At 38.6% G+C, this 137,241-nt stretch overlaps 1 protein-coding gene and 1 non-coding gene across 4 annotated transcripts; both read right to left on the bottom strand.

Annotated features, from left to right (window-relative positions):
• Positions 1 to 44,908: 44,908 nt before the first annotated feature.
• On the bottom strand, positions 44,909 to 99,160 carry LOC148869902 (Transmembrane amino acid transporter family protein). Of its 3 annotated transcripts, XR_016106720.1 has the most exons (13): positions 98,383 to 99,160; positions 97,362 to 97,651; positions 96,622 to 96,836; positions 96,176 to 96,199; positions 95,882 to 96,062; positions 95,553 to 95,772; positions 95,326 to 95,461; positions 95,172 to 95,189; positions 94,916 to 95,063; positions 74,312 to 74,505; positions 51,686 to 51,729; positions 45,889 to 45,948; positions 44,909 to 45,143 (listed from the first exon to the last, which is right to left on the bottom strand). XR_016106720.1 is itself a non-coding variant. In XM_088967946.1 (12 exons), the coding sequence occupies exons 1-12, from the start codon at positions 98,559 to 98,561 to the stop codon at positions 45,051 to 45,053; spliced, it is 1,608 nt and encodes a 535-aa protein (XP_088824072.1). In that variant the 5' UTR covers positions 98,562 to 99,160; the 3' UTR covers positions 44,909 to 45,050. The 3 variants fall into 3 exon arrangements, 2 of the variants coding, with proteins under 2 accessions (XP_088824072.1, XP_088824073.1); XM_088967946.1 differs by lacking the exon at positions 74,312 to 74,505; XM_088967947.1 differs by lacking the exons at positions 44,909 to 45,143; positions 45,889 to 45,948; positions 51,686 to 51,729; positions 74,312 to 74,505 and adding an exon at positions 51,491 to 51,642.
• On the bottom strand, positions 87,078 to 87,184 carry LOC148869903 (small nucleolar RNA R71). The gene has a single exon (XR_016108559.1). It is a non-coding gene; the product is annotated as a small nucleolar RNA R71 (small nucleolar RNA).
• Positions 99,161 to 137,241: the final 38,081 nt, after the last annotated feature.

Genomic DNA, 137,241 nt, shown 5'->3' with positions numbered 1-137,241 from the left:
CCCGAGCTAAAAGTAACTCGGTGAAGGGAGTAGATTTCTCCTTTTGGCCCGCCATTCGACGAGCTCGAAGCGCTGATTCATTTTCTTAGGCTCTGGGAGTTACTTGGAAGCAAGCTGCCCATAAGGTGCCTAGGTCTCTGCCAGTTCAATACTGTAGCCCATAGGCTTCGGGAGCGACTCATAGTCCACTCCTAGATTTTGCCCATGCCAAAGAGGCGATTAAGTCTTATGTAGTATTGTGGCCCTTAGGCTTTGCGAGCAACTCGTAGTCCACTCCTCATCTTTGCCCATGCCGAAGAGGCGACTGGGTCTTATGCAGTATTGTGGCCCTTATGGAGTGACTTGTAGTCCACTCCTGAACTTTGCCCATGTCGAAGAGGCGGTTGGGTCTTATGCAGTATTGTGGCCCTTAGGCTTTGGGAGCGACTCGTAGTCCACTCCTGAACTTTGCCCATGCTGAAGAGGCGACTGGGTCTTATGCAATATTATGGCCCTTAGGCTTTAGGAGTGACTCGTAGTCCACTCCTGAACTTTTCCCATGCCGAAGAGGCGATTGGGTCTTATGCAGTGCCCATGTCTCTGCCAGTTCGGTACTTTGGCCCTTAGGCTCTAGGAGTGACTTATAGTCCACTCTCTTTGACTTTGCCCATGCCGAAGAAACGACTGGGTCTTAAGTAGTATTGTAGCCCTTAGGCTTTGGGAGCGACTTATAGTCCACTCCTGAACTTTGTCCATGCCGAAGAGGCGATTGGGTCTTGAGCAGTGTTGTGGCCCTTAGGCTTTGGGAGCGACTCATAGTCCACTCCTGAACTTTGCCCATGCCGAAGAGGCGACTGGGTCTTGAGCAGTGTTGTGGCCCTTGGGCTTTGGGAGCGACTCATAGTCCGCACTCCTGAACTTTGCCAATGTAGAAGAGGCGACTGGGTCTTATGCAGTGCCGAGCTACCTGTGAGGTGCCGGGCTGACCAGGTGTCAAGCTGCCTGTGAGGTGCCATGCTGACCAGGTGCCGAGCTACCTGTGAGGTGCCGGGCTGACCGGGTGCCGAGCTACCTGTGAGGTTCTGGGCTGACCAGGTGCCGAGTTGCCTATGAGGTGCTGGGCTGACCAAGTGCCAAGCTGCCTGTGAGGTGCCAGGCTGACCAGGTTTCGGGCTTACCGGGTGCCAAGCTGCTTGTAAGGTGTCATGCTAACCAGGAGCCAAGTTGCCTGTGAGGTGTCAGGCTGACCAGGTGCCTAGCTAGATTGATGAGCTACGTTGCTCTTTAAAGACCTACAAGGAACTAAATGTCAGAGGACCCGGGGTGGCTAACCCAGTGAGGTCGCTTTGATGCTTAAGTCAGTACTATCATAGTAGACTACGAGTTGAAAATCACAAAGTCTGAGAGCTAGAACTTGCTTACTTGTTTCTAGCTAAAAATCACTCGCCAGGTCGACGCATGTGCCAAGTCGCCAGGTCGCTCCTGGGCCAAGTTGCCAGGTCGGTGCCTGTGCCAGGCCGCGCATAGGTCGCCAGTTGGGTGCCTTAGAGCTATGATTGCACTACATCAGCCTCGTGGTGCCGGTCACCCACTCCTACAAGAAGCTAGTAGGAGCTCGACCAATGGGGGCAGTACTACTGACTTTAGGTCGCCAGCTCACACGGGAGCCTTGGAAGGCTCGACCAGCAAAGGCGCCCATGTAGTCTGTTGGCCGCCAACTTCCACGGAAGCCACGAAGAGCTCATCTCTGTAAAGGGGACCTCGTGAAGAGGACCGATGAGGTTTTATTTTCTAGGAGAAGAGGACTTAGCTTTTTGTAAGATGAGAACTTAGCTTTTGTAGAATGAGAACTTAACTTTTTGTAGCGATTCCCACAGATGACGCCAAATTATGTAACCATTTCTGGTCACGTATCATTTTTTGTGGCTAAGTACCTCGTCATACCGCTTGCTCCCAGGTGGCCAATGACTCAGGGGCTAAAGCGGAGCTCCCTGGCGTAGTGCAACCCGGCTGCTCCCTACAGGAGATGATCTGCTCATCTTTGTAGATAATGGGAACTGGTTGCTTGCAAGAACTGAATCATAGAACCCGGGGTGGCTTACCCGGCGGGGATATTCTAATGGCTAAGTTAGCACACAGTAGAGAGCCTGAAGATGATATCAAAGAGTTATAGAGCTAGAGAGCAAGGGTTACCATCTCTTTTCTTGCCTCCCTTCATTTCCTCCTTTGGGGGGTGAGGTTTTTGTATACTAGAGTCCTCGCGGGTGTGGTGGAGCAGTTCCTGGATTCCTGTTGTGATGGGACCTATTTTCGTGTTAGGTGGGGATGATGCCACCAACTAGTAAGGTTGCCCATTCCTGCCTGAATCAGGGAGTGGGTGAGCTAATATACCCATTACAAGTCATAATCCTATAAAATGCGGGGTACGGTGGTGAGCCCCTCGAGGTTGTCATGCAGTGGTCGGTCTAAATAGGAAACGAGCTGCCCGTAAGGTGCCAGGTAGCATGGTGGAGAGCTGCCTAGGGGCGAGCTGCCTGTAAGTGCTGCATGGTGGCGAGCTGCTTGTGAGTGCCAGGCTACATGATGGCGAGTTGCCTAGTGCCTGTAAGTGCTGCATGGTGGCGAGCTACCTACTGCTTATGAGTGTTGCACGGTGGCAAACTGCCTGTAAGTGGTGAGCTGCTCGGAAGTGGCGAGCTGCTTGGTTAGTTAGCACTTAGTTCTCATGAGGTGCCAGGTGTCATAATGTCATTGGAGGGCCAAATCCATCCTCATCATAAGGTTTGTCCCAATTAATAATTGGGTCGAAACCTGTTCTTATTGTGCCAAATTAATTATTTTATGCAATGTTTCAATAACTAGATCGGTTATAAAATCGGAGAAGGGAGAGGTTTATAGGTTCAACCAGACTCAAATTGTAATGATCAAGGTTTAAGCTTTTTAATTTATATTTCTTTAAAATACGTGTATAAAATAGTATATAAAATAAAGAATCATTAAAAGCATAAATAAAGAGGTGAATTAATTCTAATTAAACAATATATGAAAATAAGTGGTCATGGGTTCAAGTAATTTCATAGTCCTTTTAGTATTTTCAATTACGGACAGAATTGACCCGAAGGATCTTAGTCAGATTTGTTTTTTTTTTAATTCCTGAGTAAGAGCTACTCCCCATCTTGTGTAGCCCCTCAACTTTTCCTATCAAAAAAAAATCAATTACTAACTAACCCAGTCAGTTTCATGAAACCGGGACCAATTTACCAAATTTTCAATTAAACCAAATGTTCAGTCAGTTTTCATTGGATTTTCAGACATTATGGTTCTTGGGGTCTGATCAAATCGACTAGGGCCCCTGGTCACGGTTCAACCAATTCGATCAAACAGTCCGATCCAATTTTCTAAACCCTAATTTTATGTCTAAAAGAGAAAAATTATAGACAGTATATAAAGATAATTTGGGTAATTATTATAGATGTATATAAACAAGTCTAATTGGGTCAGACTGGATTAGCCTGGTTAACAATCGGTTCAGTTCCAACTTAATGTTTTATAGAGCTGATTAATAACCAGTGTTGGATTGGCACAACCAGACCCGAGCCACTGTTTGGTATTAAGCCCATCTTTTAACATAGGAACAACAACAAGGTGGGTCAAGGCCGGATTTTGCATGCCCCATCCTAGACACTGAAATACCTTGCCACATAACCCACGAAGGTTAGAAATCTCAATTCCATCCCCATCCTGCAGGGAATGAGATCCTCGAATTTGCCTCACCCCGCCCCAATTAGGGTGGCATGGACAAATACCATCCCACCTTGTTTGTGTTCCCTAGAGTTTTAGGTTTCCCCAAAACCTGCCCCAACCAAGATGGGGTTGGAGAAACTAAATCCAAATTTGTTTCTCACACCGACCTCACACACATTGCAGTCATGAATTGAGAATATCTCCCGTACTTCTATGTTGTTATTCATGGGAGATGTTCCAATGTATGGCTGGGATGTATTGTGAGGTTGGTGTGAAGAGATATTTACGAGGAGTCAAGGAAGAGTCCTGTAGGGATGAGTCAAATTGCCACTCTATTTTAACACTAGTTTGTGCACCAAATGGTCCCTTCTAGTAGTTTGTTAAACCAATTATAGGTAAAATCTCTTCTTATGTATTTCAACCCCTTGTTCCTCCACAATACTTTTTTTGGTCCCGATTCTTTTGGCTAAGTTTGGGAGTGCTTAAAAATAAGCATTAATTCGAATAAATACTTATTTTGGATCGGACCAATAAGCATTTACTTGCATTAGAAAATAAGACCAAAATAAGTGTTTTTTTTTTGTAAAGCCCAAATTTTAAGCTCATTTTTAAGTATTTATTCAATATGTGCTTATTTCTTTTTCTGGCCTATCTTAACCTGTCACATCATTATAAAAATAGTTTTTCTACCACTGTTTAAAATAAATGCTTTTCACCAAATGCTAATAAGTTATTACTAGAATAAGCACTTATTTTCAAATAATTAAAAGCACTCCCAAACTTATATTTATTTGGTGGCCAATCAACCTAACTTGAAGTCTTACTGGTGGGTACAGACCAATGAAGAGTACCAAACATGTCCCTGCACATGATGCGGGAAGCAAACCAATTGCCCTATTTATTTTTCAGTGCAATTTGGTTTGCACTGATGAAAACGTATAAGAGTGCAATATCTGGTTTCATCCTGTTTCAGGATTTTGATTTGTCTACTTGCTTGTTTTGTAGTGCAAATAAAGTAAAATGAAACTTAACGGGACCAAAGTAAATTGTTATCTAAAGCATAAATAGACCAAAATTTGCATGCAAAAGTAAGCAAAAGAGAGATATAAACAAAATAATTGGGCCAAAATGGAACCTAATTACTAATAGATAAATGATTGAAGGTCTATGTTTTTAGGGTTTAGGGTATATTTATGATTTTCTGATTCCTCTATTATAATGTTCTCAGAATGTAGTAGGCTCAATTGAACTTCAACAACTGCTGTTTTTAAGTTTCTTTATTATAGACTTGTGAGATCATAGGTTTCTTTATTAAATGTTATTCAACAACTTATAATATCTCTTTTTTTGTTGTGTATGAATATGGGTTTGAATTCCTTTGTCTTGCTACACAAAAAACAAAGACTTTTTCTTTTCATTTCTTTCTCAATCATTAACATTTCTTTAAATCTTTGGTGAGCAGAACTGCAGAGCTGAATTATTGTTTTTCGTATCTTTTTGTGATAATTTAATTTCCTTTTTTTGTCCACATTTTTGGTTATCCTCTTGCCATCTTGAGCAATGAGGAGAATCTCCACTCTTGTTTCTTCTACTTTTCTTTATTTTTTCAAGATATCAAATTTTCTTTTCCTTGAAAAGGAGCTAAAATGGTTAATGATCTAGTAGTTGAGATGGTCAATTGTCTTCCCTTCAAAAAATGAGGTATGAGATTAAACCTATAGAACTATAGGCTCTTTATAGTTATTAAGAATGGCAATTTTCCCCATTCCCTCCATTCATGTGAAGACACCCAAATAGGGTGGGAATAGGAATGATTATCTTTTCATTGTGATGGGGATGGGGAATGGGGAGAACACTCCCAACCTTGTCGGATCCCCAATCCCTGCCCATGGGGATCCCTGCTTAGTAATATATATTTGCGCTAATATTTTTAAAAATATGGATGAACATGTTTAAATGCATTTCAATATGTTTAAATACATTTAATTTATTTTGATAGGATTGTAAAAAATAAAATAAATTGAACATCATAAAAATTGGTGGGGAGTGGGAATCCCTGCAGTTATGGGGATAGGAAAACTCTTACCCCATTGACATGGACAGGGACAGGAACAAGGATGGGAAACTTTGCCTACCCCACCCCGTTGCCATTCCTACTAGTAATGACTAGTGGGGCTCACGTGCACCCAACCCTCCTCTTTCTCCACCATTGAATTCAAGGTTCAAAGCATAAGGCTTTAGTTCAAGTTCGGGGAGGCCAATTTAAATTCCGTTCTACTCAAAAAGTTTATATGTTGAGTTAGGTTTTGTTCAAGTTCAATAGTAACCAAATTTCATATAAAAAATTAACAATTATACATATAAAACTATTTCCTATTGTAAAAAAATTAAAAGCATTATATATAAACTTGATTAGATTTGTGAGTTTCATGAGCCAAGTTTCATACTGTTTGATCTTGGTTCAATTAGCAATCAAACTTTTATATTGGGCTCAAGCTTGGCTCGAAGCTCGATTTGGATTGAGTAAGATCAAACTTTTTTACATGCTGAGTTCGAATGGCCCATGAATAATTAGATTCATGTCCACCCCTACCTACCAATTCAGCCTTTGAGCCCATCTTAACAAAAATGGAGAAATTGATTGAATCAAGGTTGTCAAACAAACCAAGGAAGAGAAGAGGGCTTTAAATTCTATGATCTGTTAGAATAAAGCCTTAAATCTAAAGCTTGCCATGCTATGTAAAGTTATGTAAGTACATGGGTTCAGACCCTATGGAGATTGCAATGAAGACACTCATGTAAGTGACCACAACACACCCATATTGCACTTGCAAATCCAAGTTTTCATATTTAAGGCTGCATTTGGAAATAATGCAAATTGAGTGTAAATCCCGGTTCAGGGTAAATTTGCACTTTGGGTCACTTTTGCCTGTACTTGGCAACATTACATTTATGCATTGGCAAATAACAGACCAATGCATATTTACATTGATAATAAGATGTAAAAGTACATCAATAAAAAGAAGTAAATTTGCATTCAAGTAGGCTTTTGATTAAAAAAAACATATGTTTTATTGAAATTTATGTTTGCGCCTTATGAGGGCAGATTTGGCCCTCCAATGACATTGTGACACGTGGCATCTCAGAACAACTGGGTGACATCCAGAACCACTTAGGCAACAACTTAGCCAAGATGATGGTGTCCTGAATTGGCGACCTGGCACAAGCACCGAACTAGCGACATCGACCACAATTTAGGTCGGCTAGATGCACCTTGTCTAGGGCCGACCTACAACACCTCATCAATAGCCGAAGTGACTTCAATGCAAGGAGCGACCTCCCTCAAGGGCGTGCCGACCTAATTGAAGTCCAGGTGGTGACCTGCGAGACGTGCTCACCGAAAAATTTGGCATGCATATCCCAACACTCCCACGATCCTTGGAAGTTGGCCTAGGTACCGAACGTTCCGGAGGGTGGTCGACATGCATGGCGGTTGCCTCCGGGAATCATGAACCACTTAGATGACCTTGCGGAAATCTCGGATGCGGTGAGTGAATCCCATGCCAAACAATGCCTATATAAAGGCACCAACCCCAATGGCATAGGGGGGAAAGTAAGCATATTCTAGCTCTCATACTTTATGATTTTTAGCTCACAGTCTACTATGAGAGTACTGACTTAAGCATCGAAGCGATCTCACCGGGTTAGCCACCCCGGGTCCTCTAACATTGATTCCTTGCAAGTCTCTAAAGAACCACGAAGCTCAACAATCAATCCAACTCGGCCTAGTCAGCTCTACACCTAGCCTACCTCCAGCTCGGCACCTAGTCCACTCCCAGCTCGGCACCTAGTCTGCCCTCAGCTCGGCCTGGTCAGTTCGGCACCTAACATGCAGCTCGGTCTGGTCAGCTTAACACCTAACATGCAGCTCAGCCTGGTCAGCTCGACACCTAGTCTGCCCCCAGCTCGGCTTGGTCAATTGGACACCTAACATGCAGCTCGGCCAGGTCAGCTCGGCACCTAATCTGTAGCTCGGCACCTAGTCTGCCCCCAACTCAGCCTGGTCAGCCCAACGCCTAGTCTACTCCCAACTCGGCCTGGTCAGCTCGACATCCAGGTCCTCACCCAAAAAAATTCTCCACTTCGACCTTTGAGTCATCGGCCACTTGGAAGCAAACCGAATGACGAGGTACTTAGCCCGAAAATTGATCCATCAGCACCCATTACAGATAAAAGTCTATTTGGTAAGAAGATAAATTTTTCAGTGCAAAACTAACCCAACTTTGTAATTTATATAAATAGTTTTAGACTCTACATATTTACATTCACACTTATTTGCATTATTTCCAAACACAACCTAAATAACAAAGGAGCCACGCTAAAGAATACCTAGTCACAACTGACATAGCCTAAAGCTCTTTACAACGCAGTCCCACTCAAATTTTAAATCACAATAAATAGGCACACCCACAATGAGACACAAAATTGTTGTCTTAGTGTAGAATGCAATTGGATGTACTATAGAGACATCACTGTTATGCTACGATTCATCACAACATTACATAGTCCCCACGTTGCAATGATACATTACTTAAGCGCTACTACGCAATAGCATAACACACAAAAGAACTATGGTGATGAACCAACACATTAATTTTTAAGAAAATGTATAAGGCATGAGAGGCTTTTAGAATTAGGATTGTAGTTGAGGTTGTACTCACATGCGGACCCCGATGAGAAGGATGAGAACTCAGACCCCAGAATTTCCTCAGTGACGTGGTAAAACCCTACTCATGACCTCTCTATCCCAAACCTAATTGAATAACAAACTTTCCTACATTGGGAAAAGTTTCCACTTATGTTACATGATTTCCTATTCTGTTGAGAGACTTTCTCTTTAAATAAAGGAGGCTCAAAACTCTCCTCACGCGTGCACTACCCTCGCCTTATGTAAACTCTGCTGAATTGCGTCATCGACCTTCACTATAGCCTCCATTAAAGCTCTCATGCATTTCATCTATTTGTATTCTGGTTTTAATGAAGAATAAGAAGAGTGTTAGAGAATGCATAAACTGGCTGGTAACATGGGCAGCATAAGCAATATTAGGTCCAGTGAGAGATAGATAGAGAAACTTACCCAAAAGTCATTGGTATCTTTTCTAGTCCGTGTAGAGCTCCTCGTCCATCTCCTGCAATCCATGGTTTTGCTCTATGGGAGTCTCCATAGGCCTACTTACTAATTTTCTTGTCTCCTTTAGGAGGTCCAAAGCATACTACCTCTAACAAATATAAATTCCTTCCCTAGACCTGACCACCTCTATTCCTAGGAAGTACTTAGAGGTCCCAAGTACTTTATCTCAAACTTTGAGGCTAAGAACTTCTTGAGTCTTTTGATCTATTCTGAATCATTTCCTATCACCACCATGTCATCCACAATGCAATCAATGGTAATAGCTTTTCTTTATTTTTTCTATAGAATAGTGTGTGACCAACATTTCTTTGATGATAACCCATAGTCTTCATTGCTTTGCACAAACTCTCAAATCATGTTCTAAGTGATTGTTTAAATCCATATAAAGCTCTCTTCTGCCTGTATACCTTTCCTCTCATGTCATAGACCGGTGGAGGATCCATGTAGGCTTCATCTCAAAGGTCTCCATTCAAGAAAACATTCTTGACATCCAATTAGTGCAATTCCCAACTATAATTAACTACTAGGGACAGTAGCAACCATATAGTGTTCAACTTTATAGCTGTGGAAAGGTCTCTATATAATTTATGCCCTTCTTTTGTGTGAACCCTTTTGCCACTAACCTTGTTTTATATCTCTTTACTGATCCACCAGCCTTGTGTTTTATAGTATACATCCATTTGCACCCAACAATGTTCTTTCTAACTAGTAGATCAACCACTTCCCAAGTACCAACCTTTAGTAAAGCTCTCATTTCCTTATCCATCGCTTTCCTCCATTTAGAGTCAACAATAACCTCAGAGTACCTAGAAGGAGTGGAAGTGGAAGACAATGCAAAAACAAAGGAATAATATGTTGGAGATAAATGGAATAAGAGACAAATCTATTTATAGGGTGAAGGGTACAAGACCGAGTAGGTTTCTACAAAGAAATAGGAAGATTTAAATCAAAGTCAAAAGAGACAGGGATAGTACCTTAATTGACTTTAGAGGCATCTAACTAGTTGTGGTCATCACCTGATGGGCCTCTCTTCCTCTTCCTCAAACACACATTCATCTCCTTTTCAGCTTCTGTAGTAAGAGCAACCTTATCATCTTGTGAAGTAGGAGCTTTAGGAGTTGTCTCTTCATGTACAATAGTAAATAGAGTGGTAGGACAAGGATCATTAGAACACTGAGGGGTAGGAGGAGAGGATGAAAGAAAGGAGATAGAGTAGGAGTAGAGACAAATGGATTAACATCAAAGGAATTCTCTTCCGCCCCACAATTCTCCCCCTGAAGAGGATTCTGGAAAGGTTCAAAGAAAAACTGTGATTCTAAAAGATAACATCTTTGGTGACAAATCTTCTTCCTATATGTGGATCAAAACACTTGTATCCCTTTTGTATGGGTGAATAACCTAGAAAGACACCCTGAATTTTCTTTAGGTCATACTTGGTTCTTTTTGAATCCTTAACATGAATATAGCATACACAACCAAAGACTTTTTGTGGTAAAGAGAACACAGGGTCATTAGGGCAGAACAAAGAAGGGAATCCTCATCCCAAGAATCTTGGATGGCATCTTATTTATCAAATATGATGTAGTAAGAACTGATAAGACTAATACTTCTTGGGAACCTTGCGTTGGAACAATAATGCATGGATTGTCTCCATAAGATGTCTATTTTTCTTCTTTGCAACCCCATTCAAAGAAGGGAGTCCTCATCCCAAGAATCTTGGATGGCATCTTATTTATCAAATATGATGTAGTAAGCACTGATAAGACTAATACTTCTTGGGAAACTTGTGTTGGAACAATAATGCATGGGCTGTCTCCATAAGATGTCTATTTTTCTTCTTTGCAACCCTATTTTGTTGTGGGGTGTAACTTCAAGATGATTGATTTAAAGCTCCTTCATTTTCAAAAAATAAGTTCAATGTATTTTTAAAATATTCAACTGTATTGTCCAACTTGAATTATTTAACTTTCTTTCTATATTGGATTTCAATCAGCTTGCAAATAGTAATTCCAAGAACTTCCTCACGCTCTTTCATAAAGTAAAACCATGTACACCTTGAGAAACGATCAATGAAATTGACAAAATAGTGATAGCCATCCATAAAAACAATTGGTGAAGGACCCCACACATCAGAGTGAATTAAATAAAAAAAAAAGTTGTGACATTGCTAATAAAACTTAGATAGTTTACAATGTTTTTCCAATTGGTGCACATCACAAAAAGGCTTTCAACAGATACATCTTTGAATAAGTCTGGCAACAAAACTTTCAACAATGGAAAAGAAACATGACCTAATCTAGCATGCTAGGTGAAAAGAGTTATGCTTGGCTCCTTGTTGCTGCTCCCATTAATAAAGGCCTTCAAAGTAGAAGATGTGTTGTCACTAAGATAGTAAAGGCCACCGGTTTCATGACCATTCCCAATCATCTGTCTCATCAACTAGTCATAGAAAACACTGTGAGTGGGAAAAAAGGATACAACACAATCTAGGGTTTTAGTAATTTTTTATACAAAAAGTAAAATAGTGGTGAAGTCTAGAAGATGTAAGGTAGGTTTGAGGAGAATTCCTTTTCCTAGATGAATATCTCCCTTTCTAACGATTTTGGAAAGAGAGCCATCTACAATTTTTAACTTACCATGCCCAGATGAGAGATGGTAAATAGTAAATAATGAGGATGAGTTTGTTATGTGTTTAGAAGCTCTTGAATTAATGATCCAAATGTTTGATGAAGAGGAATGAATAGTACTAAGGGCTGATGATATACTTGTTTTATCAAATGAGGATAAAGCAATAGAGGATTGTTTCAACCGAGCCATAATTCAGTTGAGGATAACTACCTCTTGGGCTATAAATTCCGAGAAGTTGTTTGGTAAAGTGGAGGTCTATCCCATACTGGAAGATCTGACACTGTTACCATTAAAAACACCATTTGCAACATTTGAACTATTAACAAAACCTAAATTGTGGTTATGACTCTTGTCTGGCTTCTTATCCTTCTACGTGATTGGTATCAAGTGTGAATGAAGAATCCAGTATCTTTTGTATGCTTCTCTCACCCACAATGACGACACTTCAAGTTCTTCTTTTCCATCCTTACAGTTGTTGGAAACAAGGGCTGATTGTTCACTAGGCAAAAATGAAACACCAATTCCCATTTCATTCACCCTCATCTCTTCATTTATGATTAGATAAAACACAGGATGCAGATCTGGAAGTTTAGATCTCCCTAATTGTGCTCTAATGCTCCAATATGAGTGATCTAAGAAAGCAATAAACTTGAAAATCCTCCCTTCTTTAATTTGTTTGTCATACTTCTCATTGTCCTTAGTGTTGTCCCACTCAAAAACTAAATGATGACCAAGTTCCTCCCACAAACCTTCAAGTGTAGCAAAATAGGTTGCATAGTCATGTCTCCTTGAATCAAGCCAAAAATGTCAAAATGTCTTGATTTAGCGTATAGGTTCTTGCAATGTTTTTCTTTTGACAAAGGGTGTTATGTAGCTTCTCCAAAATTTTATGGGATGTAGTATAATGCTTAACAGTCCTTGAAATTTTGGGAGTCATAGAGGTTAGCAACAATGACATCATAATTGCATTTTCCCTACACCAATTTCTGTAACTAGGGTCATCTTCCATAGAATCCTTCATTTCCCCATCGATGTAACCTTGCAGTCCATGGCTCAGTATGGACCATCTTGCTAAAATGACCCATTCCCTGTACTTGTACTCATCTAATTTCACATTGGTAATTTGTACTGACGAATCAATTTTTTGCACTAAGTACCTCGTCATTTGATCTACTTTTAAGTGGTCAATGACTCAGAGGCTAAAGTGGAGAACTTTTGTTGGATGAGGACCTGGATACCGAGCTGGGGGCAGATTAGGTGCCGAATTAACTGGGCCGAGCTGGGTAGGTTAGGTGTCAACTGACTGGTCCAAGCTGGGTAGGTTAGGTGCCGAACTGACTGAACCGAGCTGGGCAAGTTAGGTATCGAACTGATTAAGCCGAGCTGGGCAAGTTAGGTGCCGAACTGACTGAGCCGAGCTGGGCAGGTTAGGTGCCGAGCTGGATTGATTGTTGAGCTTCATAGTTCTTTAGAGACCTGCAGGGAATCAATGTCAAAGGGCCTAGGTGGCTAACCCAGCGAGGTCGCTTCGATGCTTAAATCAGTACTCTCATAGTAGATTGCGTGTTAAAAATCACAAAGTATGAGAGCTAGAATATGCTTGCTTGCCTCCCCCCCCCCCACCCCATGCCACTGGGGTTGGTGCCTTTATATAGGCATTGTTTAGTGTGGTCTTCATGCACCACATCCAAGATTTCCGAGAGGTCGTCTAAGTGGTCCGAGATTCCCAGAGGTAACCGCCATGCACATTGACCATCCTCTGGAATGTTTAGTACGTTGGCCAACTTCCAAGGATCATGGGAGTGTTAGGATATGCATGCCAAAATTTTCGACGAGCACATCTCACAGGTCACCACTTGGACCTCAGTCAGGCTAGCACGCCCTCAAGGGAGGTCACTCCTTGCGTAAAGGTCACTTCGGCCAATGACGAGGTGCTACAAGTTGGCCCTGGATGAGGTGCTTCTAGCCGACTTGAATTGTGGTCGAAGTCGCCAGGTCGGCGCCTATGCCAGGCCACCAGTTCGGCCCTTGTGCCAGGCCGCCAGGTTGTCAGCGCCTGTGCCAAGTCGCCAGTTCGGTGCCTGTGCCAGGTTGCCATCATCTTGGCTAAGGTAAGTTGTTTCCTAAGTGGTTCCGAGTGTCACCCAGTTGTTCCAAAATGCCACGTGTCACAATGTCACTAGAGGGCCAAATCCACCCTCATCAATTGCCCCCCACTCCCGAGCTAAAAGCAACTCGACGAAGGGAGTAGATTGCTCCTTTTTCTTGGAATGACTAATTCGATGAGTTCGTACGTGTCAATCCAATTTGCTTCTCAGGTCGGAAGAGTCCAAGTGTTTGCAGCCTTGTGCAGGACATCTCCATCTTTATTTTCAGGGCACGAGAGTGAATTCATCTGCTCAAGGAGGGGTGGAGCAAGTACCCCGAGGACATCTACCTTATTAGGGATGTGATCATCAAGAGGTTTTGCGATCTGGCTAAGTACCTCAAGAGTGATTCTCATCATGTTGTCCTTAAGAGGGGCTTCTATGTAACTGCTTTATCAGGTCGCTCCATCTAGGTAGACTTTGACGTAGCGTCCTTCGAGCTGGCCCTAGCCAGTGAGTTTGATGTGAAGCCTACAACCGAGGTGGTGGTTAGTCGTGAAGAAATCAAGTTTGCATCCATCATGGTGCTGAGAGTGAACTAGTCTTTCCTTTGTTTTCTCGTGCTGAATACGAACTGCTTTATATTTCGCCCATGCAAAAAAAGCGATTGGGCCTCACATGGTGCTAAGGTCTTTTATTAGCTCAGCACCTTTAGCCCTTAGGCTCTGGGAGTGACTCACAACCCACTCTCCTTACCCATGATTTTTCCCATGCCGAAGAGGCGACTGTGTCTTATATGGTGCCGATGTCTTTTATCAGTTTGGCACTTTAGCCCTTAGGCTCTGGGAGTGACTCATAGTCCACTCTCCTTGATTTTTTCCATGCCTAAGAGGTGCTTGGCTGCCAGGTTAGCGCTTGTGCCAAATCACCATCATCTTGGCTAAGGTAAGTTGTTGCCTAAGTGGTTCCAGGTGTCACCCAATTGTTTTGAGATGCCACATGTCACAATGCCACTGGAGGGCCAAATCCACCCTCATCATGTACCATGGGATTCCCTAGATGAATAACGTTGTCTATAGCCTTGGAACCTCCAAAAGTGACTTCACTTGTGTTGGAAGACACCGAACTACTAAGGATAGTAAGCTAATAGTTGTCGACTACTAAGGATCGTATGGACATAGTAGTCAACTACTAAGGACAGTATGCTATTAATGATCAACTATTAAGAACAAGATTACAAGCTAGTTCTCACGACTTCTTCTTCCTTTCTTCCTTCCTTCCTTCCTTCCTTCCAAAGTTGTCTACCATCTTTTAGGTAGACCCCTATTGTCGTTATATTTCTCTACTTACATTGGGTAACCAATCATAAGTGAAAACATAGGTGCATGTTCACTTGTGATTAGGGCTGTAGTTGAATCAAGCTCTAATCGAATAGTTCAGGCTTGGTTCAAATTTGATTCTAATTGAATTCAAATCCCAAGGCAAACTTGATTAATTATTCAAACTTGAGCTCAACTAATAAAAAGTTCAACTTGAAAACTCATGAACCTAGCTTGATTAAGACAGACATACATACATACATACATACATGCATAATAGAATATAAAATATTTTATATAATGTAAGAATATACTATATATTATAATATATATTTATTTCATTTTTAAGACTTTAAACCAAACCTGAACTCATTGAATATTTAATCGAATCAAGTTCAAATAAAAAAAAAAATAGAGTTCAAATTGAACTAAAACTTGAATTCAATCTTAACAGTATTTTAGTTAAACTGAGCCAAGACATATAGAAGTTCAGCTTGGCTCGACTTGATTGTATCCTAATTTGGTTACATAGCATTTCTCAGATAGAATTGGCGAGTAGCAAATCCCAATTAATTAGAATAGGAACTAAACCATTACTATGGCTATATAAAAGTCACATCCGTATCCTTTCTCTTTCTTACAATAATTGAAAAAAAAAAAAGATTAATATAGAAAAAATTGAGAAGAAATAAGGAAAATTACAATGAGGATATAATGGAGAGTTTTCATGTTAGATAAGTGGCCACTTCTTTCAGTCAAAGGTATACAAATATTTTATTGGATACATGGTTACCTCCACTCTTACAAAGTCAAGGTAGTTTCCTCATATTAGCAAAATGTATATTAACACCCCAGATCTCGTACTAACCACATTCCACTGCCCTTCCTACTCACCCAATGATATGGAGACAACTACCCCAACTTCGTGTTATATTAATATTAGGTGCAACAATTTCTATGCCAGATGTCTCTCCTCTTCTCTTCTTTCTATCTCTATTCCTCCCCACCACCTACTTTTTCTTTCTTGTTTAATTTTGTTCATAAAATTCATAACAGAGAAATCCCCATCCTATTTCAACCATTAGACTCTCTCTCTCTCTCTCTAGTTAGGACCACTATTACCTTACCCATTCAAACTATGGAAGCAATTTCTAGGATCCTTTTAGTTAATAAATCAATATCATCCCTTGCTATACCATGTGGATTTAGGGTTTCTTTTTTTTTTTTAATTCTAGATTTGCTTGTATCTTGCAAATGAAGGTGAATTTTGATCTAGAAATTTGATTAAATCTGAATGAGTTGGTTATTCAAACAATGCTAATTAAATGGGATAGAAACATCTAATTTTAAGAGCTTTTGTTAATAAAACGTTTTTCTTCCATTATTTAGGATGTGTTTGTTATCATTGCCATTTTTATTTGCAATGTTTTAGATCGGTCAATATAAATTTTATAAGAATATATTGGTTTTTACCACAAATGCTTTGAATTATCAATACAACATTGGGACTCTTGCTACTTCTTCATGAAACATTAGTTTTGGTCTTTCTATTATAAATGACAATACCTAATCTAATGCCTATATTTTTTAGTGAAAGTGGCTATATGATGTGATATGACAAAACAATTTCTCATAAATTTATATTGACCAACACAAAGCATTACAAGTAGAAGTGGAAATGGTACTAAACACAACCTTAATCATAAATGTGAATGATTAATAATTTTTGGCATCCATTCAACTAGCCCCCAAATTTATTCAGCATTATTTGATATGCAACTAATGGCTAAAATTAATAGAACGTTAAGAGTCAAATTAAAAACAAAAAGGCTCATTGGTATAATGGTTAAAGATTGTTAGGGACAAACATAAAGCCAACTGTAAATTAGTCAAGGTGATTCTTCAGAACTGTTGGAAGATATTTTTTTTGGAAGCATCTATATTTTATTTGCAATGAACCCAGATTGAGCCCCTAAGTGTTTCTTCACAATGATTCACTGAATAGAGTTGGGATTTGTTTCTCTTTCGTTTGGAAGCACCACCTCCAATATTTTTTCCTCGTAATGAATCTAGATAAAACAGAACCCCTACCTAATCATGGCATCCAAAGAGTACATATTTTTCAGAAAGAAAAAAAAAAAAAGGTTTCATTTGGTGTAAGAGAGACTGCAGGGTTTGTGGCTAGAAGTGTAATGTGGGTCGTGTCGGGCTGGTATAACCCACTTTTGAGGGCAGACTGCGCTATAGTGGGTCGTGTCATGCTAATAGGCTTAAGCAGGTCATGCCTATTTATCCCCCTATAGCACGAGCCCAAATGGGCCCGTGCCATGCCAAGGATTTAGGTTGGGCCAAGCAACGGGACTAAACCATTTTTTGAGTTTTCCCAAGTGTTTTCCACTTTTTTTTCTTTTGCTAAGTAAAAAAAATGACAAATAAAATGTTAACAAAATGCACTCAACAAAATGGAAAGTTGACAACAAATTGAATATATATATATATATATATATAAGGGCAATTCTAGAATTAAGATTTAATAAAATAGAAATTAAATCTTGTTTGTACGAATAAAAAATTTTTAGAGCATCTGCTATAACAATATTTCTAAAAACTTTTTAAAATTGAGGATTTATAGATTCTTGTAAAAATTTTTCAAGCCTAGGATCTTGAACTAATAAAAATGGTTGTTTGACATGTATAATATATTTTTCTAATTCTTGTCTCATTTTTTCTTATAAATAAAAATTACCAAAAATCGCATGCCCAATTTGTATTTGAGTTTTGTCTTATTATTTTTTAAATGACTGTCCATGTGTCTAGCCGCCAAATGGTCAATGGCCCTTTACTATTATAACTAAAAATCACTTTTACATGTCATGGAAACTACTTTTTCCCTTTCCCTGAATATCCTTTGCTTGAAACATTTCCTAAACATCACTAGTCTTTCTCTTGCCACCCCTAGAAGCAGTAGCAATATAGGTGGTTTATTCAGCAAGTGTATCATAACACCCATATCAGTCCTATCATATTATGATTGGACATCACCAGAGTTGTAAGGAAAGGGATTGTGAGAGGAGCTAGCCATTTTAATAAATTTGAAATAATAAAAACCTAAAAAAATAAAAATTAATTATCACTTACCTGGTCCGCCAGTCTGGTATCCTAACTTGATTTCAATTGATAAATCTTCTAATCTTCTCCAATTGAGCAAGCATTGTCCTTGTTGAGACTTGAATATAGTTGAACATTATTATATATGTATATATTTAACATTATTTCACTCCCCATCTCTGTCCCCATCTCCAGTTGGGTATAATTATAAACCCTTGTCTCCGACCCCATTCCCACTAAGGCAATCTCCTTCCCTAACTCAATGGAATAAAGGAAGCTAGGTACCTGGTTTGGATAGAGAGAATTTCCATCCCTAAGCCCACCCCATTAATAGTATATAATACAGACACATAAAGTTAGTCATAATAAAACAATGCTAAGATAAATTAGGAAAACTAAAATAAGTATTAATAAATAATAATAAAACAAGTTAATTAGTAAGCATATATGCGTAATATTCCATTAGATGTTTTTTAAGTAGCCATTTAACTTGAAATTATTATTTGTATACTGTACCTATATTTAATTCCATTTAAAATAAATGAAAATGAACAAAATCTAATAAAATTTAGTAAAAATCAAAACAAATTAATATAGAAAAAATGAATAAAAATTAAAATTCAATATAAAATTATAGAAGTTAAAAATAGTTTATCTAACAATAATACAAAGTACAAAACATCAATAGAAAAATTAATACAATACATAACCTAAAAATAGTTTATCTAACAATACATAACCTAAAAATAATGCTTGGGTTGGAATCCGTTTAGCTTTGTCCACTTGAGAATGCCATAAGGATCTTTAATTTATTTATCAAATCCTATGCATTCAATTTAATTAAAGTAGCTTAATTAGTTATATTAAAGTAAAAATACTTAGATTAGTTATACCTATATGTGTTTATGTTAATTTATATATTGATTTAGTTTAAATTGTAATGATTGGAAATAAAAAATTGTGATATTAATAAAAGATTTGCCCTATTTTGTTAGTTAGTATATATATTATCCTAATTTAATTGTTGATAAATATAAAGGTCTTGTTTCCATTAATAAAAAATAAATTAACTAACTATTTAACAAAATAATATTTACATTTTTTAATCCCGTTTATCATCATATTAGATATCAAGTATTCCTGGGCCAGCTAATTTACATATGAAACATTTAATTCTGACCAAATTAAATCTCGTTTATTGTATTACTTTTCATTCATAAAATCACACTGTACACTAACTTTTCTACCATAAGAAACCCCAGTTCAGAAAGGAACAAAACTTCACACCTCATAACCCCGTCTTACATTTGTACAAAAACCCTATTTATATTCCTGCTGTTTGATAAGCCCATGACAGTCTGTCTGCTATATATCTGCTAGCAAGCATTGTATATTTGTATTGCATTGCTTTATTAGTACTTGACAGATGGTATGTTCACCAACAGTGGTTTCAAACCCTACCTTCTGCCAAAATTTCATACAACTTTTAGAAAGTTCTGAAAGCAATTTCAAAGTTGGAAGTCAAAAGTTTACACCTGATGATCATAAGTAGGGCCCAATCAGTAATGGGGGCTCAAACTACCAATTAGAGTTTGGCTTTCATGACAAAGCCAGCTAACCACACCACACCCATTTCCATTTTCTTTCTATCTGTTTCTTTTTATTAATTATTACAGCTACAACACTCTTCCAATGCATGGGATCCTTTTCAACATTAAAATACCAATAAAAAATTAAAAGAAATCGTTGTGGGATCCTTTCTATGTCCCATTACTTTTAGTGACCGTTTGGGAGGACTTTGATGACCAGTCCTCTGGCGTGGCGTTCCCATCCGTTACGTTGAGAAACCCGGATGGTAAAAGCCCAGAATGTTGGAAATAGGCTTACAAAAGCCGCAAAATCGACTTTTCATCGGAAGCCGTTCAACCTTCCAAACGGCCTCATAAAAAATGCAGTTTCATCGGTTTATAATTAATTATTTATTATTTTATGAGTTTATTTTTAATAAAACAAAAGTAAATAAATGATACATTATTACAAAGACCCTTTAGGTAATGGCAATTATCGTCTTGAACTTAAGATCTCTGTACTTTCACCTTACAATAAATACCTTTGGCCATGGTTCAAACCGCTGTTGAATTGGATGATCGGACTGTTTAGCCTAGAAACCGTTTAGGCAATCAGTTCCATTTTATTCCAAACCTAGTTTTTGGATAAAAACTGTTGAATCATTTAATGATTTATTGATTTGGGCGGTCGAACCATCGATCCATCAACCTGTTTAACAGTTTTTGGCCTTTTTTAATTATTTTTTATTTTTTTAACTTTTATTGTTAAAACAGTCCATTCATTCGAACTGAACAATCAAACCATTGATCCAAAAACTGGTGGCCAAAACAGTTATGTTTCTGGGTCGTTTTTTAAAACCACACCCTTGGCTGTTAAGTCATATGACAAAATGCATTAATCACCAAATACCCACTCAGATTTTTTTTATTGTTTTTCTTTTCTTGCCCTTTTCCTTTAAACTCTAATTGACTAAAAAATAACTCTATTTTCTTCAAATGAAACCAGTTAAAATAATAAGAATTATTTTACTGACATAGAAAAACATTTTTTTTTAATTATTGTTTCATTTCACTTACATGAATATCTTCATCTTAAAATATAAAAATTATCATTCATTTTTTCCATTAAACTAAAAAAAAATGAAACCTTAAATTTATATCCATCAAAAAGAATCATCTACCATTTCATCTGAATATTAAGTCCAGCCAATAATCTGTAAGGTTCAGTTTGGAAAGAGTGTAAATGTAAATATGCACAATATAGATACATACAAAATAATACAAAATATAAGGTTTTGCACTCTATATATTTGCATTTGTACTCCTTTCAAACTCAGCCAAGGATTTAGAGCAACCGAGAGAATTTTAATATTTTAAATCATAAACAATTCAAACAAATAAGAAAAAGATATTTTAGAGATTAAAAAATAAATAAACAGATGAATTAAAAATATTTTTCAAAGTTAAGCGACAAACTCTAAGGGAAGGGTATTTGTTGCAAAGTAAAAATTTAGGGGATCTTTATGAAAAATGAAAGTTCAGTGGTTAATTGTCACTGACCTCGTTAGGAAGTGCTTGTAATTTACCAAAAAAGAACTGTGGATGAACATCAACGTGGCACTTGTCTCGAGGTGGAGATACATAATGCGGGAAAAGGAAGGAAGGACGAGATTTGTTTATCTGGGCTGATTGGTCATTTTATTACGCAAAGCAAGCCCTGCAGTGGCCTTTTTTGCAGAATTCAAGGATATGCCCTTGATATATAATTTTTTTATCCATTTTATGCAATTAAATATAAATTTCTTCATTAGATATTGTACAAGTGTTTGTGGGAGAGGTTGGGGGTGGTTGCTCAATCCACCACCTCTCTCTCTCCCTCTTGAAAGAATATTTTGACAATTAAAATAGAGAAGGCTCAAAATTCTGGGTTAATTAGAGATTTCATTGGAGTCAGCTAAAAGTATGTTTGGTTAGGAAGGATAAAAGATAATTTATATCTCAAAAATTAACCTTGTATTGATTAGCATTATGGGTATTGACAAATAAAATTAAATAGATGATACAAACCTAACTCTATTTTTTTACATAAATATGTAATACAAATCTCTCTTTTGAGTTAATAAAAACTCAGGGAGGGAGAGAGAGAGAGGCAAATGGGCTACAAAGGGAGGTTCTCTTGTGTTGTGTAGAGGATTGTTTGGCTCGGGTGATATGATTGTAGGGTAGGCAGAACTATGGGATCTAGAGATGCTTAATGAATTGGTTAATATGGCACTATTATTGATTGATTCCTCCATATCTGCAATTAGTTTCATGTCAAAATCACCTTGCCAAGTGTTTCGTGAAAGAAGGTGGATATGAGATAGGCCTCAACTGGAGTCAGTGAAGCTATTATTTCTCTCTCTCTCCTCTCTCTCTGAGCTGATGGTAGTGAAAAGGAAGTGCGATGGATCATTTTTTGGCACCAATCCGTGTCATATCTAGATCTCTGGATGGTGGCAAAGAGCTAAGAACGTCCACACAAACAAACAATTGACAATTGAATTCTTCAATGCACCAACTTTGGGTCCAATTTTTTTTGTCTTGAAAGGGATATTTTTCTGATATAGATCCATATATAGATATAGATGAACTGAATCTGAATATGAAAATAATGGAATAAAAAATAAGGGTTTATCAATATTTTATTTAATTTTTTTCATAAAAAAATAATAATTGGCATTCTATTATTGGCTTTATCACCAATTCTAGGGTGTTTCATGGCTGCACTCATTAATAACCAGTAGAGACAATATATTATAGTTATGACCAATATATGCAAATTAGATTGAGGCCCCTTCATCACCTACCATGCATGTGATCTCATTTAAACCAATCTACCACTTTTGCCCACCCTACCCCAATGTCTGAGAAGTGTCCAGTCTCTGGCTTGGATCTTTGAGAGCAACATTAATGCACACCAAAGAGTTGTCCTTGTTCACACTACCTGGATTCAGTAATGTGCTTTATTTTTGTGTCATTGTTTTAATATCATTTTGGCTATATGAATTTATTTTAATGTCTTTTAAAATACAAAAGACAAGACTACCCCTCATCATTTCTACCTCTAAATATTCTTGACCCAAAAAGAAACTCTGAATCTCTGATAAGCATTTTGAGTTCATTTAGTGAAATTGGGACCCATTACCAGCTTCAATCCTAAAATTACCAAGTGATCTTTACCATCTATCTTTTTATAGTTCATTTAGTGAAAGACCCACAAAGGGGCCGTTTGGTCTTCATTGGTGTTGTAAATATAAACATCACAACATTAGTGACATATAGGTATTTTCATTGGTGTTGTAAATAAAAACAAGAAATTTTCACCAAACTGGATTCAAGTATAAATGGCGGTGTTTTTATTTCAAGTACAAAATGAGTTTGTGTATTGAAAGAAAAACAAAAAAAAAGAAAAAACAGTATTTCAACTCAAAACATGGCAAGTTGAAATACTAGAAGTACTAAACACAACCTAAATTATTATAAATTTTCTATTAAAATTTGCCACGTGGAAAAGGAATGGCATGGAAAATTGATAGTATCATGCAATTCTTCTGTAATATGCCCTATTTCTAGCAAATATTACAGGAGATAATTCATACTGCAATTAGAAAACGTGGGGTTTAGGTAGAAGGGTTTGTTCGGGAATTAAAATGGGAATTGAAGATCCCTCCTCATCTCATCCCGAGAAAAGGTCCACTTGTTTTGTCTGAATGCAGAAAGGTAAGTTATTGGCTTTTCTTTCCACTTGATGCCAAACCCCACCTCTCACACCTTTACAACTTTATACCCCCCCCCCCCCCAATCAAATCAGCCTTTTTAGAATGAAAACAAAACCCAAGCACTCTCCTTTCTTTCTTCACCTTTTATTAAATAAATTAATTTATTGAGAGAGATAGAGAGAGAGGAGACTTTTCTCTTTATCTTCCAAGGTACATAAAACCACGTCTACCATGTGATGTATTCAAAAGCTCTCTCCCTCTCAAATTAACAATAGTAAATAAAAATTATAAACAATGGAATTATTATTTTATGCGAATAGAATATTTTCTTCTTTTTCTTTGTTGTTATTGGGGTAAAGGCTTTCTTTTGGATGCATCCCCAAATCTCTTATACTAAGCTCAGTGTCCTTTTCATTTTGTTATTTTTATTATCTTTATAAGGGTGTTTCTAGTGATTTAATTAACCCTGCTTTTAAGGTTTTTATTCTTATTTATAAACCCTACTTTTAGTTGGGTATATACAGGTAAGCAAGGGATCCAGGCCCAATAGATCTCTTGCAGGTAGCTAGTATATGTTTGATTTGTCTTATTTAGATCCATTGCCAAGGAGAGCTCTGAGAGTAAGAGAGAGAGATAGAGAGAGATGTTGGTTTCAATGCCTTTTATTCATGTGCCCATGTCAGAGATCCTTTCAAATTGGACTCTTTTAAACTACCAACAAATAAAACTTATAAAATTATTAATAGTTCCCAACAACTAATATCACTTGGGTTTGGTTTTTTTTTTTTTTTTTTGGAGGGGGGGGGGGGGAAGGTTTAGTTAGTGGTGTGAAGTTGCTATGGATTGGAGAAATGATCATGAGCAGATGGCTAATTCAGAGACTACCTATTTAATGGATGATTCATATTTTCCACACCATCTCTCCACATGGACTAAATAGGATGGATCATGGAGGAATTGAATGACAAATTAAGTGAAATTGACTAAAACTGTTGAAAATATATGATATTTGTTAATACGGTTTTTGGAGTTGGATGAAATAGTTTCCTGATTTCTTACTTGGTTAACTTCTAAAGATAACTTTTGGTATTACAAAATATTAGGAATCTCCAACTCACCACCTGGATCATAGAGACATGAAGATATTAGAGTTTTCTGCTGTCAAATTTTAAAGGATCATTTAGTGAGACACCTCTTATAGTTTTATGTATTTGTTAAAATATACCCTCTAATTTGTATATTTTTAAAATACCCCCTATAGTTTGCAATTACCAAGTGCTTTATTTGATCGACCTTTTGTTAGGAATCATATATTTTTTTTTTCCTGAGAATGGTCATATGACCTCTTAAATCAAGTGTATAATGTGAAAGGACATGGGTCCACAGTTTTTATTCCAAAAATGCCCCTAGCAATTGTCATATCACGTCCACTTTACACTTTTTCCAAACCAAGTTATAACGTGGGAGAAAGGTATTTTTAAAATAAAACCCCTGAGCGATGCCCTTTTTCATTTTCTACTTGTTTTAAAAGGTGATGTAAATATATATATATATATATATATATATATATATATATATATAAACAATTTCTTAAGGAAGGTTAATTATAAAGTAAAGTAATCTTTTCAAAAAATTAAATGAAGTAATTGAAAACCATATGGGGTGTTTTTTGTAATATGAAATGTAGAGAGTAGGGTTTAATAAATACATGAAACTATAGAGGGTGTCATAGAAAATGACCCAATTTTAATCTTCTTTTCTACTTTGTTCTTTACATTATTACAAAAGAAACCAAAAATGAAATTTAACCAAAAAAGGGTTATAATAGAAGTGCCATTTCATTGGGATGCGACTTTTCCTCTCTAAAATGCCAATATTTTTTTTTTCTACTATTTAATTTAAAAAGTATACTTAAAAAAAATTAAGTGATGAAGATATAATATAAAATGTCAGTGATGAATGGCAGTTCTTTTTCTTGTTTTTTTTTTATAATAATTCTTCACAAAAGTTGAAAAAAAAAAGATCTAGAAACACCTCTGGGCTTTCTAAATTATTATTGACCTTATGAGAGGTCTTGATTCTTGACTTTAGTATCCATTACCTACCCCTTATAAAAATAAGGCTTCTACTTTCAGTTTGCTAAAAACAGTTCGCATGATTTGATTTAAGTACATATTATAGGTCATATTGCTACTAAATGTAGTTATCGGTTCAAATTAAGAAAATTAATTAAATATTTTCCCAACTAGAAATTGAGCTTTTCATGTTTGAAAACAATTAATTCAACTAGTGTGAACTTGTATTACACCATCAGCAGTTTCAAGTCTGGATAAAAATATCAAATTGACAGTCGATATTAAAACTTTTGCCAAATTCTTATGGTTTTGATTTGTCTTTTTTATACTACACCTTAATTTTAATGTTCAAATTCATAATTTAACAATGGATATGATAGGGAAGGTAATAGAATAGCAAACTAGAATTCATGTAGCCGTCCAATATAATTGGGACAAAGGTTTAGATAATGATAATGATGATATGTAAAATTAATTGTTGTGGGCATCTTAAAGAAATGAATTTCTACCAGGGGAGGTTCTTGGTAATAATGCTTAAACGTTGGTAATAAATAAGGAAATTTCGAGGACGACGAAGAAATCATCGTGGAATTTTATGAAACCTCATGGGGGATTTTTGAAATTTTGAAAGGGGAAGTTGGTGAAAGTGAAAACCTTCCCGGTCTGTGTATCATCAAACGCGGTTTGAATAGAATAGGCGAGTCAGAAGAATTGGTTGAGATGTGAGACAAGTGTTTTGCAGAACATGGGCCGGCTTCTCTAATAAATGGCTCCTCAACTCTCTCAAATTCAACATCTCAGCTACTTTACAAAGTCCCCCCACGGCCCCAACGGTATAGGGTACTCCATCTGCAGCTTTACTTAGCCGCGAATTCTTCATGCTCAGCATCATTAGCCTTTTGAAAAGAGATACTGACCAACAAAAAAAAAAAAAGGTGATAGAGACTCCAACCTTCTTTCCTCTTCCAACCTAGTAATTTATCTTGTATTTTGCAACCTAACAACTCATCAAGTGGGTCAGGTTGGATAAATTCATGGAGTTCGTGTAATGTTTTAAAAACTGATTATTAGAGGCTGAACCATTTTTGCATCCGGGTCATGGATTAATGGTTCAAACATTTAGGTTGGATGGGTCAGACTATGATTTGTCAATACATATTATATGTATGTACATATATAAATGTGTATCATATTAATTAGATAATATATAATTATATTCTATATATAATATAGATCTTGAAATGTTATCCAAAATTAAAAAAGGGAAAAAGAATCATCACAATCCAACAACCAAATGCAAAGTCATGACCTTCAAAAGATTAAGGTCATGTTTGGTTCACAGGAATAGAGGTCTGGAATTGGAATTGGAATGGGTTATTCTCATTTCAAATGTTTGGTTGGGCTGAATCGGAATTCCATCTCCATTCCTATTCCTGCTAGAATGGCATTCCCTCATTTGAAGAAATGGCCATTCCCTCTCCCTCCCCCCACTGATTTCAATTCCCATTCCCATTTCTGTCTGAACCATGGGAATGGACCGATTCCGATTTCAAAAGAATTTGATTCTGATTCTGACTGTAAACCAAACGGACCATAAATGCATTATAATGTGTAACCTATAACCTGGTGATTGAGTCCAATGGATCAATAGTTCAAATGTCCAAATCAATGATTTATGGTGAACTTGTGGGTTTTAGGAAAACAGACCAAGAAAAATGCGAGATGACAGATCAAATGGTTGAACCATTGAAGTCAACAACAGGTTGAAAACATTGAGGCTGTATTGCGTGGATCAAACCCTAGTTGTCCATGTATGTCCAATCTGGGGTCCTCTACTCCAAGTGGAAATGAATAAAATGAATGGAAAAATACGAACAGGCTCAATGCAGATTTCTAAATTTCATTATAAATCTATAAACATTTAAAATGTCAAAAACCCCCACTGTATACATCAATGTCCACCTATGAATTAGCATCCATTCTGAATTAACACCCACCCCAAGTGTACTAATGAATCATTAGGAAATTTGAATTCGGGACTATCCTTAACTGAGTCGGATTGGAATTTGGGCAAATGGGTAACATTTACAACCCAAATACCCAACTTGTTCAAGAAAACTCACTAAACGACCCGACTAGCAGATCGGGTCCTAATTCCCACGTTGTGTAGACGTGCCGACCGTGTCCAGACAACAGTTTTCAATGCGTAGACTAAAACTGGGTACAGAAGCCAGACTCAGACTACACAGTCTACAGTAATCAATGCTAGGAATTTCCATTTTCCAAGTAATTGGGCACCCATTGAGACCACAAATTCGAACTTAGGGGATGCATTCGGGTCAATTCGATAACGACTGCTGGCTTTTTGACTATGTAGATATGGTGGCAAGAACAACTCTTTAGGTATATTGGCGCTAGCCATTACTAAAATCGTGATTCTTCTTGAGGTCTGAAGTACAGTTGCTGGTGGCTACATTGACTGACAGCAAAGTACATTTGTGAAAGAGTGGATGGTTGAAATTTACGAGGCTTCGTTTCTTTAATTTTAGGGGCGTTGCTCGCAGGACATTGCATTTAATCGCTACGCTTACTTTAATGCCATTAATTAATTAATGGGGAGTTTTGTACTTATTTGGATGCGGTGTTCGCTTTTGTACGTGTTTGGTAAAGGAGCTTAATTATTATCGCCTTAAAATTACATTAAGTTTTATGGAGTGTAGTTTTATGTTGGTAATAGATCTCATCACCCTTAAAGCTTTACATGGATTTCAAAATACAACGATTATATATATTTACGGTTCAGTGTAAAATATTTGAATTTCAATATTCCTTTATGTGTACATCCCAATCTTACCCAATAAAAAATTCAGAGGTCCGAATTATAAGTGGATCGATCGGGTCCCAATCGTTCAAATCAAGCATTATTTGAATTTTAATTTGATTAGATCTGTTTATGGATCGGGCATGGCCGGACTTTACCCCTTATTAATAAAAAACCGTTTATGGATCGGGCATGGCCGGTCTTTACCCCTTATTAATAAAAAATGTTCAGGCTTGAATATTATTCCGGGATTAAAATCTAGTGTAAGTAATGCAATATCTTAGTTCATCTTTTAAATTTTTGTTTTTTATTTTGTTCTTAATGCCATGGTTCAAAATATTGATACGCTCCTATGTATCAGTACTAAAAAGTATCCGCTCAATGGGTTTTTTTAGTTTTTTTTTTTCAAAATTTGATTTTTAAATATGTTTGTTAATGTTTTTTTATTGAAATAAGTGAGGGTCTCGAAACAACTGTAAATAGGTATATCGAGACCAAAAGATACGATACGATATGCCCAATCAATACTTTGAACCTTGCTTGATGTTGTCTAAATTGAGGTGGATGAGCAGCAAGTAAAGTCCTGATGAATTAGATGGGCTGAGTTGTTGAGCAATAGTATATAGGCTGAACCGGGTGATCTATCGCGTACGTGGTGTGCAAGACGAGGTGGTGAGAGTCCGATGACCTGCAAGGAACCGGAATCAAAGTCCCCAAGGTGGATGCCCAGGGAGGAGCACTCCAATGCTCAAGTCAGTAAAGCAAAGAGGAGGTCAACTAAGTCGAGTTGTCTTAACTAAGCAATGCAGTGCTAAAGAGCAAAAGAGTGAGCAAGAGAGAGTTGGAATGCTGAAAGTGGAGAAAAGAAGAAGAAGAAAGAACATCGAGTGGAGTGCCCTTAAATACCCGGGAGGAGCATCTTTGTGCCCCCTACTTCTCGAGACACATGGTGTGCACTAAGGCATCCTTCATATGAGGTTCTAAGGTGGTTTCATGCTCTCCATTGAGGGGAACTGTAGAGGACTCATTATTCTGCCACATGTCCCTCATCATTTGGTGTTTTCGATCTACTTTGTGGTCGTGCTCGAGTTATGTGGCGGTGATCCGGATTAATGATGTGGTTAGACCAATGTATAACTCTCTTATCACATCACTTCTAAGGTGGCCGATCAACTTGGTCGAGGTACGGCTCCATTACTAGCCCTTAGTTCCATAGTTGAGGAGGGAGGCGTTCAGTCATAGTTTGGAGGAAGAGCTTTTGTCATGCTCTGTTGCAGAACTTAGTCGTGGCCTTGAGCCTTGGTTGAACCGTATGACTCATGGTTGGACCTAGTTTGGAGTAATGATGGTGGACATTACGTGTGAAATTCAAATTTTGAATGGATGGATCATGGGTTGTGTTGTTTGGCCTTCCTGAGCTCACACGTGTACGTAGAATCCAGGGCTTAATCTAGAGTATTAATTGACTTTGGTATGGTTGTTGGCTACCTCTATGTGATAAGCTACTTTACATTTTCATTCAAGCGAGAGCGCCTTCTGCAATTTGGTTAGTCCTCGTCCTTGTCTAGTGCTTTTGTGCTCACTTCATCTTCATAGTCATTGTCTTCATCTGGCTGCTTTAGCTTGGATACTGAGCAAAGCTTGGGGTCACCGCATCAAAAGGCTACTGAGGTTGTGGTGCCTAAGACTGATACCAATGAGGCCAAGGTTAAGGAAGATACGGTTGGTGCCGACAAGGGTGAGGCCGAAGAGGGCATTTTGAGATTGAGTCTGAAGTCCAAGGGGAGTCCAATGAGGACTTCATTCCAGAAAAGGTCCAAGAGTGGACCAAGGAGGCTGAGGACTTCGCACCTAGAAATCAGAAAAGTTAAGATTGGTTAAGGATGGCGTGATAGTGGTGAACGTTGAGGAGCAGTGCTTAATGAGCCAAGGTCCGCAACAAGTGATGCTGAGAAGATTGAAGGGTTAAACCTTGGCCTAGTCCAAAGATGATATTTATCGGCTAGTTTGAGACATTCATCGATGAGACACACTTGAGAGGAAAAGCATAGCCAAGTAGCTTGTGCATGTCGTACTTCCGCAAAAATTGGGCTTGAGACCACGAGTCATACAAGCGGCTCTCTAGAGACCTCAACCATCCATGAGGCCATAGCAATATGTTTTCATCCTTGCATTTTTTTTTCCAACTTACAGAGCTCAAGTCTGTATTGGCTTTGCTTTTTGTAGAACATCTGCATTGTGACCCAAGTTGTGAGCAGAATGCACAGCCTGCACAAGTATGCTGAGAAAGTTGACCTTGGCTAGGAGGTCAAGAAGCTTGACCACCGAGTACACAAGATGAGGGTAAAGCTCACACTAGCTAGGAAGTTGGTGGATGATGCTAACTCTAGGGTGGCCCATGCTAACGAGGATGTTGTGGTCAAGTTCAAGGCCATTGACGAATATAAGACTATCCTAGATGACTTTAGCACAGACTCCTACAAATTTGGTTTCACGTGCTACAAGAGGAGGATTATGTGGCTCTTTCCTAACATAACTAAGGTTATAATGGAGTTCAACCCCTTCGATAAAGAGGTGTCTAAGCAACAACAAACCAAGATGATGGAGGCAACAAATGTGGCCAAGGTGCTTGATTAGGTTGATGATGACATGCAAGTGGACGTGAATGACCCTCCAACGAAGCACTAAGCTTTTGAGTGTCATGGCCTTGTTGCCTTTTTCCTTTTTGTTCTTCAGGTCATTGCTCTTATCCCCCTGTTTTGTTAAATTGTGAGGTGTGATATGCCAAGCCAAAGATATGTTTAATGGACTAATGCAATGAAGCACATTTTTGTTGCACTTGTTGCCTCAATCTATTATCTATGTTTTCTCTCTTCTTTTTATTTTTCTAATGGTGGAGCTCAATGCATCAAGTTGTTTGATCACATTTACAACATAGTAGAAGGGTAGCATGGTTAGCCTCAGACCTAACTGGATCGAGGTCATCACCTGTGACATGGTTTAGCTGTGGCCAAGGCCTTTTGATCTAGTTAGGATGTAGGACCAAAATGTATCCAAGTAAGATTGAATGCCATTTGAACTAAGGTGGCCGAAAAACTTCCGAGCTCTCAATCCCTAAGGTTTGACTAAGTGAGGAACCTTGGTTGGGCGGGGATGTTCATGAGCTTGTCCAAGGCTCATCGACCAATTGACCATGGTTTTCAATCAACTCTACTCCCCATAGCACCGAGCTAGAGAGTCGAGTTCATGGGTTCTTAACCGAGCAGGGCAATGCAGACGCCACGTTGAGTGGTTGAAGTTGGTTGTTATCAAGCCATGGGTGGTTGACACACCATTCTTGTAGTTGGTGCTCAATGTGTGTAGTGTTGTTAGTGTTCAACAATATCAAGTTTGGGAACACATTGAGAGGTAAAAACTTTTATTGCTTGATAGTAAAAAGATTTACATAGACTTAAGTCGCCATCAAGCTTGCCTCTATTCATTAATAATGCATTCTCAATTTAGCAAAATTCCAACTCTGAGGTATGGAACTATTGTCGAGGTCTTTTAGTTGGTAGGAGCTTGGCCCAAGAACCTTGTTGATCTGGTATGATGAATTTCTGGAGTATGAGATCTCTTGTCTTGAATTACCTGTTGCAAACTCAAGCAGCCTCCACTATGATTATTGTCTTGGCCCTAAAAGTGAGGTTGAAGGGAGTTTCCCCAATTGCAGTTCTTGGCATGGTGTGATATGCTCAAAGAATACTTGGCAACTCTTTAACCCATCTTTCCTTAGCTTGGCCCAGGCATGTCTTCAAGCCATGCAACATGGAGCAGTTCGTGACTTCAATCTAGTTGTTGCTTTGTGGGTGGTAGACCGTGATGGTGCAATGTTTGATACCAAGCTTTTTGTAGTAGTATCCAAACTTTCTGCCTATGAACTGGGGTCTATTGTTCGTGATCAAGACATGGAGGATACCAAAGTGACAAATGATGGACCAACAAAAGAACCTTTATGCATTTTTTATTGTGATCTGTACTAGGGGCTCAACCTTAATCCACTTGGTAAAGTAGTCGATGGTGATAAGAAGAGCATTTTTGGTTGGTTGTAGGAGGAAATACATAAAGGATGTCAATCCCCCACTACAAGCCTCAACATGTGTTGCACCAACCTCTTGGGTGAGGTGGAGTCTAGTGATGTGCATCAAATTTTGCTTTATTGTTGGAAGCCTTGAAGTCAAATCTAAGGGCATACTCTAGGGCGATATTGTTTGGCTCGAGGAGGAGGCCGGCACCGCTCCCTTGTTGATTTGAGGAGCCATCTATATGAAGAGTTCAAACCAAGGGCTACTCGGTGGGCTCTAAGGTAGAGAATGTGCATTCGACTACGAAGTTGGTCAAGATCGAGGCCTTGATGGCTGGCCAAGGTGCATAATTGAGGTCAAATTCATAAGTTCTATGCTCTACTCAAATGCCTAGAGGTCTTAGGCTTCTATAACACTTTCTTGAGGTGCTAGTCAATGAAGATGTGGATATTGTGAGCCTAGATGTAAGGTCGAGGTCACTAGCTCCAGAGAAACTTTCTCTAGGTCCGGTAATCCAGTCTCTGCATTTAAGTATACCTTATTGGTGTAATAGATGAATCTTTGTATGTCATCATTTTCCTTAATGAGGACAGAGCTAACCACATTGTCGCCAACTAATGTGTACAACTCATCTCCAAGGCTCGACATAGTAGGTAAGGGAAACGAACTTAAATACTACTTTAGCTACTAAAAGGCTTGCTCACACTCTTCAGTCCACTGGTAGTGTTTCAGTTTCTTGAGCACCTTAAAGGATGGGAGGCATTGGTCTGCAAACTTGGACATGAATTTATTGAGTACAGCGATTTGACTTATGAGGCATTGTACATTCTTGTGAGTCCGAGGAGAAAACATATCCAGATGGATTTGATCATTTTTTAGGTTGGTCTTTATCCCCCTTTGGGTTACCATGAATCCTAAGAATTTACCTGAGCTAACTTCGAAAGCACACTTGGTCATATTCAACTTCATTTGGTATTGCTAGAGCAAGCTGAAGACTTTCTCAAGGTCTAGTAAATGTTGTTTCGTCTCCAATTACACATTTTAGTCCATTTGTTTCCCTCTCTCTTAGAGTCCAATATTGTCAAACTCAAAATGAACAAAAGCAAGGGCGCTCATTATGTCATATGGTTTTACTAGTTAATTAGCCCATTAGGTGATCCAACTTGTATGAACTATCAAATAACTAGAACCTAGAAAGCTCACTGGGTGGAATTGCCTTGTTTTAGTGTTATGCTTTTTGTATCAATGGTTATTAGTCAATATGCTGTGGTGTTAATTGTGTATTAATCCATATTCGATTTTACAAACTAATACACAACTGTCACAGGTATTGAACTCTTATAGAAGGTCTTTGATGGAGGAGTCGTTTCTCCAAAGCACTTCTATCATGCCAGTCCTTTATAGGCATTTTTCCCTCTCCCTTACTTTTTCTTGTTTGTGTGGAGGTTTCCCTTCTCATAAGAAGCTAGGCCCACTCATGTGTTGGGTTTCCTTACCCATCACATAAATAAGTTATTTGAAATTCAAATAGAAAATAGAAAATGCTCGGACTCTTGGCATTATCTCACTTGTGAGAAAGAGACAAAAAGGAAAAGGAACCTCTTTTTGTTTTGTTGCTAGTGTTGTGTAAAGAAACTTTTAAAATCCATACGTTGGGTATTACTCTTAGTTAAGAAGAGAATACAAGAAAGAGCAAGGGTTTTGCTCTTAGAGTTGGAAGAATACAAGCATCCTTTTACACGAGAAGAATACAACATTGTGTTGAATTTGTGAGCATCATTTTACAACTCTATTTATTCATGTAGTTCTCCATTTTTTCTCTTGTAATTCACTTGGTAATGAGTTTGTTTATGGTATCAGTTGTTAAAGATATTATTGTGCCTCGTTATTATTGTTGATAGTGTAAGAAATTTGGATTTTGAACCCATGCTTTTTACTCTAAGGGTTTTTTCACATAAATCTTGGTGTCCCTTATTATTGCTTGCATTGTGCTTTGATTATTGAGATATTATCTAAAATTCACCATAAGTTTTTTGCATTTCTCTTAAATTTACCACAACTTTTCAAAATCCCCATAGAGCCCCATGTCAGTAATTTGTCATTAAATGACAAAAGGTTTTGATAAATTTCCAATGGTAACTGAACCATAACTAGAGATACCTCTCTCTCTCTCTCTCTCTCTCTCTCTCTCTCCCCCTTATTATTTTCCCCTCCCTCTTCCCCTCTTTCTCCTCCTTCCTCTTCTCTACCTAGCAAAACACAAAGGACTCTCCCTATTGGTCCTCATCTTGCTACGTAGTATTAGTCTTTCTTGCCCAAAAGATTTTGGATGAGGAAACGAGGGCCTTGCAATATCTTTTTAAGGATGCTTTGCACTATGATATATTGGCTGTGGTATCTTCTCTTATAGTAACCAAGTACATCTCCCTTGGTTTCTAATGACATGGTTAAGACTAAAACCTCAAGTGTTGTATAATCAACAATTGTGGCGTGCAAATATCTTTCCCCAGGAAATCTGGATACCATGCGAAGTGAGTTTACAATCCATGTAATGTAAAGTAAGGAAAAAATAGATTTGATGCCCAGGTATTAGGATGGGTAGGGATGCAAATGGATCATATCAGATTTGAATCGAGGTATTATTCAAACCCGGTCTGAAACATTGTAGATCTAATTGGATCTCAGACATAGTGATTTGAATTCGAATCCGATCAAGATGTTGAATACCTGCATATGATCCGATCCAATTTAATATTAAAAAAATTAATAAATTATTAAAAGGAAAAGAAAATATAGCTATTTAAATAAAGAAAAACAAAAAATACAAGTACTTTTCTAACTATTTTCATCAATATATACATGTTTTTATAAAAAATTACAATAATGCAATATAAATAACATATGCATCTATATATATCGGATCCTTTCGGATCAAATAGGGGTTGATCCGAATCCAATCTGATCTGAAAATCCAAAATAGGGATTTTCAAATCTGACAATATAGGACTGGACTTCAGATCAGATCGGATCATAATTTGGTCCATTTGCACCCCTTGAGGTGGGAGACTAAGTTCAGATTTATGGTGCTATTTAATTTATGTTAGCATAGAAGAAATCCCACTCCAGGCACATCTTGTCGATCTTGAACGATCTTGGTCCATTGATCCAGAGCATCACATGTTAGAAGTGAGAAATATTCAATGTGGGAATTACTTTTTTTACTTCTGAAACGACCATATCCTATCAAGATTGGTGGAGAAGATGTAGGTAAGGGTTCTTGAATCAGAGGTTTGTTTGATGTAAGCCACTTGAGTTAATTGATTTAGTAAAGAAGTTTTGGATTTTGTTTTTTTTTTTTCAAGTCTTGAGTTATAGTTTATCATTCATAAGAACAGAATTTTATGTTATGCTGGGGCCATTATTCTAGAAAATCCTAATAATATAAACATATTTTCTTTGACAGTGACCTAGAATTGTTTATATTTTTAGTATGTTTTTATTTGATTTTGGTTTATGAAACTTGGGTTTACAACAAGCCATTGTGAGATTTTGAGGATTAGGCTTTAATTTGGATGGGTGGACATGTATGAACCCAGATGAAATTCCTGCCATCAATATAACCCTAGAAAGGGGTATTTTTTTCATGCAAAAGCACATAAATGCTAATGCGAACAACTTTTGTTAATGATTATTAACGGAAGCTGAGCTTTGGATACTAAGAATTCATTGACAGGGACTCTATGGAGGTTTTAAAAAGTCATGGTGAGTTTAAGAAGAACGAAAAAAAAAAAAAAAAGTCATATTGAATTTGAGATAATATCGCTTGATTATTTTCTTTATGCTTGCTATTTGTTGTTAAATCTCTGACTTGTCCAAGGAAAACATAGGGATTTATTTCCAATAGTTTTATTGAGCATTTTCAAGTTGTTTCAACTTTCAAGCAACATTGAGAATTTGACTAAAATCACCATCTACAATGAGAAGCACAAAAAATTCAAATTAATTAACCATTTTAGACCAAATCAGGATATCTGGAGAGCTAAGAAAGGCACTCATGAATCTGCTATAGTTCATCTCCTTAAGGCCTAACTAAAAACAAGATTATGACCACACCTTCAATGAGAATTTGACAACAAAAAAGAGGCTGTACTTATTCACAATCTGTCAACCAAACAGAAGGTGAAAATTTTCCAGTTTTAGTTAAGCAATCCATCACCTGATCTGATCCAACTTTTTGGAGCTCCAAAGAAAAAGTAGTGGTAAAGAGGGCATTAGGTACACGCATTTAGCACACAGACAACACGACAACTCAGACAAGTAGAGATTTTCTAAATTCTGCCACCTTATTGACTATCAAGAATCATCACATGATACTAAGTATTACGACCAAACCTTTAGAACTATTAAAGCCACAAATCAAGAAATTACAAATTTAATTTATAATCTGGGGTCCATTGGGTTGCCTGGAAAATGAGGTTTTCATACCTTAACAAGCTCAAGAAAATTCCAAAAGCCCATCTGTATAGGAAGTAATGCTCCACTTTTCCTTCCATCTTTCTTCATAAAGAGAATGTTGACTGAGGTTTAAAAAATAAGAACTAATGATGTAGGTTGATATTCCCTTCCATAATTTTGTTTGAATTTCAGGTACTACTCTCTCCTGAAAGTTGAAAATCAAGAGGCGCTACTTGGAGGGAAAGCATTAAATTAGAAGAAGAGAGAGAATTAAAGAAACAGTTGGGAGAGCAATAGAACAGGTAGATGACAAAGCAGAACATGCTTTCTTGCTCATCTTTTTGAAGATTTGCAGGCTTTTAGCGCACCACTCCTACCTATTCCTCCTCTCACCACTTGCAAACAAAATATTAAACTATATAATATGGAAGCTTTCCCTTCATTTGTCGGTTGCATCTTTTTTATTCTTCTTGGATTAATTATTATTTTGGTAAAAGTTAACTATTTTTAAGTCGTGTTTGGTATATTTGCTGTTTCTACTTAAAAATCGTTTTGGATTGATTGGTATTAATTGGCACAAAACTGTTATTTGAGGCTGTTTATGGTTAAAACTGGTTATTACCCAATAATGGTCTTAGCTATCTTTCTTTCTTTCTTTTTTTTTTTTTTTTTTTTTTTTTGTGGAAACAAACATATATACATTAAAAAATCATGTGAGAGGCTGTTTGTACAAATGCCAAATTGACGATTTTTGCTCCAAGTTGAATGAATCTAATCCTTGTAAGATGAAATGACTCTTATATGTGATGTAACAATACATACATATCCCACCAATATGTATTAATCAACCCAAAACGTTTTAAAAACAGAAATGGTATCAAACTAAACTTTAGTTTTGCCTGATAAGAGCTTTCCAAAATATAAACCATGGATTAATGGAGTTTGAAAAAGGTCCTTTCATTTTGGAAAACTGATCCAAATTTGTGCGTTTATAGTTGACTTGGAAAATGAAGATCCAGACTCTGGACTAAATTTACACCGCGCTGCCCTTAATTTGATGATGATAACTTTTGCATGAGTAATCTCTGAAGGCTTGAAATTTCAAATGCTCTTTCCAGCTTCTCTAGATTTGGTTTTTGTTATTTTGGCTTAGGGCTGACTCTATTAGTGGCGGCTTATCAGACATTTTTCCAAGTTTGACCCAAGTGTGATGACCTAAGCCTGACCCTAGGGCAGTCTTTTGTTCTCCATAGTCCATACACTCTCTAGAAAAATGCTACAGCTTGCCATTTGAAAAGATATTTCGAATGAGAGAAAGAGAGAGAGGATTTGAAGTGGGGTTTAGCCTATTTTTGTTATGGATAAGTCTTAGATTTCGGCTAATCTACAAGGGATTTTGTATTGGTCTATTGTCTTGGAGCTAAGAGAATTTTCTTTCTATCAACCTGCCTTATCTATTTTGGCTGGATTTGATCAGGCAACTCTTGGTCTATGGCTCTTGACTCAAGGAATGTCTTCTGAAATATACATTACAGACTGTATGGGTCCGGCTGCTGCCTTACATTTTAGGTCAGGGCCAAACATCTAAATCCACAAGGTTCAAGGCATGTTCTAGATGAAAGCCAATGGCAGGACCCATTGCCGTATATGTCCAAGAACTCTGCCCAAGAAGCCAAACCCTCTTTAAGATTCCTCAACAAGCAGCTCAACCTATCCTCTTAAGCACTTGTGTCCAGACAAGAGAATGAGAAACTAATGAAAACATAGTCAGTCAGAACCCATGCATAGAGTCAATTTAGGCTGCGTTTGGAAAGAGTGCAAATGCCAGTTCAGTGCAAATATACACTCTGGTTCAACTTTGTTAGGCTCAATTTGGAAGGAGTATAAATTTAAATATATAGTGTACAAAACCTTATATTTTATATTATTTTGTATGCATTTGCACGGTACATATTTGCATTTGTACTCTATCCAAACTAAGCCTAACATAGTGTTTGACAAGAATGCATTTGTGTATTGACAACCACAGAAAACTCATTTTCCAAGGTTTGTTTACACCCAGAATGAGACGTAATTTTATATCAAAGGCTGTGTTTGGAAACGATAAAATAAGTGTAAATCAAATATATAGTGTAAAATGGTCCATATAAATTGCAAAATTGGGTTAATTTTACATTGACAAATTATACTTTCTTACCAAACAGACTTAGGAAATTTGCTTGGATGCAGACTAGTATACTAATGTAATACTAAACACATGTATTGTATGGATGAGAAGGAAAAGACAATGACTAGTTGTTTGAAAGGGAGATGATCAAGTGCTGGAATGAAAGCAATTGGATGGTTAAATTTGTTTAGGGGCTAATGCCCTCACAATGGAACAAAAAGTTCTCCCAAGGGATGCAAACTAGTATGTACATTAATGTAATCCTAAACACATGTATTGCAGGGATGAAAAGGAGAAGACAAGGAAGAACTGACTGAAACTCTGAAATGGAGTTGGGCGATGGAACAATGGAAGCAATTGGATGGTTAAGCCTGTTTAAGGGCTGATGATATCCCCTTAGTGGGAAGCAAAAATTCTCCCAAGAGAGCCATTCATGTGGACAAAAATAAGTTATCTGGTAACTGTGGGACAAAATGATAACTTGGGCTGAAATTTGATCCCAGTAAATAAGCACTGATTAAATTTTACAGAGTTCTAAAGATGAATTAAAACATAATTAATCCAAAGTTAAATTGCTTAGACATTGACAGAACTTCTATTCTACCACTAGGGATCCCCATGTTGTCAATGCTATTTCATAATTAGATCAGGTATGCTTTTTGAGACATTGGCTAGCACTCCTTATTGGGCCATTTCTGTGCACCCAAGTTGATCCTAACGGCCCATATAGTAAATTGGCCCAGCTCTACTGCTTAAAGTGATAGTCAATACATGTATCAACGTCATGATACAGTTGAAGATCCTTCTTCTTGGACAGAGCAGAATGACAATCTCACAGAAATTCTGGTACAAAATTTGGCCTTGTAATCCTAACCAACATTCAGTAGCAAATCACACCTAATTAACTGACATTATATGTGAACCCCAATGACAGTGAAGTCATTTCATTAATTTGCGGCTGTTGTATAGTCCTGATTCAATTTGATAATATTCACAGTTGCAACAAATTTGAGTGGTTTTCTTTAAAAATTGAAAGCATTATAAAGGATAGAAAGGTCTTTTAATTGATTTTGTCAAAGAGAACAGTATCTTTTTAACAAGGAGGTTTAAGTCCTCTAATTATAAGTATTTATGAGAAACCTCGGGGGAGGTTTAGGCCTTTTACCCTAAAATTTAAGATCAAGTTGACACTTGCATTAACTACTAGGGGTGCAAGTTGGGTGTCCAATTTGAAGAATTTATGCTATGTTTAACCTTAACCTGAGTCTTTTGGGGCCTGGCCCATTTAAACCTTAACAAATCTCAACCCCAATCTGTTGGAGTTGTAACCCTAAACACCACAAAAGAATGATAATTTTACTACCTTCCACTCAAAGCTAAATTACCATCTACTTTTCCGATTAAAATACCTCTCAAACCCTCTAAAATACTTAGCCTCTTCTTGGGAAGAGTGCAAATACAAACATGTTAGTTGATGCAAATACAAAATTGATTTAGTTTTGCATTGATAAATTTTACCTTCTTGTCAAATGGTTTTTAGTTGTTCTCGGACCGGCATTTGCACTCTTATCAAATGGAGCCTTAGAGTGCCTCTATCCTTTAGTTCCATTTAACATACTTAAAGCTGCTAAGAGTCAAAGAACCCAAAAGAACAGGCTGCCGCACCCAATTCAATACAAGAACAATAAAAGATGAAGCAGGTGCAGGTTATATCCTTGAATTTATTTGTGGGTGCATGCCTTTTTGTTCAATTTCATTCGTTAGGCTTATTGGATTTTTTCTCTTTATATTCCATGTTTTTTAATGAACTTTTTAGCCTCTATTTGATTGTAGTTCAAATCCGAATCAAATACAAATTTTTCATCCAGTTCAATTTTCGCATAGTTGCATCTATTTGATTGTAATTATAATTTGCACTCTTACCTGATATAACATTCATACTTTTGGTCTTCTTTGTACTCACTTGCAGTGCAAATTTTGCATGTAGTCAAAAATTAATGCAAATTTTGTATTACCGTTTTACTGTAAGAAGAATTTTGCTTCTTACCTCACTGTAAAATAAATATCCTTACTCTTGTATCTATTCTATTTCATATAAAAAGGTGGAGACCATATTATTGTACTTCCTAATCTACTTGTTACGAACAAATAAACTGAAGTCAAATATGAAACTAAGGCTCAGTTTGAAGAGTATAAATACAAATATGTACGGTATAAGTACATACAAAATAATACAAAATTCAAAAATTTGTACAGCCTATTTGCACTCCCATGCATTCATATCAAGTGAAATTTGCACTACAAACAGAAAGAGCCTTAGTAACTAGGGAAAAGTACAATAAAATGCAATACATTCCTAGGCACAAAATTTATAGTTGCTAGAGTTCACTTTCACTCCCAGACTTATCAATGGGTCGAGCATACTCAAACCAAGCCAACCCAATTATATAAGGTCTGATACTGCATTATGTTTCTTATTATAATTGGGTTGGGTTGGCTTCATATACTAGTGTAAGGGCGCATATTATGCACGTGTATAAGTAAAGAGTAAAGATATAAGTTCATGTTATATAATCAAATTCAAATTTTTATGATTTACACAAAAATAAAAATAAAAAAAGCATCAACAATTCAACATTATATTAATATAAATGTATATTGAATACCTATTTTTCTCTTTCACCATAAAAACATCTATACATAGTTGTAATATCATTATAATTATGATGCCCAAATGTGTTAATTTAACAAATAAGTAGTAATTTTCTTTTAAAAAAATTAAAAACATTATTCTAATAGGGGCTTCACTCATGATTGGTCACTTAGCCATGTTCTTACCAAATTCAGACCGTATAGGGTCTGGTTCGAACTGATTCTGCACATTTAGGTCAGGACATGATTTACCCTGACCCATTACATTTTGGGCTGACGATGAGGTCATGTTGCGTATCGGATCCAGGCAGGGGTGCTCAGGATGAACGCTTGCTTCCTTAATTGAAGAAGCAAAATTGAACTCAGTTGTTTTGTCTCTTTTCCACGTGGTAAGAATGATTCCACCATCATCCATGGGTTTGTCACCTGTGGTCTTACGTGGCCAAATAGATCGCCTTGTTGCAGATCAGAACCTTTGAAATGGAAGCACATTCTCTGTATATATAATTTGGGCCATTGGATGTGTGAATTTCATCCAAAGGTCTGTTAATTTTCTGAGAATTTCAATGGACAAATTATTGTGCAGCATGTGGAATTCTTCTGAAAAATTGGAGGCTGATCTTTCAAGCCAACGGTTAAGATTTGTCTCGGGCAACGTATTTGGCCATATCAAATTGTTTGAGACTCATCTTGTAGTCCTGCTAGTGACATCTCGTTTTCATCCAACGTTGGAATGCTTCAGAAGTTTAATGGTGTATTGCTCCATCCTTCTCTGTTGCAGGCCTACCTACCGTCCCAACAGACCTGTTACAACGTAGGGCCGAATTGAGATCTGCTCCTCACAACACGCCTTGCACCAGCCTCACAATTATGTTCCACCCCGTATTAGGAACATCTCTCTATGAGTAATAAATTCAAGTACAAGAGATATTCTCAATGTACAATCAAGACATGCGGTGAGACGCGTTCGGTGAAGAACAGATCCGGACTTGGTAGGGCCATGCAGTAGGCCAACGTTGCTAATTTCATGGCCCAGTACTACAAATCTTACATCTAAATTAGTGGATTAGTGGATTAGTGACAGGGTGCACACAGGGCCCACTAGCACACAAAGACAATGTGAATAGCCTGCATTCCTGTGATTTGAATTCATGCTTCTTCAATCCAAGGAATGCTCAACATTGAGGCGATAAGCACATCTAATGATCTAATTTTGAATTTAAGGCTGCATTTGGTTGCAGCGCAATTTTATTTGCATCGGTATAAATGCATGGGAATGCAAATTCTCGTTTAATTTTGTTGTGTTTTATTCTACTTCATGCCTTAATTTTCTTCATTTGTAGAGCAATCTAATAAAATAAACTAAATTTTAAAATAAAAATAGGTCAGAATTTACACTCAAATCATTTGCACTGCTCTGATTTTGCATTTCAACCAAGCACAGCAAGGCTCAGATTGGAATGAGTGCATGGGGCCCACATCTTTTACAGTGAGGCCCATGAATTTATTACTGCCTTGGAACCTAATCATTGGTTCCACAGCCCGTTGAACAGATAAAGCATTCAGCTATCTGAATTCAAATATAAAATATAATTTGTAGCAGTAGTGTGTTATGGTGGAATATGCTCATGCACTTGGCCCAGATTTGGGCTCCACTACAACTTAATAGACTCCATTTGGGAAGAGTACAAATACAAAAGTTTTGTATTTGTAAATGTTTGTAAATGTTTTGCAAATACCATATACAAAAGTTTTGCATTGTACATGTTTGTAATGTTTGCATTTGTATTCTTCCCAAACTGAAAATACTGTATTCAAGACATGGTTTTCAAACCATCATTGACCCAAATAGCTGAACCATTCTGACCAAAGAGCAGTCAAGTTACTGGTTTCATTTCAACCCCAAACCATTTTTTTGTCAAAAACTGTTGATTTGGTCAATAACCCAATAACCCGAGCAGTCAAACCATCAATACATTCAACCTGGACAATGGTTTTTGTGTTGTTTTCTTATTTTAACCATTTTTTATTTTTTTAATTGTCATGGGCTTATCTATACTTGATGGTCAAACTAATGGCCAATGCAGTTCTAGTTCCTGATTGGTTTTTAAAACATTGATACAAGGTTTTGCACTGTACATGTCTATTTTTATACTCTTTTGGGAAGCGTTCAAATACAAATATATACAATACAAATACAAAATTTAGAAATATCATATACAAGGTTTTGCATGGTATATATTTGTATTTGAACTCCTCAAACTGTGCCAATACCATATACCAAGTGTTGCACTAAACATATTTGTATTTGCAGTTTTGCACCCTTCCCAAACTGAACATGGCACAATTCGAGTGCAAATACAAATATGCACAGTGCAAAACCTTGCATACGCCTGTGGGTAGTTTCTAAGGCTTTTAAAGGGAATATCACTTTGGAGACAACAAGTGAGTATTCGACAACATGGTTTTTGAGAGTTAGACGTTAATCCAGTGCTACCAAACACTATGGCTCAGTTTGGAAGGAGTACAAATACAATATGTACAGTACACATACATACAAAGTAATATAAAATGTGAGATTTTGCACTCTACATATTTGTATTTGTAATCATTCCAAACTGAGCCTATCTGATTGTATAGGGATCTATACTCTTAGAGTCACCTTTTAGATTTTACGTCTACCTCCATCAAAAGTATCCCAAAAATTTGATATACAAGAAAACGAGAGAGAGAGAGAGAGTTGAATATCCAATCCGATAGTATATTTGTAGTTGGATCCAAAATAATGAACCTGCCTCTCATCAAGTTAGGATCAAATACTAGGAGTTGCAACTAAAGAAACATATGGTATTAAGATTTTGAAGACTGAAGAATTAGCACAGTTGAATAATTCTGTTTTCTGATGCTGCTCTTACTAGATTAATAAACAAGAATTGATAAGAGTTGCTTTTTGGTTATGCCTGTAGAGTTGTAGGGCAGTAATGTCTTTATTTATATTGTTGTTAGTGTCAGTAAGTTTAGTTATTTATGTTATTATTTTAAGTTGCTGACATGTTATGTTAGTAGGGGCAATAATTGTAAGTGTACATTTTTAAATCTTTAATATATATATATATATATATATATATATATACTGAGTGGGGCGGCAAGCCTATTCACTCTCAACTCTGAAATCTTTCTCTTCGACTTCTCTCTTCTCTCTCTCTCTTTTCCATTCTCTGTTTTGAATTCTCATCTAGAGTAGAACTGATCTGAGTCTCTACTAGACAAGTAAGCCCAATAGGTAAAATGCCACCAAAATCCAAGCATCGGCATATTTCGTATAGATGTTATATTTGGAACTAATAGAAGGCTTGCAAAAAATATAACTTCATAAGGCAATGAACATCCATACTTCAGAAGTATTGTACCATGGGATCAGTACAACAATCTCAGTAATTCCTTATAATCTGTGACACCGAAGAGTATGTCCCTAGGATTGCACCGATAATTCCCAATGCAGCTATACCAACGCTCAGAGTAACCTGATTAAGACAAACAGTAAGAAGAGATGAATATGCATAGATTCACAACCAAAAAGATAAGAACCAATTCAAACATTAGCTTCATCAAAAGAGGGTAAAAAACAATTATCAGAAAATCCTCCAGTCTTAATCATCAATCATGTTTTTGAAAGTCAGAATGAATATCTCATTCAATTGGACATGTAGATCAGCTAACTATAGCAGATTTCTTGAAAGATCAGGAGTGGACAAAGAGGATCTATATTTCAAAGCTCCACACCATGGAGGTTACTGAATAGATCATGGACAGTTAACCGAAACAGTTGGTGCTCACTAGTTGGATAACCAATCCTGTTGGCTTTTAAAAACACCAAACCAAAATAAAACTGAATCAATTTGGTTAACCAGTTGACCAGTTCGGTATACAAGTATATATAATATAAATACTATAAATGCATATTATATACTATAAATATATATAATATATCTCAGTTGGTTCAGTTAACCACGGTTTTTTTCTAGGTTAACCAAAAACTAAGCTGGTACCTTTGGTTTGCTTTTTCCCATTCAAATTTGGGCAAAAGCTAAGCCCAAGCCCAAACCATGAACAGGTCTGTGTGTGTGTGTGTGGCTTTCTTTAACTATGTACACTCTTTGAAGAAATCTCTCCCTCCTCATCATTAATATAATCTCAATCACAATTTATTCAAGATGAGAAAAGAAAATGCTGAATTACAAGTAACTCTATGGTTTTGTTTTAGTTTACCTGCACTGGTGTTGCTTTCTTGACAATCTTTATGAAAAATAGAGCTGGCATTATAACTGCCTGAACAAGAGCAGTAAAACCAACAAAAAAAGATCAACAGTTTACAATAAATCATCATTCTCAATATATTTGAATTTTTCAATATTTTCCATGCAGTGGTAACAGATAAAAACAAAAGTATTAATGACAAATAATGATGTTCAGGTTCCAGATATAGAGAAGTTAAAAACAAAAATTTAATGCAATAGGCATAAGCCAATAGAACAAATAACGAACATGCATTCTCTAATATTAGTATCCAGCACATAATGATAAAAAAAGACCAAATTTAAGCATTTTACACCAAGATTAATATAGTCACAATGAAATACATAAAGATTTAGAAATAAAAATAAAAATAACAAAAAGGAGAGGATGAAAAAAGAGGAAGAAGAGACTAATAACTCTAAGCAAATCCTAAACCCATAGTGTAATGCTAACTGTAAAAAACCAAAACCCAAAATCTGAAATATTGCTGGGTGTACATTATATATGCAACACTAGTAACACTAAGCAAATCCTAAACCCATCTACAAATCCAAAACATGAAATCCTTCGATGCTTCATAACTCCATCTTGCTGAAATTAGCTAATCATGTAATAAACAAATATAGGACTGTTGAAAGCATGCTTTTCAATGTAACGGTAATATACATACTAGATCAAGGACATATTTGTCACATTGGTTATATTTCATAATTGAGGGTAGATCTGTCATTTTATTGTGTTGTATTGCACTAATATAAAGCTAATGAAGTAGGATACAATCCCAAGACTGAAGCAGAACTCTGTGTAGTAGTAGAGGGAGCAAAGAGTGTCAAAAGCCTATGAATCAAAGGAACATCAATTTAAGGGGATTCAATAAGGAAACCCAACAAGGGAGGTAAAAGACATATCGAGAGCACTCAATGCCACAGTGGTTTGGATACCAAGGTCCGAAAATGCTTTGGCAGATTCTCTAGTAAAGCAAGGAGAAATAAGGAACCATCTGTTCTAGGGAATAGTCCCCCAGGGGTGGGAGTTGTAATTTTTGCAATGAAATGTATTGGTGTATGCTAACTGTAGCAAACCACCATTGTGGGTGCTAGTATAAATACTTTGTTTTTGGAAACACCACTTGTAACTTGCCTCTCTCTCTTCTCTTCTTTCTTCTTCTCCTCTTCTCTTCTCCTTATTACTCTTTTTTCTCTTTTCAGTCAACAACTTGGTGTCAGAGCACCTCCTAGATTCTTGGGAAGACTTCTGGTGCTCTTCTTCTTTTTGTTTTTTTTTATAGAACCAGAAAGGGGTTACACGGATCAGGGGGTAGCACGCCCCCAGAAATCAAAACAGGCGATTACACTTAGAGGCCTAGGAATGGAGCTGAAAGATGCTTCGTTGATGTGTGCATAGTTAGCTAGCCAGTCTGCAGCAAAATTTCCTTCTCTGTAGATGTGATGAACTCAATGTTCCCTCTAATCTCTCCCTTAAAGCGATGCACTCTTCAATAATTGGACGCACTCTCCACGGGGGGCTGGAAATCCTTTTCAGCCTATCAATAACTAGCATTGAATCTCCTTAGTATGTACCTGTTAGGAAAGTTAAGAATAAGATTGTGGGCCTCCCATGCAGCCCACGCTTCAGCTACATTGGTTGTAGTTTCTCCTAGCTTGTAAGCCTTGTAATCCAAAATATGCCCAGGTGATCCCTGGCAACACAAGCAACTAAGCAGTCCCCATTGATACACGAGGCATCAAAATTAATTTTAATAGCCTCAAACTCAGGACTATTCCATCTAACAGGAAGAACTTCCTTCTTTCTCAAACTACTTTGATCTCCATCATTCACCCCTTGGATCTCCAAAAACGTATTAAAAGCCCTTTCAATGATAATAGAGGGAGGCACACTCCTATTTTTGAAAACACATTCGTTGTGATTCTTCCAAAGTTGCCAGAGGAGGAGTGCAAATTTCTCCTTTCTATATGAGCCACCCGGATCCATTCCATTATTACTCGAGATGAGATTCCACCAATCACAAATATTACCGTTGAAGTCATTGGGAATCCAGAGGGAGTCTTTAGCAATATTCAATACTTGCCTAGCAATAGGGCAATTTATAAAAATGTGGTTTGTGTCTTCTTCCTCTCCACACATCACACAGGAACCATCAATATTCAGCCCCCTCAAAATTAGCATGTTCTTTGTGGGCAGCTTTAGGTTGAGAAGCAGGAATAAGAAATATTTGTACTTTGGAGGGGTTTTCATACCCAACACTTTTTTGGAACCATTCCAATTCCAGGGTTATTGCAATTCATAATGCAAGCTTCATTGTACGGGTCTCCAAATTTGTCTGTCTCTAGTATCACTAGACGAGATGTAGTTTAACATTAAAGGTAAAACTCTCCCCTACTTCACTCTTATGAGTTATGTAGTTTTGACAAAGCTTCTTAGTTGTTATTATCCATTCATGATTCTTTGTTTGATTACCTTAATCCAAAGCCCAATATAATCAAGTACCCTACAAAAGTCTACCAAAGTCTTCTTTACTGAAACTTTCAAATTCTAGGAGAACTAGAACCCATCCAACTACCTTCAAGCTGATTAATGTCCTTCAATCTTCACTGCTTTTTCCTCTTCCCTTCAAATATTCTTCTATTTCTTCCTTCCAAACCTCCCAACAAACTGCAGAGGGGATGCAACTCTAAACGATGCATTGAACTAGAAAATGTAGAACATTTTCTTCCTCAGCCAAAGTAACACACATCTGTTTGGGAATTGAAAGCCTCTTTTTTTAGCTTATCTTGAGTGAGAATGCTTCCCGTAGATACCAACCAAGAAAAAGCCTCAGTTCTTGGAGGAACCAGTTTCCACCAAACACCTTTTATTTCTTCCGGCTCCACCAGATTCCTAAGCAAACCATTATAGAAAAATTTGACCATAAACGTTCCATTCTTGCATTTCTTCCACCATTTTGAATTTGACATCATGGGATTAACCACCACCTGATGCAACTATGATAACAGCCCCACACATTCCTCCACCTCCCAAACTAGCAACGGTCTTCTAAAATTAGGAGACCATGCCAATGATCCATTTATAACTTCATAGCATTGAGTGACCATCACCCCCTTCTTGTTTAGACTATACCCCACTCTCCAAGACAACGGCTGCACCATAGAGTGAAACTTCATAATTCCCTTCCACACACTTACCCCCAAGGTTCAAAGTATCGATACGCCCCTGTCTATCCAGCAGAGTCATATCAGTACTGAGATACACGCGGTTTTATATTTATTTTAGTTTGTTTTCAAATTTTGGTTTTTGGGGTGGTATTTAGGCATATTTTTTATTAAAAAAGAGAGGGTCCCAAGACACCTGTAAACATGTGTATCAGAACGATGGAACCCCAAAGATACAATAAGGTACGCTCAATATGGGGCGTATCATATCAAAATTTTGAACCATGCTTACCCCCTAGGATAATTTTCCCTCCCTCACATCCCACCCAAAATTAACCACCCCATAGTTACAAGTTACAACCCTTCTCCACAAAGCTTCACTCTCCCTCTCAAACCTCCAAACCCATTTCCCCAACAAGGCTTTATTGAAGATCCCTACTCTTCTCACTCTCAAACCCCCCATCTTTTTTAGCTCTACACACCAAATCCCATTTGACCAAATGAAATTTCTTTTTCTCCATCTTTGCATTCCACACCTAAAACAATGCCAAAGCCTTTAGAAGGGATAAGTAAAAAATCAGCAGATTTGAAAGAAAACTCTTGATTAGAGTGATTTTTTCACCAAAGACATGGCAGTTAGGTACAAATTTTAAATTGCATTTTTTTGATAGATAATCAGAAACTTGGATTAATTAGAAATTTAACAGTATTACAAGGCTCTCAACCCAAGTCATACCCCCATAAATCTTATGAGTACATATTAACCCATAAAAGTTGTCCCCTAGTCACCCCTTGCTTGGCTAAGGAGTCTGCCAGTGCACTTGCAAACCTGTTAATCCTCTTAAGAGTGGCCTCAATCTCTCTTGCTATTCTGATTTCCCTTATTACATGTCTGATAACCCACGGGCCCTCATTATTGTACACCATCAAACCCACTACCAAGAAGGAGTCACCCTCAATAGCTAAATATTTGAGGTTAATCTGCCTTGCTAAACTTAGGAAGGTTCATAATTTTGAACCATGCTTACCCCCTAGGATAATTTTCCCTCCCTCACATCCCACCCAAAATTAACCACCCCATAGTTACAAGTTACAACCCTTCTCCACAAAGCTTCACTCTCCCTCTCAAACCTCCAAACCCATTTCCCCAACAAGGCTTTATTGAAGATCCCTACTCTTCTCACTCTCAAACCCCCCATCTTTTTTAGCTCTACACACCAAATCCCATTTGACCAAATGAAATTTCTTTTTCTCCATCTTTGCATTCCACACCTAAAACAATGCCAAAGCCTTTAGAAGGGATAAGTAAAAAATCAGCAGATTTGAAAGAAAACTCTTGATTAGAGTGATTTTTTCACCAAAGACATGGCAGTTAGGTACAAATTTTAAATTGCATTTTTTTGATAGATAATCAGAAACTTGGATTAATTAGAAATTTAACAGTATTACAAGGCTCTCAACCCAAGTCATACCCCCATAAATCTTATGAGTACATATTAACCCATAAAAGTTGTCCCCTAGTCACCCCTTGCTTGGCTAAGGAGTCTGCCAGTGCACTTGCAAACCTGTTAATCCTCTTAAGAGTGGCCTCAATCTCTCTTGCTATTCTGATTTCCCTTATTACATGTCTGATAACCCACGGGCCCTCATTATTGTACACCATCAAACCCACTACCAAGAAGGAGTCACCCTCAATAGCTAAATATTTGAGGTTAATCTGCCTTGCTAAACTTAGGAAGGTTCATAACAACCTACATAAGGCTATCAACCAATGTTGGTTCAGTCTATCTTGGCTCTTGGAAGAGTAGACAATATATGGAGTTATGGACCTAATCTTTAGCATTTTTTGCACACAGTGCCAACTCTCAGATCATAACAACCTACATTACTTTTAATTTTATTTGTTTAAGGCACGCTATGTAGGCACTATTTTTATCATTGTTGGTCCAAGAACATTGCAGGCGAATCAAGATCATCCACATAGGAAAAGGACCCACCATTGACTGAGTAGTCAATCAAGACTACAATCAGTCTTGAATCCAAAAGTAAAAAAGGGTTTCAGATGGAGAAAAGAAGAGGAAAAGAGAGAAGCAGAAGTACACAAGGGTTTTAGAAAAGGAGAGAGGGACAGATAGATTAATCTGCCAACCCACTCTAACTATTTATATGTTTACTAATTGTAGAAAAAAGGCAGAATTGCCCTTAATGCTTACATGGCAAATAAACTAATAATAAGACTGAAATAACAGGCTGTAACAACAAAACTGAAATAACTACCAACTAACACTGACATAACTAATAAAGAATACATGCTGTGCTGTCATACGAACACAGTGGGGACCACAGCCATGGTCTCCACATCAGTGTTCTCTACAGACTGCATGCATGCTCAATACTATTGTTAACTTTTGGACCATCAAAAAGAATATGAACAATCAAAAAAGCATAACTTCCCTTGCCATTTGACAGAAATCTACACATCCTCCATGAAAATCATTGAATGGTGGGTATACTCCCTAGCATCAAGCATTCATGTACAGTTCCTTTGATATGTAAACTACAAGCAGAAAAAGAATCAAATGAGAAGAGATGAAAAATACCACAAGTATACTGAGGAGAGAACCAATTAAAGCCATCACAAGACCTGCAATTACAATTGTATAAAATAAAAAGCGGTCAGCCTAAAAAATTGATGAAACAAAATGACCATGAGTGGAGTTAAACATAATGAATAAAACCATTGACAATGGTAGTTTTCATTTATAACCATTGAGAATGATACAGCCTGTGAATAAAAATTCTACGACACTAACTTCTGCCTTGAAACTACTCTTTTTCATAGGTAACATGAACTTGATAACTTCATTGATTTACATAGAAAAAATAAAGAAAATCACATACAACATGCCAAGAATCCCATCAATAGGAAAAAACTCATTCTTTCCTTACAGACCGGACCTTACCAACCTTTTTTTTCTTCTTACAAAGCTAGCTTATACAACACATAATCCTGTAATACACCCCAAGTTTTTACCCCATTGTTTGGCTAATCCATCACCAAGAGCAATAGCCAGCCTAGGGACCCATTTGAAAGTTAAATGCAAATTTCTTCTCAGTTTTCTTTTTCATTTTGCAGCCATTCCAAAACCCCCTTAGAATCCTTCCTTCCACTATCAAGTTCTCAAGATTAAAATCTTTGCCATCCTTAAGCCATGCAGTACAGCAGTACAGCCAATAGTTCTGCTCTTATTGATTTCCCTCCCCAATGGACTCAGAAAATAAAGCTAGAATATCGCCTCTACCATCTCATCGTACCACCAATAACTGAGAATCCAGGATTACCTAGACTGCAGCCAATAATTCTTCTCATCACTCCTGAGTGGTGTCCATAGAGCATTACCAATGAATCTGACTGCAGATGAAGCTGCAAACCAATTCCAGCCTCTTACAATGACTTCTATGGAGGAGTAAAAAGTGTTCATTGTTTTGATCCAATGTACAACTTTGATAGTGGCACCTTCACTCTATCATCTCTCCTCTTCCAATTAAAAATCCTTCCATTTCTCTCTTCCCAAATAGACATAAGAAATTGCAACTCTAGTGCTTCTCCACATGGCTTTGCATTTCCTTCTTGGTGGGTTGAAAAAGGAGGGTTTGAAGAGACTACAAATATCTGTTGAAGGATTGCACCTGCATCCAAAGAGGAGAAGAGCCCAGACCAACTTTATGCCACAAAAGGACAATAGATTAATAGATGGTATATTTCCCACTTGCATTACAGAGGAAGCAGGATATGAAGCCAAACACCATAAATAAATGACATTACACATGTTGATTTTTTTGTTATACACCTTCCAAGAAAAAGCTTTCACTTCTTGTGGTCCCATATTGTTTTTTATTGCTTTTTACTATTGTTATTGCTGTTTTCCATTTGTTCTTTAGGTGGCAGGGTATTATGGTCATTATACATAGGGGTGCTCACGGTTCAGCTAACCGAACCGTGGGCCTTTTTGTGAACTGAACCGGTAGCACCGGTTTTTGGAAAACCAGAAACCAGAACCGAACCGAAACCAGTCGATTAACCGGTTGACCAGTTTGGTTAACCGATGGTTCGGTTTGTCAATTTTTAGGTTTTTTTACTTTATAATATTTATTGTAAAAATATATATATAATAAAAAAATATAAATATATAAAAATATATTTTTTAAATAGTAAATAATATATAATATATTATAAATAATATATTTATATATAATGCATATTTATTAATTTATAATATATAAATATATATATAATTTACATAAATATATAGAAAATCTTGACAGTGTAGTCGGCCAGAGATAGGTGGAAGAGGAGAGAAGAGAAGAGAAGAGAAGAAAGAGAGAAGAGAGAAGGTTTGCAATGTAACAGTACTGGCGGCGCCAGTGTTTATTTTACTATATATAGGGCGATAGAAATAACAAGGGAAAAGACCCTTGTGCCCCTGAGTACAATAACAGACATAACATAAATAAAAAAATGAAATAAAAAACACTTTAATTAGACAAACAGGCCCTAACAACTGCAACTAAGTTATTTTAACATTATTCCAACACTCCCCCTCAAGTTGGAGCATAGATGTCAATCATGCCCAACTTGTCACACAAATCTTTGTGCCGCACATGATGAAGACCTTTGGTGAAGATATCTGCAAGTTGCTCTTCCGAGTTGACATATGGTGTGCACACTTCTCCACTTTCAAGTTTCTCTCTGATAAAATGCTTGTCCACTTCAATGTGTTTCATCCTATCATGCAGAACTAGATTAGCAGCAATATTGATGGCTGCTTTATTGTCACAGTAGAGTGACGTAGGATTGCTTACTGCGAAACCCAGTTCACCTAACAGATTTCTTATCCACATGATTTCCGCAACCCCATGAGCCATCGCTCTATACTCTACTTCAGCACTAGATCTAGCCACCACACTTTGTTTTTTACTTCTCCATGTGACAAGGTTTCCTCCTACAAAGGCACAATAACCACTAGTAGACTTTCAGTCATTGACTGCTCCTGCCCAATCTGCATCAGTATATACTTCCACTTTTAAGTGACTGTGTTTCTGGAACAACAAACCAGCTCCAGAAAACTTCTTGAGATATCTCAAGATCCTCTCTGCAGCCTCAAAGTGAGTTGTCATCGGGCTGTGCATGAATTGACTAAGGACACCCACTGCATAGGCAATATCAGGCCTGGTCATAGACAAATACAGAAGTCTCCCCACAAGTCTCTGGAACATTTTTACATCTTTCAAAAACTCTCCCTGACTGTCTCCCAGATGGTGATTAGGTTCAATAGGTGAATCAGATGGTTTTACCCCCAATTTGCCTGTATCTTCTAGTAGATCTAGTACATACCTTATCTCTCCCAAAGAGAAGGTTATATGTCTGGAACAAATTTGACTTACCGGTCATGTGATTTGAGGCTCCGGAGTCAATAATCCAAGGTGAATCAGTAGTATGAGATGACACATGGAAGGTTGTGGCATTACCTGATGTAGACACAAATAAGGTAGGAGGAATAGGCCCAGAATCCACCTGGCGGAGAGTCCTACCATACAATTCCAAATGTTCACGGAAGGAGTTGATAATATCTTCCTTAGGGTTAGAACCGGGATGTCTCTCCTGAGTTACGGAAGGACTAGTCTCTGTCGATGCCAGATTAGCTGAGTTATACCCTTTTTTATTCTGTTGGCCTGGTTTCTTGCCCTAACCCGGTGCTGACTTCTTACCCAAATCTTGTGCCCATTTAGGTTTTCCATGGAGATCCCAGCATGTATCTTTAGTGTGTCGTGTCTTCTGACAGTGAGTGCACCAAAGCTTGCTTTTATCTTCTGTTTTTTTTTTCTGAGTGTCACCCCTTTTAAAGCCACCTCCGACATTTGTATCTGAATTTCCCCGGACCACTAGGGCAACTGACTCCCCTTCTACACCATTCATCACACTTCTTCTGCTTTCTTCTGACTGCACCAAGGCATACACCTCCTGGACTGATGGCAAGTCTTTACTACCCAAGATCTGTACCCTGATGGACTCGTATGACTGATTCAGCCCTAGGTGAAAGGCGAACACGCGTTGCTGTGATACAAGTGACTTATAGGCCTTTGCATCTTCATCACACTTCCAATTCACATTCTAATAGTGATCAAATTCTTGCCATATTGATGTCAAATCAGAATAGTACATCGAGAGACTCTCTCCCCCTGCTTGCAAGTAGAAGATTCAGCTTGTAGTTGATATATCTTGGCATAGTGTCTCTGTTCTAAATAAGTGGACTTCGCTTGTTCCCATATCTCACAAGCAGTTTCAGCCCACATAAAGGTCTTCCTTAGTTATGGCAGCATTGAAACCAAGAGCCAAGACATCACCATACTGTTCTCTTGGTTCCACCTATCATGCTCAGCACTTCCATACTTCGGTTCCTTTACTCTCCCATTGATGTATCCTATTCGCCCCCTAGCAGTGATGTAGAGTTTTATCCCCCTAGACCACTCAAGGTAATTCAGACCATCAAAGGGAATGACAGCCATGGGAAAGCTCATATCCATTCCCCCACTCACTCCATTGTGGCTCCCTGAGATCTCTGAAGTAGCAGAATTCTCAGTCGACATGGTCAAGCAGTTAATCAGTCCCACACACCGGACTTAGGACCCCTCCTTACTCCACAAAGCAATGCTCCACTCAGTTCACACCCACACACTCGGGTTTACCAACCAGATTGAGCACAAACAGTACCAAATTCTGGACAAAACTGAGGTAATATTAGGCAGTTTCAGACCTGTATAGTTTTATCAGTCCCCACCTACCAGAATTTCAGAATGGCTAACAGCCACTAATCAGCAGGAGAGATCCTTCTTGCTTATAGTCAACTCAAACCATTGAGAAGACAGGTCAGCATTGACCTACAGTTGTCTTAACACATGAACAGGATCACACGATCCAAGAAAACTAGGGTTACACAGGTTCGACAGCATTCAGCCGCCCCAGATTCATAGGGTTTTCACTCGGCACATGACCAAGGAAAGTGAAGAAGAGAAAAAATAGGGAGAACTGTACCAGTCGTAGCTATTTTGTAGTCCAGAATCAGATTTCCTTTCTGCTAGTCTGTTCGATCTATTCTTTGGGTTGATCGATCTTCTCTTGACAATAGGGTTGATCGATCTGCTCTCTTTTAATCAGCATTCCCGCTCTGATACCATCTTGACAGTGTAGTCGGCCAAAGATAGGTGGAAGAGGAGAAAAGAGAAGAGAAGAGAAGAGAGGAGAGAAGAGAGAAGGTTTGCAATGTAACAGTACTGGCGGCGCCAGTGTTTATTTTACTATATATAGGGCGACATAAATAACAAGGGAAAAGACCCTTGTGCCCCTGAGTACAATAACAGACATAACAGAAATAAAAAACGAAATAAAAACACTTTAATTAGACAAACAGGCCCTAACAACTGCAACTAAGTTATTTTAACATTATTCCAACAGAAAATATATAGAAATACATGTATACCAGTCGGTTCGGTTAACCACCGGTTTTTTAAATTGATTAACAAAAAACAAAACCGGTATCTTCGGTTTTTTAAAAACACCAAACTGATCGGTTCGGTTAACCGATTTTTCGGTTCGATTTCGGTCGGTTCGGTTTTTCGGTTTTTTTTTTGCTCGCCCCTAATTGTACATTGTTTTCCTTTTACTGATATAAATAGTAGTGGATGGAGCAGCAGAACATAAGAAATCTGGACCCCTTTTTCTTCTTTTCTCTATGTCCTCTCTTCTCCCTTTCTTCTGCTCTCTTTTTCTTCTTTTCTTTTACTTTTCTTGCTGGAATCTGATCTAAACCTGATTTGATCACCAACTATGTCAGCCGAGTTGGTATCAGAGCATGTCTAGGTTTGAGTAAGGATCTCATGTGGACTTGATCCATCCGAGTCCATGAGATCTTTCTAGGGCTGCAGTTTTCAGCAGCTATTGCCTGATTCTTGGAGGTTATTGGAGAGTAGACCTGCTCACCGGCTGGGATTTGGGCTCAACTTTATACTGTCCCAGGCTCGGGCTCAGGCTTCAGGTCAGGCCCATTAGAATTTTGGCAAAAGCCAAGCCCGAGCCCAGCCCATGGACAAATCTATTGGAGAGTCCAGTTGCTGTCCAAGGTGTTTTTAATCTTGGAGATTGCCCAATGACCAGGAAGAACCAGAGAATTCAGGTTGATTCAAGGTTTAGGAGTTAAACCTTCAATTGGAAGTGGCACTCAATGTTTTATAGGTAGAAAATTAATCTCTCTTCAGATTGACAGTTTACAGGAGTCCTTTAGAACTAACTGGAGGGAGTGGCTGAAAGAAATTATCTTCCTCTAGGGCTGGTTCTAGGGTTTTTCACTGGAGAGTGATCAATCCTTTCCTTTCCAGTCCTTTTTTTTTGTGATTCCTACAGTTATCGGAGGGACTGTTACAGGTTGGTTACTGTACAGAATTTTATCAGCCTTTTAAGGTGTATTTCTAGGCCTTTTCCCTCCAGGTGTGTGAACCTTTAGTGTTGAGTTTAGCATAGAGACAACAGGGAATGAAATGAAATCACACAGGGAAGGATCTATGGGGGCTGGAAATGTGTCAAACAACTCTGCTAAATTTGATGGCACAAATTATTTGGAATGGGCTCAATCGGCCATGATAACCATTGGAGGAAGGGGAAAACTAGGATACGTAACTAGAGACAGAAACCAGCCGAGGAAGATACATCCCATTCCAAATGTGTTCAAGAAAACTATTTGGTAATGACTTGGTTGTGTAATACCAAGCAGCTGCACATCAGCAGGAATTATCTATTTTTTTATTGGAAACGGTATCTTCATTAAAGTAACTTAAAAAACATACCAGATTTAAGTACAGCTGTCAACCCCTAAGTAGGTGTTGAGCCCCCAATAATCTTTCTTACAAAACTGCCCAGAACATACTCTCCCTCATAGTCCCTTGTTTAGCCAACATGTCAGCTAAACCATTAGCTGATCTCCTTGTCCATTTGAAGCATGCACCGATCTCCCTTGTTATGTTGAGGATTTCCCTTATGGGCTGTCTATTAATCCAGGCTCCCAACTTACTAGATTGCAGCCACTCAATCAACAATTTAGAGTCTCCCTCTATCTCAATTTGGTGTAACAAAATGGAATAATTGAAGGTTTGGGAGAAAGATGGGAGATGAGAGGAAGTACAAGCTGGCGGGGAAATGGAGATTGGAGTTGATCATTGAAGCCAAATCTTTCCTGTTTGAGCAAGCAAGGACAAAGGGGAAGGCTCACTTGAAAATCAGAGAAGGGAGCAGGGCAACGATTCTCCTACCAGAGGAGGCCTGTGTGTGGTTGAAGGGTTTTGTAGATGGAACTGTCAATTCCTTACGGGAAGAAGGTTGGAGAAACTCATTGACCTGTGAGAAGAAGAGATTCGAATCTTTGCTAAAAAGGAATGGAAAAGGGTGGTTCGTAATGGTTACCGAACTCTTTGGTAATAACAAAAGGCAAGTGTTGTGTATTCCAGAAGGCCTGAAACGGAGAGGGTGGGCTTCCTTTGCTTTTAATCTTCAGGCTTTTCTCTTGGAGGTTGAAGGGAGAGTGGAAGAAGCCCCTGGCTTGAAGGATTGTCATCTTTTTGTCCTATGTAATCAGGTGCCATGCTTTAAGCATTACCCTGAAGTTTTGGTGTCTAGCTCGACTGTCCTCCGACGAGTAGCTTTGGAAGAAGGGAGTGGGAGCTGGGAGAAGAGGGTGGTCCTAGTGGCAGACAGAGTAATAGAAGATTCGACGAAAGTTTTAGAAGTAATTGCAGAGAGGTTGGGATTAGATGAAGATGTAAAGCTGTTGGCTTTTGCTGAAAAGAAAGGTTTTTTAGATATTGGAGATAAGAAATTGATCTTCGGTACTTTCCTTGTAGAAGGAAGTTTTATTCAGGCCCAGAATTGGGCTCCAAATTGCAACGAAGTTGAATCTAGAGCCGGCAGCTTCTTGATTAAACTTCTCGGCCTTCCTTTCAACCTTTGGAATGATCAAATACTAAGGAAAATTGTTAGAGCGTTGGGTGGAGATCTGTTGGAGGTTGACTTAAGAAACTTGAGAGCTGTGGAGCTTAAGGTTGCTGGGATCAAGCCGAAGAACTTGCCACGGGCCTTCGAAGTTCTCTCAGAAGGTGCTTGGTACAAGGTCTGGTTAGCTTCAGAAGATGAAGCCTTGCTCTGGGCAAGACGAACAGAGGTTGAAGGAACTGACGAGTTTGCAGGTTGGTGTACACGTGACCTTCAGGGGCTGGCGGTAAAGCCTGATGTGTGTGGGCGAAATACAGAGAAAGGGGAACAGTCGCAGGGGTGCCCCAAGTCTCGAAGCTTTCCCTTTAAGGCTTCTAATTCAAGATTTTTTGAAGAGGGGTTGTTTAAAGAGGGTGGCCCGTCCTATGCTGACATGGCTAAAATGGGAAAGAGTCATTTGTGCTCAAAGTCTTTCTCTGAACCGGCTTTAAGGAAGGTTGGGCCGGACGGGTCAGTGGGTGAGCCTTCACTTGGTTTTAAAAGCCCACGTGACAACTTAAGTCATCACGTGGGGCGGGGCAGGCTTGGGGCGATGATAGATGGCAGCATTCATCTATCATCGTCCAAGTCTCGCCCTCTCGACTGTGGAGGGGCTAAGTTGGCGAGCAAAGTGGAAGGACGTCGTCCTCTGTGTTGGGTCCGACAGACAGCCGGCGACGCGCAAAAACACAACATTTCTGATCGCTCGAACCCACACTTTTTGAGAGGTAGAACAGAAGAGAAGGAAGAGGTTGACCAAGGTTGGATAAGTTGTGGCTCAGATTTTGAATATGATGAAAGTTCGGAAGCCTGTGGGAGTTTAGGCAGTGCAGCAGATGAAGCTCTATCTAAAGATCAGAACAGTGATCCTTTTAGCCTACATTGTTTGTTCTTAGGGGATTCGGTGGGGGAAGGAAAGGAGGGGGAGGAGCGGGTGAATGATCTTAACCCAAATCTGGCTGACCCCCCCCCCCAGTTCTAGTGCTTTGCAAGAGGCCGAAAAGGAGGTAGCTCGGGTCTTCTCAGAGCTGAACAAGGATACCTCACAAAGAGGTATATACTTGGGTACAGAAAGGGGTCATTGTGTTGATATAGCTACAGGGATTTTCTTCCCCCAACTCTAGGAGACAGAGTGCTCTAATTTCTCAAAAAAGAAAGTGACTACCACTCCTTCGCCTTTTCTCTCTCCTCACTTCTCTGCCTCAGGTAAATCCCTCAACTCTGTCAATATAGTTTTGGATACTGATGAGCGCTCTATGTCTCTTGTTCCAGTTTCTCTTCCCAACCAAGAGTCGGAAGCCCTTGGTCTGAAAGCCACAGTGCGTCTACAAGGAGGGGAAGTGGGTGAGGAAACTTGCACAGAGACAATAATATGGGAAATCTTAGAAAGCCTTTTGGGTGAAGTGGAAAGGAAGGAATTGCAGAGAGGGAGCCTGGAGAGGATAGAAAGGGTTGTAGATGGAGGTAATGTGAGAAGGAACAAGAAGTTTCTTAGGAGTGAGGAGAGTGCATCTTTAGAAAAAGAGGAAACTAATGGGAAGAGTCAGTTGTCGAGTTTGTGAAAAAGTTGGGGTGCAAGCTGAAGAACCCGAATGATCTAAAAGCCTAAATGCAAAAAAAAAAAAGAGGACAGCATGTTAAAGTTTAGAAGGCTGAGTGAAGTGGAGAGATTAAAAAAAGATATTGAGGGGGACAAGAGGTTTGAAGTGGAAGGGATTAGAAGAAAAGGGTCTAAATAGATCTTGGAAGAGTTAGGGTTAAGGCCAAGAGTTTTCAATGAGAATCCTAAGTTGGAATGTGAAGGGGTTGGACAGCATTAGGAAGAAAGCAACAATTAAAGAGGTAATTAAGAAGTTTAATCCGGATGTGGTAATGATTCAGGAGTCCAAAAGAATGGATTTTGATTTGCAGATGGGCAAGGAGTGTGTGGAGTTCTAGGGGTATAAAGTGGGTGGCTGCTCCTTCGTGGGGTTCCTCAGGAGGGATTGTGACCCTGTGGAAAGAAGAGATACTCTTAGCTGTAGAAGAGCTGATTGGAGATCATTCTATCTCCCTAAAGTTCAGACAGGTGGACGATGGATATGAATGGGTACTAACAAATGTGTATGGCCCCAATGACTATAGGCAGAGGGAGAAATTATGGGAAGAATTGAGTGACATTAGAGGCCTCTGGGATGGACCTTGGTGTGTGGGAGGGGATTTTAATGTAGTGAGATTTACGGAGGAAACCAACAACCCCAGACAGAGAGTGACAACAAGTATGAGGAAGTTCAACCAATTTGTAGACTCTTTTGAACTCAAAGAACTTCCTCTCCTAAATAATAACTTCAGTCCAACCTTCAATCAAGACCAATTTGCTCTAAGTTGGACAGATTTTTGTTCTCAACAAATTGGGAGGAACATTGGGGCAATATTACTTCTAGGGCTCTCCCTAGATTTACTTCAGACCACTGGCCTATAGTGTTGGTCAAGGAGAAAATAAGAGGAGTAGGGCCTACCCCTTTCAAGTTTGAAAATATGTGGTTGACTCATCCGGGTTTCATTGAGAAGATCAGAGAGTGGTGGGAGCAAGCTAATCCGGTAGTTGATTGGGAAAGAATGAGGTTCCACAAGAAACTCCAATACTTAAAATCACAATTAAAGGAGTGGAATAGGCTGGAGTTTGGAAGATTAGAAGAGAGAAAACAAGTTCTGGTGGAGCAAATCGAGGATTTGGACCTGAAGAAAGAGAGAGGCCCCTTTGGAGAGGAAGAAAGGAAGTTAAGATGGGTTTTGAGGAAGCAGATGGAGGACATCTTTGTTAAGGAGGAAATCAGTAGGAGGCAAAAATCCAGGTGTAAATGGCTAAAAGAGGGAGATAGAAACACAAGGTTTTTCCATTCAATGGCAAATGGAAAGAGAAAGAAGAATTTAATCTCTAATTTGGAAATTGATGGAGCAGTTTTGTCCCACCCGGCTGAAATTGCAGAGGCTCTAGTAAACCACTTCAAATCTATTTTTAGAAGGCCTATGAATGAGAGAGTGTGGTTGAAGGGTTTGGATAGGCCGACTCTAAGTGCAAAGAAGAGAGAGTGGTTAGAAAAAAGGTTTGATATGGAGGAGGTAAAGGAAGTAGTATTCTCTATGAATAGGACAAAAGCTTCGGGTCCAGATGGGTTCACAATGGCCTTTTACCAAGATTGTTGGGATATTTTGCAGAATGATCTTAGTTCGGTTTTTAAGGAGTTCCACAGGAGGGGTGTAATAAACCCGGGCTTGAACTCAACTTTCATTGCCTTAGTCCCAAAGAAAAAAGATGCTTCTCAACCTAAGGATTTTAGACCTATTAGTCTAGTGACTAGCTTGTACAAAATCATTGCAAAGGTGTTGTCTCTTAGAATAAAGAAGGTGCTCCCCTCTATTATTGCACCCAACCAAGGTGCTTTTTTGGCGGGAAGACAGATCACCGATCAGATTCTCATTGCAAATGAGAGCTTGGAGAGATTTAGGAAGTCAAAGAAGAAGGGAGTGGTTTGCAAATTGGATTTGGAGAAGGCTTTTGACTTGGTTGATTGGTCTTTCTTGATGGAGGTGTTAAGGAGTTTTGGTTTTGGTGACATGTGGTGTAAGTGGATCTGGGGTTGTGTAAGGACTTGCCATTATTCTATCCTGGTGAACAAAATTGTGGTTGACGTCTTTCCTGCGTTGAGAGGTCTAAGACAAGGAGATCCTCTTTCCCCTTTTCTTTTCACCCTGATTGTTGATGTGCTTGGGCGATTGATCCATAGAGCAGACTCAAGGAATCTGATAAGAGGGTGGAGAGTAGGAAGGGAAGAGGTTCCCTTAACTCTTCTACAGTTTGCAGATGATACTATCCTTTTCTGTGAAGGAGGGAACTTCAATTGGATCCGGAATCTAAAGTTGACAATACAACTTTTTGAGCAGTTATCTAACCTCAAGGTAAACTTCGATAAGAGTTGTGTGGCGGGAGTGAATGTGAACGAAGGAGACCTAAGGGATTTTGCAGGTGAGCTAGGTTGTGCAATTACGGAATGGCCCCTGACATATTTGGGCCTCCCTTTAGGAGATAATCCTAAGAGTATTAGCTTTTGGACTCCGGTAGTGGAGAGGTCTGAGAAGACGCTAGCGGCCTGGAAGAGAAATTATCTTTCTTTAGGTGGAAGAGTCTCTCTCATTAGGTCTACCCTAGCTAACCTACCTGTCTACTATCTGTCAGTGTTTAAGATCCCCTCAAAGGTTTCAAATCTTTTGGAAAAATTAATAAGGAACTTTCTCAGGGAGCCTGGAGAGGAGAACAAAGATCATAAGGTGAGTTGGGAGGTGGTCTCAAGGTGTAAAAAACTAGGAGGTCTTGGGATTGGTAATTTCAAGAAAATGATTGTGGCTATACTGGGAAAGTGGTTGTGGAGGTTCTCTTTGGAAAGGGATAAATTGTGGACTAAGATTGTGGCTAGCATTCATGGGCTAGAAGACAATGGCTGGGATCCTGGAATCTTGGCAAGGGCTTCGGCTGCTTCTCCTTGGAAATCCATCCACAATCTGCTTCTAGTTTTCTCCCCTTGGATCAGGTATGGTCTAAATTCCGGTAACCAAATAAATTTCTGGGAACAATTTTGGGTCGGGGATTCTCCTCTGAAAGACCAGTTTCCTTCATTGTATGCTCTTTCAGACTTGAAAAATGAACCCATATCTTCTTTCTTGGTCCCTTCAGCCTCCACTTCTGGCTTTGGATGGAACCTTGGCCTGCGTAGGGCAATTAGGGATACAGACTTGGATAGCTTGGTAGTCTGCTAGCCTCCCTTGAGGGTGTCTTCCTAAACCCTGCTAAGGAAGACACCAGATTTTGGACCCTTTCTAGCTCCAGTACCCTTTCTTGTGCTTCATTCTTTGAAACCTTAACTCAGCCTCCTATTCCCTTGGGGTTGTCCTTTCCAGCTAAGGAAATTTGGAGTAGGCCTATTCCTCCTCGGGTTGGTTTTTTTTGTTGGGAAATTTTCTTGGAAAGAATCAACACTTTAGACTTACTTCAAAGAAAGATACCCAACTATTGTCTACTTCCTAATAGATGTGCTCTTTGGAAAGCTGATAGGGAATCTGGATACCACCTCATGGTCTCTTGTAAGGTTGCTAAAACTGTTTGGGAGTGGGTTTTCTCCCGTTTTTGGTGTTCTTGGTATCCTCCGGAAACTGTCCAAGGTTTGTTTTCTCCTTTTTTCAGTTGGCCTAAGAAGCGAGGGAAGACTATGTGGAGGTGTATTAGGGCAGCGGTATGCTGGTCTTTGTGGGAAGAAAGAAACTCACGCATTTTTTTGACAAGCAAAGGACGTTGGAAGATTTGTTAGATCGAATCCTTTTAAGAGTTGTCCACTGGCTAAAATCTTTGGAGTTGTTTTCAGATTTTCCTATGGATGACTTGCTAAGAAACTGGAAAGAGATTGCTTCCACTGCTAGATGCAAGAGGACTCTTTGTCCATTCTGGTCCCCTCCCCCCTCGGGCTTTATAAAGCTGAATTTTGATGGCAGCAGCGTAAGAAATCCAGGGCCCTCTGGGATTGGAGGAGTCTTCAGGGATGAGGAAGGGATTATTACTGCTTTATTCTCTGGCCCTATTGGAGAAGGTGACTCTCTTAGGGCTGAGATCCTTGCAGCGCTTGAAGGTATTCGAAGAGCAAAGGAATTAAATATTGGCCACTTGATTCTGGAAGGTGATTCGAAGGTGGTGGTTAGTTGGTTGAAGACAGAGGATAGTGGTTTGTAGAACTTTAACAATGAAAAAAAAAAAAAAAAAACAGTTCTTATGGCTGGGTAGGGACATTGAGATTCAGTACAGCTGGGTGAAAAGGAGTGCCAACTCATTTGCAGATAGGTTGGCCAAGCAAGGAGTGAATAGGGAGGCTTTTTTTGGGCTAGTTTTTAATATTTTTATTTGCATTCCCTGTGTTTTCTGTTTATGGGGAGCTAAGTTATTTTATCTCCCCCTTTGTATACTTATTCCCTCTCTTCTCTTAATTTAATGAAAATGATGTTATTGATCAAAAAAAATTTGGTGTAACCCCAACTGTTTTGCATATCTTACACCTTGAAGCAAGGCCATCACCTCCACTCTTAATGAGTCCCCCACTCCTATTGGTCCTGAAAACAAAGCCACAATTCTGCCATTTTCATCTCTGAATACTCCTCCTATACCTGAAGGGCCAGGGTTACCTCTTGAACTCCCATCAAAGTTCAATATCACTCTTTGTTGTGTTGGTGAGGACCACAATTCCTGCACAATAGGTTTCATGGAAGTTGCAAGAATCATCTATAGGTTAAGTCTGCTAAGGAAATTTACATGAAGGAGACTTACTCTCAACCTCTTAATGTTGCTAGAGCTTATGAATTGAAGAATGAAGTGAAAAAAAATATAGAGGGGGAAGAAACTAGTATCTGCTTATCTCTCTACTTTGAAATCATTATGGTATGAAATTGATCATTTGGATTCAGAAGGATGCAACATAATATAGGAAGTTGGTTGAAACAAATAGGGTGTTTTAGTTTCTTGTTGGATTAAATTTAGAATATGACATTGTAAGGCACCAATTACATACTAGAGATAGTGTCACTTTTTTTGTTTTCTTGGGTCAATAACAAATTCACATTAAATTAATAAGAATGTAGAGACAGTTGTTAGTTGCTAGTGTGTGGTCCCAATCCCACTAGTATCCTTATATTTATTTCATGGTACTTGTAGTAGTTAAACCAGATATATTTATTTTATATTAAATTCTGTTTCAGAAGGGATATTTGTGTAATTCCACTAATGTTATGTTACAAACATATAAATACTAATCTGATGGGGCGACAAGATCATCTATCTGCACCCTTTTCTCCTCTTCTTCTCTTCTCTCTTTTCTTCTTCTATTCGTGGCCTTTTCTCTTCTTTTTCTACTGAACTTATATCAGAAAAACAAACAGGTTCTGATTTCTTTTACCCAAGTTGGTATCAGAGCCAACTTAGGACAGATTAGGGTTCTCATGTGAGCCTAATCCAGTTGGCTGCAATGAGAACTTTCTAGGACTGGAAGCTCTGCATCATCGCTTGATTCTTGGAGGTTGCTGGAGTCTTTAGTTGCTGCCCAAGGGATTGCATGACCTTTGGAGAGTGCCCGACGACCGGGAAAGATCAGAGAAAATAGGTAAGTCCAAGTTTAGGGTTTAAACAGGAGATTGAAGGTGGCGATCAGTTTCTTTTTGAAAAAGAACCTTTTTATTGAAACTGGCCTTGAATAAGAGCAGTTTAAACCATTCGGGAAGCGGCGGTTGACAGATTTCTGTCTTCCCTGTTATTTTCTCTAGGGTTTTTCAAACCCTATGATCAGATCATTGCTCCCAGACTTGTTATTTCGAATATGGATGATTTCTAGGTGATTATAGTTAACTGTGAATGGTTTCTGGATGATGATTCTTGGCTGTGAATGATTTCTTGGTGGTGATTCTTGACTATGAATGGTTTCTGGATGATAACTCTTCATTGTGAGTGATTTCTGGGTGGCTGATTCCAATCAACTAAGGTTTTCTACATAAAAAAGGGGCAGTTTGGGGGTTTATTTCTTGAAATAGTGACCTGTTAATATCTTATATAAAATGGAGAAGGCTGGAAGTGAATTATAAACTCAAGGAGAAGGTTTTTTAGGGGCCGGAAGCATGAATGAGAGTTCTTTTCAGATTACTACTGTTAGGTTTGATGGAACCAATTACTCACTTCACCAAACAAAGGACCTTGGGAAGTTAAAATACCTCTTTGGGATAGAGGTAGTGAGTCTAAGCATGGTATTAATCTGTGTCAGCGGAAGTATGTTCTTGATTTGTTGGATAAGACAGGTTTATTAGGTGTCAAACCAGCTAAAACACCCATGGAACGGAATATCAAGTTGAGTAGTGATGTAGGTGAGGAGTTTGAGGACTCAGGAAGGTACTGAAGACTGGTAGGAAACCTGAATTATCTAACCATCACTCGGCCAGATATATCTTTTGTAGTCAATGTAGTAAGTTAGTTCATGCAAAATCCTCGAGTTCCACATTGGGATGTAGTTTTAAGGATTGTCTGGTATTTGAAGGGAGCTCCAAGTCGTGGTTTGTTATATAAGGGTGGAGGAAATCTTGAGATAGAGAGATATACAAATGCTGATTGGTCTGGTTGAATATCTGACAAAAGGTCCACTACGGGGTATTGCACCTTTCTTGTAGGCAATTTGGTGACATGGAAGAGTAAGAAGCAGACTGTGGTAGCAAGAGGTGTAGAGGCTGAATATAGAGCTATGGCACAAACTACATGTGAAGTAGTATAGTTGAAGAACCTTCTACAGGAAACGGGATATACAATTGATTGCCCCATGAAGTTTTATTGTGACAACCAAGTTATAGTCCACATCTCATCTAATTCAGTTTTTCATGAGAGAACAAAGCACATAGAAGTTGATTGTCACTTTGTAAGAGAGAAGGTGCTCGGTGGAGTAATAAGTACTGCATACGTAAATACATGAAACCAATGGGCAGACCTGTTCACTAAGGGGATGATTCAGGGAAGAGTGGATTACATTTGTGATAAACTGGGACTATATGATATATATCACCAGCTTGAAGGGGAATGTGTCGACTATATAGGGGTAGTTTTGTCTTTTCAATATGTATTATTAGTGTGGTGTAATGTTTATTATGTTCAAGTTTAAGTTATATGTCCCATACTTGATTAGGGGCATAAGAGTCTATACTTAATCAGAACTATATAAATACAATCTGGCCGACTAAGAAGGTTGACTTTTCTTCTATAGATCAAACCAGTTTTCTCCTCCTCTTTTTTCTCTCTTCCCTCTCTTCTTTTGCCTTTAATCTTTGCTAATCTAGGGCCGAAACCAGTACAGATTTGTTCTATAACAAATTCCTACTTCTACAAGTCATCTTTGTACCAAGCCTCTTGAGTCTTGAGGCAAGCCCAAACAAGTCCATATTAGGGCCTTACAATCATAATCCTTATAAAAAAGGTTTTTCAACTTTAAGTGTCTTTTAAAAATATCTTCTATAAGGATGAATGAATGATCAACATTAGCAAAGGGGAGAGGAGGGGTCCAAGGGGTAGAGCTCCTAATCCAATTGCTAATTATTAAAAAGAAATAATCACAAATTTTCAAAAGGCACATGCCTAGGCTTAAGCACAAGGCGCACCAAACACAATAGGTGCACACCCATTGAAAGTGTTGCACCTAGGCGTGCCTAAGGCACACCTTTTAAATCACTGGTCCAAAAGAGACTCTTGTTGATGTTAACCCAATTGGCACTACTCCCAACATTGTGGCCACTACTAGTCCTGATGATGAAAGAGTGCTAATAGTGAGACTTGCTTTCATTTGTTTATTACTTGTCCGTTTGTTGCTGGTATTTGGGAATGGTTTTTTCCTTATTTGAATGCAGGTGGACACCTCCGACTGACATCAAAAGTCTCTTTGATCCAACTTCCTGTCCATGGCCAAAGAAGATAGGTAACATCATGTGGAAGTGTGCTAGGGCGGCAATAATCTGGGTAGTGTGGGATTAAAGAAATGCAAGAAATTTTAGAGAAAATGAGAGAACAAAAGAGGCCTTGATTGAATCAATACTGATTAGAGTGGCTCAATGGGCTGAAATCCTTAGGAAACTTCTCACATATATCCATTGATGATATCATTTGAAACTAGAAGATAGTGGCAGACTCAAATGTCAATAAGCAGCCTGTTATTCCTATTTGGACCCCTCCTGAAAGAGGATTTATAAAGCTTAACTTTGACAGCAGTAGCATGGAAAACCCATGAACGTCAAGAATTGGAGGTGTATTTAGGGATGAGGAGGGTATAGTGTGTGCATTATTCTCAGGCCCAGCAAGTGAAGGAGACTCATTAAGAGCGGAAGTAATGGCAGTTATAGAAGGGGTGCAAAGGGCTAGAACCATGAATGCTAGAAAGCTAATCATTGAAGGGAATTCCAAGCTGGTAGTGGCTTGGCAACTAGAAGAGGAAAGTAGGATGTGGAAATACAATAATGAGAAGAAAAAATTCAGATGGATCACAAAGGACATGGAACTGAGAATACAGTGGGTGAAAAGAATAGCTAATTCAATGGCTGATGCGCTAGCCAAGCAAGGGGTTGGGAGACCTCAAACATTTTGGGCTCAAATGCAATTGTAATTATAACTAAAGTTAAAGGGGAGAGATAAGAGAGCTTGTCTCTCTCTCACTTTCTCTTGTACGCTTTCCTTTAAATTCAATGAAGTAATCAGTTGTTCATCAAAAAAAAAGAGTGCTAATTCTTTATCGCAAAAAGAGAGAAAGGGACAAGCCAACTAAACACCACAACCAATTGGGTGCTATTGAACACCACAACCAATCCTTTAATAGATTTGTTTCCTACTCTCAATTGTCTTCTGCCTATCACTCTTTTGTTTCCACTATGTCTTCTAACCCTTCTAAGTACTCAAGGTTGTTTGCAATCCCAAATGGAAAGAACCATGGATGAGGAGATGAAAGCATTATTAAAGGCAAATACATGGGCTCGATCTACCAAATGGGAAGAGTACTATCAGATGCAAGTGGATCTATACTATCAAACACAAAGTTGATAGATCTATAGGTACAAGGCTAGATTAGTTACAAAAGGGAGGGTGTTGACTATGATGAGACCTTTGCTCCAGTTGCTAAATTGAATACCATTCAAGTGTTACTCTCTGATTGCAATTTGGGAACTATAACAATTGGATGTCAAGAATGTCTTTTTGAATGGAGACATGCAAGAAAAAGTTTACATTAGGGGTGCTCAAATTCGGTGATAAACCGAAAACCAAACCGAACCAAACGAATAAGCTAATTCGGTTCAATTAATTCGGCTATTGGTTTGGTTTGGTTTTATTTTAAAAAAAAATCGGTTTTTGGTTTCTGTTCAGTTTGATTGGAATTTTCAACCGAACCGAACTGAACCGAAAATCGAATTAATGTTGTTATTTAGTTAAGCATATTAAACATTAATGTTTTATTTCATACTTTATGCTAATTAATTATTATATTTCCCAATGAACAATTAATAATAGTTAATTAAAACCTAGACTAATTATTAATTGTTTATTAGTCATTAATTGTTCATTAATCATTAATAATTTTTGAAAATGGCCAATTCACCAATTCCCCATTGGCATAGGGCTTTGGGCCTATTTCAGCTTTTAATTAATAATAGCTAATTAATTAAAACCATTGGGCTTTGGGGTCGTTTTAGCTTTTAATTAATAATAGTTAATAGTTAATTAATTAAAACCATTGGCTTTGGGGGACATTTTAATTTTTCATTAATAACACTTACTAAATGCTTGTCATTTATGTGGAACCAAGGTCTGACTGAACCGAAAATGAACCAAACTGAACCGAATTCAATTAGGGTCAATTCAGTTAGAGAAAATGATAAAACCGAATAGTCAGTTAGGTTCTCGATTTGAACCGAACCAAACCAAACCGACTGATTGTACACCCCTAGTTTACATGGATCCTCCAACAGGGCATAACATGGGAAGAAAGGTGTGCAAACTAATGAGGGCATTGTATGGTCTCAAACAATCCCAAAGGGCATGGTTTAAGAGATTGTGCAAAGCAATGATGGTAGTTGGATACCAATAAAGCAGTGCTAACCACACACTATACAAAAGAAATGGAGAAAAGATAACATCATTGATTGTGTATGATGATATGGTGGTCACTAGAAATGACCCAAGTGAGATTCAAAAGTTGAAATGCTTCCTAGCCAAAGAATTTGAGATCAACCATCTAGGATCACCAAGATATTTTCTAGGAATTGAAGTTACTAGATCCAATGATGGAATTTACATTTGTTAGAGGAAATATGCTTTGGACTTGTTGAAGGAGATAGGGAAGCCAAAGGCAAGACCTACAAATACTCCTATTGAGCAAAATCATTGTCTACAAGAAGTTGATTGAGAGTTATATCTTGACCAAGAAAGTCATCAGAGACATTGTTGGTAAACTACTCTATTTATCTCTCACCAGACCTGACATTGCTATTTAGTCTATGTGGCCAATCAATTCATGCATGCTCCTCGGGTCACAATTAGGAAGGCAGTTGAAAGGATCTTGAGGTACCTCAAGACTTGTACCTAATGAGGGGTTATTGTTCAAGAAATATGATAAAATTGATGTAGAAGCTTATATTGATGCTGACTGGGCAAATTCCCCTAGTGATAGGAGATTCACATCAGGATATTGTACACTTGTAGGAGGAATCTAGTCACTTGGAAAAGCAAGAAACAAATTGTAGTGGCTAAATAGCCTAGATCAAGTGCTGAAGCTAAGTATAGGGCCATGAGTCATAGAGTTGTTCAATTACTTTGGTTCAAAATTCTCTTAGGTGAATTGGGGATACATATGACTGGACCTTTTAAGTTACATTGTTACAAGCTGCAGCAATTAACATTGCAAATAATCCCCTTCAGCATTTTTTATTTAGTGCTTAAGTGCTTATGTTTGCCTTTATTGTATTTGATTTTTTTTTTGATAAGTGAGAGTAATTTAGTCCTTCTAATAGTTATCCTTTGGTTGGGATTGTTGGTCTCTTCTATGAACTTGGTAACGTTAAATCACTACATATGCACCACATCCCCTTTCATAATCCTCTAATGTCACTCGTGTTCATGTTTGAGATTCTTTCAAAACTCTTTCAAAAAAACTTTAAGTTGAGGATAAGCATCTTTTAATCAATTCTTTTATTGAAAACGGTAACTTTCATTAAGAATATTAAATAAACATCTTACACTATCAACCACCCAGACAAAGAGTGTTGACCCCAAAATAACATCAAGAATTACAGTACAGCCCAAAATAAGTTTTCCCTGAAATTCCCCTGTTTTGCCAAGCTATCTGCCACAAAGTTTGCCGATCTCCTTGCCCATTTGAATGTTACTCCAACTTCCCTTGCCAAGCAGATTATTTCCCTTATTTGCTGTCTAAACTTCCATACACCCAACTTCTTTGTTTGCAGTTTTGAAACTCCCATTGCTTGGCAAATCTAAAGCCTTGTAGGAGAGCCAAAATTTTAGCTTTCAAAGAGTCTCCCACTCCTATGGGACCAAAGTATAGTACCACCATTCTGCCCTCCCCCCATCCCTAAAAACTCCCCCAACTCCCGAGGGTCCTGGATTACCCATGGAGCTTCCATCAAAATTCAATTTTACCCTTTGTTGTGCTGTTGAGTCCTAGATTACCCATTAATCTTTTAATCGATTTTCTTCATATATCTCTTAGGCACCAAAGCAATAAATCTAGCATTTAATCACGAGATTATGATTCCCATCATAAAATTCTCTAAAACTAGCAATAAAGTCCAATTTCATAATCTCCTTTGTGAAAACCCTATTCAGTTCTAGGTTAAAGTAGAAAAGAAGAAGAAGAAGAAGAAGAAGAAGAAGAAGAAGAAGAAGGGTTTGGCCCATAGAGGAAAATCTGTCCTCTCTAGTCGACCAACTTGTATTTATCTCAAATAAACTGAATTACAAGAAAGACAATATTGTCCCTCATAAGTGATGGGACACAACTTAAACTTGAACAAAGCAGACTTTTCACTCTCAAATAGATAAACCCAAATGACCAAAATACCCATGTTCTGTGAACTCTAACACTCCCCCTCAAGCTGGAGAGTATATGTCACATAGTCCCAACTTGTCACAAATATAATCTACTTTGCCTCGAGACAATCCCTTTGTAAAGATATTTGCCCATTGATTTCCCGAGCTCACATGAGATGTGGTTATCACTCCACCGATCACTTTCTCTCTTACAAAGTGACAATCGACCTCAGTATGCTTGATTCTCTCATGGAAGACTATATTGGAAGAGATGTGAACAGCTGCTTGATTATCACAATATAGTCTCATGGGTTTGTCAATTGAGAACCCCATCTCTTGTGGTAAGTTCTTCAACAATACTAGTTCACATGTGGTATGAACCACAGCCCTGTACTCAGCTTCTGCACTACTCCTTGCCACTATTGTGTGTTTTTTGCTCTTCCAAGTTACAAGGTGAGTAGCTGAAACATAGTGTGAAATAGGATGAGAAGTACAAGTGTGTTTACCTTTCCTCAAGGTAATAGGAAGATCAAGGTCCGAGGGAGAAGATGCAACCACTGGATTTGTCGACAAGGGCTGAATTAGAGGAGGGGTTGGTGCTCTTCTGTGAGTATACACTTGTCTAATTGGTGGCCTCTCAGTAGGAACTGGCACGGGAGGGAAATCCGCAACTGGAATGGGGACCACAGGAAGGGGATCCTCAACAGGGATAGAAAGAGGAACTGTGGGGAAGGAGAAGGAACCACAGAGTTCGAGAAAAAAGGAACTGATTCAAAGAAGGTGGCATCAATGCACACAAATGACTTATGGGAGTTACGGTTATAGCACTTATACCCTTTCTGAGTCCTAGAGTATCCAAGGAAGATACACTTAGTAGCTCGTGCATCTAACTTGTCTAAACCAGGCCCCAAATTTTGAACAAAACAAACACACCCAAATACTCTCGAGGTGAGAGGAAACAGAGACAAGGTGGGAAACAACACTGAGAAGGGGGATTGACTTCCAAGGATGGACATGGGCATCTGATTGATGAGAAAACATGATGTGAGGACAGAATCACTCCAAAAACGCTTTGGGACATTCATATTAAGCATCATAGACCGAACAGTTTCAAGGAGATGTCGATTTTTTCCGTTCAGCTACACCGTCTGTTGTGGGGTGTATGAACAAGAAGGTTGATGAATTATCCCATGGTGTTCTAAGTATTTCTGAAATGGTGTTGAGGTGTACTCTTTTGCATTATCGAAGTGAATAATTTTATTATGAACACCAAATTGGGTACATATTTCAGCATAAATTTTCTGAAAAGTAGAGAACAATTCATTGCGATCTTTCATAAGATAAATCCATGTCATCCTTGAAAAGTCATCTACAAAAATTACAAAGAACTTATAAGCCATTGTATGACATTACTTTAATTAGAACCCAAACATCAAAATGAACTAAAGAAAAAGGACTCAAGACATGACTATCAACTCTCGGACTAAAAGAGATTATGATGTTTCCCAAGCTGACACAACTCACAATCCAACGATGAAAGATGACTCAATGAAGGAGCCAACAACGTCATAGCCTTGAGAGAAGGATGACCAAGTCTATAGTGTCATTGAAGAGGAGTAAGAGATGATTGAAAAGCTACTAGAGGGCCACTACCATCAAGGTAATACAATCCACCTGCCTCATGCCCTCCCATCAATCTTCATCCCCTTCTTGAGATCCTGAAACACACAAGAAGGATAAAAGGTTATGGAACGAATAAGTGACTTGGTTAATCTACTAACAGACATAAGGTTAAGAGGGAACTTGGGAACATATAAAACAGATGATAAAGCGATATGTCCCGAAAAGTTCACACACAATACCCAGACACAAGGCAAGAACGCCACAACTCAAATAAAGAGAAATCGATATTCATTCAAGGGAAAACATTAACAGTAGGTCGGTTCTTCGAGAGACCGCCGGCTCTCCCAACACTCAAAATGCTCTTCACTCCAAAAAACATACCCCTCCCCATCCCCCAAAGACCCTTCTTATACTCTTATGATAGCATAACAGCCTCCTCCCCCATAAATAGATAACCCAATTATAAATGCCCAACACTCTTCTTATTCATAACTGACATAGCTATAAATGCCCCAAGACTCTTCTTATTCCCTTCTGACTTCCTCTATGAATGCCCAACTGGTAAGTCCAATGTGTTCAATTATTTCCCCCCTTAACCGATTGCTACCCTTTCCTCTTCCTAGCATACATAAGGTTAATTGGGGGCCTATCATTACCCGCCGCCCAAGGACTAACCTTGTCCTCAAGGTTAAAATGAGGGAATTGGTCTCGAAGCAAGTCAAAAGGCTCCCAAGAATCTTCAAAATCAGGTAGGTCCTACCAATGAATAAGCACTTCTAAACCAGTAACTCCAGGCATAGTGGATGGACGCACACTGCGCACGACAGCAGGTTCCACAAGCATCTCCATATCAGCAGACAGAGTGGAAGGAATCACAGGAGAAGAGATATGGTTGCCAATCCCCTTCTTGAGTTGCGAGACATGAAAAAATGGGTGAATTCATGCATCTGAGGAAGTCGAAGTTTATAAGCGACAGCGCCAATTCTTTCCACAATAGCAAATGGTCCATAAAACGAGGGGCAAGCTTTTCATTGACTCAGCGAGCTAGACACTGTTGGCGATAAGGTCACACTCTCACATACACCCAATCCCCGACATCAAAATTCACATCATGTCGGTTCGCATCAGTCGAGTCTTTCATCTTTTGTTGTGCACGGTGTAGATGAGCACGTAGCTCACCAAGTATAGTGTCACGTTGAAGGAGAACAGCTTCAACATCAGCATTAGCCGTAGAGCCAAGTTCATAGCGGATTAATGGAGGAGGATCGCGCCCATAAACCACCTTGAAAGGTGTCATGCCAGCAGCAGTGTGAAAAGAGGTCTTATAGTTGTATTCTACCCAAGATGACCAGAAACACCAGCGAGAGGGAGAATCAGCCGCGAAGCAGCGCAAATAAGTCTCCAAACAATGATTAACCACTTCCGACTGACCATCCGTCTGAGGGTGGTAAGCTGAACTACAACGCAATTCTGAACCTTGCAAAGTGAAAAGCTCGCGCCAAAAGAAACTCATAAAGACTTTATCACGATTAGACACAATTGATCGGAGAATGCCATGTAAACAAACTATGTTGTGTAAGAAAGCCTGAGCAACCATGAGAGCTGAGAAGGGATGACTGAGAGGGGTGAAATGGGCATATTTGGAAAGACGATCGACCACCACCATAATTGTATCAAATCCCTTCGACTTTGGAAGAGCCTCAATAAAGTCCATAGCAATATCCTCCCAGATCTGTTCAGGAACGGGTAAAGGTTGCAAAAAGCCAGCAGGAGACATGGCTTCATATTTACTGCGTTGGCACACATCACAAGCCTGCACAAACTCCTGAATGGAACATTTTATTCCCCGCCAATAAAATTCAGCTGCCATACGCCGATATGTCTGGCGGATTCCAGTGTGTCCTCCCACAACACCATAATGAAACTCTTTTAAGTAAGAGGGGGATAAATGGAGAAGAAGCTGGCAAAACCAATTTACCATGATAACGAAGGTGATCCCCAGCTAAAGAGTAGGCAGGGTAAGCAGTCGGATCTTGTTGTATGACATTTTTAATGTTGGCCAAAAAAGAATCAGCATCAACTTGCTCCTTAAGGTCATCAAAATCAAGAAAAATAGGGACTGTAAGAGAATTTAAGTGCATTTCAGCAAGAACTCTGGAGAGAGCGTCAGCCACGGCATTTTCGGTACCAGGTTTGTACTGAATCTCAAAATCATAATTCATAAAATTAAGGAGCCACTTATGATGCTCACCTTCGACCACCCGCTGCTCCAACAGATAATTAAGACTACACTAGTTGGTACGCACAATAAAGCGTCGACCAAGAAGATAAGGGCACCACTTTTTAATGGCAAAGACAATAGCCATTAATTCACGCTCGTAAACTGATTTAGATTGTGCAAACGAATTAAGCTTGTGGCTGTAAAAAGCTATGGGATGATTATTTTGCATTAATACCACACCGAGACCCGCACCGGATGCATCTGTCTCGATCAAGAAGGGATGAGAGAAATTCAGAAGGGCCAACACAGGTACGGTCGTCATAGCCCGTTTCAACTCCTGAAAGGCATTCTCAGCTTCTGCATTCCTTGAGAAGGCATCCCTTTTAAGTTGTGTCAATGGCCATGCTATTTTACTGTAGTTGCACACAAAACGTCGATAATAGCCCATAAGTCCCAGAAAACCACGAAGAGCTTTAAGTGAAGATAGTTGGGGCCAATCAACCATGGTCTGGATCTTAGAAGGATCGGCAGAAACACCAGCCGCACTAATAATATGACCCAGGTATTCAATGCTAGGTTGAGCAAAGATACATTTCTTTGAGTTAGCAAAGAGGCGGTGAGCACACAACACAGAAAAAACCTATTGAAGGTGATCCAAATGGGCAGCTCCAGAAGCACTGTAAACCAGAATGTCATAAAAAAAACAGCATAAAGCGACGGAGGAACCCATGGAAGACAGTATTCATTAACGACTGAAAAGTCGATGGTTCATTGGTAAGACCGAAGGGCATGACAAGGAACTCATAATGGCCCTCGTGGGTGCAAAATGCAGTCTTGGGAATATCCTCACTGCAGACACGAATCTGATGGTAGCCCGATTTAAGATCAATTTTGCTGAAAATAGAAGCACCATGAAGCTCATCGAGAAGTTCTTCGATAACCGGAATGGGAAACTTATCCAGAACCGTAGCACGGTTAAGGGCCCGGTAATCAACACAGAAACGCCAGCTTCCGTCTTTTTTCTTGACTAAAAGGACCAGACTCGAGTAGGGGCTTGTACTTGGCTGAATAATACTCGCAACCAGCATCTCAGAGACAAGGCGTTCAATTTCATCTTTCTGGAACTGAGGGTATCTCTAAGGATGAACAAAGATCGAGGACGTGCCCTCATGTAAGACAATAGCATGCTTCATAGCCCGAGTAGGGGGCAAGGCCGTAAGCATATCGAAAAACATCTTTGAACTCATCCAGTAAAGCGGAAATTGGCAGGGGTATGGGTAAGGCAAAGTTCAACGAAGAATCCACCACCTGCAAATGTTCTAATTCCAACAAAACCTCTTGTTGTAAGTTATGCATCATAGCGTGCAGAGACACCTGAGAAGAACAGAGAGAAGGGTCGCCCTGCAATTTGACACGGACACCCCCCAAATTGAGCTTCATAGACATGTTACCCCAATTCATCACTAAGTCCCCGAGAGATGCTAACCAAGGAAAACCAAGAATGACATCCGTAGAGCCCAATTTTAAAGGGAAGAAATCAGCAATGACATCCAATTCAGGTAAGTCGAGGTAGATGGCAGACTCCAGAAGTTCTCACCTCGTCGCCATTACCCATCTGAACTCCAAACTTGTGTGTAGGAGGAGCGCGGGGTAATTTTAATTCCTCCACTAATGCTTCGGAGATAAAATTGTGGGATGCACCCGAGTCTATCAATATGACCACCTCACACGACAAAATGCGTCCACGTACCTTAAGGGAGTTAGCCGCACACAAGCCCACAAGGGACGAAACACAAAGCACGGATGAATCTAGAGCCGAAGCAATTTCAGTGTCCACTGAAGTGGTGTCCAAATTAAACACATCAAAAGTAACTTCCTCCACATCATCTTGAACCCATAAAACCTAAAGTGATTTTTGGGCACAATGGTGACTAGGACTGTATTTCTCATCGCAACGGAAACATAGACCCTTCGCGCGCTTCTGTTGCATCTCTTTATCAGTCATTTTTTTGAAAGCAGGTGGCGGAGATTTAATAATAGGAACCGAGGAAGAAGAAGGACTCGCGGCACGTGGGGGTCGGGTGACAGCAGAAGTAGTCACCTGCGAAACCCGAGAAATAAATGAGCTCCAGAGGGGGATGTTGTGGGCCAACGAGGAAATGAACCTGATTGATAAGCCCAAAGGGCCTGATTCTTATCCTCAATCTTTTGGGCTGCAACCCTTTTCCTGATCAACCCAACGGGTTCCATCTGTCGAAGTTCGGCCTGGATATTTGGGCACAACCCATTAACAAAGGCTGCTTCAAGGACTGATTCCGACAGGTCACGCAAGGAAGCGGAGAGTACCTCAAATTGGCGACGATACTCCTTAACAGTAGAAGACTGATGTAACGAGAAGAGCTACTCCTGTAAATTACCCTCCTAAGTCGATCGAAAATGTTCAAGGAAGAGCTCTTTGAATTCTGCCCAACCACGAAAAGGTTGTCGACCATCTTCCCAGTAATACCACGCAAATGCATCGCCCTCTAAACAGACAACTGCAACTCGCAGACGCTCTGCTAGAAGCAATCCATTAATCTCAAAATAGTGCTCTGCGCGAAAAAGCCAACCGTCTGGATTTTCCCCGTCAAAAATGGGTAACTCCAACTTCCTGGGAAGTGAATTAGGAGTATGTTCCGGCATCGACATCGAAGAAGATGTCGGAAATGCCGCACTCTTCCCTTTGTCAGCAGCACAACTCGATGCGATTAATGGAGGAGATATGTCAGTAGAAGACAAAGGAGCAAAAGAGACTTGTTGATGAAGCAACAAATCAAAACGTCTCACCAGATCTTGAACACCTCCCTCCAGAGACTGAACCGAGCTCCCTAGAGACGAGATCTTCGAAAGTCTAGCTGCTACCTTGCCCGGATCGAGACGCTGAAAATCGTTACGTAAGCCATCCATCTCCAGATGCAAATCAAAATGCAGAGAAGACAAGCGTTCTTCGAATCCCTCCACCTGCGATGCCACTTCCTTAACTGTCACCATGGCCGAGGAAAGACGGGCTCTGATACCACTGATATGTCCCGAAAAGTTCACACACAATTCTTAGACACAAGGCAAGAACGCCACAACTCGGATAAAAAGAAATTGGTATTCATTCAGAGGAAAACATTAACAGTAGGTCGGTTCTTCGAGAGACCGCCGGCTCTCCCAACACTCAAAATGTTCTTCACTCCAAAAAAAAACATACCCCTCCCCATCCCCCAAAGACCCTTATACGCTTCTGATAGCATAACAGACTCCTCCCCCATAAATGCCCATCTGGCCTAATTATAAATGCCCAACACTCTTCTTATTCATAACTGACATAGCTATAAATGCCCCAAGACTCTTCTTATTCCCTTATGGCTTCCTTTATAAATGCCCAGCTGGTAAGTCCCATGTGTTCAATTATTCCCCCCCCCCTTAACTGATTGTTGCCCTTTCCTCTTCCTAGCATACGTAAGGTTAATTGGGGGCCTATCAGAAAGATAAGGAGGAGAGATCGACATCACCAACACCACAAATGGGAGATGTAGAACCATTAGCAAGAGTAACTGTTTGAGATGTAGAGGACCGAGAAAGTGAAGAAAATACATCTGGAGTCCCAAACATATGGTCCAAGGCTCCAAAGTCAATGATATAGTGTGAAGGCTTGGAAGCCAAGCAAGCCATACCTGAATGGGCAAGGGTAGTTGTGTTATGTTGAGAAGATGTCTGAAGGAACTGGTCATATATTGCACAGGGTACACTCACCATCTCCTTCCCAAAAGCACCAGTAGATGTGGAGAAGATCGGGTCAGTTTGCTGACTTTCACTAGCTATACCACTACCCCTAATCACAGCATGGTTAGCCCAAGTGTTGGGTGGACCATGTATAAATCATAGCAAAAATTAACTGTGCCTTCTAATCCACAGTATGTACACTTCCTAGGGGCATTACTTCTTCCTTTACCACGACCACCCCCTGAGTCCCAACCGCCAGTCCGGCCACCAGCATGGTTAAACATGGGACCACCACGGTTACCTGGAAGTCCATAGCCACCACCACCACCACCTCTATTTCCACGACCTCCCCCTCTAGTCACTTACCAAACCAGATCTGTCTGAGAGAGAAGAATGCTCTGTAGACTCAATAGATGTCCTCCTAAGACGGGCAAACACTTCTTCAAGTGAGGGAAGAGCAGATCCACCCAGTATTTGTGCTCGGACAAGTTCATATTCAGCCTTCAAACCCACCAGAAACCTCATCTCATTAAGTTGCTCACGTTGTTGTTGCTGAACCTGAACATCCGGTGTCAAAGGATGATACACATTAAGCTCATTTCGGATATTTCTCAAACTTGCATAGTATTCCTCCAAGCTTTGACTGCCTTGTTTCAAATTAAAGTACTCTTGGCACAAGTGATACACCCTAGTTGTATTGTCTTGCCTGAATACAGTTTCTTAGCATGATCCCGTATTTCTTTAGTTGTATCTAGGAACATAAAATTCACACTAATTTTTGGTTTCATGCTATTCCACAACCATGTCATAATTTTAGCATCCTCCTGCTCCCGGTCACTAAACCCTAGAGAGTCAGAGGAAGGTTTTTCTTCTCTCACATGCTTTACCTTCTTGGCCTTTAAGAACACCTCCACTGACTTGGCCCATGGTACATGATTCTCACCATTCAGCTTAATAGATGTCATTTGAACATTTAGATAATCTAGGGAGATCATAACACCAGTTATGTTGTCACTACCATCTCCGGTTAACATCATTTTCAACCAAATCCGCTCACCTTACAAGAGGTAAGAAAACCACCACAAAAATCAGTGTGAACACCACCACGCAACACAAGGTTTTTCTACTTTCAACTATTCAGAATCAACCACACACTATTCAACACAGTACAAACACCACCACACCACTGCTGTTGTGAACTTCAACAATTGAAAACCCTACTTTCAACGCACATACCAGGTACAAACAAGGGAAAACGAGACTGATATGCATTCTAATCACTTCACACCACCACGGAAAAGTATTCTAGGCCAAAACACAACATTTGCAGTCCATTACTTGGGCAAAAAGAAATTGTTCATACCTGTCAAAAAACAGCCCATTTCGTATCACAGAATAGAGGGCATCTAGTACACCACTTCAACGACCACCACCACAGCAACTGGAGGCATGCTCACCTCCAAAACCACAAAATGACCACTCCTTTTTGGCCTCTTGTCGAGCTTCCACTCAGGTTAGAAGAAAATCGAAGAGAGTTGATATGGCTGGCGGCGAACCCAAGAAGAAGAAAGGGCAATGAGGAAAGAAGAAAAGAAAGAAAAGGAAACTGATTTTATTGCTCTAATACCATGTGAAAACCCTATTCAGTTCTAGGTTAAAGTAGAGAAGAAGAAGAAGAAGAAGAAGAAGACGAAGGATTTGGCCAATAGAGGAAAATATGTCCTCTCAAGTCGACCCACTTGTATTTATGTGAAATAAACTTAGTTACAAGAAAGACAATATTGTCCCTCATAAGTGATGGGACACACAACTTAAACTTGAATAAAACAGACTTTTCACTCTCAAATAGATAAACTCAAATGACCAAAATACCCCTATTTTGTGAACTCTAACATCCTTAAACTCCTAAAAGAACGCCACGTAGCTATCAGGCAAGTTTTTGATTTCTCCATAGAGAAAACGACCATTTTGATTCCCCCCATCTCAAAAGGTTTCTCTAAATTTTCAACCATCTCCTTATTCAATGTTGGCCAACATTAACCTTCCACCTCAAGTATACATGGAAGGAATTGGAAGTAAATAGATTTAAAATAATAATATGATCCACAAAGGACTCAGTTTTACCCTCCTAGCAGTTTATGAATTCCCCATTTATGATAAGCCTCAAATTTAAAATTTTCTTTTGCTACACATTTGCTAAGTTGTGTATTTAGAATTCTTATCCCCCACTTTGATCTAACAAGTGATGAGTAGCATGTTTTTATACAAGTGATGAGTAGCATGTTTTTGTATCTAGCATATTTCCTCTTTAATCCAAGTGATGGGTAGTGTGTTTTTACACAAGTAGAGATGTGTTTTGATGATGTCAGCCCTAACCTTGGGGTGCATGAAGTCTGTTGTTGATCTTGTTGGTGTGTGATATGACCCTTTTTTATGTTATTTAGAGCATTGATATGTTCATTCTAATTACTACATATTCACCTACTATAGGTTCCTTACCTCTTAATCACCATGATTTGGCTAGATGGAACCAGTGTTTTGGAATAGCCACAATCAATGAAGATATATACTGGAGGAAAAGGGAAGTTAGGTTATCTAACAAGAAAGACACCAAAAGCCTAATGAAGAGGTACCGGCACAAAAGAAGTGAGACCAATATAATCTCACTATTTTGGAGTGGTTCTTGAATCCAATGCAGCCTCAGATAAGTAGGACTTTGTCATTCCATGACATAGCCAAACAGATTTGGGAGAACCAATTAGGCAATTATACTTGCTCCTAATGGAAAAACATAGCACTAACAAAGATTTAGCAGTTGAAGTAGGGCATTTCTACTTTTTGACATGGGGAGATGAGTTTTGATGAACTTACAATTTATCTATATTTTATGAGGTTTTTGCATGAAATTTTATAATGGTTTAATTAAATTTTTGCCGTATTTTAGCTTGATTGCAAGAAAGATTTCAGGGGGAGCCAAATCAACAAAAAGAAGGCAAAAGCAAGAAAAGAAAACCCAAAAATTTATCAAGTTCAGCCCGGCCCAGCCATGAGAGCAAGAGAATTTCATTCGGCCCAAGAAGAGCAAGTGAAACTCTTTGGAAAATCCAAGGGAAGAAGCCTAGCTATGAGGAGAATTCGGCCCAGCAAGGAAGGCCCATTTTTAGCCCAAATAACAGCCTAGAGTGTAGCCCACATGAGCTCAAAAGCAAGCTAAGTTGTAGCCCAAATAGCAGCCCAAAGGGAGCTAGGGGCGGCAACTTCTAGGAGTTTCTTGAAGAGAAGGAGGGAGCACTCTAGAAGGTTCATGAGGGGTGTAATACACCCCATTCTAGAGGCTTCAAGAAGGGGCAAGAGCCCCCTTGAAAAACTATATAAGGAGGCCTCTAGGAGGGGAGAAAGTTGTTCAATTGCTTGAGAGAAAGGCTCTCCCACTCTTAGAGGTTCAGCCACCTTGAGAGAAGAGAAGAGAAGAAGGCTAGGCGCAAGGAAGAAGAAGAAGAAGGGCTGAAGGAAGTTCAAGACAAGCAAGCTAGAAGAAGAAGGTGAGTTCGAATTGAGGGATTGTGATTCAAAGATTTTTTGTAATAAATCATTTGTAGTTTCATTCTCTTTTGATTTGAATTCAGTTTCTTAGTTATATGTTCTTTCTTCTTTCTCCTTGTTTCCATTCTTCCTTGATGTATTTCAGCTTGTAAAATTTCAGTTCAGCAATCTAATTCTTTTTGATTCATTCAAATGATCATGCATTGTACTTGAAGTTTCTTGAATAAGGGTGTGATTGCAGATCAATTCGGCCAACTAACCTTCAAAACTCAGATCTGAATTCTCAGATCTGAGATTGCAAGATCTGAATTGCTTGAAAGAGAATTCAGATCTGCAAATTTCAGATTGGGCGAATTAATCTACAGCTTGGAATTTCTAGAGTGCTTGAGAGAGACTCTAGGAATTCAGATCTACTATTCAAGAACTGAATTGAGTGCAAGGTTAGAGATAACTTGCACAATTCAGTTGGTGATCAATTCAGATTTGAATTGATGCCTTAGAAGTGTTTGAAGAAATGCATGCATGGGGATTAGATTCTTGCTAGAGATAGAAGAACCGTCACTCATGCATAGGATGAACATGCGCTTGAGAGAGGCTGTTCATGACCTTGGGGTTTCACCAAACCAAGGCTCAATCATGATTCATTCGAATGATCCAAATTGATAGATTGCTGAATTCTGAGATTGACATTTACTGCTTACTCTTCTAACATGAATTGAAGGCAATTGGATCAATGATTTAGATAGATTTTAATTTAGGATTTCTTAGCTTTCATTAGAGTTTTGATTTATTTGTTGATCAGATAAGAAATGTTCAATTTAGTATTGGTAATTGTTTCCTAAATCCTCGTGGGAACGATACTTCACTCACTACTTTATTACTTGAACGGCTAGTGCACTTGCTAGTGTCACAATGAGCCACACATCAAGTTTTTGGCGCCGTTGCCGGGGATTTATAGAAGCAATATTAGGAAACATTGAGCATTCTTAATCTGATCTCATTCAGCATTGCATTCATAGTTGGGTTAATTTGCTAACTTTTTCATTTCAGCTTGGACTGCAACTGCTGTACTACTGTAGTTATGTTTCTTCTTTCTTAAGTAGATTACTTTCTTTTTTTTGGTTTCAGTTTCATTTTAATAAAGGCATATTTGATTTCTATTCAATCTTGGTGTTGTTCCCTTCAAAATGAAAAAAAAAAAAGGAAAAAAATTCACATAAAGATGAGTGTTGCAGATCTGAGTTGCATTCGGCACTCAGATCAGCAGATTTCAGATCTGCAGCACTCAGCCGAAAAGAGTTGCTTGTGTTTCAGATTTTATTATTCTTTTCTTTCATTACAAAAAGAAAAAAAAAACAAATGAAAAAAAAAAGGGGGAGATCTTTTGAACAACCAGAGGAGCAATTGAGAATTCGGATCAGAACTCAGATCTGAGTTCAGATCTGAATTCTGCTATTGCAGATTTGCAACAGTTCAGATCTGAGTTCCTCTGAACTCAGACCTGAACTGATGAAATTTTGAGGGGAATTGGGTGTCATCACCACCCCAATTCACCCTAGGGCACTTCTGCTATTCCCCAAAAAAACAATTTGGTAGCAATAACTGAAGGTAAGGCAATTGAGAATTCAGATCCAAACTCAGACTTGAGTTCAGATCTGAATTCTGCTGTTACAGATCTGCTCAGTTCAGATCTGAATTCCTCTGAACTCAGATCTGAACCGATGCAAGTTTGAGGTGAATTGGGTGCCATCACTACCCCAATCCACCCTAGGATACATCCAACCTGCCTCAAGGGTGAATGGATAGCAAGGAATGAGAGAAATTCAAATCTGAAATTCAGTTGATATGATGTGAGGACTGAACTGATACAGAGCATACTATGAATTCTGGGTGGACTGAATTCTTGGCTTTACCCACTTGTAACCGAGCTACATTAGCTAAGGAGGTGTATGTTTGGATTGAATAATTGTTATGCCTCAGATATTTAAGAAAAATTAGCACTTTCCAAGTATTTCTTTTAGCATTCAGATCTGTAGCAGGGCTGCTATAGTGCAACAGTTAGCAGACCTGATTTCAGATTTCTACAAAAGTTGTATGGGCCGAATAGCTTGCAATACCAAACATTGCAGACCCAATTTTCAGGTCTTAGCAAGTGTTTGATATGCATCAGCTATACAGGTTTGAGCTTCAATTGTAGAGTTTTTAACCCAAGCCTAACTCAGGACTGGTTTTAGTTTATTTCAGATCTTTTTAAATTTTTTTTTTAGATCAGATCTGATTTCAGCCCTAAAGCATCACAGAATTGATTCCAACCTTAATGGATGTATATTGTAGTGTATACCAATGACTGTGTATGAGATATCCAGCTCAGATCTGAATTATTATTTATTAATTTCTCTAGACTAACAATACCAAAGACTTGTAGATCTGAACTCAGATCTAAATTGGGTCTGAATTCAGATGTTGCAATCGATGGATGTAGATAAAGGAACCTTGAATAAGATGATTGGTTTAAATCTGCTTTTAGTATAATCGGCTTCATTTATTCATGATAGGATGTAGGTTTTGTATTCCAATACTTCACTTTACATTTTCATTGTGATAGGATTAGTTATTTATTTTCTTTTGTGAATATTGGCATTTTTATTGCTTTGACCTTTACAGTTTATGACAAGCAGACCTGAACTGGAAGAGATCCTTTACGACCCAGAGATTGAACGGACTCTCCGTGTCCGTTTGAGAGTTGCTAAGCAAGTCAGACAAGAAGCACAAGAAATGGCTGAACAAAGAACTATGATGGATTATGCCAAGCCTACCCTCACCGGGACTGTCTCCAGCATTATCAGGCCAACTATTGCTGCCAATAACTTCGAAATTAAACCGGCCATAATCCAAATGATACAAAATACGGTTCAGTTTTGTGGTATGGCCCATGAGGATCCGAATGCCCATATTGCTAACTTCTTGGAAATCTGTGACACCTTCAAACACAATGGGGTAAGTGATGATGCCATCCGGCTGAGGTTATTCCCATTTTCTTTGAAGGATAAAGCCAAAGCTTGGTTGAACTCATTACCGGCAGGATCTATAGCCACATGGGACGAAATGGCCAGCCGTTTTCTCTCTAAATATTTTCCCCCTTCTAAAACTGCTAAAATGAGGAATGACATCACTACTTTTTTCCAGCAAGAGGGGGAATCTTTATATGAGTCATGGGAACGATACAAGGAGCTGTTAAGGAGAGTTCCTCACCATGGCCTCCCCATTTGGCTGCAAGTGCAGACTTTCTATAATGGTCTTACTGACTCAAATAAGACCATATTAGATGCTGCAGCCGGAGGATCCATAAATAATAAAACTCCTGAGGTTGCCCATGCACTTATTGAGGAAATGGCAGCCAACAATTATCAATGGCATTCGGAAAGGACTCAAACTAGGAAGCAGCAAGGCTTGCATAATGTTGACACTTATACAGCACTAGCTGCACAAATAGGAGCACTCAGTAAAAAAATAGATGAAATGCAGATAGCTGCCATGCATGTGCAGCCTCTTAATTGTGAATTGTGTGGGGGAGGCCACATCAGTACAGACTGCCAAGTTGGCAATCAGTTCAGACCATCTACTGAACAAGTTGACTATGTCAGCAATTCGTCAAGACAGCAGGGTTACCAGAGTCACCATACTTTTCATCCAGGATGGAGGGGACATTCAAACCAGTCCTGGCCAAATCAGCATATTTCCAAGCCGTTCCACCAGACTTATCATCAGCCTGAACCGAAATCCAATTTGGAGGAACTGATGACAAAATTTATAGCAGGTGCAGAAACTAGGTTCCAGAACCAGGAAGCCTCAATCAAAAACCTGGAAAACCAAGTGGGGCAATTGGCACAATTAATCTCTTCCAGACTGCCGGGAACTCTTCCAAGCAACACTGAAGTGAATCCACGAGAGCAGGTGCAAGCTATTACCTTAAGAAGTGGAAAAGAGTTGCCTGAGGTAGAAAAGAAGAATTGGGCTGAACCCAAGGCAGAAACAAGCCTTGGAACCAGACAACAGAAGACGGAACAACCAAAAGCACAACAAGGGATGCACCAACAACCACAAGTTCCATTCCCTAACAGGCTGAAGCAACAAAAATTGGAGAAGGAATTTGGTAAGTTTCTTGAAATATTTAAAAGTTTACATATTAATATTCCTTTTGCTGATGCTTTAGCCCAGATGCCACACTATGCAAGGTTTTTGAAGGAATTATTGGCAAACAAAAGGAAACTGGGAGATGTGGCTACAGTTGCATTAAATGAGGAATGTTCTGCTATCCTTCTGAACAAGCTGCCTCAGAAACTCAAAGATCCAGGGAGTTTCACTATTCCTTGTACCATTGGCAGTTTAAAAATTGAAAAAGCTTTATGTGACCTGGGAGCTAGCATCAATTTAATGCCATATTCTATCTTCAAGAAATTGGGGTTGAATGAACCCCAACCCACTAGAGTGGCATTACAATTGGCTGATAGATCCATTAGACATCCTAGGGGGATCATAGAAGATGTGTTAGTTAAAGTTGACAAATTCATTTTTCCAGTTGATTTCATTGTGTTAGACATGCAAGAAGATGTGGAGGTCCCGCTTATCCTAGGGAGACCTTTCCTGGCTACCGGGAAAGCAATGATTGATGTCCAACAAGGACAACTCAGCCTTAGGATACAAGATGAGGAGATAATTTTTAAAATGTCTGATGCTATGAAACATGCACCCTCTAGTGATGATTCTTGTTTTATGATTGATGCCATTGAATTGACAATTGATGAATGCTTCCAGGTAAGTAGAATAACTGATCCTCTTGAACTCTGCCTCCAGCAGGGAGAACTTGAAGAAACAGAAAATGAAAAAATAAACCTCATGATAGCATACCTGAATGATAAGCCTCAATTCAAGGGAAAGGGGTTTCTTAAATTAGAGAACTTAGGCAAATTGCCCGGACCATCAGGTAAGCCATCACCCCAAGAACCCCCCACCCTTGAACTGAAGCAATTACCATCCCATTTAGAGTATGCTTTCCTTGAGGAACCATCAGATCTCCCCGTGATAATTTCCGCAGCACTGAATCCCTTACAAAGAGAAAAATTATTAAGAGTGCTGCGGGAACACAAAAATGCTATAGCTTGGAAGGTAGAAGATATCAAAGGCATTAATCCATCAATCTGCACTCACAGAATTTTGATGGAAGAGGACAGCAAGCCTTCCGTTCAGCCCCAAAGGCGCCTGAATCCCAACATGAAAGAAGTGGTAAAGGCTGAAATAATTAAGTTGTTAGATGCTGGGATCATTTATCCTATTTCTGATAGTTCTTGGGTAAGCCCTGTGCAAGTTGTGCCCAAAAAAGGGGGTACGACTGTTGTTCCAAATGAGAAAAATGAACTCATCCCTACTAGAACCATTACCGGATGGCGTGTGTGTATTGACTATAGAAAATTAAATGAAGCCACCCGGAAGGACCATTTCCCTCTCCCATTTATGGATCAAATGTTGGAGAGGCTAGCCGGGCATGAGTATTATTGTTTCTTGGATGGATATTCAGGGTATAACCAGATACCAATTGCACCAGAAGATCAAGAAAAGACCACTTTTACTTGCCCATATGGAACCTTTGCATACCGAAGGATGCCCTTTGGGTTATGCAATGCCCCAGCAACCTTTCAGCGATGTATGATGTCTATATTTTCTGATATGGTTGAAAAATTTATTGAGATCTTCATGGATGATTTTTCAGTTTTTGGCTCTTCATTTGATGCATGTTTGAATAATCTGGAACAGGTGCTTACTAGATGTAAAGAAACACATCTTGTGTTGAATTGGGAGAAATGTCATTTTATGGTGCAAGAAGGCATAGTGCTTGGACACAAGATCTCTCAAAGAGGTATAGAAGTCGACAAGGCCAAGGTGGAGGCAATTGAAAAATTACCAACCCCAACATCTATTCGTTCTTTGAGAAGTTTCTTAGGACATGTCGGATTCTATAGAAGGTTTATTAAAGATTTCTCAAAAATTTCCAAGCCATTATCTACCTTGCTTCAGAAAGAAGTGCCTTTTGAATTTTCAACTGAATGTCTTCATGCTTTCAACATCTTGAAAGACAAATTGATCCATGCACCTATCATGATAGCACCAGATTGGACCCTCCCATTTGAATTGATGTGTGATGCGAGTGATTTTGCTATAGGAGCTGTTTTAGGACAAAGAATGAACAAACATTTTCAGCCAATTTACTATGCTAGCAGAACCTTGACTGGACCCCAACTCAATTACACCACCACAGAAAAGGAGCTGTTAGCAGTAATATTTGCACTTGATAAGTTTCGTTCATATCTGATATTATCCAAGGTTGTTGTCCACACAGATCACTCGGCATTAAGGCACTTGCTTACCAAGCAAAACTCAAAACCAAGACTGATCAGGTGGATCCTTTTATTGCAAGAGTTTGACATTGAGATTAGAGACCTGAAGGGTGCTGCAAACCTGGCTGCTGACCATCTCTCCCGGTTGGACACGGTAAGCTCAAAAGAGGAGATAACCAGCAACATTCGAGAAGAATTTCCGGATGAGCAGTTGTACTCAATACAGAAATACTCATATCCTTGGTATGCTGATTTTGCTAATTATCTAGCTGCACAAGTCCTTCCTCCTAACCTTTCATATCAACAGAAAAAGAAATTCTTTTCTGATGTAAAATACTATCTGTGGGAGGAACCCTTTTTGTATAAATTGTGTGCAGATCAGATCATAAGGAGATGTGTCCCCGAGGAGGAGATGGAGTCGGTACTCCAATTTTGCCATGATAAAGAAGCAGGAGGTCATTTTGGAGCTAGTCGCACGGCAGCCAAGGTTTTGCAATCAGGTTTTTATTGGCCCACACTCTTCAAAGATGCCCATCGGTATGTGTCCACATGTGACAAATGCCAAAGATCGGGAAACATTTCCCGACGGAATGAAATGCCCCTTTCCAATATTTTAATCTGTGAAATCTTTGATGTTTGGGGTATAGATTTCATGGGACCTTTCCCGAATTCTTTTGGGAATAAGTACATCCTCGTTGCAGTTGACTATGTATCCAAATGGGTAGAAGCCATGGCTTTACCCACAAATGACTCAAGAAGGGTAGTACACTTCCTAAAGAAGCTATTCTCCCGATTTGGCACTCCGCGAGCTATAATTAGTGATAGGGGAACTCACTTCTGCAATAGCCAATTTGAGAGGTTAATGCAGAAATATGGAATTACACATAAATTAGCTACCCCTTATCACCCTCAAACCAGTGGCCAAGTGGAGTTGGCTAACAGGGAACTCAAAAGAATTCTGGAAAAGACTGTAGCATCCACCAGAAAAGATTGGTCCATCAAATTAGATGATGCATTATGGGCATACAGAACTGCATTTAAGACACCTATTGGCATGTCCCCCTACAGATTGGTCTTTGGTAAAGCATGCCATTTACCAGTTGAATTGGAACACAAGGCCTATTGGGCTCTTAAATTCTTAAATTTTGACATTCAGGCCACAGGGGCTAAAAGGCGGTTGCAATTGAATGAATTGGATGAATTCAGACTTACCACCTATGAGAATGCCAAAGTTTATAAAGAAAGAATAAAAAACTGGCATGATAAGAACTTGCTGAGACGGGACTTTTATGTGGGCCAACAGGTATTGTTATATAATTCCCGTCTCCGCTTGTTTCCAGGTAAGCTGAGATCCAGGTGGTCTGGACCCTTTACCATTTCACAGGTTTTTCCCCATGGGGCTATAGAACTCACCCACCCAGTTCAGGGCACGTTTAAAGTAAATGGTCAGCGCCTGAAACCATATTTAATGGGCAGTACTGTACCCCCTCCATCCACTGTTTATCTAGATAACCAATAATCTCTTATGCTTGCTCATGAACAAGTTAAGGAATCTTTTTGTCATTTATCTTTTTAGAATATTAGTTAGTAAAATAAAGATCTTTTTCTCAAAATTCCAATTCTTTAAGGACTCAGTTCATCATTTTCTTTTCTTCAGTTTGCTCTAGCAAGTGTGACTCCCTAACACTACGAACATTGAGGACAATGTTCATCTCAAGTGTGGGGGAGTGAGCCCGAGGCTAGGGTATGGGGGTTGAAACCATGCACCTCATGCACCCCAACACACATATGCAAGCAATGACATCACAAAAAAAAAAAAAAAAAAAAAAAGACTGGAACCCCTCAAGTTCATTACTATTTATTTGATGATTTTTTTTAAGAAGGAATTCAATGAGTTGAGGGAGACTGATGTACTTGTTAAGTTTTTATTCTTGTAAATGACCCAATTTGATTTATGCAGGAGAAAAGGGGAGCTGAATATGCCTTTCAGCATGACTAGCCCTAACTTCCTTCATGTGTATGGAAGCCCTTGATTTCATTGTTAATGGTCAAGAGAGCTAGTGCACATCTGAAGTGCTAATTCTTGAGGTTCAATAATTGCAAAGAAGGACAAAAGCCCAAATTGACTCCGCTATTCTGAGCTGAATAGTAAAACTAGCAGCTTAGAACATGAGTCCTATTTACCTACCTCAAACAAGTGACCAGTGTGAGATGGAGCATAAGATGCACTCACACCAAAAAAAAAAAAAGAGAGAAAAGTGTGAGATGGAGCATAAAATGCACTCACACCGAAAAGAAAAAAAAGAAAAAAAAAAAAAGGTGAGATGGAGCATAAAATGCACTCACCCTTAGAAATAAGTAATTGTGGTGACAATCGAGGTTCAAAGGGGCACTCTAAAGTTGAACTCTCATTGAGATTTAGTTACAGATGTGAAACTCAGTGAAATTTGATTATTAACCTTGACAATTAAAGAGCTGATTTATATATGAATTAGGAGTGAAGGCTAGACTATGATGAAATTCATATTCTCCTTTCCTCGGATCTGATACATATCTTAAATGGTAATTTACAAGAATAAGAGTTAAGCACTTACAAAAGTTCCCCGACTACTCAATGCATTTCTATCTTAAAAAGTTCACCAGGTAAATGGTGAGAACAGAAGGGGGGAATGTTAAGTTTATGGCTGATGTCTTTGCTTGAGGACAAGCAAAAGCTTAAGTGTGGGGGTATTTGATGAACTTACAATTTATCTATATTTTATGAGGTTTTTGCATGAAATTTTATAATGGTTTAATTAAATTTTTGCCGTATTTTAGCTTGATTGCAAGAAAGATTTCAGGGGGAGCCAAATCAACAAAAAGAAGGCAAAAGCAAGAAAAGAAAACCCAAAAATTTATCAAGTTCAGCCCGGCCCAGCCATGAGAGCAAGAGAATTTCATTCGGCCCAAGAAGAGCAAGTGAAACTCTTTGGAAAATCCAAGGGAAGAAGCCTAGCTATGAGGAGAATTCGGCCCAGCAAGGAAGGCCCATTTTTAGCCCAAATAACAGCCTAGAGTGTAGCCCACATGAGCTCAAAAGCAAGCTAAGTTGTAGCCCAAATAGCAGCCCAAAGGGAGCTAGGGGCGGCAACTTCTAGGAGTTTCTTGAAGAGAAGGAGGGAGCACTCTAGAAGGTTCATGAGGGGTGTAATACACCCCATTCTAGAGGCTTCAAGAAGGGGCAAGAGCCCCCTTGAAAAACTATATAAGGAGGCCTCTAGGAGGGGAGAAAGTTGTTCAATTGCTTGAGAGAAAGGCTCTCCCACTCTTAGAGGTTCAGCCACCTTGAGAGAAGAGAAGAGAAGAAGGCTAGGCGCAAGGAAGAAGAAGAAGAAGGGCTGAAGGAAGTTCAAGACAAGCAAGCTAGAAGAAGAAGGTGAGTTCGAATTGAGGGATTGTGATTCAAAGATTTTTTGTAATAAATCATTTGTAGTTTCATTCTCTTTTGATTTGAATTCAGTTTCTTAGTTATATGTTCTTTCTTCTTTCTCCTTGTTTCCATTCTTCCTTGATGTATTTCAGCTTGTAAAATTTCAGTTCAGCAATCTAATTCTTTTTGATTCATTCAAATGATCATGCATTGTACTTGAAGTTTCTTGAATAAGGGTGTGATTGCAGATCAATTCGGCCAACTAACCTTCAAAACTCAGATCTGAATTCTCAGATCTGAGATTGCAAGATCTGAATTGCTTGAAAGAGAATTCAGATCTGCAAATTTCAGATTGGGCGAATTAATCTACAGCTTGGAATTTCTAGAGTGCTTGAGAGAGACTCTAGGAATTCAGATCTACTATTCAAGAACTGAATTGAGTGCAAGGTTAGAGATAACTTGCACAATTCAGTTGGTGATCAATTCAGATTTGAATTGATGCCTTAGAAGTGTTTGAAGAAATGCATGCATGGGGATTAGATTCTTGCTAGAGATAGAAGAACCGTCACTCATGCATAGGATGAACATGCGCTTGAGAGAGGCTGTTCATGACCTTGGGGTTTCACCAAACCAAGGCTCAATCATGATTCATTCGAATGATCCAAATTGATAGATTGCTGAATTCTGAGATTGACATTTACTGCTTACTCTTCTAACATGAATTGAAGGCAATTGGATCAATGATTTAGATAGATTTTAATTTAGGATTTCTTAGCTTTCATTAGAGTTTTGATTTATTTGTTGATCAGATAAGAAATGTTCAATTTAGTATTGGTAATTGTTTCCTAAATCCTCGTGGGAACGATACTTCACTCACTACTTTATTACTTGAACGGCTAGTGCACTTGCTAGTGTCACAATGAGCCACACATCAAGTTTGCAGGCGTACTTTCTTTTTGATAAGTAACTTTAGTTTGGCTAAGGCATTAGGCAATGTGTTTGCTGACCTTTTCACCCATTGTATCCTAACAATCATTTTCACAAGGCCCATAATGACATTATTAAAATGAAGAGTAAACCAATACAGATATGCTTGTGTATATAATGAATTCTATATCTCACTTTAGTTCACACTTTCAAATTAAAGATGACAGGTATATTTTCTTTTAATATTGACTTCCAATACGTACCAAAGAATGGAAGAAGAAAAGCAACACAAACAGTTGAAAAGACAAGTGCTGTTCTTAGCATAATAAAGCACCAGGGATTATTAGAGACTCCAACAGGAAGCAGCTCTTCCAACCCCCTGGCCAATGGATTCATCAACAAGGCATATTTGTTGGGTGTCAAGGAAGCAAATTAAAGTAAAAACTCATATAATGATGTATCAATTTCATTTCTCAATTCTAGAAATAACTTGGAAAACTTGCAATTGAAAGGATATTTTGTGAAAGGATTGATAACCTGTAAACAAGGCAGGAGAATCAAGTTTAGAAATTACATTGAAATCTTAAAATAAAAAACAGGAAATTTCAGACAGCAAAAAGAAGAAAACTAGATATTAGAATGATTAGGGATAGAGTTTAGACAAAATACTCACAGTTGTCCATACTGCTACTTTGGAAACCAATGCATTCTTTGGCATATTCAGAGTTATCTGAGACAATGTGGCTTCACCAAACATGAGATATCCCATGGCTGCAACACCCCAATATATTGCAGTACAAATGAGAAAGCTGCACAAAAAAGAGAATATAAGGCCTTCTAGTGGAGAAAACCAAGAAGAATATGCCTCTTATGCAACAATGAGAACTCAAAGTCTTGTACCAGGCTATCAATGCCTTGTTGAATTCTCTTTTGTTAGACATCGATTGGTAAATATTTGGAAACACCGAATGTCCAGAATAGCAAAACCCATATACCCCAATAGCAAATGGGAGACCACTCCACTTCACCAATGAACCAGTTGAATGGAACCCAACCCCATCCACTGTACCAATAAAAACAACTGAGAGAAGTATCAAAAGTGTTGCAATCACCCCTCCAGCTGTAAGAATAAACAAATAAAGGAAAATTAGACAAAAATTTATTCCGAGATTATACAATTCCTTAAAATCATAAAAAAAGGAACCACATAACACAGAAATGTGTCCAACCTGAAAGGTAAGAAATGACACGGAGATCCCTTAACCAAACAGTTGGCAGAACAATGAGAGCAGTTAGAAGTCCAAAGAGATGTATGGAATCAATATGAAACCCAGCCCAATCCAAAGAAGCACCAGGGAATAGCCTTGTAAGATTATCCCCTTCCAAGATAATAAATTCGACACAATACGACTGCATTCATGGAAGAAAGAATAAAAAAAAAAAAAAACTGATAAATTTGTTTTGAAGGTTTATAAGCAGGTGGTTCAAAGAACAAGTAATGACGGAATGTGTGCTCCACTTACATATAACTCTGTGTACAAAACAATCTGCATCAAATTCAAAACTGAAACTGCATCAGAAAATATAAAACTAATGGCCAATTGAGTCAGAAAAACTAAATCTTGCAGCATTTCAGTTTCAAGGTCAACACTATTTTCCTCTGGGTAATTTTCAAGCAGGAGAAGAATTTCACAAGTAATTAATAGGCCTGAAGTTATTTTCTTGAACCACTTTGCATGGCAAGCCCACAATATAAGAAGGGGAAAAAACATGTGTCCAATAGCTACTCTTGCATGCTAAATTCAAAAGGTAAAAGTATATCCGTGAAACATGACAGTTTAATCTAGCATGAATGGGAATACAGTAATTATCATTGGAAAAGTTAAGAATGAAATGAAGGCTGAGAGATCCTTTTAGATTGACAAAAAGGTAGAGAAGTATGAAGCTAAGAATTACAGTAACAACTCACAGATATGAAGAGGCGTCCAAATTTTCCAAAGGCAGCTTCTCCAATATCCGGATAGCTCAAGATACCTCCCCTGCTCTCAAAACAGTATCTCAAGAGGAAACCTGTATAACAACAAATACAAGCAAAAAGAACCAGCAGAGCCAAGCTTGCCCAACCAGCTTCTTTCACTGTGAACGGTGTAGAAAGAAGCCCTACACCAGCCAACACATTCACTCCTGTTGCAACAAAGAGGAAAACTCTCAATCAAGGAAATTATTTCACCATAAGGAAACTTTACAGGAGATTTTGTGAAAATATCTGTTTATATCCATCTGACAAAAAAGAAACCTTCTCAGAAAAATTAAAAGGAAAAGAAAGAGAGGATATGCCTTAAAAGTAATATTTTTGAATTTCGAAGTTTACAAATAAGTATCATGCTCCCAAAAAAATCCAAATTCTAAGTGAAAACCAAACTTCTAATGCCAAGCTCCAGTTCTTAGAAATTTTAGAACCATGTACAAAAATTAGTATTAAGAAATTATTAGTAGTAGTTGTATACCAAACTTCTAATGCCAAGTTCCAGTTCTTAGAAATTTTAGAAACATGTACAAAAATTAGTATTAAGAAATTATTAGTAGGAGTTGTATACCAAACTTCTAATGCCAAGTTGCAGTTCTTAGAAATTTTAGAACCATGTACAAAAATTAGTATTAAGAAATTATTAGTGGGAGTTGTTAGAAGAATAGGCCAATGCAACTTACCATTGAAGACAGTCTGGGTAAGGCTACATCCATGACCAATGGGTACTTCCCCAGTAAGCTGCTGATGCAAGGAAACCTTCCCTTCTGACCACAATGATTCAGTTCTTAAGTTTGTGTCTGTGTCTTCTCTCTGATACAATCTTTCAACACCAGATAGTAGAGGAGATTTTGCATCAAGGTCCAAATTACTTGTAGTATGGAGGTCAAAACTTGAATATCTAATAATAGGTCCACGACGAAGGATTGCAAAGTTCGGTGATACAGTAATTGTGTAAGAATCAGTAGATTCCCTGGCAGATACAATTACGTATGAGTAGTTAAACCATGATCATGTAGGAAGGCCCCAAAAAAATAGCTATGCTAGAGAAATAAGCAGGAAAAGGAGAGTTTTCAAATACTATATATGATATTCCTCCTAGTGAGAATGCAAAAGACTGAATAACCCAACGGGATGAAAACAAAAGAGGTCTTAATCAAATATACAGAACAGAAAATGCAAGCGCTATTTCAGGAAAAATAACAAACAGTAATAATGGGACACATCAATAGGAGAACATATTAAAAAGACAGCTTTTATTAAGATGAAAGCTTCATTAGATTGCATAAACGTTTCAAAGACTTGAAGGAACTAGATGGAGTGGATAGGCAACTCCAATCCCCTTCATTGAAACCATTATGCTGCAGGTCAAGAAAACTTCAAAACCAATTCCAGATCAATCAACGAAATAAACATTGCTTTTCAGCAACAAATTCAAGGCCACTCTGGGAATTCGTCAACACTCGCTATCAACTGTCATCCTCTAACACTACAGAGCTACAACAGGAGAAAATAATCCTGCTATCAAAACCCATGTAGTCGAGATCATACTCATTGCCTTACACGTAAAACACAAGACGGAGACTGATAGCCTATCTCCACTTATCCATACCTTCGAATAATGCTCAAAGTGTTAATCAAGAAGTACAGAATTCCAAAAGAAACCATAAAAGAAGTTATCAAATAACGGAAATCCAAACTCACTTGTAACTCTGCGGCCACTGCTGAGAAAAGAAAGGAGACGAATTCGAACTCTCATTACCCTTCTCACTCTCTTCCCCTGCCTCCACATCACTGCCACTACCATCACTATCACCCCTGTTTTCCTCTATCTCTTCATCCTCTCCATTCTCCATGAAAAACTGAACATCCTTATCCGCCATTCCCACCACTCTTCAGCAACCCCAACAAACAACTCACAAAACCCAGAACCCTGAACAAAGAAAACCAATACTTAAAGCGTTTCAGTCGTTTCAATGATCTCCTGAATCCCGCAAAGGTAACTTTTCTGCTGGGCTTTCCTTTTCAGGATTGACTATTGTGAGGTTAAACCGCAACGCCAAAGGAGTGTGAAGAAAGCGAGGAAGACAAATAAAAAAGCTCTAGTAACAAGATGCCAACGTGTTCATCGAGGGAGCTCCGACCAGGACTCTTCAACTCTAACGACTACGACAAGAAGAGCAGCAGTGTCGAGTGTGTGAGCCTGTCTGTCTATCCATGCTTATCTGCAACAACGTGAACCGTCTATCGTTGATTCGTTATCTATTTTTGTCGCTCTTGGAACTTTGAAATCGGGGAGAAAAGATTCAGCCATCAACTGAAGGAGGGGTCATAATACGAGGAAAACCCGCCGACTGTCATAAACATAAACTACGTTCACTTGTTCAGTCTTACGGCTCGCGTGAAGTCGCGCTGTGGACGGGGCATGTGAACGAGTTTCTAGAGACCAAGAGTGGATGAGACGTGAAGCAGTGTGTCGAGTGTGTGAGCCTGTCTGTCTATCCATGATTATTTGCAACAACGTGACCCGTCTATCGTCGATTCGTTATCTGTTTTTGTCGTTCTTGGAACTTTGAAATCGAGGGGAAAAAATTCAGCCATCAACTGAAGGAGTGGTCATAATACGAGGAAAACCCGCCGACTGTCATAAACATAAACTACGTTCACTTGTTCAGTCTTACGGCTCGCGTGAAGTCGCGCTGTGGACGGGGCATGTGAACGAGTTTCTAGAGACCAAGAATGTATGAGACGTGAAGCAATAGGCAACGTGATGGCAATCTATTGGCTGCGTGGCGTTGGGCCTTGAGACATGTTACAATTAATTTTAAAATACTTAAAGTACCCCTGAATTTTTGATGAATTTATTAAATTATCCTCGGATTTTCTAACTACCGGGATAAATACATCCTTCCATAATCCATTACCGCCCCATGCAAATATTTTAGAAACCCAATTTTGCCTTCTCTTTCTTATTCGCCATCTCTCACCACCCAAGTCCATTTTTGTTTGTAATTGGCATCCCCTATTCTCCATGAATGAATAATGATGGAGCGCGAAAGTTAAAGGCAAAACACTTGGTCATTTGCAGCGATTCTCAGCTCGTGGTAAACCAAGTTATCGGCGAGTACGAAGCATGCGATCTCTCCATGATCGCATATTTGGCCAAAGTAAAAGAAGCCCTATTCAACTTCCGGTCACACATCATCAGGCAAATCCCGAGGTCCAAAAACACTGGGGCCGACGCCCTGTCCCGGTTATCCAGCACGAGTCACAACAATATGAGAACTGTGTACATAGAGGACTTACCTCGGCCTAGTATTCTCGGGGGGACAGAGGAGGTCGCTCCCATCTTAGAAGCAGAGCCGAGCTGGATCGATCCACTCGCGAGCTTCCTGATAGACGGAACCCTCCTTGTAGAACGCAATGCCGCCAAAAGGGTGCAGCACCAGGCGGCCAAATATGTCATAATAGACGAACGGTTATACCGACGGTCATACACGCTCCCCTATTTGCGGTGCCTGCGACCTACCAAAGCCGAGTTTGTACTCCGTGACACTCATGAAGGCCTGTGCGGTGAACACTTGGGGGGCAGAGCACTCGCCCAAAAGGCACTTCGACAAGGATACTACTGGCCAACGATGAAGGCAGAAGCTGTCGAGCTCGTCAGAAAATGCGACAAGTGTCAGAAGCACGCTAACATCCACCATCAACCTGCCTCCGACTTCAAATACCTCGCCAGCCCGTGGCCCTTTGCACAATGGGGCATCGACCTCCTCGGGCCATTCCCACCAGCAACAAGCGGGCGAAAATTCTTAGTTGTTGCGGTAGATTATTTTACGAAGTGGATAGAAGCCGAACCTCTGGCAACTGTTACGGCCCGAAACATACAGAACTTCTTTTGGAAGAACATAGTATGTTGGTTCGGATTACCTCGGGTTCTAATTTTCGACACCGACAAACAGTTCGAGGATATCAAGTTCCAAGAGTGGTGCCAGGACATGGGGATTCGGCAAAATTTCATGTCAGTCGCGCACCCACAGGCAAATGGTGAGACGGAAGTAATGAACAAAGCCATCCTGCGCGGACTGAAAGCACGTCTGGATCGTGCTAAGGGATTGTGGGCCGAAGAGCTACCAAGTGTTTTATGGGCTCACCGAAGGACCGAAAAAGCAGCCACGGGAGAAACCCCCTTCAACCTCACCTACGGCACTGAAGCGGTGATCCCGGCGGAAATCGAAATACCAACGTTGCGATTAGAAACATACGACGACTGGACGAACGGAGACGAGTTACGCACCAACCTCGACCTACTGGACGAGGTAAGGGACCTCGCGCACATCCGAACAGCGGCATACCAGCAGCAGGTAGCCCGCTACTACAATAGCAGAGTAAAGCAACGAAGCTTTCGAGTCGACGACCTGGTCCTCTGGAAAATTATGGTGCCCGAACCCGGCATCGGCAAGCTTGGACCTAATTGGGAAGGTCCCTATAAAGTAAAAACGGCGCTCGGGGGCGCATATGAACTCGAAACCTTGGAAGGCAAACGAGTACCCCGAACGTGGAACATCGTGAACTTGAGGCGATACTACCTATAAACCACCTAGCGAAGTGGACGAAATCAGGCCGTGCCACAAGGCAAGCCGAGGAACTTCAGCACATTATCAGCTCGGCAAAAAATCAGTTCGCGGCATAAAAGACCACGGAAATCTAAAAACCCGGCAAAGAAACAGCTCAGGGAAGATGAGCAAGGGAAAAAGACACTCCATTGCAAGAAATCGTACATTGGCAAAAAAAAAAAAATTTTACATGCCCGGAGCCACTTCTTCGCCATCGGAAGGCACTTCAACAACACCCAAAGGCCCTGCCTCTCCTTCAGAGTCCGACTCGCCATCGGCAGCATTGGCCATCTCTTGAGTTATGCGCGAAGTGGTTATGGCACTTACATCGAGGTCGGGGTATGTATTCCGGATCATCCTCCGGCTCAACTTGAACCCCCTCCTGTAAGAGTCCACCATCAAATCGTCAAAACGCGGGGAGGCAATGTAGTCTTCAACTGCCTTCTTTTTGGCGTCTTCAATGCCTTGGGAGAAAATCTGTGTTCTCTCCCTAATGTCCTCCTGAAGATACTCGACTTGATGCTGCAAATCCAACTTCAAGTCCGCCATGTGCTTGACAACTACCCCCATGGCCTCAGCGTCACGCTGAGACCTCGCCTGTCTGGCCATCGCGACGCGAGCAGCCTTTTCAGCAGCGTAAGCAGCCGCCTCAGCAGCCCGGGTATTTGCCTCTGTAGCACGGAAGGCTTCTTCAGCCGCATGAGCAGCAGCCTCAGCAGCTCGCGCCTGTCGCGAGCTCCTCTCCACTTGGGCAGCCAAGGCATGAATTGAAGAATTCACCTACCAAAAGAAACAAGTGAGCAAATAACAGCAGAAGCAACAGAATAAAAAAGGAAGATGGAATCTCACTTACCACCATGGCATGTGTTACGGCGCGGAAAGTGACCTGATTCAAGGGAAGATCGGTCCACGCCGCAACCTCCTCGGGGAAAGTAGCATCCCTACTCTTTTGAAGAGCGTAGTTCGGCATTAACATACTCCTAAACTCCCCTTGAGCTCCCGAGCCTGAGGGTCCAGCCCGCGTATGAGCAGACCCGGAGTGAGGAGCACTTGAGTACGCAGGAGCGCCCGTATGAGTGGTTTCAGCGAAAGGTGCCCCGGCAATCTCGTGCACCGGTGGAGTCACTTCGGGCTCCCTGGGCAGATCCTCTGTCGTATGGTCTGGGGCTTGGGGCTCCTCATCCAGGGGCAGCTCGGTACGAGTTCGCTTGGCGACCCGCTTCCTCCTCTTCATACCTTGGAACAAACGCCCACCGCGAGTTCTCTCTGCATCCATCACACCTGCAGAACGAGTTCGACATCAGAAAAAATGAAGGAACAGAGCAAGCAAGAAACCGCATAGCCAGAAACCTACCCGAACTCAGGCCGGCTGCAAAAAGCTTAGCCTCCGTTAAGTAGTGGTGGCACTTTAAGCCTTGTCGTGCCCACTGCCGGAGACCTTTCACCGTCTCTTTATCAAGATTTACGCCCGAGTCGGGAGCGGCCTCACCCCACCCGGTCTGAAAGGGCCATCCTTGTGCAATTCGCACGCCGAAATAGTTCCGCTTCCACGCCGGGACCTTGTTAGGGAGATCGTGCAGAAGCTTAAAACCCTGGCGAGGAGTAAGGTAATACGCCCGTCTCCCCCCAGGAAGAGGACCCGCCTGTCTCTTGAGCATCAAGATAGAGGAGAATATCTCTAAGTCCAAGGGGAAATTCTGCTCGCAAAAAAGGGATATCGTCCCCACCAGGTTCCGAATAGAGTTCGGATGAAGCTGGCCAATGGTGACACTGAAGTGGTTTATGACTTCGACGAGGAGGGGATGGAAAGGAAGTCGCAACCCTGCGGTGAGCTGCTCTCGAAAAATCACGATCTCGTCGGGACCGTGTACCCAAGGAAAGCTACCCGAAGGAATGAAATAGGTGTACCCCCCAGGAAGATTGTAGGACAGAAGTATGGATTGAAGCCCCTCAGGCGTCATGGTCGAAGGACCAAACCTGTCTAGCATCCGACCTCGGCGGGAGGTAGACGCCAAATTGCCCGAAGCAACTCGGCCCACTAGTTCATAGTCTTCAAGCTCCACCTCGGGGTCACTGAGGCAGTCTGGGGACACGGCTCGGTTGGTGGAACCTGTGTCGGCCCTACTCGAAGAATCGTCTGAGCTATCAAAGCTAGACATTGGGGAAAAGATAGATTCAAGAAAGTACTCACCGGAAAGTTTGAAGAACAAGTTAAAGAACCGTGAATACTTTATAACCAGCCTTGACGCGAGCTGGAAGAGACAGACGCGAGTTGGAAGGGTGGACGCGAACTCGATAGACAACCGCAAAAGTGACAAACCAACCGGGGTCCCCCACTATTTATAGCTACAGTAACCAAGAATCGACCGTGCAAACTGAAGACGATCCGACGGCCCACATTCTTACCAACCTTGCAACCCTTAAAGTCGAGACGTGATTGGCGCACGTCTTTCTGAAAAAAGCGAAACGTCAGCACGTCTTTTTGAAACCGACGTCGCTTCGACACGCGTCTTTTCGAATCTGACGCGCCGCACGTCTCCCTGACAGTCGATGACGTACGTACAGCAGTGGCGTGCCTTTTTGAAATGACCCGCTGTCACGTCCCAGCGGCGCGAGTTGGTTTGAAATTTAAAACGCACGGTCACAACCACCAGCGTTCTTGAGTAAGGCACGTTTCCAGCCTTCTCGAAAACTGAAAAAACCCTAGCAAAAGCGTCTCATACAGTGAAGGTTTGAAGGACGGGACAAATCTACAACCACCTCGTGAAAACTCCCCGCACCATGGCAAGGCCCTCGGTGCAAGGAGTGGGGGGCAATTGATGAAGGAAAATTTGGCCCGACCTCTTTATTATGAGACACGTGGCAGAAACGACAGCTCGGCAAAAGGGGTCAAGCCTAGGCGGGAACAAGGGCACACTTCGCCGAACTAACCCACCTTTTAACAGCTCGGGATAGACTTCGCCCAACTGCGCCTTGTAACAGCTCGGGGTAGACTTCGCCGAACTGCCACCTTGTAACAGCTCGGGGTAGACTTCGCCGAACTGACCGCCTTGTAACAGCTCGGGATAGACTTCGTCGAACTACCACCTTGTAACAGCTCGGGCCGCACAAGACTATTCCAGCTCCGCTGCCCTGCCGGTTCGAGGAACCATCCACGTGAAGGATCCAGGGCTCCTCATCCCAATTCGCTCTTCGCCTGATCAGGAGAGATGCCACACTGGATGCTACTTCACTGGGTTCGAACTCTATGGGCTCAGGAGCTCCGGGTTCGCCGCAAATGGGGACCTCGGGCTCGACCTGTGGGGCTTCGTGGCTGAAAGTGCACTCGGCGATAAAATCTGCCAAAGCTTGGGCCTTGATAGCGGTTCTCGGTTTGTACTGGAGATCGTACTCGCTGAGTTCGATGGCCCATTTCGTCAGTCGACCGGAGACTTCGGGCTTGAGTAAAACTTGTCTGAGAGGTTTGTCAGTTAGGACGATGACTGTATGAGCCTGGAAGTACGGGCGGAGTTTCCGAGCTGCTATTACTAGGGCGTATGCTAGTTTTTTATCTCCGGGTACCTTGCCTCTGCTCCCTGCAAAATTTTACTAACATAATATATGGGTCGTTGGACCCGGTCTGTTTCCTTTATTGTACCGAACTGACCGCCTCGTCGCTCGCCGAGAGGTACAGTTGTAAGACCTCGCCCACCTCGGGCCGAGCTAAGGTTGGTATACTAGCGAGGTAACCTTTTAGTTCGTCGAACGCGAACTGGCAGTCCTGGGTCCATTCGAACCCTTTGCCTTTGACTGCCTTGAAGAAGGGTAGGCAGCGGTCTGGTGACTTGGATAAGAAGCGGCTTAGAGCGGCTATGCGGCCGTTTAGCCTCTGGACCTCTTTTACTTTCCGAGGTGGTTTCATATCTAGAACGGCTTTTACTTTGTCCGAGTTGGCCTCAATACCGCGCCGATTGACAATGTAGCCTAGGAACTTGCCCGAGGTGACGCCGAAGACACACTTCTTGGGATTCAACTTCATGCTAAAGTGTCGCAGGATTTGGAAAACAGAATCTAAGTCTTGTATTAACTCTTGTGAAAACTGAGTTTTGACGACCATGTCGTCTACATAGCACTCTATCTTCGTACCAATCAAGGGCCGAAATAGCTTATTTACAAGTCTTTGGAAAGTTGCCCCGGCATTTTTTAGTCCGAAGGGCATGACTTTGTAGCAATACAGGCCGAACTCGGTAATGAAGCTGGTTTCTTCCTCGTCGGATGGGTCCATCCTAACTTGGTTGTAGCCTGAGTAGGCGTCCAAGAAGCTTAGCAACTCGTTTCCCGAGGTCGCGTCCACTAGGCGGTCAATTCTGGGGAGGGGGAAGCAGTCTTTCGGGCAAGCTCGGTTCAGGTCGGTATAGTCGACGCACATTCGCCACTTGTCGTTTGCCTTTTTTACCAACACCGGGTTGGCCACCCAGCTCGGGTAGTGGACTTCCCTTATGAAGTTTGCTGCGAGGAGCTTCTCAACCTCCTCGTCGACCGCTCTCCAGCGTTCTGGGGCTAAGTTGCGTTTCTTCTATCTAACGGGTCTGACTACAGGATCAGTATTAAGCTTGTGAGTTATCAGTCCGGGGCTAATGCCGGGCATGTCGGCCGCGGACCAGGCAAAAATATCTAAATTTTGGAGTAAAAAACTTACCAGTTCGGCTCGTAGGGGATCTTCGATGGAAGCTCCGATGCTTAGTGTGCGAGCTGGGTCCGTAGCTGAAGCCTGGATTGCGACTGTTTCCTCCGTGGGCGAAGCTCGCTCCTCACCTTACTCCACCGGCCGCTCCAGCTCGAGGTCGTCGGCCGTCTTGGTTTTTCCCTTTAGGGCGGCAACGTAGCACTTGCGGGACTCGAGCTGGTCGCCCCGCGTTACCCCTATACCGAAGTTCGTAGGGAACTTCATGGCCAAATAGTAGGTGGAGACCGCCGCCCGTAGGACATGCGTGATCGACCGCCCTATTATGGCATTGTATGGGGAGGGGGTCGCGACTACTAGGAAATCATGATTGAGTCTGACCGCACAAGGTCATGTGCCGACTTCCACAGGGACAGTTATTTTCCCGAGGGGCCTAACTTCCTCTCCGCTGAAACCTACCAGGGGAGTGTTCGCGGGCTTCAGCTCGCTCCTCTTTAACTGCAGCTGGTCAAATGCCGATTTGAAGAGGATGTCCGCTGAGCTGCCCGAATCTACGAGCACGCGCCTAACCTCGAAATCGCTAATCCTTAGCTTAATGACAAGCGCGTCATCATGGGGGTAGTGGACTCCTCGCGCGTCGTCCTCCGTGAAAAAGATTGGCTCTTCGGTCTTTGGCCTCTTTGGGGGGTTCCTTTCTTCGAGGGCCACTTCGCGAACTGAAGTCCGGGCTACTGCCGAAGTACACCCCGCTACTACGGATCCTCCCACTATTACATGGATGGTTCCCCGAACTGGCCTCTGTTCCGGAGGCTGCTTCTGCAACGGTTCGGCAGGTCTGTTGCTAGACTCGGGTGCATCCTTTTCTTTCTCCCCTTGCCGACCTGCTTTATTGTTATTGCTGTGCTGTACAAAATTTCTCAAGTATCCGCGACGGATGAGTCCCTCTATCTCATCCCGGAGGTTATTACACTGTTCGGTGCTATGACCATGGTCTCTATGGAAACTACAATACAAATTCTTGTTTCTATCGTTCGGATTTCCCTTCAGGCGAGGTGGCCACTTAACGTACGGAGCGTCTTTGATCGTCATTAAGATCTCTGTCCGCCTCGTGTTCAACGGCGTGTAGTTCGTCCGAACTGCTAAGGGGTCCCGGAAGGACTGGTTCGGCTTCGGCTCCCGGATCGGGTTTTTTCTACTCACCGGGTTGGGGAGCTCGCCTTCTCTCTTTCTTTTCTCGTTCCCGCTTTCGGTTCGTTGGTTGATTTCTTCCTCTGTCCTCATGAACTTATCCGCGAGTTTGAGGAATTCGGCCACGGTCGCGGGATGGTTGGCCACCATGTGCCATTTGAACTCTTTGTGCGTCACCCCTCTTTTGGCCGTCGCGAGCTGCACTGCGGGGTCCAACCGCGGTATTTGCAAGCATGCTTCGTTGAACCGCTTGATGTAGCCCCGAATAGACTCTCCTTCTCTTTGGACCACTCCGAAGATGCTTTCCTCTGTTCTGGGGCATCGTTGGCTGGTGACGAAGTGTGTGGTGAAGACTTGCACGAACTAGGCCCAGCACTTTATCGACCCGGGGGCCAGGTTCCTGTACCAAGTGCGGGCTACCCCCATGAAGGTGGTGGTAAAGGCCACGCACATGCACGATTCGCTAGCCCTGGCGAGGTGCATTTGCGACTGAAAGGCGTCAACATGGTCATTGGGGTCGAAGGATCCGTCGTACTTGTCCAGAGGTGGGAGTTTGAAGTCTCTGGGTAAGGGGACCGCCAGGAGTTCCGATGCGAGGGGGGAAGGAACGGAGTGAGCCGGGGTAGCCCCTACCTCGTCCGAGCTCGTGGCTTTGCCTCTGACTTCCGAAAAGGCGTGAGTGGCGGTCTGGCGACTTCGCCGGTGCCTTCGCCGTTGAGCGGGCCTTGTGCTGGCGCTGCTGGCCTCCGTGTTACTGAGCTCGATGGGCCCGGAGTGCTGGTAGTCCGCTGCCAAGGCGCTGAATCGATTTTCGGTGAGCGGGAGCTCAGGCTTGGAGCGCCGGGGTGCCGACCTCGCGGGCGAGGTTCCCGACCCACCTGCGGGTTGCGAGGCGGGGATGACATTTCTCTCTCTTCGGCTTGGGGACGAGGCCTGGCTGTTGGGGTGGTTTTGGGGCCGGGAGGCCTTCGCCTGGCGGGGGCGCCCGTCCTACGGGGAGGCCTTGACCGGCCTCGGAGCGGGGTGGCGAGGTGGAAGTAGTGGTTGGTTCAGTGGTAGTTGGGGGAACTGCTGTTGGTAGTGATACTGGGAGATGTTGTGCAGCACTTGGTGCTGGTGAAGCTGGTGTTGCTGGAATTGTTGCATTTGGGCTTGCATTGCCCGCATGCACTGCACCAGGTCCTCCAACCGGTCTTGGCTAGCTGCCAGGGGGACGGTAGTTGGTTTAGTGAAAGTTGTCTCAATGGGGAGAGGAAAGGGGACGTTTGTGGTAGGAGGGTTTACGGGTGCCACTGCTTGTGGCGTGTTCAGGATGGGGATCCCATCCGCCGAAAGGGGGATGGTGAACTGTCCAACGCACACTACGGGGACCTGAAGTTGCTCCCCGGTGGCGTTTGTCTCCGTGCCGCGTCCAGTGTTGCTGGAGGAGGCCATGAGTGTTGGGATTTTTGAAGAAGAAAGGGGGTATCAAAGTTTGGAGGGAGGCTATTTGAAGCGTTTTCCCACAGACGACGCCAATTGATGGAGCGCGATCCGGCTGGTCTTAGCTGTCCGTTGCCTTGCTTTCGAATGAGGTAGCAGGGATCCTGAAACGAGAGAGATGGGAAAGCTCCGGGGGAACCTGGTGTAGAGGCTCCGAAGCTCAAGTTAGAATCTTTCAAAAGCTAGGTAATGCCAGATAGCGCAAAGTTTGCATACCTCTGTTATCGGGGGGGCAGGGGGCTCTTATAGTCGCTTTGCGTACTCGTCCCGAGGCCCTTGTCAGATTGGGTATGATTACTCTTGCGCTTGTCAACTCGGCAGTCGTCCCTTCTGCTGAGACAGAACCGTCACTGCCCAACCGTCTAACTAGAGATGGCGGCGTCAGTGGCGGTGGCAGGTGGCCGTTTAGAGTGCTGCTGCCAAAACGTCAGATCCCAAGTCAGTCAGGCGTGGCGCCCTCGGGCACGAAATTCCCTGGTGCCAGGCATGGTACGACTTGTTTGGATTTGGTGCCTAGAAGATGATGCGAAGTGCTGAGCGAGGCGGTCTTGAGCTCGGAGGTATCCCGAACTGTAACAAGGTGGGTCAGTTCGGCGAAGTGTGTCCCGAGCTGTTACAAGGTGGCAGTTCGGCGAAGTTTACCCCGAGCTGTTACAAGGTGGCAGTTCGGCGAAGTCTACCCCGAGCTGTTACAAGGTGGTAGTTCGGCGAAGTCTACCCCGAGCTGTTACAAGGTGGCAGTTCGGCAAAGTCTACCCCGAGCTGTTACAAGGCGCAGTTGGACGAAGTCTATCCCGAGCTGTTAAAAGGTGGGTTAGTTCGGCGAAGTGTGCCCTTGTTCCCGCCTAGGCTTGACCCCTTTTGCCGAGCTGTCGTTTCTGCCACGTGTCTCATAATAAAGAGGTCGGGCCAAATTTTCCTTCATCAAATAATATCGAAAGCATTTCTTCTTCAAACAAGAAAAAACTTCTTTCTTGAGAATCCAATGTTGGAAACTTGGAATATAAGGAGATAAGTGCAAGGCCCATTCTGACACCATTTGGACAGCTTTTTATAGCATTGCATTGGAAATATCCCCTATGTTCGAACACAACTTGCACTACTGAATCCGGTTTCGAATATAAGTGGGGATTGATAACTGGGACAAACTGTAAGTGGGGATCCTCATGGGTGGGGATTGGGGCCCTCTAAGGCGGGGAGTACTATAAATGGGGATGAAAATTTCCTCACCCCTGTCTCCGTAGGGAAAAAATCATCCCCATCCCTGAGAGATTAGGAAAATGGGGTAAATTGTCATCTTTAATAAGATATCTACAGACAACCAAGAATTCTATTGTATGCTCGTATATAAGATGATAGAAGATTTTGAAGTGATTGGATATTCAAATTCTAGCATTGTTAGTTGTCATGATTCCCGGAAATCCACTTATGTTATATTTTCACGATAGTTGGCAAAGCCATGTCGTGGAAGAATGTCCACAATGGAAGTAGAATTTGTAGCATGCTATGAAGCCGCAAAACATACGATATGGTACAGGAATTTCATCTTTAGATCGAAAGTGGTAAATTCTATCTAGACTGCTAGTGATTTTCTGTGACAATTATTATATATGCTATAATTATGTTTTCTAGCTAAGAACAACAAGAGTACATAGCAAATGATTGTTGATCCCATCACAAAGAGCTTGCAACCTATGTTGTACATTAAACGTGTCTCACATGGGGCTTGCTAGCAATTTTGATTGACTTGGTTAGTGAAAGGTTGTATATGGCTCAGTTTTGACACTTGTTATTGTGATCATATGTTATTATCCTCACTCATTTATTCATGCTCCATATTGGTGTACATGTGTATAGAAATTCATGATTGGTTATATACTAATTTTAAGATACATTTTGGACCTTGGCATGGCATGGTTAATATGTAAATTATGGCTATGTAGTAAAACTTGGATTTAGGAGTTGGGTGTATTGGCATTGTAACCATGAGTAGTTTTGTGAAGAGGAATTGATGTGATGATTTCCATGGGTCTGATCATTGCATTCTAGAACTCTATCATTGCTAGTTATAGGAATTTCTCACCTAATGGGTGATTTGTTCTTCAAATCAAAGTGCACATTCAACGATTGTTTTAAAAAGGTTGTTTATCTAGAGGAGTCTTTTTCAAAATGTTTTAAAACAAAATTGTTTTAATTTTTAGACCAAGTGGGAGAATGTTACAATTTGATCTTAAAACATTAAAAAAAATACTTTCAAGTCTTTAAATTGTTTATAGTCTGGATTAACACCCACCCAAAATGTGAGAGGTGTCACATCAGAGTTTTTGAGAGGATAGAGTCAGTTATGTAATGTCTCCCTCATCTCTCTCTATAAAAGGGTAGGTCCTAGCTCTACCACCCATCCTTAAGTCCAAGCATGAAGGCCAGACCTTCATAGCTCAATGCAACAAAGTGGAGAGAGTTGAAGGCCTTCCAATTGCAAGTTAAAGTCAATGAGCAGTCTCAAGCAATGGAAGGTATATATCTTTCCTTCCCAATTTTAAATTTTATACTCTTCTACATGTTAGAGGCATGTTGTACATCATTTTTCACTCTAACAGTGGTAGCTAGATAGACCAATTTTCAAACATGTCAAAAACTTTATTAGACCCAATTCAAACCCCATTATGTTGAGAAGAAAAGCTTATGAGATAAAAAGCACTTATCATGACAAAAGGCCAATTTAATGTGTTGAAGATGTGTATAATTCTACTATATCATAGGTATATCCTTTTTGTTTTTTATATTGGTGATGCGGCTTTAGCCAACTACCATAGGGGACATGTGCTCCTATGCTAAACCTAATAAGTGGGTTAATGGGGATAGTAACAAGGTGCACATGGGGTCCATTAGCATACAATGTGGAGAGCCAAGCTTCCATAGTTTGAATCATGCCTCCTTAATGGAGAGCTTGCAAGATCATGTGCATATCTATGGCCTACTAGCAAATGTGCACGTGGCAATTTTTGACAATGATAGTAATAATATGTTTCCAAAATTTTCGACAACTTTTATATTTCTATATGCATAAAAATAATTTTTATTTACTACATTTATTTTTTGTTTAATATGATGAATATATGATATATTAGAGATGTGTTCAAATGTTTTGTACATTTTTGTATTTTTTGTTTTTATTTTTAATATTTATTATTTAATTAATATATCCAGGTTAACACATTTTATGCAAAAGGTTGAATTTTTTACCCACCACCAAATAGGAAAACAATTATTATCTTTAGGTCAGTTTTAAATTTTGTATTTTATTTCCATCATCAACAAAAATCATTCTTATTTATCATACTTATTTTTTCTTTAATATGATCAATATAAATATTAGAAATGTGTCCAAAAATTTTTTGCATTTTCTCAATATCTTGTATTTTGATTTGATATGATGAATTTATCTTTTTTGTGTTGAGTAGTCAAGAAACAACATGTTCAAAAAAGTGTATGGCAGAAATGTGAATCCTAAGATAGATGAATGGAAAAACTATAAAGGATATGATAAAAAAAAATAAAGCTACATGTAGAAACCTAGGACTAGCTCCAATAAGTGATAAAATGAGATAGAGTAAACTAAATGGTTTGGCCATGTGCATAGAAGACCACAAACAACTTTTGTTAGAAGAAGTGCTTTGTTACAAGTGGAAGGGGCTAGAAGAGGTGAGGGTAGACCAAAAAGGACATGGGTAGTAGTAAGAAATGATTTAAGCATTAATAGTTTAAAAGTGGATATGGCTTTAAATATGATAGATTGGCAAAAATGGATTCATATAGCCCCTTATATAGTTAAGATAAATCATAGGTTGTGATGATGATGATGATGATGATGATGATGATGACGAATTTATCTTTTTTTAACTTATATTATTTAATTATGATATTAAGTGCAAACAAATTTGGCCTAGAAAGGTTAAAATGTCGACCTTCCACCAAATAGGAAAATATTTTTTAGTCAGTTTTAAAATTTGTATTTTATTTTCAACATCAATAAAAAACTTTTAGATATCACACTTATTTTTCTTTGATATAATTAATATAAAATATTAGTGAATTTCTTTTTTTTTCATATTTTTGTGTTTTATATTTTTAATTAATATGATTAATATACAATTTTAGAGATATGTCCATTTTTATAAATTTTGTAGTTATTTATATTTTAAAAGATTTATTACATAATGGATTAGTGGATTGATCAATTTGACTCAAATGGTTGAATTGCTTACTTGCCACTAGGAAGTTTCATTTTTTGGTTGATTTTAAAAGTTAAAAACCTGGCTTTAATATTGTTTTTTTACAAGACATGGATTTTATATTGTTAAAAGTATTAAATATGATCTATTGAGAAAACGGGAATTAATACCATAAGGGAGTGTTCAATTTTCAATAAGTTTGGGGGGGGGGGGTGTGACTAACTTTCTCATCTTCATATTTTGGTAAATGTGGGTCTCATGGTAAAACAATAACTTGGCAAGTGATACCCATCTCCCATGTGGGTAAGTTAATTTCCCATATCTAGGGGGATGCAAATACTAATGACACAAAATTGTGCATTAAACCAGTTTTAAAAACAAACGGTACAAGAGTAAGTATGGTAACATGAAAATTAAAGCTTACCTAGGCAAAAAAGAAGATAGGTAGATGCACTTGCCTAAGTAAATAACTTACTCAAAAACAAATAAGGCCTAAATATAAGACTTAGGGGGCGTTCTTTTTCTGGATTTTGAGAGGGGGAAAGTTGGTCAATGGGATTTTGATTCCCATTGACCAAAAATCTCATGTTCTTTTTTCAAATTTATGTGGGGACAGGGAAAGTTATTTTTTGGGGTATCACTTACCCAACTCATCTCCTAGCAGGTGGGTAAATAACTTTCCCACCTTGGGGGAAAGTTGCCAACACTTGAATGGAACAAAAATGCCCCTTGTAATAATGTTTTTTATGGCTAAAAGGTCATTGTTTAGTTTGCATGGGAAATAAAAAGAACATGGGTAAATGCACTTACCCGAATAAGTCTTTCAAGTAAAACACTTACCTGGGTAAGTGCATTTACTCGGATAAATAACTTATCAAAAAGCGAACGGGGCCTTAATGAGAGAGAATTGAATGAGGTGAAAATTAGTATTTCAAATTACAATTTTTCCCTCAAAATTTGAGAGAGATCAATTTCAAAAATAAGGGTATTTTAGTAAAAAAATATTCTATTAAATGTAATGGATTTTTTTATAGATAAAAATTAAAATATAATGGCAATTAATACCTTAAATATAAAACTTAGTAAGACAATTAAATTACATTTTCTGTATTCACAATTAGAAATCGACCAAATTCAAAAACAATGATATTTTTATCAACTAAAAGGTTCACACTATAGATTTTTACATATATAGGTATAAAAAGAGACTGTTCAAGTTGATGTTCAATTTTTTGATACCTATAATGCCCCTGATATTTTTACAATTTTCAATTCCATCCATTTCATGACTGATGGTTTCAGCATGATTTTCTTTTTTTTTTTCTTTTTGGTTTTTTTTTTTCTTGTGCAGATCTAACATGTGTTCACTTGCATCCAGGCTAGTGGGGTGGTGGACAATAATACCGAAAGAAGCACGCCATTGTCCATTGATGTGGATGTGTGGTATTGACATATATTCTCAATGATGCATAAATTGAATGACTATCAAAGCATTCTTTTATTATTTATTTTAAGAATTTTATGCGAGTCCTAACACAAAAATCAGCATGATACAAAACAAGCTTCAACCATTGTAAGATATGCATTAGCTGTTAGGGAACATGAAAGGAGAAAATGGCCAATAAAAATAGGAAACTAACAACTAACAAAATAATGGCCAACTTTGCTTAAGACAAGGCTATTTCATCTTTAGCATTTTTCTCAATTTTCCGGTTTTGTCTTATTGTAGAGTATGAATGACAAAGCAACATTATAACAACCAAATTCCTTTTTCTCCTTGACTGGTCTTATAGTTTCCACTTGATGAGGGCAGATTTGGCCTTTCAGTGGAATTGTGACACGTGGCGCCTCATGCCAACTAAGTATGGCCTCTTGGCAGCTCGCCATAGGCAGCTTGCCACAGAGCTCGCCACAAGTAGCTCGCCATAAGCAGCTAGCCACAGACAGCTAGCCACAGGCAGCTCGCCATAGGCAGCTAGCCACAGGCAGCTCGCCACAAACAGCTCGCCACAGGCAGCTCGCCACAGGTATCTCGCCATAGGCAGCTCGCCACAGGCAGCTCGCCACAGGCAGCTCGCCCAAGCAGCTCACCATAGGCAGTTCGCCATAGGCAACTCACCATGGGCAGCTCGCCATAGGTAGCTCGCCATAAGTAGCTTGCCACAGCTCGTCATAAGCAGCTTGCCACAGGCAGCTCGTCGCTTGTAGAGAAGCTCGGTACAAGAGTAGTTTGGCGTATCGCAGGGAGATCTCCTGCCTGACGACCTGGCCTAGACATCGACCCGCCGACTAACATGGGCACTGACCTGATGACCTGGCCTAGACACTGACCCGCTGACTGACACAGGCACTGACCTGACAACCTGGCCCAGACACCGACCTACCGACTGACGCAAGCGCCACCTTGACAACCTGGCCCAGGCGCCGACCTAGCCGCCTGACACAAGCACCAGCCTGACGACCTCGAGGAGTTCACCACCGTACCCCGGTTCTGACGAGATGTGATGAGTCTTACAATTTGGATGCTTTTCACCCACCTAACCCGTGAGGACTCCGGTATATAAAGACCTCACCCCCCAAAGGAGAGGGGGATGGAAAAAATGGAGGTAACCCCTGCTCTCTAGCTCTCTCGTTTCTCCAATATTATCTTCATAGCTCTCTACAATCAGAGGAGGAAAAGATGGAGTTCTCGCAGGTCCCTCAGCTCCCACCGCCTACAAAGAGGAGGAAAAGATGGAGTTCTCGCAGGTCCCTCAACTCCCGCCACCTACAAAGAGGAGGAAAAGATGGAGTTCTCACAGGTCCCTTAGCTCCCACTGCCTGCAAAGGAAAGAAGACCACCTCATGCTAAGGACAGTCGGGTTGCGCTGCACCAGGGAGCTCCACCAGGTAGCTCTCCACCAGGCAGTTCACCACCAGGCAGTTCGCCACCAGGAAGCTCGCCACCAGGCAACTCACCACTAGGGAGCTCGCCACCAGGCAATTCGCCCCCAGGTAGTTCACCAAGCAGTTCACCACCAAGTAGCTCATCACTAAGGCACGTCACCATTGGGTCAAATAACGAGGTACTTGGCCAAAAAAATTTTACATCACAAAAGATTGGTACGTGGCTAGAAACGGTTGCATCAATTGGCGTCGTCTGTGGGAGATTCTACAAAAACCTAAGTTCTCATCTTACAAAAGCTAAGTCCTCTTTTCCCAGAAAGCTAAATCCTCACTTTTTAGAAATCGAAGCTATCGCTTTATATAGTTTGTATCTTTTATGAATTCAAAGACTATGTAGGGAGCTAACATACTAAGTAGCTCTACCAACCTTACTTTCAATTTAGATAATGCCTCATCAGTCCTCACTACAAGGTCCCCCCTACAAAGATGAGCTCTCTGTGGCTTTCGCGGGAGTTGGCGGCCAACCGACTACATAGGCGTCCTTATTGGTCGAGCCTTCCAAGGCTCCTATGTGAGATGGCGACCTAAAGTCGGTAGTGCTGCCCCCGAAAGTCAAGCTCCTAGTAGCTTCTTGTAGGAGTGGGTGACCGGCATTACAAAGCTGATGCAGCACAATCATAGCTCGACACCTCACAAAGCAAAGCCTACGGGCCACATTACTACTTAAGACCCGGTCGCCTCTCCAACACGGGCAAAGTCAAAAAAAGAGTAGACTACGAGTCACTCCCAAAGCCTACGGGCCACATTACTGCTTAAGACCCAGTCGCCTCTCCAGCACGAGCAAAAGTCAAAGAAGAGTAGACTACGAGTCACTCCCAAAGCCTACGAGCCACACTAGGAATTGGATCAACACTTACTAGCTCGTCAACTTACGGGCCAAAAGAAATCTACTACCTTCGCTAAGTTACTTTCAGCTCGGGAGTGGGGGGCAATTGATGAGGGCAGATTTGGCCCTCCAGTGGAATTGTGACACGTGGCACCTCATGCCAACTAAGTATGGCCTCTTGGCAGCTCGTCACAGGCAATTCGCCATAGGCAGCTTGCCACATGCAGCTTGCCACAGAGCTCGCCACAAGCAGCTCGCCATAGGCAGCTCGCCATAGGCAGCTCGCCATAAGCAGCTAGCCACAAGCAGCTCGCCATAGGCAGCTCGCCACAGGTAGCTCACCATAGGCAGCTCGCCATAGGCAACTCACCACAGGCAGCTGCCAGCTTGCATACGCAGACAGCTTGCCACAAGCAGATCACCATAAGTAGCTTGCCACAGCTCGCCATAAGCAGCTTGCCACAGGCAGCTCGCCATAGGCAACTCGTCACTTGTAGAGAAGCTCGGTACAGGAGTAGTTTGGCGTATTGCAGGGAGATCTCCTACCTGACGACCTGGCCTAGACACCGACCCGCCGACTGACACGGGCGCTAACCTGACGACCTGGCCCAGACACTGATCCGCCGACCTAACAACCTGACCCAAACACCGACCCGCCGACTGACGCAGGTGCTGCCCTGACAAACTGGCCCAGGTGCCAAACTGGTCGCTTGACACAAGCGCCAGCCTGACGACCTCGAGGAGTTCACCACCGTACCCCGGTTTCTGACGGGATGTGACAAGTCTTACTGTTTGGAGGCTTTTCACCCACCCAAAGGGGAGGGGAATGGAAAAAATGAAGGTAACCCCTGCTCTCTAGCTCTCTCATTTCTCCAATATTATCTTCAAAGCTCTCTACAATCAGAGTGCTAACTTAAGCGTCGGAGGTTCCTCAGCTCCCGCCGCCTACAAAGAGGAGGAAAAGATGGAGTTCTCACAGGTCCCTCAGCTCCCGCCGCCTACAAAGAGGAGGAACTGATGGAGTTCTCGTAGGTCCCTTAGCTCCCGCCACCTACAAAGAGGAGGAAAAGATGGAGTTCTCGTAGGTCCCTTAGCTCCCACTGCCTACAAAGGAAAGAAGACCACCTCATGCTGAGTGCAGTCGGGTTGCGCTGCACCAGGGAGCTCCACCATTCTCCAAGGCACAAGCCGCCTAGTAGGGAGTTTGCCACCAGGTAGTTCGCCACCAGGAAGCTCGCCACTAGGGAGCTCGCTACCAGGCAGTTCGCCACCAGACAGTTCGCCACCAAGTAGCTCATCACTAAGGCACGTCACCACCGGGTCAAATAACGAGGTACTTAGCCAAAAAAAAATTACATCACAAAACATTGGTACGTGGCCAGAAACGTTGCATCACCACCGTTAAAATTTTGGATCATTTACTTAGACAAATAGGCACTCCCAATATAACGTACCATCTAGTGCTTTTTTTTTGTTGATAAAACACCTCTATAGCTTGCAACCACTTTAGTGATCTCTTAAAATGAATGGAAAATATGAAAGGGGATGGATCCAGGATTTCTTTTTTTATTCCAACTCTACCAATTCTCACATCAGGCATCTTTCATAACTTCTACACCACCGAGTTCCGCTTCTATCGGGGTAAGTCAGTGCTCGCACCCTTCTAGCGGCCCCTTGCAACCTTGCATTGGGAATATCTCCCATGAAATAAATCACATAACTACGGAGCTATTCCCAATGCAAAGCTGTAAAGGTTCTTGGAACGGGCTTTGCCCTGATTGAAGCCAAACTCCTCTACACCAAGTTATAATGTATGTGTGGGGAGGGGGGAGTATTTCTAAAAGGTTTCTATGAAAACTAATAGGGGCATTTTTTAAATATAAAACTCTGAACCTTTTCTCTTTTGCATTTTCCACTCATTTTAGAAGGTCATGTGACCATTCTAGGAAATTCAAATGACCCTGATCGAAGGTTGGTTAAGTAAAACAAATACAAATTATAGGAGGTATTTTAGTAAAGCACAAGCTAGAGTATGTTTTAATTAATAACTATGGGATACTATGGGGAGTGTCTAAGTATGACCCTAAAATTTTCTACTGCCTTAATTGCTGACATTCCCTATATTTTCCATTCCCATCACAGTCATCCCCATTTCTGACATTGTCTTATGTATGCTGCTAAGCCCAACCCTCTTGACTCGGCATTGTTTAATCTTTTATAGTTAACTGATTTGCTTCCTTAATTAATTAGATCATTTTCATTATGGCGTTGTTTGTTTCTTAATCAGGTAATTTATTAGGCTTTCAAAAAAAATCAAGTAATTTATTTGTTATTTTTATATTTCTTTTTTCAGCTTTTAATTCTTCATCCTTTGCTTGATTGTTTTAGAACTCAGCTTCGGTCGGTGCAAGCCCTTTATGGCCTTGCATTGGGAATATCTCTCTATGAAATAAATTTATAAGTATGGAGATATTCCCGATGCAAGGCTGTTCGAACGGGCCTTACACTAACTGAAGCCAATCTCATTGTTTTGTCTCTCATGTGTTTTTAATATGTTAACAAGGATATGACTGAAGCCATATCCTTTTATTTGTCATTCATCTGAAGCTCATGTTCTTTGTTGGTATGCTTCTTTGTTATATTTTTGCTTGTTCCATCCATCAATAATTAGTGTAGCAGTACTCTTCTATCTCCCTCTCTCTCTCACACACACACAAATAAGCAGTATTTTTAATTAATGAAATTAAAAAATAATCAACTTTATTGCTCATGTTAGTCTTTCTTTGATTGTGTTTGGGATTGACCATTTCTGTTTTTACCTGAAACGCTTTGGGTTGATCAATACAAATTGGCATACAACTGCTACTTGAGGCTGTTTATAGTTGAAATAGACATACTTTAGAAATACGTGTGTGGGTGGCGGTTTATAGAAACATAAAATTGGCATTTCTTGTTTGGTGGGGGTGATGTCTCCTTATTCCAATTTCCAACTAAAGTTGCTCTCATATAAGATAGACATAACAATGCGTATCTCTCACCAATTTGTATTGATTAATCTAAAATATTTCTAGCAGACATTGAAATGTTACAAAAAAAACAACCTCTGTATACTTGTTAAAATTTTATTGATAAAGATTGCAGCATTAATTGGATTTTGCTTGGTGGTCATCTAAATTTGCATTAGGGTAAATTACAAAGACCCCCTTGTATGGTGTTAGTGACAAATACACCCCTGAATTTTTATTTTACAACAGATACCCCCTCCATTGGAGTTCTATCAATTAACTCTGAAAAGGATATGCACTCAATTGTTTAAAATTTTTTAAATCCCCAAATTACCCTTTTCATATCTATTTGAATGATTTATGATTCAATTAGTTTTCTAAATATAACATTGAAGCCCTCTCGTTTGTTCCAGTAGATTCTTGTAGATTTTTTACCTGATTCATTATTCAAATGAAGTGTAGAGGTTTCTTTCTGATAGATATAAAGTTGTGATTTTCGTTTGGGTTTTCTTGATTTTTTGGGAAAAGGAGTGGATAATTTTTATATTTTAAGATCAGGAAAAAGACATTCATGTGAGTAAAATGAATCAAGAATTAAAAAAAAAAAAACTTTTTTCTATGCCAGTGAAATTATTCTTGTTATTTTAGTTGGTTTTTGTTTGGAGAAAATGGAGGTATTTTTTGCCAATTATGGTTTAAGAGAAAATGGCAAGAAAAATAAAATAAGGAAAGGTGAGAGTTCAAGGGGGTCTTTGTTGCAAATGAAAGCTCAAGGGGGTATTTGTCATTGACCCCATAGTACAAGGGGGATCTTTGTAATTTACCCTTTATATTATGTAGAGGAAAGAGGGAGGAAAGGAGTTCTCTAACCATCTCTTAGGCCTCCTCCTTTCTTTTCTTAAACACTAGCAAGTAAATTTTGCAAGGATTGAACAGAAGTTTGGTTAGGATTGGGTTAGCAAATTTAGGTTTCGACGTACATCAGTTCAAATTAAGGCCAAAATTCACGTTTAAGGTTGGTCTTAATTGGCCCTTAATCTGATCCAATCCATCTAATTTATACCCTTGCTTCAAAAGAGTGGGTCAAAAGGAGTTCAAAGGGATTTAAGAAAAAATCTATATCTATATCAAAAAGAGGAAATAGAGGAAGTAAATGGTCCTCTGACTCCCAAAGCGTGCACTGACCCCCTTCTCTCATGTCTTACACATGTGGTTATCTATTTTAAATTAAATTATTCAAAGTATAAGAAGTCACAATAAAAACTTCTTATGTCTTAATTTTCTCTAATAAATTCAGCATTACTCTTTCTAATAATTCTTAAAGCTCTCCCACCCCCAATATATAGTTGATGTTTGTAACATCTCCACTCCTCCATCCCTTCTTTCCCCTTAAATCTCTATTGACCCTTTTGACACTTTTAATAAAGAGGGTTATAAATTAGGGTTATGTCATGTTAATGGCCAATCTAAGACTAACTCTAAAAGTGGACCTTGGCTTGGATCAACCAAACCCTAACCAAATTTCAGTAGTCCTCTCACCTCAATGCTCATATGAAGAGTTTTAAGAGTAATTTTATTAAAGAGAATAATTATAATTTTTATTAGAAAGAATAATTATAGATTTTATTAGAGAGAATTGAGACCTAAGAGAATTTTCATTATGACTTCTTATATTTTTTATAATTTAATTCAAAATAAATCACCCCATGTGTGAGAAATGGAAGGAGGAGGTCCATACAAGCATTGAGGTGAGAGGGCTCTAGAAATTTGGTTAGGTTTTCGTTGGCCCAGGCCAAGGTCCATGTTTAGAATTTGTCTTTGGTTGGCCCTTAACCCAACCCAACCCATGTAATTTATAACTCTGCTGTATTAAAAGTCTATAGTAACCTTGCTTTATTAAGGAGAGAATTACCTAGAGGGTGTTAACAGGTTTAAAGAAAATTCTTCAAACTAATAATGGGTGGTCTTAGATAGAGCTGTAATCGGATCGAATCTGGATAAGATTCAATAAAATTCGAACCCAATCCAAAATCTTATTGCATTTGAAGACCTCAGATTTGGATTTGAATCCTAATGGATTCAGATTTAATTTGACCTCACTTTAATTTTTTTTTAAATACAAAAAATAATAATTACTTATCAATCTTGTTATTTTTCTTTTTTTTTTTAATTTTTCCCCATATTTTGTGTTTGTGTATTCATCTTTGGTGGTTGGGTTGTTTGACTATGTGGAAAACTGAAAATAGAAAATTTGTTGGCAGAAAATAAAAGGAAATCCAAGGATACCCACTAAACTACAGGATCTCTTATACAAATTTTGTAAAAATAACCTCATTTTGGTAATAAAATAAATTAATGAGGACCATTTCTTGAAACATAGGATATTTTCGGATCTAGACTGAAAAAAATGAGTACTATGGATGCCAAAGATCAATATTGTCCATCTAATATGATTGTTCAATGTTAAGAGAATATTTTAGAAAATTCTATTTCAGAGCAAGATGGTGGGTTATGGGCAAAAAGTTGATAAAACAATAGAGAATGTCCATATAAGATCTCATAGGCATTATCATACGGATAATTTTCTTGGTATTGTAAATTACATGTTTGAGGCGAATTAAGGGGTGGAGATGGAATAGGCTGCATGTGAGGTCTATTAACCTTATCATAGAGGGCTTGCAATTATGTAGGCTTGATTTCGCACCTTCATCTTGGAAGGGACACCAAATGGGAAATTTAGGTGTTGTTGAGTGGGGGATGGGGGGATTGGGTCCTTAGGCGAGCTGCGCTCAGCCCGTTCAGTCGTGTTGTGCCATGTTGGCCCATGCCCTAAGCTCAACATGACCTAACCCATCGTGCCCACGGCTCACGTGCTGTTGTGCTAGGCCACAAGTGGCACAACCTAATTTACACCCCTAACCACATCCACAATACGGTCAACGTGAGGATAACCAAAAGAGTTGAAAGAAATAAGCCAAGAAGACAAAAAATTGTAAAGTTTCTTGTGATTATAAAAAGGAAAATTATTCGTGTAACACTGTTATCACTTTTAGATGTTTAATTTACCAAATTTGTGTAAATGTTCTTGACAAATTTGTGCAATTGAATGGTCTGACCAAGTTAATATACGATTCACCTTCAACCATTTCATAGTCGGACCACAACTACATTGAATACATTACTTTTTTTGTTAAAAATTCATTTTGGTTACCAAATTCAAGGTTCTAAATGACAGTAAAATTTTGGGATCTAGAAACCCCAATCCTAAGTAAATACTTTATCTCTCCAAGATCCTTGATCTTAAACTCCCTTCTAAAACCTCCTTGAAATGAACAATCATTTGTTTATTGTTTCTTAATAAACAAAGTATGATCAGATTGTGCCTGAGTGCATGTGGCTTTCAATAAGGCACATCTAGAATGACCAAACCATGAATGTGGAAATTGCTTCAACTTATACAATGATTTCTTAAGCCTACATACCTTCCCTTTAAGAAAATCATGGTGGTAAAATTCAAGGCAAATGTCCATATACACCTCCTCATGAAGATCGTCATTAAAAAAGACATTTTTGACATCTAGTTGATAAAGGGGCCATGAGTATTGAGCAACAAAAAACAAAAATACACAAATAGATGCCATTTTTTCTATAGGTGATGAGAATGTCTCCTTATATAACCATTCCCATAGGTCCATGTAAGGCCCATAGAAACTAGCCTAGCTTTGTTATCAAGTTGAATGAATTTAGCAGTTAAATCTTTAAGAAAAGTTAGGAAATTAGGGTTGGAACCAAAGAGAAGAGAAGAAAGATGAAAAAAAAGAAGAAGAGCTAGGAGAAATGCAGAATTAGATTTTGGGTTCTATAGAATCCCCACTCCTTTTATATTTTTAGCACAATATGAGTTAAAGTTACAAAAATACCCTTAGAAGGGTGGCAACAATATAAACAACAACTAAATAAAGCACAAATAAATAAGACTATAAAAGGCCCAATAGATGAAGGTAGACCTATCAACATAGTGTAAACAAATTAAACTAAAAATGATGAAAATATTACATATGATTAACAAAATGGACTAAAATGACTTTGAAGTTGTATTTCATGTACAAAACGAATTAGTTGAATAAAAATTTAAGTATATATATGAAACTTAAACCTTTAAGATTTTTTTAAAAACACAATATTCAAACCAAATTTACTTATAAATAAAATATAAAGTATATAAATATATATAGGCATAAGCATTTAAATTGAATTGAATAAATTCTTATTGGATTAGACAGGGATGAATCCATATTTGATCTAAATGTAAATGGATCAAATTTGGATCACCCTTAATGGTAACTGACACAAATTTGAATTTGGAAAAAGTTGATACCTTTAATTTGTAGCCCTAGGTCAAAAGGCTTAATGGTTCTATAAGCTATAATCACCATATTGTTGACTGAGCTAATGGTCTTTTGTAAACAAGTTATTTGGTATAAAATAAACCTAGAATCCTGGCTAATGAGTCGACTAGCTTGATTAATCCATCTAACCACATGATGACAAACATTGATAAATAACCAATGTTCTAAAAATTGATTAAAGTTTCATTCCCGTTTAGTCAAACAAGTCAACTTGTGATATCATAAATTAATTTTGACAAAAATTAAGCATGTTCCTAATATTACATATACATGATATTAAGCAAAAATATGAGGAATGAGAATTATTACTATTAATGGAGGAAATGGTTAAAATGAAAAAAAAAAGAGAACTTAAGTTTTACCAATGGCCAATTAACCTACTTAAATATGTCAACGATTTAACTAGTAAGTTCATTTGATTTTGACCAATTCAATGTTCTCTTTTTTTTTTTTTTTTGCACAAAAAAAAAAAAAAGGTTTAGGTTAAACCATACTTAGAAATTTATCCAAGTAACAGGTCAATCAATCCAACTTTCTAGTTCAATTGCAAGTTAACTAAAAACATTGATATATACTACTTAAAGATTTGAAGCTAGTCTTTATACTGAAAGGAAAATCCAGTATTACACTATGCTTCAATTAATTGCTCATTATTGCATGGGTTTTGATGAGAGCAGTGAATTATTATTATTCTTATTATTGTTATTGTTGTTGTTGTTGTTGTTGACATGTTCAATAGATATACACATTTATTGGTTAAATACAAAATCTTTAATATATAATGGTGATACTTGCATTGGCTTCAAGTCTAGACCATAAAAGACAAATTAGAATGTTTTTCATTCTTTTATTTTTATATACACACATGCATGCCATATGCCCTTCCACTAGTATTAATAAAGTATAAATTTAACAAAAATTTAGTCTAAAAGGCCAACATTTTAAAATCAATTATTAATTAAGGGGGACAAAACCTAACATGGAAGTGAGTGCATGGGGAGAATAAATAGGGATGGGACCATTTGGGGGGAATATAAGTGCAGATTCTTGGGTTATCGAGGGGGACCAGGCTCCTTTGGATAATTGGATCTGACCAATTACCCTAATTATTCTTTAATCTATAATTACCTATGATATAAAAAATTGGAATTTCATTTTTCTTACAATAAAACCTTAATAAAATTGATAAGAAATAGTAAATTATTTATATGTTGATAAAGCATGAATTTTAACAACAAAAATATCTTATATATGGAATTTATATGACATAAAACATAACTAAAATTACAAGAAAACCAGAATACCTTTATATATTATTAATATATTAATTACATAATTGGTTTAGAACAACACAAACTTGCCTCAAGTCTAATTAGGGTACTAAAGCATATGGAGTGTCAGATGTTAATCTCAACGTCCTCATCAATCGAGTTGGTTTAGTTTATTAGTCATGTAATTGGCATATGGATTGCACCAAAAATAGGAATTTTGAGTTTCAATAAGTCTAATTAGGTTGATTTTGTTATATTTTTAAGTGTTGGGTCTTGAAAATGAGGTATAAAGGGGTAGGGTGAAGGAACTTATAAAAAATTGGGTGCTAACAAATGCTAATAAAGGGTGTCATTAAATTAGGTACCATAAAGGATTGAACAAATGTTGATTATGTTTTTAATTTTTTCCAAGCAAAAATTGGATTTAAAATGTTGTTGGAGTGAACTGATGTTATGCACATACTTTTTATGCATTTACAATTCTCTCTATATGGCAAGTACCTATCCCAAGAGTCACATCTATGGAAAATGGATAGTTAATTGGTTATGATTGTATCATAGGCAAAGTATATTCACTATGAAGTCAAGCATATAACTCTCTAATGGTTAGTATCATGGATTATTCCCATATGACATGATAATTGGTACTCATTTTGGTGGGTGTTTGGTATGGACTCCTTACATGTCCATTGTGTTTTTGCTATGGAAATCAGAAAGAAAAAAAAAATTATAGAAACAAAGTATAATACAACATTGTTTATTGTATTTTATTACACATTAGTGCCACTAAGCGCCACTTAGACAAAATGGAAACACCATTTTGGTGCTTCCTCTAAAAGTGAGTTTCACGTAGTCCAAGACAAGAAAATGTATAAATTAATACAAATCATTTACACTTTATGAACCTACAAAACAATATGTAAGCATAATTGCCTATGTGGCATTAATGTGTCAATAAAATAGAATCACAACAAACACACAACACACAATACCAAAGACCTACTTGGTTGTTCCAATTGAAACTTTTGAGCATCTCTTTTGGTTCTTCTATTGTGTGAGCACTTTGGTATATTATCCATATTTGTTTCAAACTACATGGGTTATCTTATCCTAAGATTTTTAAATGACCTAATGCTTCTATCTTAGGGGTGAAAATCGATGATGACAAAAACATTATTACTTTTTTGTGAATGTAGATATAATTTTGTGAAAGTGTTGGAAGAAAAAAATAAGGCAATATTTCAAAATTGTCCATCTAATATGAACTATATATTAATTATTGTAAATAATTTCTATTCATGTTATGTCTAATAACACAAATTTCATTTGTGGGTTAAATGATTATGTAGGTTCGTGTTCATGGATGAGTCATGTGGTTCTTATAGATATCTTTAGTTTTCCCTTTTTTCCAATCGGTCCTTTTTGCTATATTCCCCATGCTTTGGATCTATTGGTCCATCGTCTTGCTAATTTTTATAAAAAAATTAATGTACTTGTTACTCAGAGATGGTCGTTCTTTTTGAGAGTATGTAAGAGAGAGAGAGAGAGAGAGAGAGAGAGAGAGAGAGAGAGAGAGAGCACGAGCCATGTGTTGTGTCAAACCAATTAGTTTTAATTATGAATAGTAAAGATGGATCCTAGATTTACACATTACTTTACGTAAACTAATCAATAAATTTCTTATTCTAGGGAATAAGATTTATGCCCACATAAAAAAGAAAAATAAAAACTTAAAAAAAAATCATTGGGACAAAATTTTCATCTCCCATACCAATAGCACATTCTAGATCATAATATGAATCGATAATTAAAAACATGAATAAAGAATTCCCAATTTACCATAACTTGATATTTAGGTTGCACTTGTTTGTTGTATAAACTCCATCGATGAAGTTTTACATTGATTATTAAAATTTTTAAACCATTTTGCTTCAAAAAAACATAATTTTCTATGTAATACGATGTAATACTACATACTTTTTGCAATAAAAAAACATATCCATTCAACTCTTGCATCATATTCATTTTTTATTATCACTTATAATTAAATAAGATGCTCCAATAGATTTAACTCAAAAGAGAAGAATGAAATTTTTATTATTGTTTACATTATAAAAGAGAGAGTGATTAGTTATAAGTATGATCTCTAAACACCTAAGGCATAAGTATAATCAAACAATATAAAATAAAATTGCACGTCATATATATTATTCAATTTCTAAATATACATTATACATTTTTATAATTAACAAATACCTACTTAGGTTAATTTATAACAAATGATAATATATAGGCTTTCTGTAGGATACCTAATTATAATTAATCTTAATGCAACAAGTAATGATTTGTTTTAAGATGGATTGTAATTTAAGTGATTCAATTATCATATTATTTGGTTGACATGGGGGGCACTTTGTCTTTGGTGGCTGTAACTTTAAATTGGTTGATGAACAATGCTATAATTTTTAGTTAATGCATCAATAGATGGCATATCAAATGTTAGAAGGGGTGTATGTATTCAAAATAAGGGTCCAGATGTAGTAGGCACGTTAATTAAGCACGTGAGTGAGCACCTAATAGCTATGTGGCACCTATCCTAGTTAATGCGCATTTCATCCAAACTTTTTTGCTCTATTAGATAGGAATTATCTATTATTTTATTATCTTTGTCAAAAACAATTAAAAATAAAAAACAATGAAAAAGGAAAACCTAAACGTGTCGGGAGTTGTAACTCATTGGACTCTCTCTAACCTTATGCCATTTAGGTTTTTCTCTCCAACTCCAACATTCAACAACTCCAATGAGTAAGACTAACCTCCATATTCTTTTTGACAATTCTGTTAGACAAGACAAAAATATATTGCCTACTTATTAAACACATAAAAATGGAAAGAAAACATCAATTTACAAAAAGAAAGTAAATTATAATAATAAGAAATAGTATATATAATACAATCAGCTATGGGAATGTTTTTTCTTGAACATTTTGTTTGAAAATTATAAATTCAAGTACACGGTTTAATAAATTTGATATAAAATAAAAATTGGTTTTATCTTAATGTCAGATATGTTGAGGTAAAGGTGTAACTTAGGGGTCGGCCCATGGACCAAGCCTTGGCCTAAGCCAAGCTGTAGATCAAGCCAAAACTATTTTTGCCTATTTATTTAAAAATAATAATTTTATATGAATTTTGATGTATACAATTGCTTATATACAATAATTAAATAAATTAGCATAATAAAATTGAAAATAATTGTTTATTTTATTAATATATTATTATATAATTATAAAAAAATTAAATAATATATTATGTTATATATAAAAGTATATTATATATATAATATATAAATAATATATATGGGTCGTGTCGTAGGCGGGGCTATATCGACATGTGGGCCACAGAAGGCACGACCTGCTCGGTCTTGCCGTGCTAGCCCAGCCCATGGACCTAAAACCCTAGGCCCAACATGACACAAACCATCGTGTTGGGCCTGGCACGGCCCGTGTGCCATCATGTCATGTCGTGCCGAACCGATCCAAAGTCAGGTTGGGCCGTGGGCAGCATAACCCAATTTACACCTCTACATTGAGGAAGAATGGAAAATTAAATAACTCAATCTAAGCATATGAAATATTCTCTAAAGCTGCAACATATAATGCTTTATTATATATAATGCTTTATTATATATTATATATTAATTCTCTAAAATTATAGCATCATTATCTTTTAATGCATCTTTCAAGTTTTGTAAAAAAAATGATAAATCATCTTTATTTTTAGATATTAATGTTTTAAAAGAAGTTGGAGACGTACGCCTAGAGGTGCACCTTTAGGTAAAGTGACCCTAAAACGCTTGAAGTCACATGAAGGAAGCGCTCACACCTGTAAAGTGTATGTCTCATGCATAGAGACGTAGCCAAATGCGTATGCTTCTATCACATGTTAAATAATAGGCGTACACGCCTCACATTGTGATGTTTTAAAAATTTTAACCAATTTAATTGTTTTAATTTTTGTAAGTTTTAATTGGTGGAGCCATGTTATAATCATGGCCCCCTTTGGATTGTATCTTTTTTTTTTTTAAGTGTAAAGAGGGGGAAAAAACACTCCAAAGATTGGTATGAAATTTAAAACCTGTGAATAAGCTTTCAAACCTTAACCTACATACTTCGGCCAATCTCAAAAGTTTGGTATGAATAAGCGAAGACACAACTACTGGTTGTAGTTTCAACAATTCAACCTTTAAATTCAACTTGTCAGACTTCAAATAACTTCTATCAATCTATTTTTATAAATAATTTATTAATGAAAATAATTTATTTCGAACCCTAACTTTGGTTTGATTTTGCAAAATGAAAATTTGGAGGGCTTTTCCCCCCTGTTTACACTTTAAAAAATGATACAATCCAATGGGGACCATGATTATATCATGGCCAATCTCGAAAGTTTGGTATGCATATTTTTTATTTTTTCTTTCCCTTTTTCTGTTTTTTTATTTCTTCTTTTTTTTTATTATGAGTGTTTATATTTGAGTATAGTGTACACACACTTAAATATGGGTATTTTTATTTTTCTTTTCTTTTTTTATTTGCAGTTGCAAACGAACAAAAGGGATGGACCGCTAGACTGAATATGGACAATTGTGACATGTGAAACAACAGAGGACAAACCTGTTACTATTGTAAACTGCAAACTTCAACAGTTTGGCCATTGAGCAACAACAACCAGCTTCAAGTATTATTTTGGTAGCTTTATAATATGTTATTCTTCATTTCTTTTTTCTTTATTTTTTCTTTCCTTTCTCATTTTGGTAGATTTATTTTTTGCCTTGAGAATAAATAGAATTGCATCAATAAAATGCCACACACCCCTGTTCTGTGTACACTATACTCAAATGTCAATAATGGATTTTGATTAAGAGTATGTTAAAGAAGAGGGAAAATGCTATATTTATTATGCATTTTGTAGTAAACTATGTACATGAGGCATAAACCGATTAAAACACCATTTGATTGGCACTAAACATGGAATGAGTGAGTGCAAATAATATCCTAAAAATGTAAAATTAAAATGTCAAAATTCACTTACCGAATTTCAAATAAAGAAAAATAAATTGATTATGTGTCTAGTGTTGGGAGGTTTAATCGTACACTTATGATTCCTCAACATGGAAGTTGTATGCCTCATAGTTCTAGATTTGAGAAATTTACTATGAAAATAAAAATTGAACCTATTGTAGAATTGATACTCTACAGTTATTTCCACCATGACCAATAGATCTAATTAGAATATACTTTTATGTCAATACTTTGTCTTTTAATTTAACAAATAGTCCTTATTTTAAGAGTATGTGTAACGCAATTACAAATTTTGGTCCAAATTATAAGCATTCATTTATACATAATTTTTGCATTAAAATGTTAAAAGAAGTGGAGAATATAAATAAGTTAATGGATGAATAAAATAAATCATAAAAGGTTTATAGTTACATAATTATATTTGATAGATGGATTAATAGAAAAAAAATAGCCCATTATCAATTTTCTTGTGAATAGTCTAAGTGGGATAATGTTTCTGAAATCTATTGATGCATCAAATTCAATTAATTAAAGATAATAAACTTCTTTTTAAATATTTTAACGATGTTGTTCAATAAATAAGAGAGTATAATGTAGTTTAAATAACCATATATAATCATTCAAGTTATGTGCTTATTAAAAAAATTATGAAAAAGAAGACAAAATTGTATTATACTTTTTGTGATACACATTGTATAGATTTAATGTTAGAGTCTATTGGGAAGATAAAGTTTTTAATGAAACAATTGAAAAGGCAAAACAGGTCACAAAATTTATTTACCGCAATGGATGTATTTTAAACTTGATGAATTTAACAAAAAATTGAAAACATTTACATCTAACAGTTACTTGATTTGCCACTGCTTATTTAACATTGCAAAGCATTTATAATGTTTGATAGTAAAGTAGGAGGGCCATTAGAGTAAGCATCTTGAGGGTGTTGAGGCAAAACAAAATATAATGTTTGATAGCAAATTTTGGCCATAGGTGGCATTTTGTGTAAGGACCATTTTGCCAATTTCTTATTTATATGAAATGATGGATTTAGCAAATGAGCAAATTACATCTATTTGTTGTGGGATAAAGATAAAATATATGCCTATATGAAATAAGATTAATGAAGAATGGACTCCTTAACTTTGTATCTCTCTTAATGCAACAAAATATTAATTAAACCTATAACTACTGTAAAAGCTAAAATTTTCAAATGACCGAGAAGATGGGTTATTTTAATGCATGAAAATGACGATTTCTGCTATAAATGAGCATGCCCTAATAGATTTCCAATTAGATATGCATGATAAAGCATTAAAAGATTTTGATTGTAACATAGCAATTAATAAAAGAAAGAGACGATTTCCTGATAAGTGATTTATTTATTTGATAACTAACATGCATAATTTTTTTTAGATATTTTCAAAATTAGTCATATCTCTTGTTATATAACATTTTTCTAACTGATTAGTGGGAATGGTTTGATATCCAAACAATACTAAAGTTAACAAAATTTGATACTCGTGTTTCGTGTCTTACATGCGTTTTTTTTTTTTGTGAAACAAATTTGATCAATTTTTAATAGGTTATTATTTATTTTCTTAATTACTTTTTTAAGTTTTTATGTAATAATTGTGTTTTGTCAATATTTTTAATAATAAATATTTTGTTTTTGTATCAATGCATACAAAAAATTTTGGAGTAACAAATAATAAAAACTTGAGTGTTTGTAATGTATAATATGAAGTTAGAGAAAAAAAAACATGAAAAAGAGGGCATGTGCAAGCATTGATATCATTTTGACACGACACGTGGAGGATGGTAAATGAATTACTAAAATTAATGATCCAGTTCTTTCAACTAAATCTTCTTAAGTGGATAATGACTCTTGGGGCATAAAATTCTTACAATTAAAGTGGTTGAAAATGCAAATACATATTTGGTAGATCCAACAACCTTTACTAACATAGAATATTCAAGTGGAAGAAACAAGATGCCCAAATGATGGTGGCAACAAAACATTTGATCATAAAAATCAAAAGTCTCAAGCTATTGGATCTCAAAGTAATAATTAGTATTTTTTCTTCTATTATAAAATTGTAATGGTCTAATTAATTTTCTAATTGAGAATTATTATGAAAGATGACAATTATAATTGGATTTTATTTATAGGGACAAGAAAATGCAAGAGTATTAAATTAAATTTGGTTGCTGAGAATAAAGATGAAATAAAAAATGAGTTATATAATGTAGATGTAATTCTGAAGCCAATGATAATGCTTTTATTATTTTGGAAAATAACAATTGAGAGTTTTTTTTTATTAAATTGTAGTCATTTGAGCTTTTCTTTTTTTGTGATTTATGTGTCACATATGAATCAAAAATTGTATTTCGCTATGCTATGTTTTAGTTAGAGTTGAAAACTTGAGATTTAGAACTCAGATATTGATTAAAATTAAATTATTTTAATATTATATATGTTTTTATGCATAAAACAAATATTTTTTATCAATATACTTAGTATAATTATAAAAAAACACATATTTGAGGCTTACGCCTCATGTTTAAATGTTTCAAACATTATTAAATGCTATTGCACTAAATTCAATTGAAAAAATCTAATTCTTTGCATTTAATTTTGTTATACCAAATGATTATTCAAAATACTAAGATTTTAAAAATATGACATCAATTGATAAAATATGTTAACATCTAATATGAAACTCATAAGTACATGCATGATAAATTATAAACAATTAGTGGAATCAATTTTATTCATTCATTACCACTTTGCAATTATAATTGGATTTAATTCTATTAATTGCTAAAATTACAATGGAAGAGTTTTTAAGAATCTTTTATTTTCTTATATATTCTTTATTTTATTATTTCTACACTTATTCATTCTTGTAAATAGCCAAAGTTCATTGAAATTTTTCTATGAAAGTCATTTATAATATCTTTTAGAGCATATTTAGGATTGTCTTAAAGATTTTTATCTATAACATTTATTACAAAATTATAAAAAAGCTTTTAGATTAACTGTATACTTAGTACTACCAAATAGTATTGGCATTGTTGTCTATAAACTTATATATTGTAAGATATCATGTTCTTGTACTGGTTTTTGCATCAATAACTTAATGGCATCCATAATTACATGTTCAAATAAAGAATCATTGAATACTTTATAAGTAATTTTAAAAACAAATTGTATTGTTAAAATTGTCATATGTTTTTAAATTCATTTTTCCATAAATGAAATCCTATTATTTGATTGTCCGACATTATTATGAAATTATTTTTAGATTTTTTCTTAGATTGTCAACAACCATTTGAATATTTACCATATCATTAATCACGTCATTTTTGCATTATACATAAACATGGGTCGATCATTCATTAGACATCATAAATTACTTAATTGGTTTGTTTAAAAAATATAATTGTGTGGAATCCATTTATATTGTATACTTAATTGATACATGATTCATTTATTGTTATTATTAAGCAAATCTCATTAACAAAATTTGCATGTCATTATATTATTTATGATTAAATTATTACTTATAATACTCACATATTGTATTATTTTCACTTATATTTAACTTACCATTAATGTGATAAAAAATAAATAATCACTTTTTATTATTTATGTCAAATGTTTTTGCCATTTATAATAATGGAATGATAAATTTAATACAAATAAGTTATAGAATTTTCATTAAGTATAAAAAAATTATATACTAACAAATATGTTGGGGTCGATAGCCTTACCCAAGAGGGATAAATTAGGTAATACTTAGAAGTTAGTTTAATTTAAACTTAAAATCTTATTCCAAATTTGAAGCTAAACCTTTTAAATATTCAATAAAAATTACAAAAAATAGGGAATTAATTAGAATAACAATATCTATATAGAAAATTAATCAATATGATTAATTAATTATTGAAAAATAAACTACAACTAAAAATAAATGAACAATATATTACCACAATAATTATAAGTGTTAAAAATTAAATAAAAATAGAATAATAATCATAAATAACTAATTTAAACTAACAATATGTCCGACACGAATCATATTGTATTAATATCATTAGTGAACGATAGTAAATACGCTATGACTAACATTGTATCATGTCAGTCATGTGTATTAATACGATAAGGCATTATATTAGTGCCTATTGTATCGTATTGACTAATATTCACCAATACACGTCGATATAAACGGATACATGCACAACACTGATATTAAAAATGCGGTAAATGCATTTTAAACCCAGGTTTAAATGTTAAGGCCTTAATGTCTTAAGTCACTAAGCCATTAAACCCCGCTTTAATTTGTAATTATAAGTGAAATATAATTACTTTTATTATCTTCATCGTAAACATGCACTCCAAAGAAATGACTTATGAAATAGTAATGCATTCAACAATTTTAACTTAAAATTTAATAGAATAATATTAAAAATTAGTATTTATAATTATAAATGAAATAAGAATTCTACCAATTTTATATTTATATTGAAATTGATTTTTCACTCTAAATAAAATTATACATATAAAAATATTAATAATAGAATAATTATTTTAGTACTTAAAATTCATACATTTCTACATGAATATATATTGCTATTTTAATTTACACTAGACAATAACATATTTATTTTTTATAAAAATTAAAAATTTTGCTTACAAAATATTTAAACATACAATATTATATTCAATCTATCAAATACACTAATTTCAATTTATATAAAAATGACTTCTTATTTTAAAAAATTATTGAAATAAAAATGTTAATAATAGATTACTTATTTTAGTAATTAAAAATTATAAATTTTTGTATGATATGTATTTTACAATTTTTAATATATAAATATGAAATATTTTAAGTTAAGATTATATATTTTGTAAATTATCAATTGATATTTTAATTTATATTTTCTAATAAAATTTATTATTTACAAAAAAAATATATTGTTTATCATACATTTCAAAATTTAATATTTAGTTAGCTTGTTTAATTTGTGTTGGGAAGTAAAAATAGTATGGATCATGGACTCTTAAATAGAATATAACATAATAATGGTTTTATGTATGCATTAATTTGTAAAGATCTATATAGTATGAGTCATGAACTCTTGATTGATGGGTTATCAACAAAGTTGTACGATATCTGTGGAATCTATTATAATAATTTGTAATTATACTTTATTTATAGTTATTTTGACCTTAAAGTTATTGTAATTTGTGTATTTATGAAATTTGCATGTATTTTTTGGCATATCCATGTATTTTCATATCTTTCATTTGTATCCATACATTTCCAAAGCATATCTGTATCTGTATTTGTATCTAAATTGTTCGATATGATACACAATACTAATACTTTAATATTTTCCAACTATAAATGTTAGTGGAATTAGCGGTTAAATAAAGAATTTACAATAAACTTAAATAACTATGAAAATATAATGCAATTGAAAGTAAATGATAGTTGTATAATGTGTGTATTGAGTTTTGTAGTTAGAAATTAAGGATCGGCCATAAGATGATAGCTGAGAGAATAGTTGATTAATATAAAATATTAACTTAGAATTCAAATTGAATGATAAATAAAATAAAAGAACTACTATTGCAATCTCAAAAGTAATTTAGTAACTAAAAGTAAATAATGTAGTTGAATAATAAATGAAGCAATAAATGCTATACAAATGTAAAAGCAAAACAATGAAATGTGTATAGTTTGTAGTTAGTAAGAATTAGTAACCAATGTTATAGCTTTCTTCCTTATCTTAATCGAGAACTTTAGATCCCTAATTTTCTTTGCTCTCTCATTAATCTACATTAATAGTCTCCTTTTTCCTTTCTCAAATTGTCACTCTCTCTTTTTTTCCATGGTCACATCATTCACATTCAATTATAATTTTACATCATGAAATAGTAGGAAACTTTCCAACAAAATTATTGGTTCCATCATAATACACTAGAAAACATAAAAATTCCCTTTGGAGCCAAAATAAGGTCTCCACCCCCATTCCAATTTTTTCAAAATTCCAATAGCTTAGAGAATGTCTCAAATATACTTTGTATTTTTCCCCGTTTTACATATAGAAATAATGATTTTTTTTCATGACTTAGTTCTTGTGAATTACATTTATCCCCAAACCAAGTGGAAAAATAAGGTTTAACTAGGTCACCAAACTATGTGAGTTAATGCATTTGTGAAAATTTGCAACTGTTTTTTTATTTATTTGACAAAAACTCCACTATTGTTTTTGTCACCCAATGAAATGGCTCAATGTCGTTTTTCTAGACTCTTTGTTACATCATGAAGTGAGTCACAATCAACCTTTCTTTTCTAAACAACTTGGAACATTGTAAACTGAATATATAGCTTATCTTTTCTACACATTCTGTTACACAATAAATTGATTATTTTCATGACATATCATATCTATAGTGAACACATATTCAACCTTTTAATGTTGTCGAAAACTAACAATTTCATCAATTTATGGTTGGGCATTTGCTTTAATGAGTTGCCGATGTCGTGAAAATATATTAGGTGCTATTTAGAGGACATTTAGAGTTTCTCTGATGTTGCAATGCTCCTTGGTTCAATAGAGCACTGTAACAGCAAATCAAGTGTAAAAGATAGTTGCTTTGGGTTTAGATGACCCGACCCACATCCGTTTCATAAAAGGCTAACCCGTTTACAAAACTACATGTTTGATCATGTTAATCTTTTGCGTGGTTTTCACCATCTAATCTCCTAAATTTCTAAAAAGCCATGTAGTCAAAATTAATAGGAGACTAATTAATATTAATTACTTAATT

This window comes from Nelumbo lutea, chromosome 2 (assembly GCF_056320005.1).
Source record: "Nelumbo lutea isolate HS-2025 chromosome 2, American lotus-T2T, whole genome shotgun sequence".
Lineage (NCBI taxonomy): Eukaryota > Viridiplantae > Streptophyta > Magnoliopsida > Proteales > Nelumbonaceae > Nelumbo > Nelumbo lutea.
Note: the sequence above shows the minus strand (reverse complement) of the source record. Positions and strands in the feature narration are given on the sequence as shown.

Excerpts from the sequence above, each read along its gene's own strand:
- LOC148869902 (XM_088967946.1), bottom strand. The coding sequence starts at position 98,561 with ATGGCGGATAAGGATGTTCAGTTTTTCATGGAGAATGGAGAGGATGAA. Across the intron at positions 45,949-51,685 it reads CTCTCCTCAGTATACTTGTG|GCAGTTATAATGCCAGCTCT; the intron begins GTATTTTTCATC and ends GCTCTTGTTCAG. Across the intron at positions 45,144-45,888 it reads AGAAAGCAACACCAGTGCAG|GTTACTCTGAGCGTTGGTAT; the intron begins GTAAACTAAAAC and ends TGTCTTAATCAG.